Consider the following 144179-nt stretch of genomic DNA (forward strand, 5'->3'; position numbering starts at 1 on the left):
TCAAAATATACTACAACAAACTTACCAATAAATGGTTTAAACAGGATTCATCAAACACATAAAGGTGCTTGGTGTGTTTGATAAATCGAAAGACATTACCATCCATTCATAAAGCCCCTTCCTTCATCTTAAAAGTCGTCTTCCATTCATCCTCATCACAATTTCTGATCTGGTAGTGACGCAAGTTTGGAAGGCTGGCTCCCGATACAAGGTTGATATGATGCTAAATATCCATTTTGCGATGGCAATCCTACAGACATGTCACTTGGGAAAATGTCTTGAAATTCATTCAGCAAATCCTTCATTTCCACAGGTACAGCTTGCAGCTCCTTCTTTCTTTCATTAACTAACAGCACATAGACAACACCATTCTCCTCAAATTCATTTATGAACTACTAAGTTGTCAAGCATGCATTTGTTACCTTCTCGGTGGACTTGGGAAAGTGTTCATCTCTCATTAGATCTAAGATTACCTTGACTCTATTTTTGTAAAAGGCATCAAAATTCTTTTCACCATGGTATGTGGACAGTGTTGTTATCAAACTACCACGGCCTTGCCAATGATATATGGCACACTTCCATATCCACCAAATTGCACAAAACATTATCGGAATAATTTTTCCAATAGAAAAGGGAACAAGACATAACAATTACCTTTACTTCTCCTCCTTTCTTGAACCAGGCTATACAATATGGTATTAGATGAGGCTGGACGTCAAGCTTCTGTTTCACCACCATTTCTGTGACGTCCCGTATCTCAATTACCCGTTTACTAGTCATTTGGACGGTAAACCACCTTTATTTTCACTTTTACTATCGTTTCAGTACGTTTAGTGGCCCTAAAAGTTGACTTTTTGTTCGGGTCAAAATTTGAGAAAATTTCCTTCATGAAAGTTGTAGAGGACGTTAAACCGAGCGCATGCATATGTGGTACGTAGGGATCGGAATTCGTATGCGAAAGTTATGAGCGAAATAAGGAAGTTACTGTTCATGGTAAATTTATATATATTGAAATTTTACTGTGGTAGGTTTCCAAAACCGGAAACCCACCCTTTCTCTCTCTTTCCCCCGATCTCTCCCTCTTTCCCTTTCGGCCTCTATCTTCCTCCTCTCAATTCCCCGCCGTCCGGCCACCTGGGGACGAGTCACCGATCATCACCGGCGCGCCTACTCCCCCTCTTCACGCTAGTACCCGTGGGTCACGCCAATTTGGCCGGAGAAGCGAGAATCGACGGCGAGAAGCAAACTGTAGCAGATTGGGGTTTTCCGGCAATTCTTTCGTTTTCGGCCGTCTCCGGCCACCAAACCGGCGTCGAAGGCTCGGTTTTCGACGAAGATCATTTTCCCTAAGGCCTTGCATTCCAATTTGCTGTGTAGAGGCCGAATCGACAACCTAGGGTTCTTGAATTTCTGGGTTTTCTTCACCGGTTGATTTCGACTGTTTCAAGGTAAAATTAGATTGTGTTGTAGTTGAGAAAAAGATTGGGCGTGTTGAGTAGTTGTTGCTGCCAAAATTTGGTGGCCATCGGAGGTGGTGGCCGTTGGCGCGTGGTCCCCACGCGCCGTCATTGTAGGTCGCTCGTGGCTTTTTAATTTCAATTTTAAGCCTATTAAATTCTATAATTGTTGTAGAGGTTGAATATGTGATTTTGGTTAATTTTGGGAGAAGTTTGACATGGATTATGAATTTCCGAAGTTTGGGAGTTTCGGTTGTTGATTTGTGGGAATCCGACCTTCGGATTTCCCTTGTTCCGATATGGAATACATTAATCGACGGATGGATATTAATGGTGAAGTTTGGTAAGGATTGGTGGAGTTTTGAATCGGTTATAAATTTCTAAAGATTTGGATTTTGGTTAATGTTAATCGTGAATCCGATTGTCGGATTTCCTCCATAATTGTTATATAGTTGAAATCAACGAGTGGGCAGTGTTGGTGAAGTTTGATTGAGTGTGGAAGAGGATTGGAGAAATTGAGGTTATGGGTTTTGAGATTAATTATTGATTATCGTAAATATCTATCGAATTGTTGTTTACGGATTATATTTGTGTACAGGACGTGATACCGACCTATCGCTCGACGAGGATCCTTACGCTTGGATACCACGTTAGCCGTATATCGTGAGTGGACTTTTGTTTTCAAATAAGTGATGCACGCATTTATTTATTAAAGTATGCTCTATTTAATTAACATATTACTTTCCGAGCATATGAATTGATTTTGGAATTTGATTGCGATTTATCTCGTGGATTTGCTTTCAATAATGATTTTCAGGAAGTGATTATGATTTAATCCGGTTGCGAGTTTCGGATTCGAATTTATAATTGATGTTGATTTTCGACGAATTATTCTGATGTGATTTCCGGATTTATACCATTTATATTATATTTATATTCGTCGATTTGAGACTTTATTTTTGAAATGAGTTTTCGATGGAGTAAATCTTCATGTTTATTTATCGATTTTCGATTTTGGCATTGGGAATGCCTCATTGACAATCTACTTATTCCTTTAGCGTGTGGGACATGCTGTTAATTTATACGACTTTACGAGAAATTCCGGGTACGGTTGGGAATCGTACCCGTGTTTTCTTTATTCGTGGGACATGGGGAAGCCTTAAGGTTTTATTGGATTTTAATAGTTTTTACCCACCATACCTGGGTCGCTATATTTTATTGCTAGCTAGCCTATTAGTACTCCTCCCTGCTTACTATGTGTTTGTGGGTGAGTAAGAGCAGAGCATGGGATGCTCCAGAGTGTGGGACACTCCGACCCGAGCCTAGGAGGCTCCATTCTTTCGTATGGTGAAATTTCTTCCCCATATTTTATCGTTGCTTGACTAGCGGGGCTAGTCTGATTTTCATTATAACCAGCGGGGCTGGTCTTATCTTCTTGAGAAACGGTATTTCGATTTTTCAATATATTTGTTTTTCGAATCTTGTGACTAGCGGGGCTAGTCGGTTTACCGTTTGAAATCCTTGGATTTAAAGTTAAATGTGTTTTACCATTTGTGCATGCATCGAGTTTTTAAAGGAATAAATGTTGGAAAGTATGAAATCATTTTTCTTTTAAATTGTTTATTTTTGTCCACTCACGCTAACGTTTTTTTTATGTACTTTCCCCTGAGCCCTTTGGTTTCAAATGCCCAGTCCGCAGAGTAGCTGGTTCGGCATACTAGGATTCGAGGCATAGCACCTGCAGCAGTCGTTTTCATATTGTAGGTTAATCGTTGAACCTACGTGTATTATGAATTTCTTCTCTCTTTTAGATTGCTCTGATAACCTGTGGGACAATTATTGTAAAGTTTGGGTCATGTTGTATTGTTCGGATTTTAGTTGTAAATTGTAAATTGTAAATTGTGGAGTTGTTGGATTTTGAGGAGCAGGGTGGCTCCAGGTGATTATGGATGATTTGTTAGAAGTGTGATTGTAATTCTACAGGTTTTGGGTAGTCCATTTTTATGGGTAACTCTGCTGAATTTTCGGTAGAGTTATCCCTAAGGTGGGCCCCACAGGGCCACCTCGGATTTCAGGATGAAATTCGGGGCGGGTCCTGTCAATTTCCTTTATTCTCACTGCTGCCATATCAATAATGACATTCCAAAGCTTTCCATGACAAGAACACCTTGTCTTAAAGATGTTGTTACGTCATCAATCATCTTCAAAAACTTTTAGAGTTAACATGGTGCGACGTATCACCAGATTCAGAGGATCTTGATCTACATATGTACGTGATTTTGTCTTCTGTAAATTCCAAAAGGATTTCATGAAATTATCCATCTTTGTTGACCTCTCCGTCCTCATTAACAAGTAGGTTTCTTAATTTCCTCCTACATTCGAAAGATTTTTGGCCCTTCTATCCATACTTGTAACATATCACCTTCCCCCTACAAATTGAGAGGCTATGTTGCTGCTTCCAGCTGCATCAATTCCTATTCCACGTCCACGTCCACGAACTTGACCCCTTTGAGAATTCGATGATGCTCTATTGTCTTGAAAATTGTTGGTGGTAGCTCCAAGTTTCAACTCTGCATCTCCTTGAACTGGTTTAGCTTCTAATTATTTTTGTCTCTTCCAAACTGATTTGGTCGGTGATTAGCTGATTTTTGCTGCGTTTCAACCTTTATGGTTAGTTTCACAGATGTTGCTAATGACCAGGAATGTTGTAGCTCAACCATGTTTCTAATATTTGGCTTTAGACCCATCAGATATCGATTAGTGACTTGTATCTCTGTTTCTGGCTGCTCCATTCGAGTTCTCATCTTGTAGAACTCATTTGTATACTCTCGAACATAATGGTTTTCGCTGGATCGATTGATATTGTTGGAATAATAATAGTTCAAGGGAAGGAATTGACCACGAATTAGCTTCTGCATCTTCATCCAATTCTGGATTTTGTCTTTTCCAGATTGAATCCTTGACATTTAAACTTGTTCCCACCAAGAAGAAGCGTACCCCTTCCGTGACAGCTACAACCTTGAACTTCTTGTGCTCCGGCATCTCCAATTACTCAAAGAACCTTTGTACTTCATTTAACCAGTCAATAACCTTCTCTAGTTGTCCCTCACCAAAAATTGAGAAATTTCCACATTCAGTTAAGATCTTGATCCCGTTCAACCAGCCTGTTGACTACCGGTGGACGTCCCATTCAGAAGTTTCCAGCTTCTTTTTCATTTGAAGAATCATACTCTAAAGGTTGTTGATACCTTTTAAAAGCTAGTCAATTCCTCATGTTCCTTCGTTGGTATACATTCATTTGGGGACCCTTTGCCTCTCCAGATTCTGGTCTTGAGGAGCAAAAATTCTTGACAGTCTAGCTTCGTACACAGTTGATTGATCTAGACTTGCAGTTGCCTTTGATGCTGTTGCAAGTTTTCCAAATTCTCCCTTGTCGTCATGTTATTAGCAGCTACTTGATTGGTCTATGAGGTGTGTTGCCTTCTTGAGCAGCACCTCCTTGCCCAACAACCATAGATCCGCAATAGTCACATATCTAAAGCGGCTCTGATACCACTTGATTTAAATCAAACAAGATAACCCAGCAGCTAAGTGTAAAATGGCACTTAGCGCTAAGGGAAAGACTACTCTAATCACCGTTAGAGCCTTGATTTCTAAGGGAAATCAGGAAAACCTTTGAAGAATTTCAATCTAGGAATACTTTGATAAAAGATGCTTCAAACTGAGTTTTACATGTCTGAGCTAAACCCCTTTTAAAATACCACCAAACATTTCCCAGACTTTTCTAGAGACATTTTAAACTTCCCACAAACAACATTAAAAACTCCTAATTCTCAGATTACATTAAATGCTAAGACAACTGGCCCAACATTTAATGAAGACATTAAAACAAGCAAAAAACTAATGAATGATTTGGTTACTTGGTTTTCAAATTTTCCCTCTGTTTAGTCTATAGTCTAGTCTAAATAACCCAAAACGTTAATATAATGAATGGTCACTCTGTACAGGTCTTCCAACATTGCCTGTTTCGTATAACAAACATTAAGACCTTGAAACCTGAACAAGTAAAGTAAATTCCCATTAATGGGGATATCTCAGATTGCTTAATAATATCTCTTCCAACTTTTTCACTCACACACTTTGCACTCTCTTTCTCTCTCCTTATCTTCTCTGTTTCTCTGTTCTGCATGCTCACCGTCTCTGCCTTTCTCAACGCCACAAAGTCACAAACCAGGTATTTTCTTTTCCTTTGTTTGTTTATTTTTTGGGTAATTTTTATTTTCATGCAACTTTATGATTGATATTCCAGGGTAATTGTATTCAGGTGGATGCGAATAATTTACCACTGTAGTTGTCGGTAGACATTCACTGTAGAACAAGATCCACCTAGCTTGTCTGTGATTTCATGATCTAGGATGTTTTACTTGGCAAGTTCTTCAATTTGTTAGGGTTTGTAAAATATTTTTGTATGCATATCATGTTACTGTGACAGTGATTTTTTCTTTTTCTCTTTTAGCTTTGGAATTTTGGATCTTCGAGCAAATGATTATCTTGATTGCATTTTGGTGTTGATAAATTAGCTCAATTGTAGCATCTAGTTGGTTAAATTTGGGTCTGTGAGATAAGAATGCTTTGCAATTTGACCGGATACCGATTAATCTAGAGTTTTCTGTTGCAATATTGTTTGGATTGGATCTCTCTCCGTTATGGTTTCATAGAAGCCATGCCTTTCCTTCTTGAAAAAGATGGGATCTTGGGAATTGTCTGGACAAATTATACACTTTGTAAATACTGTAATTCTGCAATGGACAAAATGTCTTTTTATTATATACCATTCTATAATATGGCATTCTCTATTGGTTGGATCGTAAACTCTTTTACTCAAGTCATGATCTTGGAAGATTTGAAATTGATAGTAGGTCCTTTACATCTATTTTATCTTTATGAGTCTTAAGGGTATTGTGACTGTTATCTACAAGATTGTTGGATTGTGGTTTACCGGTGTAAAAACAGTATACATTTGTCTGATGACTAGATGTCAGAATGTCTGTGATAAAAGAAATTACCTCTTTGTTCTAGCTTTTGCTGGTATAGAGACAGTTGTAATGCAACAAAACCTCGTAGTCCAGGATTTTCCTATAATGGCACAAGAAGATAGGAAAATTGATGGACTTTGTTGACTTTCTTGAAATTTATTGACTTCTCCTTATTGCTCATGTTCTTTTGGGTTTGTAAATGTGGAAATGATTATAGTTCCACAGTGATAGCGATTTCCTTTCTGTTACTAAAGTTGTTAATTGAGTTGCATTTTCTGCCACTTTCATCTTCTGCAGGCTAACAAATCAGGTTTGTCATACTCGAGAGCATTGATACTGAGTCTTATGTATCAATGGATATTGACAAGACAGCGGAACACTTGAACAATTTGAAGGACTGGAAGCTAGGTGGAAGAGTCAAAGAGCGACTTAGACAGTGGCTTTGATGAATTACAGAGGCTCACTACAGTTTCAGTGGAGCATAATTTACCACTATTATCTGCACTTGTAGAAGGCTATGATACTGAAAATAGGTGTTTCTTGTTTAATAACTACGAGTTAGTTCTTGATTTAGAAGAGAAAAGCTCGAACGTACGGTTTAATCTCAGGACTATCTATATCAATGTTTTCAGGAACTATCTCAAACTTGCGCTTAAGCCAACTTGAAAAAGTGCTTCTGGTAGTGTTATCCTTTGAATTGCAACAACCTACGTACTTGTAAGAAAGCAGTTGACCCTTTGGATCAGAGGCTCACTACTTTTCTAGTGGAGCATAATTTACCACTATTATCTGCAGTTGAAGGCTATGATACTGAAAATAGCTGTTTCTTGTTTAATAACCACGAGTTAGTCACTAGAAAAGTAGTGACTAACTCGTGTAATTAATGTATGTTCTATATATGATTCATTAACTCAGTCATCACCACCTTGGGCGCCCCCTCAGGTAATTAATGTATGTTCTATGATTCATGATGTTCCCTTTCTATATGTGGTCTAGTAATTGGTGTTAACCTTTTAGTTGAATTCTATCCATATATATACATCTACCAACCTTTTTCACCATGTCTTCTAGGCTTCTTCTGTCAAAAAGGAATGTGACGATGTGCTTAATGACCTTATGAACTTAATCATCTACTTCAAGAGTCTGACCCAAGTGCTTCCTCTACTCAACCATCAACTGTATACGATGATGTGGATTCTGCCAAGGAGGCTATTAGAAATATACTTTGTCAAGGTCTTGATGCTTTAAAAACCTCTGAGGTCCACCCTCGTTTATACATGTCAAGAGTCGAGAGTCTCTCCTCGACAAACCCTAGCGCCGCCCCCATGGTCCGGCTTCCATGGAGGCCTTTGCCGCCTCCACATCCTCGATTGCTCCAAGCTGTTGATCGGCCCTTTCCTCGTTTCAGGGAAGGGTGGATTGCATGCTTTTTGGATTGGCTCAGCTTCCGGTAGGGATGGTTTCTTGGTTGGAGGAGGAGACCCGAGATCGGGTTCGAGCGGCGTCTCCCTTCTTATAGGGATTGGAAGATTTTTGATGGAGGTACAGGAATGGCAGCAAAGTCTTTGCAGAAGAGAGTCGGAGCCTTGCTTTGGTGGAAGATCATGATGTTGTGGTTGTTGTGGGTGCAGATCGATGGTGGCGACGGGATTGGTCAAGCACTGAGTCTGGATGCTGTGTTCTTGGGGGTCCAGATCAGTGTGATGGGGTACTCACGAGATCTATAGAAGATCTGGGTTTGGGATCCAGGAATTAACGATCTGCCCGCTGGTTTTGCAGGATTTTGGTGGTGTTCTGCCACCGAGAGAGTAGTCTCCGGTCATATTCAAGGGCAAGGAGGAGAGGATCGAGCTTGGGTCGTTTGGGCCTTAGTTCGAATGTGGTGTCAACAAACCATATCTTGTGACCTGCTGGATCTTACATTTGTGGGAGACTCTTTGCAATCTGCTAGTATTTTCGTACACCAATTGAGGTCTCTAGGCGAACTTACTTGTTGTTCAGTTGCTTTGAGTCATGTATCTTTCACTAGGTTGCGATTTTCTCTTATTTATCGCTTGTCTAATTGTGCGCATTTGTTTACAATGAGGGTCAACTGTCATTTGTTTGGCGGCTTATGCCATCTAGAACTGTTGGTATGAGACAACATGTGATGTAAGTGCCTTCTGGCCATGGATAAGTAATGAAGTTATCTATTTCTCAAAAAAAAAAAAAAAAAAAAAAACCTCTGAGGTCCGTAATGCTTTTCTTGCTTCTTAAGAGGTTCTTTTGTCAGCTACTGTAGTCTCATCTGATTTGAAGACTGTTGAAGAAACTTCAGAACCATGCTTCCAGGTGAAAGATATACAGAACTCTCCTCTTAAGAAATTCCTGAAGGAGCAAGAAGGTAAAGTTCCTGCAGTTGAAGAACAGTACGTAGGGCTGACGAGAAGGTAGCACGTATTCATGCTAAACTAGACACTGTCTGTGAGATACTAGACGATGAATGAGGCTTTCACAAGCTTTATGAATAAGATCCAAGGTGCCAAGCAGAAGGTTGCCACCGTGGAACTTGTGAGGAAGTGCCAAATTATATCTGTACGTATCTTTTCGATATTTCATGAAATATAATTCCTCACATAGAGAGAGAGAGAGAGAGAGAGATAATGGTCATTGGTTTAAGTAGAAAAACGTGTGAATGCAAATTTCTCTTAATTAATCCATTTTCATTATTTCTCTTGGAAAAAAAAATCTATTTATAAAAATAAGGATTAATTTCAGTTTACCCCCCTGAGGTTTGGGGGTGTCATCATGTCACCCCCTCTACTTTCAATTTTGAATTTTTACCCCCCAAGCTTTCCAATTTCAATCAGCCGTGTCCATTTCTCCGATTCCGTCCAAATTGGATGTTAACTCTGACAATCTGACCCACTTTGAGGGCTAAAATGGTCATTTCAAGACAAACAACCAAAAAAAAAACTCTCACTTTCACTTTCGGGGTCTCTCTCTCTCTCTCTCTTCTTCAACTCCCTCTTCTGCAACTCTCTCTTCTATTATAATAAAAAAGGGTCATTATTTTTAAAATAATTTTCTTTGTTGGAGTTTTAAAAAGTCACACGCTATTTGAGGCTGGAATCGCGCTATTACCTTTTCTTTTCTTGCTTTGCAGAATTAATAAAGAAATGTACCAATTTCATGGAGACTAGACATATGCGGTATCCATGTATTCAAAATTGAATGGAAGGTGCTAACGACACCATACATGTGATGGTCTATTGGAAGTGACCGGACATGGCACATTGGATTCCTTTTCTGCAACTCCCTCTCTCTCTCTCTCTTCTTCAACTCCCTCTTCTGCAACTCTCTCTTCTTCAACTCCCTCTTCTCCAAATCCCTCTCTCTCTTTCTCTTCTGCAACTCCCTCTTCTCCAAATCCCTCTCTCTCTCTCTCTTCTGCAACTCCCCCTCTCTCTCTCTCTTCTACAAAGATCACAGTGGACTACACACTGACTGTCGTTTTCTACAGCAGGAAAAAAAAAACAAAAACTCAAATTCCGGCGAAATGAAGATCCCGAAGGAGGAGATCAGTTGTCTCCCACGTGGGATTTTCAGCCGCGGCTCGAAAGTCAAGGTGGGCACCAAACAAGGTGCATGGTTTCCTGCTTATGTCTTGGACCCAAATCTGAACCAGTCCCCATTCTCGCTTCGGAATAGGAAGCCGGAGTTGCTAGTAGAGTTTGAAACTCTTGTTGACGAAGACGACCCTTCGAAGCCGCTGACGGAGGAAATCGAGGTGGGTTTGGTCCGGCCATCGCCGCCTGCGGAGGAGGGGTTTGAGGTAAACGACATCGTTGACGTGTTTAATTTGGACGCATGGTGGCCCGGGGTGGTGATGAGTGTTGTGGGGAAGAAGTACACGGTGGGGTTTAAGAGCCCGCCAGATTTGCTGGAGATTAGGCGAGGGAGCTGCGGCGGCATTGGGATTGGTGCAGCGGCGAGTGGAGTCGGGCCGGGAAAGAGGTAGGTGAATTGGGTTTGGTTGATTTTGATAATGCATGTGGGATTTGGGGTTGGAATTTTGGGGGGTGTTTGATGGGTTTATGTCATGGTTTTGCAGAAGAGAGAGATGGTGATGAAAATGGTTTGCAGAAGAGGGAGTTGAAGAAGAGAGAGTTGCAGAAGAGAGAGAGAGACCCCGAAAGTGAAAGAGAGTTTTTTTTTGGTTGTTTGTCTTGAAATGACCATTTTAGCCCTCAAAGTGGGTCAGATCGTCAGAGTTAACGTCCAATTTGGACGGAATCGGAGAAATTGGATACGGCTGATTGAAATTGGAAAGCTTAGGGGGTAAAAATTCAAAATTGAAAGTAGAGGGGGTGACATGATGACACCCCCAAACCTCAGGGGAGGTAAACTGAAATTAATCCTAAAAAGCATGGAGCAAAATGTATCCTGGATCAATGGAAGCACTAAGCTTTTTTTTTTTTTTGATAAAATCATATTGATTTATTATTGATCTCAAGCCAGAATGAGCCATTAAATATCCTCCCTTTGCCAACAATGAACAGATAAAAAGTTTGTGGTGATACCACAACGATACATAAATTAGGTTCACTCATTCAATAGTTCCATGCTCACTTAAAAAAGAAAGTCTATAAGCTATGTTGACACTACGACATAGTAAATAAGCACAATAAAAAACACAAAAGTGCATATCTCTCTAAAACAATAGGGAACTATTAGAAAGTAAAAACAACTAATTAAATAGCAGCCCAAAGGTCCAAATGAAAGTCAACCCTAGGCCCAACGGTAACCTGGCCAACCCTAAGTCCAACTGCCTCTATGCAGTTCTAAAAAGAGCACCCTCAAACTGCCACCGTCGCGATAGAAAGAGAAACTCCATCAACCCATCTCGCCATTGTCACCAGAGCTGCACCGCTGCTGCCCAACGTCGAAACAAGAACCTGGACCATCCCCTTCTATGCCATTCAACACTGAAATAATAACCCAGCGCACCTAGCTTCCTCACCGCAGAAGCATTAAACCAGAGAACCAGCGACCGCCGTGAAAACCTCAAAACTAAGCTATCTTTAGAACCGGGCATTAGGAAACCACTCGTCTAACAGTAGAAACACGGCAATAGCGAGACCAAAGTCGGCATTGATGTTAGCCACTGTTGGACGAGTAGCGATTGGAACAACTAGAAGCCAGCTAGGATTTAACGAGAAGAGAAAGGCAGCTAGAGAGAAGCCGAACTTTTTTCCACTTATGTAACTAGAGGTGGAAAATAGGTCGGCCTGGCCCATTTATTATCTTGTCGGGCTTGTGCAGGCCCATTTACTTAAACATTAAGTCCGGCCCATGGCTCGAACTCATATCATGCCGGACTGTGCTTGTGCCGGAACAATAAACGGGTCGTGCATGTGCCATCCCATTATAAAGCACGACTTTTAAATTTTAATTTGAGTAAATAGAAATTGATTTTATTTAACTATTTATAAAATTAAAATAAATAAAGTTCTACAACATTGTTCTTAGTCTTAGTTTTAACATGTAAAAGTTAGGGAGGTAAAATGAAGGATTAAATACTCGTTACTCCTCATACTTTTGCCTGAAAAACAGTTTGGTCCCTCACCTTTTAAATTAAACAGAATAGTCCTTATTCTCTCTAATTCTCATATAACAAGTCCAAAATGATCTGAAATGACTATTTTGCCCCTCATTTTCTCTTTTTATTACTATTTCAATTTTTTTCTCTATTTTTTTATTTTTTCTCCCTTTTTTTATTCTCTCTCTCTTCTTCTCTTCCCTCTGCAATCACCCTCTGTCTCTCCCCGATCTCTATTATTCTTCTCTTCCCTCTGCAATCACCGGAAAGAATCAATTTCGACCACCATTGACTCTCATCACTATCACCATCAATTGAACCACAACACAAACCCGACCCCCCCCCCTGATTCCGATGACCACTGCCTCCAATCTTCCAGCTCCAGAACTTCCAGCTCTAGTTCAAGCTCTTCGATCCAACAGACAAGGAGAAAAAACTTCACCATATTAGATACGATGATCATGAAGAAGAATGGGTTGATCTTCAACATGAGCGGTTCAAGCTCTTGCTACTTCCTACTGAAGTTCCTGGTAAGGCAAAGCAGAAAAAAATCAATCATGCAAATTACAAGTTCTGAAGAGAGAGAAGGAAACTTGCAACCCAGAAAAGAGAAGAAAAAGATAGACTCGATGTCGGAGGACGATAGCTGCATAGGCATCTGTATGGATTCTGAACCTATTATTTCATGGTTGTCGCGATCTACCTGTCGGATCAGCTCTTCGATCCAACAGCAAACCCAGATCGAGCTCCGAGGACCGAGGAGTAGGACTCGATCTTTTGAGGGACATAAGCTCCAGATCGAGCTCCGAGGACCGATGGTGTGGCGTCACGGCGCCATTTTAGGTTGGGAAGCCGCAGTTGTGGCGGGGCTTATTGGTGGGAGTGGTGGAGGATGAGGAGAAGGAGAGGTGGCTGAGCTTAGTAGGGACCACGAAGGAGGTGGAGATGGAATTGTGGCGGCGGAGCTTCCATAAGGGGTGGAGGGGGCCTTGTCATGGAGGCCATGGCCGAGATCCCCAATCTGAAGAGAGAGAGAGAGAGAGCTGAGAGAGAAGCAAAAAAAAAAATATACAGAAAAATTAAAAAAACTAAAAAGAGAGAAAATAAAAAAATAATAAAAAAAAGAAAGTGAGGGCATAATGGTCATTTTGGACCTATTGTGTGAGAACTAGAGAGAATAAGGACTAACCTGTTTAATTTAAAAGGTGAGGGACTGAACTGTTTTTAGCAGCAAAGTACATGGAGTAACAAGTATTTAGTCCTAAAATGAAATTAGCTCTATTTATTAATAAATATATATGGCACCACTCTGATGCCCCAGAACCCTAAAAACTGGAATTCTCTGGCACAATCCAACAATGCTTGTCCGGCGGTGGCCCTGCGCCTGTGTCGGCCCTGGTCGCGCGACGTGGTGATGCTATTGCCGGACGGGCGGTGTTTGTTTTTCTAGACCATGATCTTGGTTGTAGGAAGAATTCTGGTACAAAGGCTGACGGAAGTGGACTACGGTCTGGGTTTCCAGGCTTGATGCATCTCTGAGGCAGGAGAGATCAACGTTCGGTTCAAGGGACGACAACAACTCTGCATCAGACGGTAGATTAATGTCTGCATCAAGGAGTTTGTTTGTGGTTTCGATGTGCTGGGATTCACTCTCCGGGTGGGTTCGGATCTTTCAAGCACCGGTCCTTTATGTTGTGATGGCGGCTAAGCAGTCGTGGATGTCTCTGCATAGAAGTGGTCAAGGTTGGGATTTAGGCCGAGATGGCTGCTTAGCTTAGGCCTCAGGGCTGGTTTTTTTCCTATTGGCCCGTTGGGCTTCTATTTAGATAGATAGTTTTGTCTTCTTAATAATTCTCTATGTATTTAGGGAGTCATGCATGTTTCAGTTTTTAATGAGCGTAAGTGAGTTTCGAATACTCGTGTATCTGGAGCTTTGCCTATTTATTATGTCTTTTCATAGTATATAGGCTTACTTTGATTAGTGAGCATGACACGTCTAATGAATGGTCCTATCCTATGCATTACCGTGATATTTTACGACAAATTCTTGTCTATCTGTATGTGGTAGCAGAATGATATGTAATGGTCATTCTGGCCTTATCCCATATTAATGAAATATCTATGATATGTTCTTGATCAAAAATAAACATATATTTAATATTTAAAAAAATTACTTAATTATGTCAAAAATAAGCATATAATGTTTTATTTCACTATTTTTATGGCACTAACGAAATAGCATTGGTGGAATTAATTGTCATGAGATTTTGAATAAAGATGTCTAATGTTCAAATCTCATCATTATAGTTTTTTTTTAATATTTTTTAAAACAAAATGAAATTTTGTGCTTGTAATGGGCCGGCCCACAATACGTCGTGTTCGGGACGTGCCGGACCTATAACGGGCTCAGGCCGGGTTGGGCAGGTCCAATGGGCTAATATTCCTAGGCCCAGCCTGATCTATTATTCTAACGTGCTCGGGTCGTGCTGACCCACTAAAGAGCTTGGGCCGTGCCAGGCCGCTTTTAAACATGCCGGGTCCGTGCTGGTGCCTGGCATGGCGGCCCGTTTACCACCTCTATGTGCAACTATGAATGGGAAGCACTAATTTAGCTAAGCTACCTGCGAAAAAAGTAAATTCTTACATAAAAGAGATATTAAAAGTGGACTTAAAAACACCATTATGTTTGTGTTATGGAGTTGTGTCCACCCTTCTTCACTTTCAGACCCTCTTTGTATAACACTATAATGGCGTCCAATTATGTTTGTTTTGTGGAGTTGTGTCCTCCTTCTTCACTTTCAGACCCTCTTTGTATAATGGCGTCCAAGAGGTGCCAGTGCAGATCGAAGACTTCCTTAGTTGTTTCGCGCCACTAGAGTTCTTCATGGATTAATATTTTCGAGAGATAATTATCGTTAATGACTACATTAATTATCTTCCGTTTCCGATATTATCAATCTGTACGTCTTCCTTATTTGAAATTTAAATGCAATAAGTCTCTCAAATCTCATAAAACTCATCAATAAAATGCAACATCTTTTCCTCATCCCATCGGCCAAAATTTCTAGTACTCTCCCACAACGAGTTTGCTTTCCTCCACAATCTAAATGGAAGAGATGAATGATTTGGAGGCTATAAAGTGCAGCCTCTGCCGATTGGAGAAGCGAGTGGAGTTTCTAACCCTCCTCAAGGAAGAGGAGATCCGACAGCGGGAGTGGGCGCAGCGGCAACTTAACGAGACGAGAGTGGAGCTGAATGTCTCCGGAAAAGAGATTGAGGCACTCAAAGCTCAGCTGAAGGCTTCTCTGGATGAAGTGCACAATCTGAGAGCACAATTGGAGTCCGCTCGGAAAGAGAAGGAGGTCGATCGGAGGATCAGTAATATTGGTGAGGTTAGCGGTTTAAATATGGACGACGGTGATGCATGACGACCTCTCGGGTCTTCTCTCCCGATCTCTACGTACCGGTTCTAGTTGCTGATCAATGTGAATAGAACATGATGCATGTGTTTAATTTATCCACTGTGTTAGCATTTTGCACCTAATAATTTTATATCAACACCCAGGTAATGTAATTCTTATCGTATACTGGATTGATGTTTAGAAAGTGGAAATCCAAGTGTAAATATGAAAACATAGAAAATGTTTCAGGAGCAAATTAAAGCATCAAAGAAAAAGTTTTGAATGGTTTGAGTTGTTTAACGTATAGAGAGAATTAGATCAATCGCTATAGGGCAATCAGAATGAGCCGACTATCTAATAATATGGCTACGCCAACCCTACAGTTTGCTCAATAAACCCTGCATACACAATTTTATACCTGGTTTAAAGTCTTATCTTGTCCTCGTATGCAATGACGAAAACATAATTATTCCTCTCTTTCATCTCCTTACCAAAACTGAAAGAAACTCCCTGTGGATTGATGCCTTCCGGCTTCCGATCGGCAAGATTTGGATATTGTCAGTGCCACTGCCATCTAGGAACATTATATAATGTGAGATATATGTTGCAACACGGACGAGATATGAGCATCGTGCTACGTGTAAACCCAGCCCTAGGATGGCGCAGGTGATTCCAGCCGCTTTAGTAGAGCTTTATGAACACCAATTAGATCATAGTGAGTTTTTCCTAACTACTTCCACGCAAAGCTAGGATAAGTAAGGCCTTATTTCAATTCCAAAGAAGTAACGCCTTCTCCAAATTTCTGCACCACGCTTCTGATATCAAAGGTCTAGCAGCACGCGCAGGAAGAAGAAGTTACCAGAGGTTTAGGAAAAACGGGTATTAAACCATCCAGCGTCTCCTTTCCTAACCCTCACTGTGCTCTGAAAATCGTAAAAATCCTCAATTCTTAATGCTAATTCGAGTTAATGTTCTTTCGTATCTTTTTTAGGCAAAGATGTTTTATTTGGTCTTTTTTTCCTAACTGAATTCGAATTAAATTTCATTCGTTTTAGTCTGTTTTTGGCAAAGTAGTTTAATTTGATATATAAATCCACTTTAAATTTGGTCTATTTTTTTCTAATTAAATGCAATTAAAGACTCGACTCCACCAAATATTCATTATCAATATCAAATCTTGCAAAACTCTGAGAAAGGCAAGAACTTAAAAACCCTAAACTAATAGGTAAAATAGGAATATGACCAGTCTTTGTTCAAAAATAGAATAGTCAAGGCTAGGGTTTGAAACCAATAAATAAATATTGACCTAATAGTCTTTGTGTTCTTTACGAGTCCAAAACCAGAATCCAGACGAGAGTCCAGATTGATCCGATTTGATGGAGGAGGCGAAAGACTTCGAGTTTAAAATCAGCCAATTGGACGAGAAAATCAAATCTCTAACACATGCCAAGAAAGAGGATCAGATTGTTTCGAGGCAGCGGGTGCAGCGGACAATTGATGAAGCAAGGCAAGTGTTGAATGGTCTCAGAAAAGTGGTGACTGACTTCGAAGCTCAACTGGCGGCGGCTGAGGACAAGGTGGGTGGATCTGCGGCGGAGGACGACGCCAGAAAGGAAGTGGCTGCTGCGAGAGCTGAAGTGGAAGCTCAAATCGCCCAATTGGAGCAAGCTCAGAATAAGTTGAACAACTTGGACATACCATCTGAGCTAGTGCAAGGTTAAGATGTGTTTCGACATGATATATTCATATTGGTAATTGGTGGAATCTGAATGGTGTAATTGATAAACCAACAATATTAGTGTTCAATGTTTGAAAATTTTGTGAGTTATGTTGAGATTGCTTATGCAGATAGCTGCATGTGATATATAAATTTATGTTTTCTTTCTTGAACCGGCAAGGCTAGTGGTGGGTTGTTGGGGATGGGATGTTAATACTATCTTCATCCCCCAATCTATCCTTCGTTCTATCTCTTCCTCAATTTCCAAAGAAAATTAATTTCCCATTTCCATCTTCGTTGGAAGTTATGCCTTTAAACGCGTTCCTATTTTCAATATGAATTCAATTAATCAATTTTTTTTTCTTTTTGTCATAGACTCATAGTCTAGGCATGTCGTTGGGGCGTCCTTGATGTCATCTAGGTATGTCGCACAATCTATGCATATGACAAGATCGATATGGCATGGTGTTAGGGGCTGCACTTGTAATGCCGGATGCAACCTTTTTCAAAGTTATTACTTAAGGCTTTGGTTCAACTAAATTGGTTGGTTGCTTGTATGCTAGGCTTGTTTTGGTAATTTACCAATTTTATATTTTATTTTCATTATGACTCCTCAAGCATATGGATGTTTTCTCCCTATCAAGTGAGAATTAGTCCATTTTATGCTCTTTAGGGAGGGGTCTCTAATCGGCATAGTTTGGACTTTAGAACTAGAACAGGTAAGCACGTACGTATAATTTTACCTCCCTAAACATCTTACCATCAATAAAAGAAGAATTATACAATTATATGTGTCCTGTTGGAGTTGGTGATGTCAATATCTAATAAGGCAGTTCTCTATTCGATTGGTTTACATTTTGTCGGTATAAATATCTAAGAGTAATTTTGCGCTATTGTTGATGCTTGTGTGGAGTGTTTGGAAAGAAAGAAAGAAACTGCAACGTTTGATCTGATAAATTTCTTAATCAGAATAAGATACTTTTTCAGTTGCATTCTTTCTTTACAACATTCAAGGCTAGTAGGCTTGTTAGGGTGAAGGGTGCCAGTTGTTTTAGGCTGTGTCAACCCCCTCAGGTAGGTTGGCTTATGGCTTCTTGTTAGCTGCAGTTTCATATGGTGTTGAGTTGGACTGTTGGAGTGTTGTGGTCCGTGACAACACTAGTTTGGTTGTTGGAGGTGCTTGTGGGAGGTGTGCTTTTGCACAATCTGCAGTTGTGATGGAGGCGTTGGCTGTGAGGGTAGCTTGTGATTTGGTGGAGAAATTTCATTTTACACCTATTACTATTGAATCTGATTATCTGACCGTTGTGGTTGGAGTTCAGGCTATACTGGTATAGAGGATGTCTCTGAGTTGGGTTACGACCTCGTTGACTTTTTTTTGAATGCGGGGGGTGTCAGTTCATTGAAGTAAAATAGAAAACATTACAAGAGATGACTCACCCGGACTCCGGGCAACGACAGAAAGAGTCATGAATGAAAAATCTAAGACAAACCTAGACTAATCAAACATAATGAATCCATAAGATGAAGCTCAAGTGTCGTAGAAACAGAGTTTGACACTACTAGAATGGTCCCCAACCAAAGACAAAAGACCATCCCAATTTATTCATGTTCCCTTCGATGTCCCTTACTCGAGGGCACCCATGGGAGTGCATTCCTCAGACTCAAAACCTTTGCCAGAAGACATGTGAACCTCCCCACCAGTAACGGTTGGTGTTCCTGCAGCCAGACCCGAGCTGCCTTCACCAGAGGAAGGATATTTCACTGCCTTAAAGCTCCTCTTCCTCTGAGGTTTTGGATCCTCAGAAATCAGCTTCTTAGGTTTCAAACCCACGAGTTTCGGATTATTCTTGCGCCCAGGAGGACGTCCCAACTTAACCTTCTTTGCCGGAGAAACTAAGATAACCCCATTCTTGCTCTTCAGGGCCAATTCAGGTTCAAACCCAAGATCAACAGCCTCCACCTGAGGTACCTCCTCACCTGTCTTCTTATGTTTAGTATATTGCTTGAGGGCTGTAGAGGCCGTTCTCTTCTTCCCACTGAGAGATGGGACAACTTCAGCAGCTTGCATGGGCTCACTAGCCCCCTGAACCGGAGATGGAATTTTGGCCAGTTGGGCCGCTATAACCGACGCCGAGAAACCCTGGAGTGAACCTGAGGTCGACTTTGCCACGGAAGTAAAGAGTTTAGGTGTTGTGGACTGAGCCAAAACCTCCGCAAGACTCGGAGCAGCAGACCCAACCAAGCTAGGGTTAGGGTTGGCGCAGACAGAGACCTGCAACGCTTCCGGAGGGCCAGCAAAACTCGACCGCTACTGTTCCATCATACCACAGACCCGACAGAACCCGACGAGTCTCTCATATCTGAACCTGACCGTTGCAGATGCCCCAGAGGTGAAATCAAAGGTGGATGGAGGGAAGACCTGTTTCACCGGAGATGAAAGAGTGTGACGGATATGAACCCGTGTCGCCGTGCCCTTGCGAATACCAGCCTTGTCCAGATGCACGATCTCCCCTAAGGTAGCTCCAATGAGCGCCACAGCACCCTCAGTAACTAGGGCCGGTGGTAGACCTATAATCTCCACCCACACTGGAAAAGAAGAGATCGGCACTTGCGCCAGATCTTTCCAACCATCGAACTCAGCCATAGCCAGCGCCCACTTGCCAAAAAACCACGGCCCGCCCTCGACCGTCCTCAGACGATCCTCTGGGTTTGAAAACTGAAAAACAAACTGATCCTTGACTGCGCGTGCAGAGAGACGATTTCTAAGCCCCCAAAAGGAGGTCATGGTCCCCAGGAAAGCCTTGGGATCAGCCCGACGCTTGGCCGTGATAGAGAGAAGTCTCCCCACCGCGAAGTGATGGGAAGACACAGCAGCAACACCAGCCGGACCAAAGGATGTTCGACCATCTTCGGAGATCGCCAAAGCTGCTGCTAGACGAGCGGTAACGTGATCAACCATGGTGGGAGAGAGGAGGATACCGAGAGAAGAAGATGCGAAGAAACCCTAGCAGAGCGAAAAAACCCTAGCACCGTAAAACTCTCCTAAAGATATTTTTATCCATTTGGTACAATTTCTTACGTCCTCGTTGGCTTAGTTGGTAGAGATGCTAATATAGAAGCACATAATTTAGCAATGCTGCTTTGGCCTCAGATTTTCATTTTATATTGGAGGGATCTATTCCTTCAACTTTGAGTAACATCATTACTCATGTTTGTACTCACTAGTTCATATGACTAATTAATTTATTGTAGTCTTCCTCTCAAAAAAAAAAAAAAAAACTTTTGATTACTCATTTGTTCTTCTTGTTGCCCAACATATTATGTTTTTTTTTCAGAAGAAATTATAGCATAACTAATACTTGAGACCACAATTAGTATTTAGTAATACTCGGGACAAAAATTAAAAGTCAAAAATACGTACGTGAATAATTCGGTAACTTTTAGTAAAAAAATACTTTCAAAAATTCGGCCATAAAATCCAGAAATGACAAATTATAAAATTTGATACGTATGTGTTTAAAACGAAATGTAATGAAAAAATACATACTTAAACATACGGACATACAAACATCAATATATGTCATTTCTACTACTTATATGTAGTTAATATGACTTCTAAAACAAGATTTGTGAAAAGAGATGCTCTGCCCTAGCCGCCACTTGCTAGGGTTCCAATGGCGCTCCCTAGCGCCAATCGTACAACTAATCGGCTCTACTTTTTTGCCTAGAGATGGAAAGAAGGTGTGCTCTAATGGCATCGAAGACTGGCCTTCACAAGTGAAACTCGTGCGCCGATCTCCAAAGGATGCTGCTACTTTGCTTCTAGAAACAGGTGTTATCAATGCAAATGGGGGACTGCGGAGTTGTGCTCCGATTTGGTGAAAGCTCGTGCGAATGCTTGCAATGATGGGCTCCGCCGGCGTCGAGAGTTGTCGGTGGGTGGTACAGCCTTCCAATACATGCTTGTGGTGATGGGCTTCTCTGCTGATCTGGGTTTGATCCGACCACGCAGAGGACGTCTGAAAAAGTCTGACGATGGGCATACACTGCTGAAGGTGATCGGTGTCGGTTGGGGGATGAGAGGATGGATAGCTTCTGTTCCTGGAATAAGGCGGTGGTGATCTGGTCCTCAGCCGTTGTGGCGGGCTGGCTCCAAGTTGCAAGAACGATGCGGATTGCGATCCGTGCTAGGGCAGCCGGAATCCTGCAGCCCAGATTTGCTGGCACGGTGTTGCTTACGAATGCCGCCAACGGATACAGCACGACTTGGGTGCCCAGAGTAGATGCTTGTTGGGTGTCCGAATCATATTGGGCCAATGCATGGATTTGGGCTCAGAATTGGGTGAAGTCTTGGAAGTAGGCTCAACTAGGGGCTTAATTTGGGATGGAGTTAGGCTCTCTTGTGGACCAAACTGATGAGCTCTAATCTGCTAGGGTTTCGTATTTGGGATCCCGGAGAGTTTGATCCAACAAAGTATGTTTCCCTTGGCATAAGTAGTACTTTTGGATCTTCTGGAGTAGTACTGAAGGAGGTTTCAAGCTATTCAGTAATGACGGAGCATGAAATGTCAAATGAGTGAACCTATCTCTATGTATCACCGTGCATACTACCACATCTCCTTGTTCTGTCTCTGTCTGTAAATGGCAGCGGAAGGGTATGTAACGGTCATTCTGGTTTTAGGCTAACACAAATTTCTAGTAATGTGATAACACTCCACGATTGTCATCTGGATGTGTTACTATATGATTGTAACCGGCCCTTTTAAGTTTCTATCTATAAAATTATTCCCTTGATTCAAAAATATGACTTCTAAAACATAAATTTTGTAGAAAAAGTCGAGGTGAATCATACTTTTTTTGTTCTTTTCCAAATGTTACCATTTTGAAAAGTGTAAATAATAAATTTTTAAATATCTTTCTAATTAAAAAATTTGAGAATACGTATAATTCAGCTGACTTAAAAAAGGAATTTTTATGACTTCAAAAATTCATTAATTCGCGAATAAACTAACTAGGCTTGAGACTCAAACTTGCAAGGTTCAAGTCAATCAATGTGAAATCGGGGACAAACAGAAGGATGAAGAATCTGAGTGGTATATAAATTACAAGGAAATAAATACAGAGCCAAAGCCAGCTACAGTCTCGCTTCATCGACCTCCCTAGCCAAAGCTGCTATCTCTACCAACAAATCCAATGAAAACTCAGCAACATAAACTGGATATGGATATTGTAATTCTATTTCCTCCAGTGCTAACATGACGGTACAAAACTTACCTAGAGCTAGGAGATTCTATGGAATAGGATTGCGTTAAGCTTGTTTGCTATACATAACTGATATGCATATGAAGCCTCCTCAGCACACCTGAACACAAAGTGATGAACGTAGAATCCTAGTGTCTCAGCTACCTAAGGGATTGGATATCATCTGAATGAATTGGCAAGTTTTACTTGGGAGAAAGCACAAAAAGCGTACTTCCGTTCAAGTTGCAGTCGTTGTAAAGTTTAACGTAGGCGTCCAACGCTTCGTATTTATACACCTCCATCCAACGCTTCATTCACATCATGTACATGAAGAGTTCTGCCACTCTCTTCATCAAGGTATGTTGTGTGAAATAAATTCTTTAGGCCCAAGTCAGCACCTTCTTCATTGGATAAATTCTTGCAATTAACTACTTGCATCACATGCTCAACAATATTAGCATCACTTCCTTGTGCTGCAATGTCTTTTCCTCTTTTTCTATCCACAATGTCATCCTTTAGAGAAACAGCATGAAGTTCATAACCCACTGATTTTTCTCATCCTGTGATAATGGCACCCACTTTGAACAGTATGAAGTTCATAACCCTAATATTGTCCTAAATGGTCAGCCACCACTTTTAATCGATGCATAGCAAACTGTTGTAGGGGCACCGAGTTCACGTTCTTCATTCTAGACCTTTGCCTTTATATCTCTGCACATAGCATCCCAAACAAGTTGTTTCCTGCTCATTGAGCAACAAATAGTTGAAGAAATCTCACAGTGTTTGTCCTCCTTGTCGGTTTACCAATGGTGATCCTAGATTCAACACTGTACAACGCCATTTTTAACTTTGAAGCCAAAAATGATTGTTCCTTTGCTGAACTTCATGATTTCTCTCAAAGGCAACTAAGTTAACTCTGCCTTTGAGAGAAATCATGTTGTACCACATGTCTGCTCTGCAACCTCAATAACTTCAATTGTAAAGCTTGTGGGTAAGCTTTAGAGTTTGCTTTTTGACCGCAAAACCAAAAAGGCAAACAAGAGTGAGAGGTCTAAGAGAGAGCTTGGCGAATATGAGAAGGCGAATGAGAATGTCAGAGAGAATGAGCCAAAAATTATGACAACATTTTGCGGGACGAAAAACAAGCATGCCCAATATGTTATGCTCTTGCTTGCCACTAGCATCATGTTAATATCATGTGGTTCTATTGTTCCGTGCAAGGTACTTACTTGGCTGACTTGCCTACGAGGTCAAGGTTCGCAAGCATGCCCAAGCTCAACTAATCTACAAACTAGGCAATGTAAACATAAGGACATAGAGAAAAGCATTTGATAATGTTAGTGTGAGTGGACAAAAAATAAAGACCTTAAATTAAAAAAAAAAAAAACTCACGTCAAACTCCAAATAGATGAATGCTTATGCCTCATAAGTTGTAACTTTCGTCGTATTATGCCTCTGCATACTCTTACTATCTTGCAATATGTATCCTAACTAATTGATTACTGTACTTGATCTTGGAATGCTCTTTGTTGGTATCTATTTTCCCACCTGAAGACGTGAATGTAATTCTCTCTATCCCCTTGAGTACGTGTAAGACTACCAGAAAACAAGGCCATATGACATTATGATCCAAAGTATATGTTTTTCGCTAGTAGTGCATATAAGATAGCTAGAGAACACAACGTTCTCGTTAATAAAGTTATTTCTTGGGCTAGTTCTTCCCCTTTCTCCTCAGAGTTGTGGACTATAGTTTGAAAAAAGTTAAGGCTAGAAAGTCAAGTTGTGTATTTGGAAGGCATGGATGTCGAGATATTTTGCTTAGATATATCCATCTGATTTCTTAAAAAATAAAATCGATGTGTTATATGCGATCATGTGTCAGACCCACTTTAGATTTCTCCGGGCGACCTTGCTAGGCCCACCTTAAGAGAAATCCAACAAAAATTTGGCAAGGATACCTCTTCAACTGGACTACCTAAAAACTTGTAAATTTAAAATTTAACACTTCTAAAACACCACAACCATTCTCAACACCAAAGAGCCCACATGCTCTCCACAAACTCAACAACTTCTAAAAATAATATACAATAGGGTGTTCAACTCACAAATCTGAAAGTACATATAATACAGACATAAAAAATTGGTAAATCAAAGCAATTTAGATAGTTTAGTTGAATAAAAGTATACAAGTAGTTAAATAGGTAACCTACTGACAAAATGGAAGTTGTGGATACTATGCCTCAAACTCCTAGCACGCCCTACCTCAATTGATCTGCAAACTGCGGAGTATAAAATCGAAGTGCACAGAAAAAAAAAAGCATTTAAAACATTAGCTTGAATGGAAAAAGAAAATTGAATTTATAAAGAAAAAAATAATTATAAGACTTTTCCAATTCTTTCTTTAGAAAATATGATGCATGCAATTTCAAACGGTGAAAATGTCTAAAACAATCATATTGAAAATCAAACTGGAAAATAAGATAGAAAAAAAAAAAAAATCACAATACCACTACGAATCTGAAGTTAATGAACGAGACTGACGGGATTACCGAACAGCCACCTCATGCCAACAGGACGGGATTGCCCAAAAGACGATGCATCAAATGAGACCATTCTGTTAGTGTTACCTGTAGGGGATTGGCCCTAGATAACGCATGCATGCTTTATATATAGAAATAAAACCTCCCAAGTAAAAGTAGTGACTTAAGTATCAGAGGTTTGTTTTATAGGCACTCCCTCTACTCTCCACGACTCCACCAATAGTTAGAATCCAAGGTTTTATTCAATGACCTTCAAGGAAAATCGATTCAAGAAAAGTCAGCCCAAGTACATTCGTTTGGAGAAGATTCATTCAAGTAGGATTAACTCAAGAAAGACTAGCTCGAGGTAGTGAGTTGCTCGAAGAGGACCATGTTGTTTCTAAAAGTCGTTGAGGCAAACAATTTGATACGAAAGGCCCATCCAAAAGAGCAGCTAGTCCCTTGTTTGAGGTTTTAACGAAGGAGCACGTAGATTTCTTTAATTAGTTTTTTTTTTTTTGATAGAACGCATAAATTGGGTTATTCCCACTTTTATCCAACATTATTGGCGAGTCAAAATCCAATTTAAATTTTTCAATCACCAACACCCTTCATGATCCATATCCAAAACCGATCAAATTAAACACATCCTAGAGACCCTTTTGCTGTCTTTGAAGTAATGGTAATTCCATTGATAATAGCGCATGCCAAGAAGGCCATTACATACCCACCCGCTGACACATAACAATGGCCAGAACAAGGATTCGTGGAGGAGCCACAGTGGTACATAGGATAGATCAACTATATTTGAACTTATCGCTCACTGAAAAGCGAGCCTATAAGCTATGAAAAAACATAGCGAATAGACAAGCAAACTACACTCGTTAGGTTCCTAATACAAGAAACTTATTGTAATTAGACAAAAAAGCTAATAACATAGGTTTGGGCCAAGAGCCTAAATCCTAGCCCAAATTAGAAGCTATTGGACTAGGGTAGAAACCTGAGCCCAACAACCAGAAGCCCAATAGGGTAGTCAGCCAAGAAGATCCACACGGCCCATCAACCTGGCTTGGGCCCAGTCCACCATCTGCTCCCTTCCCTCTCTACTTTAATTGAGAAACACGTCTTTCCCAAAAACAAACAAAATTGACAAACACGTTACCTAAAAGAGCGAAGTAACCACTACCACGTATGACGTATCATCATTTCCACGCCACGTGGTAAAATCAAAACGTCGACTACCAGTACAAAACCACCTGTCCCGCGCCGCACCAGATTCGTCCCCCCACTCGCTTTCGAAGAATACTTTAGAGCCTTCTTCTTCTTCTTCCTCTACTTCCTTTTCTTCTCCTGCAACAACTCCTTCCACTTTGTCTTCCAAACAGAGCTTTACCCTTCGGTTCGGTTCTTAATTGAGGGTTTTTTCTTGTGATGGCAACGACGTCGTCTTTAAATGAGGTGGAGTTCGAGTACTTGTTTAAGCTGCTGATGATCGGCGACTCCGGCGTCGGCAAGAGCACCCTCCTCTTGAGTTTCACTTCCAATAGCTTTGAAGATCTCTCTCCTACTATCGGTAAGTGAAAGTTCCCATTCGCTTAATCTCTCTCTCTCTCTCTCTCTTGGTTTTTTTTTTTTTTTTTATTTGAAAAGATTACTTTGTTTTTGCCTCAAGGTTTTGATATTTTGTAGGTGTGGATTTTAAGGTGAAGCATGTTACTCTTGGGGGGAAAAAGTTGAAGCTGGCAATATGGGATACAGGTAATTAGTTGATACAGTAAATCTTTGAAGTTGGTTTAAGTGGAGATGGAATTATTGATCTTTATGTCTTGTTGGGCACACATTGTCCAAGTTCAATAGTGAATGGTTTACTAATTTGGTCCTATTGCTAGTCCAATATTAGGAGAGATGTTTTGTTATAGGATCTTACTTATGTGTTATGAGAAGATGGGATTTTGGGCTGGTTAGTGTAGGATTTTATAGTTGGTTATCCATTGTGATAAAATTGTTTATGATGCAGCTGGACAGGAAAGGTTTAGAACGCTTACTAGTTCGTACTACAGAGGAGCTCAAGGCATAATCATGGGTATGTATTTTCTTGTTTAGTTCTCTCTATCCACTACTTTTGATATGGTATTTCATATTTGTATGTTAGATGCTCTTTTTTAACTGTCGATGGAATTCTTTAGTTGATTTTCACTTGTTTATCTGATGCAGTGTATGATGTAACGCGACGGGACACATTTACAAATTTATCTGATATATGGGCTAAAGAAATTGACCTGTATTCCACAAGCCCAGATTGCATCAAAATGCTTGTTGGAAACAAGGTTGATAAGGTATGTCCTCCACTATGTTCTGTTATTAATTATCTCACTTTTGTTTTATCATTCCAGTGGATGGTTGGTTTTGATCCAGTATTCCTGTCTATAGATAAGAATCTACATACAAAGTCACCTTAAAGTGGATTTTGTTGTCTCTTAAGCCTATTAGACATTAGAAGTATTGATGTAGAATAGAGAACATAATCTGAGAAGCAGATGTAAGAATGGATTCTGCTATTTGATTAACTGTTTCCTTTTACTTTTGTTGATTTTGAGGACCCTTCCTCTGAGGGTATCCCTCTTGTTGATTATTATTATTATAATTAATAGCTAGTGTTGGAAACTTTGTGTTAGTCTGTTTGTTTGATCAGTCAGATCTTTCAAGGAAATGTTTTTCAGTACCTAAATCATGAATGGTGCAGATCATTATACATGGATAGTTTCACATGCACTCCCTTAAGTTGCAAAGTTTGAGGGATCCCTTAGTTTAAATGTAATACATGTATATGTATGTCTTCTTTGAATTGTTGACGAGTAGAATTCCACTAACCTGTTACATTTACGATCTATCTATTTAGGCAGTCTGACAATTGAAACCTTCGATTATTACAATTATAGTAATTTTGGAGCTGTAATACTAACTTGAATTAAATACAATTAAATACTAGATTTATGTATTCCATCTGTCATCAAGCGCCATTGACATAATTTTATATTACAGGAAAGTGAAAGGGTTGTTAGCAAAAAAGAGGGGATGGACTTTGCAAGAGAATATGGATGCCTTTATCTTGAGTGTAGTGCAAAAACACGAATAAATGTAGAGCAATGCTTCGAGGAACTTGTCCTAAAGGTATGGCAGCCGTTATTATGTTCTGTTACTTAGCCTTATAAATAGTAGTTTGGACTTCGAGCGTAAATTTGCATTGTGATGGTGTGATTGTGTTTGACTGGCAGATCTTGGAGACACCCAGTCTCCTGGCAGAGGGCTCTGCAGGTGTGAAAAGGAATAATATCTTCGAACAAAAACCTCAGTCTGAAGTGTCAACAGGTGGCTGTTGCTCATATTGAACTCCGAGATTCCAATATTTAGTTACATTTTTTTCTCTAGCATTTTCTTATTTTCCGCTAATTTATATGTGATATTAACAGTCCAACTCCAATTGTTATGTTCTCTGTGATTTCCCTTATCAGTCTTTAACTTTATCCCGACCAGTGTTGATTAATATCTTCAGGTTTCAGGGTTCTATGTGAAGTTTGTACTATTCTTTTCCCCTCTTTTTTTGGCCAATCATGAGGTTTTATGTGAACTTATTATCTTTTGATACCAGACTAATTGTTGCACCCTTTGTTATTTTCTTCTTTAATTTTCTTCTTTCACCAATGTTTTCTCCCACCTCTTCCCCCTCCATGCCAACCAAGTCTGTGAACACTACCACCCGGCCACATCCAGCAACATCACTCTTCCTCACTGCAACTACTTTCTGGGGGAACCTCTGTTCAAGGCACATTGATGCCTAATTTTGATCGCTTCCAATCGGATTCTGTTGGGTTACTAAAATTCTGCAATAGTTCTGCGGCATTGCATCAGTGTGTGTGATTCGATAATGTATTGTTGCATCAATCTTGCTAGAAATTGCATTCTTTTGCAATTACCTATTGTCACGGTGAAATGGGTCATAAGGGCACAAGGCAACACGGATACTAGTGACAAGAACCATGGCCACAAGGGGATGTCAGTTCATTCCTAGCCTAAGCCACTTGCCACTATCGAGTGATCAAATCAAATTGCTCTTAAAAAAGGAATGGAAGTTCTCAAATTGCTCTTAAAAGAGGAATAGAAGGTAAGAGGTGAGATGGGGTTTGTTTAAACATAAGCATAGTAGATGATAAATGATGCTGTAATTAAAAGTGAGGCATCTGGGAACCACTCCCTCTTATCAGGAAAAAAAATGACAGCTCTTGGTGTGAACCCCATATGACTAATGTTTTTACCACACTTCAAAACTGTGCGACAAAATAGAACAGGCCTAAAGAAACTATCTTGAATGTTCAATGGTATCAAAGAACACCGATTCCAGCCATACAAAATCTGTTGTGATAAAGACCTACAGAACACTAATGTTGCTTTCGAAGAGTGCAGCCTGCTACTGTGGAAACAGCAAGCTAGAGGTTCTGGACCCAGTCCATTAGTTAGAGAAGGAAAAATTAGTCCATCAGCGCAGGGATTACCTATGAATGGACAAACGACCAAATGAGCTTTAGAAAACTAGCTTAAATGTTCATGGCAACATAGAACAATGACAACAATACTACCATCGGGAATAAGGTTCAACAAGAAGATCTTAAGCCATGGATTTCTTCTTCTCTTCCTCCAACTGCTGCAGCTCAGCCAGTCTCTGAGCCCACGCTCTGTCTCTTGCAACAGCAGCCATTTTATTCTCAATTCTCTTAATGTTTTTCTTTCTTTTGGCCTCCTGCACCAGAGCTTTCCTCTTCTTTTTCTCTGACTGTATAAAACAAAACATAATCCACATTAGAGAATGATCATACACAGAAAGGACTTCAAAAATGCAAAGTTTTGTGCCCCATGCATATGGAGGCAGCTGAAATTCCATTGCAGCCTAAGGATTCTCCCAGGACAAGAAGCTGAAAATTATTAACAGAGAGAAAAGTACAACAGTTGACAAAAAGAGTCCTTTTTTAAAGAACAAGAGCAAATAAAAGCTTAGCCCAGTTAACAACAAATGACAAGACAAAAAAACAAAAAGGGAAACATATCCCCTTGTGCTGGGAACAAGATCCTCTAATCAGTTAAAAACTCTCCAAACAGTGCAAACATCACCAAAGAAATTGTATGATAGAACTGTACATCCATAATGAAAGCAAGATATTTTGACAACTTGACTTTTTCTTTTGCAAGATAAATCGTTTTTCGCAGGAACATTTGCAAGGTAAAGTGGTAAACTGATATGTAGTGTCAATGGTGCGCTACTGAGTCCTAAAGCATTAATATGCAAGTCCACTTTACTGAACCAAACCTTCCTCACCCACCTAGTCTATCTAAAATCCAATCAAGCATATGGATGATTAATACACGATCGATTATACATGCAGAGATTAAACATGAGCAAGTGCAATTGTTCTCGAGAAAATGAAGTCCTTTGTTATAGATCAGAAAAAGTAACATGAAGGTTCTTAGAACAAACTCCTAGTTATTTTCATGGACAGCATGCTTCTATTTCTATTTTGTATATAACTTTTACTTTCGAAACCATTATAGACCAAAAACGACCAAACCTAATAGAGTGGTGAAACGTTAATAAAATACATACCAAAATAAATGCACGACGCTGCCTCATGCGCTTCTTCTCATTCCTCCTCTTCACACTTCCTTCATTGGGTCTGCTAGGCACTATTGGTTCACCAGGAACATACTGAACCCCAGCATATGGTCCTACATGGAGATGGTGATACAATCGTATTAGATTTAAGTCAAATTTCCAACTAAATCATTTCCCAAAATTCCTAATCTTGTATATCAAAATCAACCAACTAAGCATTAGCAACATTAAAGGCCAAATATGTTTTTTTGCTTTTTTTGTTTTATTTTTGTTTTTGTTTTATCAATCATAAGATTTAAAACAGCGAAACATGTCCAACAAGTTACTTTACTCATACGAGTAACCTCAAAACAGATGGGCCAACTAGGATGAAGAGCCTACCAGGAGGTCTTATGCTGGACCTTTTTCGACGAGGCTTATCCATGGGTCGCCGTTTTGGGAAACGAGTGTCCGTCAAGCTGTGAAAATGGTTCAAAATTGGAAGAAACCATGGAGCCTGGCCACCGGAAACAAAGCGGAGCTCAGGTTTCAGGTGCACAGAGTTGGCAGCAAATGACATTACGGAGCAAGTTGGGGTGCGAGATATTAGGGTTCGTGATAGGGATCGGCACAAGGACCTTAGTGCTCCAAATCCCATCTTAACCGCAGAAAAATTGAATTAGATTTCAAGTCTGGTTTTGAGAACCCAATCTGAAACCAAAATAACCATTTTATAAGTTAAAGGTTGAAGCAAAAACCAGGAGAAAACAGCCAAAATAAATCACATAATCAAACCAAAATATACTTCACCAAATGGCAGATAAATGTAGAGAAGATTTGTAAATGCACAACTCCGTTGTGACCAACACATTGAAGGAAACAGATGAAATTACTCCTGATAACAAACCCTGGTTCTTTTACCAAATACCATATCGCGACCCATACAGGATCACGACAATATTCATGAATGAAGAAAGGGAACTTTCATTCATTGAAGTGTAGTTGTCAGGATGGAAAAGAAAAATATTCCAACTTTAACAATCCAATTACATTTCAAATTAATATATTTTCAACATCTAAGACAAAGTGAAACCAAACTACACTAAGCATCTGATAAGCTCCCTCATGCTAGCTTATCCATCAAACAATGTTGGGTATATAGTATCCTTTTAATGTCAACTATCATTTCCATGGTACATAGGCTAATTCAGTTATGCATTTAGACTTTAATTGCACATGAGTGGATGAATCTCAACAAAACCAAACAGACAGATGCACGATATCATGCTATGATATAAAAACTAAAGCTGTACATATCTCTGGACTATCATTTCACACCAGTGGTCTTGCTTAACCAGCGCCAAGCTCAGCTCACGCATGCCACATTTTCTGAATTTCAACCAATGGCCACCCTATTGTTACAATGTGTACGGTCGTTTGGTCTATTATTTCATGAATCTTATTAATATACCAATAGCCTACTGGGCACATGGGCAATGGATAAGACTGTTTCATTGATCCTATTTACCTAGCCCATGGAAAATAAATTAGACTATAAGATAGATTATTTCTCTAATATTGATCCAATGGTATTCTGGTAACACATAACCAACAACTCAAACTACAATGTCACTTGTAATATTCTTAGAAAAAAAGAATTTCCCATATCTGCTTTGGAGACCCAGGGCCAAAACAAGGTTCTCCTGGCAAACCCTACAATCTTTAGAAGGCAGGAAATCCCTAGCAAATAGTTAGCTAGGTGCTCAAGGGGGTTTGAACCAGAAACAACATGCGAGAAAATCATGGGCCAGACATGTTCCACTAAACCATAATCCCTAAGCCTTACAACATGGAACTTAGAAACAAAAGAAATATGTATCTAATACATATCCATGTCAACATTTCCGTATGAATTCATTTTCGCCGTCTCTCAAGAACCAAGGTTGAGATAGATTTGCAGGGTCTAGGAATTACTCAGACTGAGTCAAGAAAATGTTTTTCCTTTCTCTGTTGAAAACATGGATCAAAGACATGTTTATACCTATGTAGATTGAACGTGAAACAAAACTCCTTGTCCAGCATTCAATAATAAGACGTCATAGAACTTATATAAGCAACTGATAACTACAAATGAATCAACATCCCTAAATCAATTACTAAAAAAATCAAAGTCCCTGGATGATTGTAGTCATATAAATCAAAGTTATTAGTCAACAAGAAACTACCTACCTATCAAAAACCACACCAAGCTATGCAATTGCTCGATACCCACGATCAATAAGCTTGTAGAATTTTGGTGTTGAAGGTATAATTTTCCGTTTCCACAGTACAAATCGATCATTTACAGTTAAAGCACAGACCATGACCAAATGGAAAAGCCCACATTGAAAGCACAGAAAACCTAAATGAAAATAGGGAAAGATCCCCTTACCTTTAAGAAGGCGAAACCCTAACCCTCGTTGTCTATTGGGAGCGAAGGTGTGGCTGAGACACAGAAATGGGCGGTGGCTTCAGACTGAGACGCTGAGAGCATAGAGAGTGAGAGACACGAACTGCTGAACACAGAAACGAAAGCCACTGCCAAGGAAATAAGAATCGAGGCCCAATGGGTTTAAGACTTTTTTTTTTTTTGGGTTACAAAATAACCTGTGTTTCTATTCATACCTTCAAAATTAGCATTTAGATCTCCTTGTATATTAGACCTCTAACTTACTTTTCAAATACTCAATTTGCTAAGTAGTCACCTCCTTAATTTTCCCTAAATGCCATTAGCCCATATAATCATCAAACTTAGGGTTCTTCAACAAAAACATTGAATTTCAAGCGACTTCCACTCCCATGCTTCAACCACCAAACGATAAAGAACTTTTTCCCGTGAGAGTCTAACACAATTAAGGAGAGCTATTGCTAGCTACTGATTATGGCAATGGATTTATACCTAGGTTTTTGAACGTCTCTGCTTTGAGTAATAGGAAGATGATCGCATCTCATATTAAAACTGAGGTTTAACCTCAGGAAGAGGTAGTCAAAATTCATTTCAACGAGAAAGTATCCATTGTTGTACTGTTTCTTTCGAAAGTCTGAACAAAGGTGTCGCATGAGGTTGAAAACATGCCATTCATCTTGATTAGGATTCTAACATGACGACAAAAAATGATGAAAAAAGGAATAAATACTGTTTAGTCCTTGAGCTTTTGACCATAAAACACTTCAGTCCCTGACCTTCTAATTTCACACGTTTAGTCCCTGTACTTCAAAATTTCAGACCAATAGGTCCTTGCCGTCTAAAAGTAGCGGCAAAATGTCTATTATGCCCTCAGTTCTTTTTTTTTTAGGGAAAGAAAGAAAGGGAAAAAAAAATTCCTTTTCAAAAAAAATAAAATAATTAATTAATTAAAAAAAACTGAGGGCATAATAGACATTTCGCCGCGACTTTTAGACGGGAATGACCTATTGGTCTGAAATTTTGAAGTACAGGGACTAAACGTGTGAAATTAGAAGGTCAGGGACTGAAGTGTTTTATGGTCAAAAGCTCAAGGACTAAACAGTATTTAGTCCATGAAAAAAAATACAGATGAAAACTTAAGAACATGAGCATGCACAATTACATGCTAATGAAAAGACTACAGATCTGGATAAAGAATAATGGCCACAACCAAGCTACCATACAATAGATACAATTTTGAACATCACTTTTACTATATTGGTTGCATATGATTTTAGGTAGGTTTTCAAAATTGATTCTTGAATCATGAAAAAATGAATATAATTACAATAAAATTTGAAGTTTTCGATCATATGTGAAATCCAAATGACGGAAAAAGAATAGCTTCTTCTTCTTCTTCTTCTTTTTTGTCGGGTAAAATGAAACATGAATACATAGCTCCGTTTGTCAAAGATGGTGAGGAGGTAAGAAGAAAATTTATATTTATTATTATCATTTTTCCATGTTGTGTCTTTATTTGTCATTTTATGTGAGATGACAAAGTCAATCATTACTTCAAAAAAATAAGAGGTCCAAATGCTAATTTTGGAGGTATGAATAGAAGCTCCCTTACAAAAATAGTGGCCGAATGAAGTTAGCACTCTCAGGCTAGGAGCAACTTAGGTATGGCCCCTTCCCAAGGGGATGTTCTTCACAAGCTGGGATTCGAATCAGAGACCTCCTATTACCAAGAGAAGCCCTACAGCGTCCGCCCCACTTGCAGCCTAGCATGCTTCCATTATACCAACCCCATTGGGTTTTTTTTCTTTGGTGTAGATAAAATTACAGGTTATCGAAGGCTTTCAAGTTCAACTCTCATAGTCGTCTATTGGTTATTGTTTCTTAAGAAAAACGAGAATTTTCAGTGAGCCGTGACCTGTTGGTGAGCTAGCCTAATTAACACTGTGAATGTCATAAGTTTAAATCTCATTGACATCAGAGGTGGGGTGAGGAAAAATTGTCGTTCAGAATAAAAAATAAATAAAATAAAAAAACAAGAATTTTCTACACACCTGATGGGTGTGGGAGTGGGTAACTATCAAAGAAGGTGGGTGGTTATGCATGTATTTTTTTTTTTGTTATTTGTGGTTTTACTTGTTTATCCATTCTAATTTATATAGTGCTTATGTACCGGGTAGATTGATCTCTGACAATACACTGGTGGCAACTGAGGTTGCACATTTCATGCATAAACTGCGTAGACAAGAAGAAGGGTTCTTATCACTCAAATTAGACATAAGCAAAGCTTATGATAGAGTGGAATGGGATTTCTTGAGAGCTATGTTGACAAAACTGGGGTTTCAAGCTCAGTGGATAAATATCATCATGAAGTGTGGCATCAGTTCAATATTCTATTATGATTAATGGGCAACCCTCAGAAGCCATTGTCCCGACTAGGGGCATCAAACAAGGTGATCCCCTCTCACCCTACCTATTTATACTTTGTGCCGAGGGTTTATCTGCTCTATTATCCAAGGCAGTAGAAAGATCTCAATTAATGGGTCTAACTATGTGTCCAGGAGCTCCTACTTTGCATTACCTATTTTTTGCAGATGATAGTCTGATTTTTGGAGCTGCAACTGAATCTGAATGTCTAGTCTTGAGACAGATCCTCAACACTTATGAATTGGCATCAGGATAAAAAGTAAATTATCAGAAGAGTAGTGTTGTGTTTAGCAAGAATGTGCACTCGTCGGTTCAAGATAAACTGGCCGCTATGCTGGAAGTTCGTAAAGTGGAGGAGCATGATAGATACTTGGGTTTACCTTTGAGAGTTGGTAAGTCTAAGACTGCCATCTTTGCCTACATTAAAGAGAAATTAACAAAGAAGCTTTCAGGTTGGAAATCAAAAATCCTCAGCTCTGCTGGTAAGGAAATTCTAATTAAAGCAGTTGCTCAAACAATGCCTTTTTATGCTATGAATTGTTATCTACTTCCCAAGTCCCTATGTGATGACATCCACCAATTGTGTGCACAATTTTTTTGGGGAGACACTGATCAGAAGAGAAAAATTCATTGGCGAAGCTGGGGTAAATTGTGCATGACAAAACAAGAAGGCAGACTGGGTTTTAAAAATTTGTATGCTTATAATCTTGCTATGCTAGCAAAACAAGCATGGAGGCTGATTTCTAATCCTCACTCATTGATAGCTAAAGTGTACAAGGCCAGATACTATCCAAACCACTCTTTTTGGGATGCATAACTTGGAGATGCTCCATCGTTTTCTTAGAGAAGTATTTTGGAAAGCCGATTTGTTCTAGCTGCTGGCATTCAATGGAAGGTGGGAATAGGTGAAAATATTGATGTTTGGCGCGATAGTTGGATTCCTGCTTGCCCAAAGTATCTTGTTCACAGACCGGTACACACTACTATTAGCAAGGTAGCAAACTTGATTGATAATGCAACCAGAACATGGAAGCAAGACGTGTTGAATGCAAACTTTCAACCCGAGGTAGTTACATGTATTCTCAACATTCCTTTGAGTCGAGTTGCTGAAATAGATAGATATAGATGGATGCCAGAAAAAAAAATGGCAAATACACGGTGAAATCGGCATACTGGATTGCAAGAGAGCAAGTCATGGGCAATCTTCTGGCATCTAAGTCCTCTGGTGACCCTTATCGAAGTCTCTGAAAGAAAATTTGGAACACAAAGGTTCCTGGCAAGGTTAAAATATGTATATAGAGGGTTGTCAATAATTTTCTTCCTACTTGTGAAAGTCTCAGTCACAAGGGATATTCAGGTTCTTTGCATTGCTTGCTATGCAATGAACCATGGGAAACGATCAGCCATGTTTTTTGTCATTGTCCTGTTGCGCAAGAAACCATGGCAATTGCAAATATACCGATCACAGATTGCTTACCTTGCAGCTTCAAGGATTGGTTGATACTTCAGAGTCAGCATCTTACTCGAGAGAATTGGGAGCGTCTTATTATGCTTCTGTGGCCCTTGTGGAAGAATAAAAATGGTAATCTATGGAATGACATAAGCAAGAGTGCACATGAGATAGTTGTTGCTACTATTACTTGGTATCAGTAGTTCTTGCAAGCACAACAAAGGCCAAAACAAGACAAACCAGCTCATCCAGGTAAATATTAGACTTCACCTGTAACACAACAGCTAAAAATCAATGTTGATGGAGCTTTCTTGCCTTCTCAAACTATTGGAGGCATTGGTGGAGTAATCAGAAGAAGGGATGGATCCTTTGTGGCTTGTTTCTCTAAAGTGGTTCAACATGTCTCTTCTCCAAAACATGTAGAACTGCTTGCAATCCGAGAAGGCATTGACTTTCTCCGGCAAATTGGTGCGCAAGATGCTTGCCTTGAAAGTGACTGTCAAGTCGCCATACAAGAGATTGGAGATGATGACTTTGAGATCAATGAACATGCCAATCTACTGCTAGATATCCACCACAGTCGACACTTTGTAAGGGGTCTGGATTTCATTTTTACACCTAGAACTGCCAATGCAGTATCACATCGGCTAGCTGCTATGGTGTATGAATCCAATACCGATCTGGTATGGATAGACCAAGCTCCAGTTTGTATTCTGGATGCTTTGACATTTGATTGTAATTACCTTGATTAATCAATAAAAGTCTTGATGTTTACTCAAAAAAAAAAAAAATCTAATTTATATAGTTTTCATAATATTTTAATATATAAAGGGTATTTACGTAAAAAAATATGTTTTTTTTTTTTTTGATCAAAAGATGTCAGCCCATTATATAGATTCAGCAAGCAGTACAAAAACGAAACACCCCTAAGGGGTTGACAGAAAGAATCGTTTCTCAGAGCACCATGAGACTCCTATTCTAACAAGAACAAGAACCCAATATACCCCTAGCACACTCACCTTTTAGACAGTTCTCGCACCTTTATTGCAAATAAAAACCAAAGAATCTCCGAAGCAAGAATAAAATACCCTCAGAGATCATGATTTTTGCGACCTAGCTAAAATTAAATAATATCTTAAAGAGGAGAAGCAGCCTCCTCTTCCATTCCATCTTCTTGATCCAATGCTTCAGCCTCAGTAGTAACTGCTTCCTTGGTCGAAATACCTTTGGACTCATTCACAGCGGCAGAATCAATATGACTCTTCCATTTGCGAGATTTCCTCTCCTGCAGCTCCGGCTTCAAAGCCCTAGTAGTCTTCGGCTTATTCTTACTACCTCGCAAACGACCCAATTTTTTTTTTTTTTGCGAGATGATAATCTGACCATTCTTATGCTGCAGCACCAAAGCTATATTTTCATCCACTATGAGGGCAGGAGCTAGAAGTGACAAGATCCTCTTACCCGCATTGACCAAATCATAGCTCGCTTTTCTCTTGGTGCCCACTGCAACCAAGCTAGCCAAACCCAAATCCACCCCCGGCTTCAAGAGACCTTTCTTCACTTTAGGCAAAGCTTTTGTTGGCAGTATCGTTGTCTTGGAACAATCTGGGACTAGACTTTTCCAATTCTTGAACCAATCTACACCATTATTCTCAGCCAAACCCAATGATGCACAGATTATACTTCCAACAACCTTGGAGCCATGCAGCACGACACTTCCTTGTGACGCATGGTCTTCCACATCTCCCAACAAATTGGATCCATGCAACCTACCACCTGTCACCGTATCCTCTTGTTACACCACGAGCTCCATACCCATTCCACCAACCTCAGTAATTGGCAACTGCTCCGTCATGGAAGCTAAATCTGGTTCTAGAGTGTTAACGTTAGAAATCCGAGGGGATCTCTAGTTAGCTTTAGAGAGAGAGAGTGACACGAGATGTATAGTGGTTCGTCTCCCGCCTTAGCGGGAAACTACGTCCACTTGAATGTTACACTAGTGTGTTGAGCCTTGCGGCCCAAGGGGATTACAAAAGATGTAATGGAGTGGATGTTTAAGTGGGAGGAGACATTCATTTTATAGGTGAATGAATGCTTCTCCTTTACATTTTCTTAGATGTGGGATGACTAAAATCACTATTCTAGTCTAAAAAGCATGTTTGTGAAGGCAACTTGGCAAGGCCGGAAAGGTGGCTTCCCGGCGACGGATTTGCGACTTCCGGATACCGTAGCGTAGCTTGAACATAGGGCTACAAGATGCAAGTAGCGGTTGGGCCTCACCATGGCTTGTGGGTGTCCCAAAGAGGGTGTTACTTATGCTTGGTGAGATAGCAAACTAGTCATGCTAGTAGGTATCTACAAGTCCCCGAAGTCCGCAAGCAAGAGGAGCTTCTTGGTTGGGGAGTTATAAGCGTGAAGTCATCAAGCATAAGTGACCGGGCGGCACGGAGCCCCTACAAGTCCCCGAATTCCGTAAGCAAGAAGGGACTCGTTTGATCCTGCACAATGAGACAAAAAACGCCCATATGTAGAATGCTTTGTTGTATTGGTTACCGTTCGTATTAATGGAATGCGAAAAGAATTCGATATTCCATTAATGTGTATGAACATGTAAAATATTGGTAGTTATATATGTGGATCTTATGGCCATATAACACGCATAATAGATAGTGGCAAGTGTAATGGGTGTCCATATAAAATTGTGGGAGTAGTCCCGGTGACATCGTATGAAGCGTTTGTGAACTTGGGGCTTAAGTAAAGCATGTTGGACATGATCGAGCAAGTTGGGTTGTTCGAACAAGTTGGGTGTAGTTGAGTGTGTAGGCGCTGTGCGAGCATGCGAGGCGTGGCCCAAGCGCAAGTCGTGGCCATACTCGATACCCAAGCGAGTCGTAACCCGAGCAAGTCATTTATCCGAGCATGTTTTAGTAAGTCGTAAGTGTCACAAGCTTCTAGATGAGTGTCACATATTTATTTAATTGAGTTGTAATTAAGTAGTAGCATGGTAGCCTTATTTGCTTTTGAATGAGGATTGAGCAATGTAGGTTATCTTTTTCTGGTTTAATTAATTTGTTTGAGATCTTTATAAATCCTAGGAATTAAGTTATTAATTCTCGGCTTATTGAGTTCTGGCGTTTCTTGAATCTCATAGGAGGGAGTTAAAACTTTTTTTTATCAGCTAGAGGTAGTTAAAACTCTTTGTATCTCATTTTTGTTCTCTCTTAAACAATTAATGTTTGATTGTTCCTCCACCAACATATTCAAAGAGAAATTAACCAAAATTATTTAGTAAACAGATTCACATGACAAACCATTGCTAGCATTAAGCTTATCTTACAGTTTGAAATTCATTGCAATCATTGAATGCCTCAAACAATACTGGAAATAAAGAAATTAGTTTCTAACCTCTGATTTTGAAAGTGTTTGGGTTTGTTTTTACATACATTATCAACTACTGGGATTGAGGTTGGCACTATAATTCATCCAAGCTAGCTAGGCACAACAATTTTCTCTCTTGTTTAGTGAATTGAGCCCAACCTACTAGGCACTTGCGCGCAAATATAAACAACTTGTTATGCCACTTGAACATACAACAATTTAAAAAATATATTTAAATTTTGACGAACCATGATCTTTGCGCGGTATTCAGGTTAATCAAAATGATCACATAAGAAAATGAATATGTGTGTTATTTGGGGTTGAGTCATATGATATTATGATCTTTACCTAGAAGATATCATGCTTCTTTTATATTGCATGTGATTCTTTCTAAATTCTCATATTTTTAAATGTTTTGTGGACAATCTAATTGTTTATCTTTTCTTTATAATTAGTTTTCTCACTGGGAGCTATAATGCAAAGTTCAACTACGGATTTTCCAGTTTCAAGGGTAAAAGACCTTCTATGGAGGATTATTTTGAGGCAAAGATATCAGATGTTGATGGACAAATGGTTGCCTTTTTTGGTGTTTTCGATGGTAATTTACAAGTTCCTATCACCATCCATCACATGTTTTCTTTCAATATTTATTCCCATGAGGAACAAAAAATTAGATAGTATTAGAAGATGATGTTTTGTTTCTCCTTCTACACATGTTCCCTTTGATTATGGTATCTTATTTAATTATAGTTGTATTTTTATGACAAAAGAACTTCCTCAGTTACAAAGAGTGTAGATCTTTTTTTTAATACCCTCCATCACTAATTACCTTGACTATTTCTTATGCTAGCTTTCATGTTTGTTCTGATCCATTCTACAGGTCATGGAGGCTCAAGAACTGCAAAATACCTGAAAGAGAACATTTTCAACAATTTAAGTGGTCACCCAGAATTTATCAAAGACACAAAGATAGCTATTGGTATGTAGCCAATGGATTTCTCTTTCTCATTTTTATGTTGGTATGCGAATTAGATTCACTTTCTATTAGACATTCTTCTCTTTAGATTATAAAATAGAGATATATTTTTTTTACTGTAGTTGAAGTATTTAAACAGACAAATGTTGAATACATCAATGAAGAGAAAGGTGATCAAAAAGACACTGGCTCAACTGCATCAACCGCTTTGTTGTTAGGGGATCGGCTTTTCATTGCAAATGTTGGTGATTCAAGAGTAGTCGCCGGGAGAGCTGGTTCAGGTAGTTGTCTTTTCTACTAAGAATGAGACTTATATAAGTTAAAACTCATAACAGCTATGAATTGAATCATATAACAAAGTTCGAAAGAAAAAGTAAAATTCAGAATGGGGAAATAAAATGAGATTTTCACATCTTTTGTCTCCTTCACTTAAATAAAGTTTGATCATAGCCTAATCATATGTCGGCTCTCTTATAAAGACTGTCAATTAACGAAAAACCATTATAAGAAGAAACTAATTTAGATACAAATATGTTACTAAGCAAATTACAAGCACATATAACACCATTAGTTAATGAACAATATACAATTTATTATTCTTTTCCACTTACTAATTATGATATCATCATTCACTGTACCTATCGCCTTGTCCAATGACCATAAACCTGATAGATCTGACGAACGTCAAAGAATTGAAGAGGCCGGAGGTTTTGTTATGTGGGCAGGTAATTGGCAATTTTTTAATTGTTACAATTGGCTCTTTTTTAATGCTTCTTGAGGAGACCCATTTCTTAATAGTTGTACCACCTATTAACTTTGGCTTAGAATGATGTGGGTGGAACTTCTATACAAAATATATATTTACAATTTTTTCTTTTTTCCGAATGGACATAAGTCAAGTTCATTTTATAATTGTAGCTTATTGGAACTCAACTTTTATTACCTAAAGTAGTAGTACATATGATGGTATCTAGGGCTGGGCCATCTCACTATATCCCCACCACAATATGTGCATATGCATGACACACATATCAAGATGCATACATTGAGGAACCTTGCTGGGTGAGATTCATTATGCCCACCATTTTCTCTCTATTTGCATTGCTCTCATTGATCATATTTTTTATAATCAACAAAATAACAATGTTAGAATGTGAATGCAACCATTATCTCGTATTTAGATTGCCAAAAATATATGTTGTTTAGCTCTACAACTGCATGCTAAGATAATCTTAACACTTTAGCATGCATCTTCTAGTTCTTGGTGCTCAAACCTCCCCCTAGCTTTTTGTATAAATATTAAAGATGCCTAAAACCAGCTTGACTAATTTTTCCAACAACCACCTTTTGTTGAAAGTCGATCAATACTTCACATTACCTCCATTCCTTGTTTGAAAGATTTTACTATGTTGTTACATAATCTCTTTTCTTAATAATTTGGGAACTATTATTATCTACTCATAAAAGTTAACAATAGTAAAAACTGTAGTTGAGTTACAGTTTGATTTGTATTGCTTTATCTTCATTTTTGCTGATATTCACTCATAACTGAGAATAAGGACTAACACGATTACACACACTACAAGGGAGGAAAATATATACTATATACCTTTGTAAAACAAGATCATATAGTGTTTTACGTTCTATAATGGTCTCAGATTTCCTGAGTGTAGGCCTCGATTCAAGTTCTAAATTTACTTCTTGTATTGTCAAACTTGCCAGGAACATGGAGGGTTGGTGGTGTTCTTGCTGTTTCCCGTTCATTTGGTGACAAAGTACTTAAACCATTTGTTGTTGCGGACCCAGAAATTCATGTAATATAAACTTTTCGTAAGCTATGTTTTCTGTTTGTATGTTCACTCATATACCAATATATATGCATTTGCATATATATACACGTGTATCCATGTTTTTTTAGTGACTTGATATCATAAACTAACTAATTATTGGGTATGTATACTCATATATGCAAAAAAAATGCATGTATGTGTGGGTGTATTTGGCATTATGCATGCATGTATTTGTAGGTATATGTGTTTGTGCATCTACATACTCATATACCTACATATGTATCTATGTATATTTATGTGCATTTGTTCATATTCTTATCTTTTTGTTCTTTATAGGAAGAAGAGATTAATGGCGTAGATTTCATAATTATCGCAAGTGATAGACTTTGGAATGTCATATCAAACAATGTGAGTGCAAGCATTAAATTATTTTTTCTCTCATAAGATTAGTATTTTGAATGTTTCACACACATCATGTGCGCGCTATCTATGTTTATCATTTGCCTTAATCTCTACTAAAACACAAAATTCTTTTGTTTATCTTTTGGGGTATCAAGTGCAAATGACTTTAGAGACTTTGAATGGTCTTTTAAAGGTGATGGTTTGTTTGGTAAATATCTTATACTATTGGTTCTTGCTGGTCACTAAAGCTAACAATTCTAGACTTTTGGTGAGGATAGGAGATGATCTAGGAGTGTAGTTATCAAGCAAAAAATTATGAAAATTATCTGATAGTGTGACTAGTTTACTCATAAATATTTACATTTAAAATTGCAAAAAGATATGTCATAACAATGAATTCATAATGTTACCATTTTAACTATATTGGAACTTTCAAAATCCTAAAGAGGCAAAATGTTATCTCCTCTATTTTCAGGATGTGGTGGCTATAGTGCAGGATATTAACGAAGTAGAAGAAGCATCTAGAACACTCGTTGAAGAAGCTTACGCGCGAGGGAGCTCAGACAACATAACTTGTGTTGTTGTCCGATTTAATACTTTAGAGCAATCATAATAATATTTCAGGGTATCATACTAACACATTCATACATATACACCACACAGCAACTATTCAACATGATTTTATCTACTAGTTGTCAAACTTTTTGATTTTGCAGGTTCAATTTACCTCATAAAATAATCAAAGCATGGTGGAAAGACTCTTTTGACGCATTATTTTTTCTAAATTTTTATCTTTGATCAATTACTATATCAGGTCGATATATCTATTTTCAAGTTGTTCTTCCTTAAACTCTAGATAGTCACCCGACCCATAGTAAAATATCATATATTACTTTAATGTAGTTTGAATCCAAATTCTCATTTTTAGATATGACAATGCAAATTTAAATGTCTTTGAAGTCCTATCATCTACCAAATCACCATGTTTTATGTAGTGCATATCTCAGTCTCCTTTAGGGACCAGTTTGAGGATAGAAATGTTGTCATCGGTAATGACGTCTACATTGGTATCCCAAATTAGAATCACGAGTTTATTTCACGGTTTCATTCATTTGTTTGTCTGCTTAGGAATATGACTTTTGCTTCATAGGTTCGAAGGAAGAGGAATATGGGGGGTATCTGTTGCTACACTAAAAATACATTCACATACTCTCATTAAAGGATTTGTTTTTTTTCAATCGAAATTAATGACATTATATTAAGAGGAAAGATAATACATGGCGTGCCATCCTTTTTGGGCAATAACAAAAACATATACCTGTTAATTAACTTCACATATTCTATAATGTAGCATAATTTGAAAATATAGACTTTAGAACTGACAATTATTAACCATGAACTTAGAGCCGAGAGTTTATTGCATCATTTTATATAAACAATAATAGTCTATATCTTTGAGAGTTTGAAATAAAATAGTCTGCAAGAGCATTTGGGTTGTATTTCCGTTAGGTCATACAAACTTATGGAGAATGGAGATTCTAAGAGTTTTACCCGAATACCTAAATCTCTGATAAGAAAAGTCTGACTTATCAAGAAAGTCTAAGGTATTGGTCCGAAATTCACAAGGTTATGAGGATCAACAATATTGGATGTAGAAATAGTCCATATGGTGTATAATCCACATGAGAAAAGCTTGTCCATTTCCGTTAGGTCATAAAAACTCAAGGGGAATGGAGACCCAAGTGTCTAAACTTATAATAAAAAAGAATAGAAAAAAATCTAGCTTATCAAGGAAGTCCCAAGTACTAGTCTTAAGTTTACAAGGGTGTAAGATTATAATCCGTCACGATAAACATTGGATGTAGAAACAGCTAAAATGTTGTATAATCCACCTCAAAAAAACATGTCTATTTACAGCAGTCTAATCCAATAGCCTATCATGCGTAGCCTAGTAACAATTGAAGACAATTAGGAGCTCCATGAAGATATTCAATGTTATAATATCTACAAGTTCCATATATATAACGAAAAATTTAAAATTTGTAGTTGCAAATAAAAATGTAAAAATATATCTCAAATAAATAGTTCAAATTTACCAAGGATTCAATGAATGTGACATGCAATAAAGAGGTGAGGAACTCTTAGTCCATCTTGCTAGCAAAATATTGTACACCACATCATAAAATTCTGAGGGCTCTCCATGTTCTTTGCCTTCTTGTTTATAGATAGTGGCATTTACTTGCTCAATCATAGTGTCCCACCACTCATAAACCTTGTGAAGACATGGCTCATCTGTGTCACTTCTCCTAAGCATCTCAAATATGAATAATGCAAAGGCAAGTATGTAATCAATCTTCGCCCAAGCATCATCGATCATCATCTAATATCATGTCTTTCACGACCCTTACTTTTGCCACATTATCATCTCTATTAGAATCCTATAGATCACTTATCACCATCCGTTCTAGAGTTTGCTTTATCTTCTTAAATCTTGTAAGCATCACCACAATGGAAGCAAAGCATGTATCAGTAATAGATAACATCTTCAAGGGGGAATGCTAATTAAACATATCCAACCTCATACCATGGTTCATAATAAAATTCTTTATGAACCACACATTCTACAACTTGTGAAATCCAATTACATGCATCATAAGCAACCTCATTAGAAGTAATTGAACTTAGTGTACATATGTTCTTCAAAGCAAGATTAAGTGTATGTACTACAGTTGAAGTCTAAAAGATGTGTGAAAATCTAGCATTAATAATGGCTCCAGCAGAGTTGCAATTGCTAGCATTATCAGTGATTACTGGACAACATATTGTGGACCAATCTCCAAAATACTCTCAATGAGCAAGTCAGAAATGAAAAACCTATATTTGGAATCCCCATCGATCACAGTTCATTGCCCTCATAAACATGGGTCTAGATTCACAGGCTGTCATAACATTGATAAGTAGTCTTCTTTGAGAATCGGACCACCCATCACTACACACACTAACACCTTTTTGTTGCCATGAGAGCTTAATCAGTTCCAACATCTTCACAATGTGCATCTTTTCATTGCATGTGTAGAAAAGTGGTTCTCAAAGCATTATAATCAGGTGGACAATAACCAAGAATTGGATAAAATACATGCCTGATTAAAAGCACGAATATAGTGGGGATTTTTGGCAAAGTTGAATGACAAACCACCAGTATAAAACATCCTTTGTCACGCCCCGAATTTTGAATGATAAATTCAAATCCGAAACATGAATTAAACCATTTAATCAAATAAACATTCTGAATTTTTTTTTTCTCAATATAACTTCACCACACGGTACACAAACTCCAAATCTCGAAACCTCGAGTTCATTATTACAATTCACTCTCACAAGCAATATTGTAAAGCTCTAAATGAGCATAACGCACCTCACAACTTACAGTTGCTGTAAAACTCTAACAATTACTCTAACCGCACGATCACCGTCCTGGTTCTCCTGTCCTGTAGGATTTCCCGCTACACAATTTGAATAGTGTACCGGGAGTTGCAACAACACAAAACCCGGTAAGCTTTTGACAGCTAGTATGAGTAAACAAGAAAGAACTGTTGATTTATTAAATTACAAGACCACCACAAACCCACGTTACTTTCTCACTCTCATATATATATATAGACACTTATGAGTTACTCTCAATTTAGCTCATAAGATCACTCACTCTCATATATATATATATATATAGACACTTATGAGTTACTCTCAAATTCGCTCATAAGATTTCCCAACATTTGGTAGACAGACTCATATATATATATAGACCCTTATGAGTTACTCTCAATTTCCCTCATAAGGTTACCATATATATATTGACACTTATGAGTTACTCTCAATTTCACTCATAAGGTCACTCCACATTTGGCAGACCGACTAGAGCTCTAACTGAACGTAACCACTCGTCCGGCCACAGACGTGATTACGATTTAATACTATTAATAACCACCAGCCCGGTACGAGAGCGTGATTCACTAATAGATGCCATGGTCACCTCGTGACCTAGTGATCTCCACAGATCACAACAATTTATTGTTCCTCAACAATAAAACTCAACACCTCTCACAATATATTGTTTCTCAACAATAAACTCAATACCTCTCACAATATATTGTTTCTCAACAATAAACTCAACACAACTCCAACAATACATATTATTTCACGTAATAATATATATACAGACATTCACACAGGAATGTCTAGTAATACCAACAATAGTTCATATGATTGCAACAAAATAAGCAATTAATTGTATTGGGTTCGTAATATGAACCACGTGAGGTTTACTCACCTCGATATTCCCGCTGCGTCTTCAATTCAACACAATACACACCGAAATCTTTCACCCAAGGGAGACCGTCAATCACCTAATCACACATGACCTTATTTTAGCCAATAACTCAAAAACATACTCAAACGACAATCCAACGGTCGGATCGAAATTAAATGATGATCCAACGGTCGGATCCTCACGGATCGCCTTTAGGATCACCCTCCAAAAATCATCACGAAGATCCGACGGTCGGATCTTCCTGAATTGTCCTTACTAACATCTTCACAAATTTATACAAAAATCCGACGGACGGATTCTCACGAATCGCCTCCCTAATCACCGTTTTGCATTTATACGAAGATCCAACGGTCGGATCTTCGCCCATGACCACACAAAGCCACTGGGACAGTCATAAGATCATCGTATCAAAACTACAAGTCCATCTGACGGTCCTAACTTCACATATCACAAATCTAACGATCGAAATCGATCGAAACTTAAAAATTCATAACTTCATCATACGATATCCAAAAATTATGAATTATATATGCAAACGATCGTATCGACACGTAGAACACAAAAATGGACAGAAACTGTCCTTGGGGTGGCCGGAGGTCGCCGGAAACCACCATCACAGTGGCGGCACCGCCACCCATCCAAAGTCAAAATTAGACAAAACTCCCAACATCAAAGTCCTTCAACTCAACTCCAATTTCACTTTTCATAACTACACCAAAGTCAGATTATAAGCCAAAAGAGTCGAATTTTACCTCACAACATTTTCAGATCGGATGAACCCTAGTTTCAAAAGTTCCAAAATTCGATCTCCACAGATCGAATCATTGCAAGCCGTTTTGAGGACAGCATCTACGTCTTCTGGGCTAGAAAAGCCCTCAATAATCACGAGCTAAGGTGGCCGGAGCTGGGAGAATGAAGGCCGGCGACTGGAGGTAATTTCAGCTCGGTGGCGCAACTTCCCGGACTTGTAGCAGCCTTCACTGTGCTTCCCGTGCTATATGGCTTCCACAGACGTGTAGGAGGGAGTGTGGTGAACAAAACCCACTGAAGAAATCGACCTATGGTGGCCGGAAGGTGAAGAAATCGGCCGGCGAAGGTGGTGGCTGCGTGGGGGCTCGGGCAGGAAGAGAGAAAACTGAGGGTTCAGGTTTTGGTTTTCCAAATTTTCTGTCCTTCCTTGCAATTTCCGAAAATAGAAATATATTTATACCAAAATGGAAATATCTTCAAAAATCCATAAATATTCACACGAACTCCGATTTTCGCGTTCTACATATGCACGAGTTCGTATCGACGAGCTCTACGACTTTCATGAAGGAAGTTTTCCGAAATTCCATACGTATAAAAAGTCAATTTTTGAGACGCTCCTAAATACGTACGATTTCGAAATAAAATCGTTCGAACTAATTCCACAACTTCTCCAAGCTTCGTACTCGCTCCTACTATCGTGAAATCATTTCTAAAAATCCACGGAATTTAATTTGGATTTTCCGGGGTATTACAGTCTACCCTCCTTAAAGAAATTTCGTCCCGAAATTTGAGCGTAAGTCAATTCCTCTCGATTAAGGTTGACCTAACCATAGAATCTCCATCTCTTCCAAATCTGTAGTAATCTACAGAGCCTCAGCTCTTTGTATAAAAATACATTCCTATGGCCACTAAATCCTTTCATCACAAACGTAAACTCACACAACAACTACTCAACAACACTCCACATCACATACACAAAATCGTCACATGGATCATCTCATAGATCCTCACATAGATCTTCACATAGATCATCACTCTGTACTGGCATACAAGCACAGTAAACACTCCCACAAAGTGTTTCGCTACTCAATTAGCATCACGGTAAATCTCCATAGTAAAACTTAAGCATGCACCACTCTTCACAACCATAGAGATGCATCACTCAAAACAAATCATCCCCAAAAGCACGCCAATAAATTATGTCATCCAATGATGATGACTTGGGCTTGCTCAATCCTTGGGTTCAGCACTAGGGCTGGCCAATTGGGCCTGAAGAAATCGGACCATCCACATTTCGAACCGGCCCAAACCACTTTGGGTTTAACATTTGGGCCTACTATTTCGGGCCGAACAATTGGGCTTACCATTTGGGCCTACCATTTGGGCCTACCATTCGGGCTTACTATTTGGGCTTACTATTTGGGCTTACTATTTGGGCCTACCAATCGGCCCACCAACTTCCAGCTCGGCTACGGTATGAAATTGTACATACCGTATATACGTATGCATACCGTACAGATCGTATATACGTATGCATACCGTACAACTGTATATTCGTATGCATACCGTACAGACCGTATATACGTATGTATACCGTACATACCGTATATACGTCGTATATCAAGCATATACGAGATCCAAAAATATTTGTAAGAGGTAAGGTTCGAACTCCCGACCTCAAACACGAAGGTTTTGCTCCCAACCACTGAAGCAAGAGCTGCCTTCATTAATATATGCTCACGTGTTATATTTATTATGTCATAAGCGACATAAATAAAATAACGGGGGAGGCAAGGTTCGAAACCTTAACCTGCTGCACAAGGGCTTTGCCCACCAACCACTGGAGCACAAGCTGTGCTTAATATAATGTGTACAAATGTTTTACTTATTATGTCATAAGCGAACATAATAAAAATAAACGAGAGGCAAGGTTCGAACCTCTGACCTCTTGTACATGAGCCTTGCTCTTCAACCACTAGAGCACCAGCTGCTCTCGTTACTATCCATGCAACTTCTTTTATTTATTCTATCATAAGCGATAGAATAACAACAAACTGTCGGTACACTCCACGTGCCACGACACGTCTCTTCCGTGATTTACGGAAAGCAAATCACTTTCGGCTAAAGCTGTCTGCCACAGCGTCTCGAGGTTCGGCCTGTCCCCTTACACGCTCAACACGCGCCAACAGCTTTTCCGGGTTTCGGGGCGACTTTAATCCAACGCGTAGAATGAATCACAGGAATCGTTCATCCAACGGTGGAGATCTGCTCACCTCGCTCTATAAATAGGTGCATTCTGGAGAAAAACTGTTCACTCCAAAAGAAAGAAATTTTCTTCCGAGCTCAAGTCTTTCTCTCTCAACTCTTCAGCCTTTCTCTTCTCAAATCCTTTCTTCATCAATTTCAATCCTTCTCTTCTGATCTTCTCTCCCATCTAGTTGATTCAATCCCATCTTTCCTCTGAACTTTCAGATCTTCAATATTTTCCTCCAAATCTTCAATCCTTCTTTCTCAGATCTTTTCTTCCATTTGAAGATTCGATCTCATCTTTCCTCTGAGAATCTCAGATCTCCAATCACCAGTTCAACAACTCCAATCCTTCTAACAAAATCTCCCTCAAACACTAAACCATGTATTCCTCGATTTCCACATCCTCTCACCCCATGACCCAAGAGCCACGAACTCTGCAACTAATGGAGCTCCAAACCCCGCAACAAATGGAACCACAACAACAGCAACCAACAGAGGAGGGAGGAAACACCCAAGCAGCTGGAAGTAGTGCCAACATGGATTTCTGGCGAAGCCGTACCAGGTGGATTCCTACTCCAGAACAAATAAGAATCCTCAAGGATCTTTACTACGTCAAGGGATTTAAGTGCCCAACTACAAAGCAGATTCACGAGATCTGTCTCCAGCTGAACCAGTATGGGTATGTTGAGGGTAAGAACATTTACTTTTGGTTCCAGAACGTCAGGGCTCGAGAGAAGCAGATGAATAGGTGTAATCAGGCTGCTCCAGTGCCCATGAGAACTAGTTCTCTTGGTACTGGTAGATCCATTGATCTCAATTTTGGGTCCACTGGTTCTACTGGTGCTAGTGGATCCATCGACATCAATTTTGGGCCAGCTGGTGGATCCATTGACATCAATTTTGGGTCCACTAGTTCTACTGATGATGGTAGATCCATTGATCTCAACTTTGGTTCCACCTATTCTACTGGTAATGAAGGATTTCTTGATTTAAATTTTGTTTCATATTCTTCCTCACACTTCAACACTAATACCAGTCCAACTCTTTTGGCACAACAGGAGGACAAACATCCCTGCAACAACGAGGAGGAGATCACCAGGAGGTTCAAACTCTTCCTCTGTTCCCCGTGCACGGCGAGGACGTCTTTGGTAACCTGAAGACTACTTCCGAGGAAGGTAGTGCACATGATTACTATTTCGGTGGCTCAGGCGGTTACAACCGTGGATCTCCAGTTTCTCTTGAGCTCAGCCTCAACCCATCCGGAGCTGCTGACTAGGCTTAGTACAGCATAGTCCTCGTTTTCCTTTTTCTTTTTCTTTTTTTTTCTTTTTTTTTTTGTAATATAAACTCAATAAGATGGTGTGCATGTTTTCTTTCCTGTTTGTTTAACCAACAACAACACCAAGGATCGAACCTTGGTCACCCAATACTATTTTCAAAACCATAAACAACTCTACTGCACACATCTTTCATAATGATGCAATAAAAACAATCACTCAAAAAGAATCCAACAATCAATTAAGTCGCATCGAGGTCTAGCTAGTATCCTCTGAGTCAAACCAAACACAACAATTTCATCGATAGGATTAGGGATTCATAAAGCTAAACACATCCTGAGTTAGCTAGGAAAAACCCACGTTTTTAGAGTTACTCTTACAACTCTTATAGAATCTCGATAATTCCATCTATCAATTGCTTCAACAAAAACTCACCACAATTCAATCCCTAACATTTAGCGATTCAGAAATCGAATCAAACTCCATATCACATAGTAATTCACTTGAACCACTATGGATACCTAACAAAGTCACTAAAATCAATATCTGAAATTGCGTTTAACTATATCACCTAAAATCAATCACCAAAGGCAAACCCTTGCCTGACTCTAACATGTCCTCCATGCTTCTTCCTGCACCATACATAGGCCTCAAAATTCAATTTCATTCACTTGAACAAAACTATATTCACAAGTCTGCTATAGACATCAGGGAAAAACCCATACTTTTACTCATAACTTTTCCTTCTAAAAGTTCATCACGTAGTGTATATAAAATCACCACACAACCTTCTTAGTCTACACTAAGAATTCAATCTCACACAAGGTCAGCATAATTGCCTCAGAGTCACTTTAATCACGTATCACATGTCAATTACCAAAACTCCACTAAGACGTCTCTTTATAAAACAAGATATCTAATCCTTGATACGTACACCTCATCTAAACATCTGTACGTCCAACTTAAGAAGACAAAATTTATAACAATTCATACTCGTATCCACACTAGGTACGTGCATAGGTCCACACCATGTCTTCAACCAAACACTTCAACAATCAAAAGAACCTCATTTCCATAAAACAATCCTCGTTGACTTAACAGAGTTGAATCAAGAGGTTCCTATTCCTCAAGGATTGTAACTCGCGGCCACTGAACTTATTCCAATACGAACCTACAAGACAACTGTAAGGTTCTAAGTACAACCCCTTCGAATCTCCATCACCTAAGGAGTATAGTATGCTTGGCTAATACATGTATAACACTTAAAACACAGTATAAGTCAAATACAAATTCATATTAACCAAGTCAATACTATAGGGAAGGTATTCACGTTCCTAAAACGACCTAGCGGCCTAAACAACTCCCAACACTCACGCATACCCAATGACTTAGCCAATACCGAAGAGCACACGATGGGGATCCGCTGCAGACGGGCCATCACTCGGAAGGTATTGACACATCACCAAATATGCACCTTACGCTCTGATACCAAACTGTCACGCCCCGAATTTTGAATGATAAATTCAAATCCGAAACATGAATTAAACCATTTAATCAAATAAACATTCTGAATTTTTTTTTTCTCAATATAACTTCACCACACGGTACACAAACTCCAAATCTCGAAACCTCGAGTTCATTATTACAATTCACTCTCACAAGCAATATTGTAAAGCTCTAAATGAGCATAACGCACCTCACAACTTACAATTGCTGTAAAACTCTAACAATTACTCTAACCGCACGATCACCGTCCTGGTTCTCCTGTCCTGTAGGATTTCCCGCTACACAATTTGAATAGTGTACCGGGAGTTGCAACAACACAAAACCCGGTAAGCTTTTGACAGCTAGTATGAGTAAACAAGAAAGAACTGTTGATTTATTAAATTACAAGACCACCACAAACCCACGTTACTTTCTCACTCTCATATATATATATAGACACTTATGAGTTACTCTCAATTTAGCTCATAAGATCACTCACTCTCATATATATATATATATATAGACACTTATGAGTTACTCTCAAATTCGCTCATAAGATTTCCCAACATTTGGTAGACAGACTCATATATATATATAGACCCTTATGAGTTACTCTCAATTTCCCTCATAAGGTTACCATATATATATTGACACTTATGAGTTACTCTCAATTTCACTCATAAGGTCACTCCACATTTGGCAGACCGACTAGAGCTCTAACTGAACGTAACCACTCGTCCGGCCACAGACGTGATTACGATTTAATACTATTAATAACCACCAGCCCGGTACGAGAGCGTGATTCACTAATAGATGCCATGGTCACCTCGTGACCTAGTGATCTCCACAGATCACAACAATTTATTGTTCCTCAACAATAAAACTCAACACCTCTCACAATATATTGTTTCTCAACAATAAACTCAATACCTCTCACAATATATTGTTTCTCAACAATAAACTCAACACAACTCCAACAATACATATTATTTCACGTAATAATATATATACAGACATTCACACAGGAATGTCTAGTAATACCAACAATAGTTCATATGATTGCAACAAAATAAGCAATTAATTGTATTGGGTTCGTAATATGAACCACGTGAGGTTTACTCACCTCGATATTCCCGCTGCGTCTTCAATTCAACACAATACACACCGAAATCTTTCACCCAAGGGAGACCGTCAATCACCTAATCACACATGACCTTATTTTAGCCAATAACTCAAAAACATACTCAAACGACAATCCAACGGTCGGATCGAAATTAAATGATGATCCAACGGTCGGATCCTCACGGATCGCCTTTAGGATCACCCTCCAAAAATCATCACGAAGATCCGACGGTCGGATCTTCCTGAATTGTCCTTACTAACATCTTCACAAATTTATACAAAAATCCGACGGACGGATTCTCACGAATCGCCTCCCTAATCACCGTTTTGCATTTATACGAAGATCCAACGGTCGGATCTTCGCCCATGACCACACAAAGCCACTGGGACAGTCATAAGATCATCGTATCAAAACTACAAGTCCATCTGACGGTCCTAACTTCACATATCACAAATCTAACGATCGAAATCGATCGAAACTTAAAAATTCATAACTTCATCATACGATATCCAAAAATTATGAATTATATATGCAAACGATCGTATCGACACGTAGAACACAAAAATGGACAGAAACTGTCCTTGGGGTGGCCGGAGGTCGCCGGAAACCACCATCACAGTGGCGGCACCGCCACCCATCCAAAGTCAAAATTAGACAAAACTCCCAACATCAAAGTCCTTCAACTCAACTCCAATTTCACTTTTCATAACTACACCAAAGTCAGATTATAAGCCAAAAGAGTCGAATTTTACCTCACAACATTTTCAGATCGGATGAACCCTAGTTTCAAAAGTTCCAAAATTCGATCTCCACAGATCGAATCATTGCAAGCCGTTTTGAGGACAGCATCTACGTCTTCTGGGCTAGAAAAGCCCTCAATAATCACGAGCTAAGGTGGCCGGAGCTGGGAGAATGAAGGCCGGCGACTGGAGGTAATTTCAGCTCGGTGGCGCAACTTCCCGGACTTGTAGCAGCCTTCACTGTGCTTCCCGTGCTATATGGCTTCCACAGACGTGTAGGAGGGAGTGTGGTGAACAAAACCCACTGAAGAAATCGACCTATGGTGGCCGGAAGGTGAAGAAATCGGCCGGCGAAGGTGGTGGCTGCGTGGGGGCTCGGGCAGGAAGAGAGAAAACTGAGGGTTCAGGTTTTGGTTTTCCAAATTTTCTGTCCTTCCTTGCAATTTCCGAAAATAGAAATATATTTATACCAAAATGGAAATATCTTCAAAAATCCATAAATATTCACACGAACTCCGATTTTCGCGTTCTACATATGCACGAGTTCGTATCGACGAGCTCTACGACTTTCATGAAGGAAGTTTTCCGAAATTCCATACGTATAAAAAGTCAATTTTTGAGACGCTCCTAAATACGTACGATTTCGAAATAAAATCGTTCGAACTAATTCCACAACTTCTCCAAGCTTCGTACTCGCTCCTACTATCGTGAAATCATTTCTAAAAATCCACGGAATTTAATTTGGATTTTCCGGGGTATTACAGTCTACCCTCCTTAAAGAAATTTCGTCCCGAAATTTGAGCGTAAGTCAATTCCTCTCGATTAAGGTTGACCTAACCATAGAATCTCCATCTCTTCCAAATCTGTAGTAATCTACAGAGCCTCAGCTCTTTGTATAAAAATACATTCCTATGGCCACTAAATCCTTTCATCACAAACGTAAACTCACACAACAACTACTCAACAACACTCCACATCACATACACAAAATCGTCACATGGATCATCTCATAGATCCTCACATAGATCTTCACATAGATCATCACTCTGTACTGGCATACAAGCACAGTAAACACTCCCACAAAGTGTTTCGCTACTCAATTAGCATCACGGTAAATCTCCATAGTAAAACTTAAGCATGCACCACTCTTCACAACCATAGAGATGCATCACTCAAAACAAATCATCCCCAAAAGCACGCCAATAAATTATGTCATCCAATGATGATGACTTGGGCTTGCTCAATCCTTGGGTTAAGCACTAGGGCTGGCCAATTGGGCCTGAAGAAATCGGACCATCCACATTTCGAACCGGCCCAAACCACTTTGGGTTTAACATTTGGGCCTACTATTTCGGGCCGAACAATTGGGCTTACCATTTGGGCCTACCATTTGGGCCTACCATTCGGGCTTACTATTTGGGCTTACTATTTGGGCTTACTATTTGGGCTTACTATTTGGGCCTACCAATCGGCCCACCAACTTCCAGCTCGGCTACGGTATGAAATTGTACATACCGTATATACGTATGCATACCGTACAGATCGTATATACGTATGCATACCGTACAACTGTATATTCGTATGCATACCGTACAGACCGTATATACGTATGTATACCGTACATACCGTATATACGTCGTATATCAAGCATATACGAGATCCAAAAATATTTGTAAGAGGTAAGGTTCGAACTCCCGACCTCAAACACGAAGGTTTTGCTCCCAACCACTGAAGCAAGAGCTGCCTTCATTAATATATGCTCACGTGTTATATTTATTATGTCATAAGCGACATAAATAAAATAACGGGGGAGGCAAGGTTCGAAACCTTAACCTGCTGCACAAGGGCTTTGCCCACCAACCACTGGAGCACAAGCTGTGCTTAATATAATGTGTACAAATGTTTTACTTATTATGTCATAAGCGAACATAATAAAAATAAACGAGAGGCAAGGTTCGAACCTCTGACCTCTTGTACATGAGCCTTGCTCTTCAACCACTAGAGCACCAGCTGCTCTCGTTACTATCCATGCAACTTCTTTTATTTATTCTATCATAAGCGATAGAATAACAACAAACTGTCGGTACACTCCACGTGCCACGACACGTCTCTTCCGTGATTTACGGAAAGCAAATCACTTTCGGCTAAAGCTGTCTGCCACAGCGTCTCGAGGTTCGGCCTGTCCCCTTACACGCTCAACACGCGCCAACAGCTTTTCCGGGTTTCGGGGCGACTTTAATCCAACGCGTAGAATGAATCACAGGAATCGTTCATCCAACGGTGGAGATCTGCTCACCTCGCTCTATAAATAGGTGCATTCTGGAGAAAAACTGTTCACTCCAAAAGAAAGAAATTTTCTTCCGAGCTCAAGTCTTTCTCTCTCAACTCTTCAGCCTTTCTCTTCTCAAATCCTTTCTTCATCAATTTCAATCCTTCTCTTCTGATCTTCTCTCCCATCTAGTTGATTCAATCCCATCTTTCCTCTGAACTTTCAGATCTTCAATATTTTCCTCCAAATCTTCAATCCTTCTTTCTCAGATCTTTTCTTCCATTTGAAGATTCGATCTCATCTTTCCTCTGAGAATCTCAGATCTCCAATCACCAGTTCAACAACTCCAATCCTTCTAACAAAATCTCCCTCAAACACTAAACCATGTATTCCTCGATTTCCACATCCTCTCACCCCATGACCCAAGAGCCACGAACTCTGCAACTAATGGAGCTCCAAACCCCGCAACAAATGGAACCACAACAACAGCAACCAACAGAGGAGGGAGGAAACACCCAAGCAGCTGGAAGTAGTGCCAACATGGATTTCTGGCGAAGCCGTACCAGGTGGATTCCTACTCCAGAACAAATAAGAATCCTCAAGGATCTTTACTACGTCAAGGGATTTAAGTGCCCAACTACAAAGCAGATTCACGAGATCTGTCTCCAGCTGAACCAGTATGGGTATGTTGAGGGTAAGAACATTTACTTTTGGTTCCAGAACGTCAGGGCTCGAGAGAAGCAGATGAATAGGTGTAATCAGGCTGCTCCAGTGCCCATGAGAACTAGTTCTCTTGGTACTGGTAGATCCATTGATCTCAATTTTGGGTCCACTGGTTCTACTGGTGCTAGTGGATCCATCGACATCAATTTTGGGCCAGCTGGTGGATCCATTGACATCAATTTTGGGTCCACTAGTTCTACTGATGATGGTAGATCCATTGATCTCAACTTTGGTTCCACCTATTCTACTGGTAATGAAGGATTTCTTGATTTAAATTTTGTTTCATATTCTTCCTCACACTTCAACACTAATACCAGTCCAACTCTTTTGGCACAACAGGAGGACAAACATCCCTGCAACAACGAGGAGGAGATCACCAGGAGGTTCAAACTCTTCCTCTGTTCCCCGTGCACGGCGAGGACGTCTTTGGTAACCTGAAGACTACTTCCGAGGAAGGTAGTGCACATGATTACTATTTCGGTGGCTCAGGCGGTTACAACCGTGGATCTCCAGTTTCTCTTGAGCTCAGCCTCAACCCATCCGGAGCTGCTGACTAGGCTTAGTACAGCATAGTCCTCGTTTTCCTTTTTCTTTTTCTTTTTTTTTCTTTTTTTTTTTGTAATATAAACTCAATAAGATGGTGTGCATGTTTTCTTTCCTGTTTGTTTAACCAACAACAACACCAAGGATCGAACCTTGGTCACCCAATACTATTTTCAAAACCATAAACAACTCTACTGCACACATCTTTCATAATGATGCAATAAAAACAATCACTCAAAAAGAATCCAACAATCAATTAAGTCGCATCGAGGTCTAGCTAGTATCCTCTGAGTCAAACCAAACACAACAATTTCATCGATAGGATTAGGGATTCATAAAGCTAAACACATCCTGAGTTAGCTAGGAAAAACCCACGTTTTTAGAGTTACTCTTACAACTCTTATAGAATCTCGATAATTCCATCTATCAATTGCTTCAACAAAAACTCACCACAATTCAATCCCTAACATTTAGCGATTCAGAAATCGAATCAAACTCCATATCACATAGTAATTCACTTGAACCACTATGGATACCTAACAAAGTCACTAAAATCAATATCTGAAATTGCGTTTAACTATATCACCTAAAATCAATCACCAAAGGCAAACCCTTGCCTGACTCTAACATGTCCTCCATGCTTCTTCCTGCACCATACATAGGCCTCAAAATTCAATTTCATTCACTTGAACAAAACTATATTCACAAGTCTGCTATAGACATCAGGGAAAAACCCATACTTTTACTCATAACTTTTCCTTCTAAAAGTTCATCACGTAGTGTATATAAAATCACCACACAACCTTCTTAGTCTACACTAAGAATTCAATCTCACACAAGGTCAGCATAATTGCCTCAGAGTCACTTTAATCACGTATCACATGTCAATTACCAAAACTCCACTAAGACGTCTCTTTATAAAACAAGATATCTAATCCTTGATACGTACACCTCATCTAAACATCTGTACGTCCAACTTAAGAAGACAAAATTTATAACAATTCATACTCGTATCCACACTAGGTACGTGCATAGGTCCACACCATGTCTTCAACCAAACACTTCAACAATCAAAAGAACCTCATTTCCATAAAACAATCCTCGTTGACTTAACAGAGTTGAATCAAGAGGTTCCTATTCCTCAAGGATTGTAACTCGCGGCCACTGAACTTATTCCAATACGAACCTACAAGACAACTGTAAGGTTCTAAGTACAACCCCTTCGAATCTCCATCACCTAAGGAGTATAGTATGCTTGGCTAATACATGTATAACACTTAAAACACAGTATAAGTCAAATACAAATTCATATTAACCAAGTCAATACTATAGGGAAGGTATTCACGTTCCTAAAACGACCTAGCGGCCTAAACAACTCCCAACACTCACGCATACCCAATGACTTAGCCAATACCGAAGAGCACACGATGGGGATCCGCTGCAGACGGGCCATCACTCGGAAGGTATTGACACATCACCAAATATGCACCTTACGCTCTGATACCAAACTGTCACGCCCCGAATTTTGAATGATAAATTCAAATCCGAAACATGAATTAAACCATTTAATCAAATAAACATTCTGAATTTTTTTTTTCTCAATATAACTTCACCACACGGTACACAAACTCCAAATCTCGAAACCTCGAGTTCATTATTACAATTCACTCTCACAAGCAATATTGTAAAGCTCTAAATGAGCATAACGCACCTCACAACTTACAATTGCTGTAAAACTCTAACAATTACTCTAACCGCACGATCACCGTCCTGGTTCTCCTGTCCTGTAGGATTTCCCGCTACACAATTTGAATAGTGTACCGGGAGTTGCAACAACACAAAACCCGGTAAGCTTTTGACAGCTAGTATGAGTAAACAAGAAAGAACTGTTGATTTATTAAATTACAAGACCACCACAAACCCACGTTACTTTCTCACTCTCATATATATATATAGACACTTATGAGTTACTCTCAATTTAGCTCATAAGATCACTCACTCTCATATATATATATATATATAGACACTTATGAGTTACTCTCAAATTCGCTCATAAGATTTCCCAACATTTGGTAGACAGACTCATATATATATATAGACCCTTATGAGTTACTCTCAATTTCCCTCATAAGGTTACCATATATATATTGACACTTATGAGTTACTCTCAATTTCACTCATAAGGTCACTCCACATTTGGCAGACCGACTAGAGCTCTAACTGAACGTAACCACTCGTCCGGCCACAGACGTGATTACGATTTAATACTATTAATAACCACCAGCCCGGTACGAGAGCGTGATTCACTAATAGATGCCATGGTCACCTCGTGACCTAGTGATCTCCACAGATCACAACAATTTATTGTTCCTCAACAATAAAACTCAACACCTCTCACAATATATTGTTTCTCAACAATAAACTCAATACCTCTCACAATATATTGTTTCTCAACAATAAACTCAACACAACTCCAACAATACATATTATTTCACGTAATAATATATATACAGACATTCACACAGGAATGTCTAGTAATACCAACAATAGTTCATATGATTGCAACAAAATAAGCAATTAATTGTATTGGGTTCGTAATATGAACCACGTGAGGTTTACTCACCTCAATATTCCCGCTGCGTCTTCAATTCAACACAATACACACCGAAATCTTTCACCCAAGGGAGACCGTCAATCACCTAATCACACATGACCTTATTTTAGCCAATAACTCAAAAACATACTCAAACGACAATCCAACGGTCGGATCGAAATTAAATGATGATCCAACGGTCGGATCCTCACGGATCGCCTTTAGGATCACCCTCCAAAAATCATCACGAAGATCCGACGGTCGGATCTTCCTGAATTGTCCTTACTAACATCTTCACAAATTTATACAAAAATCCGACGGACGGATTCTCACGAATCGCCTCCCTAATCACCGTTTTGCATTTATACGAAGATCCAACGGTCGGATCTTCGCCCATGACCACACAAAGCCACTGGGACAGTCATAAGATCATCGTATCAAAACTACAAGTCCATCTGACGGTCCTAACTTCACATATCACAAATCTAACGATCGAAATCGATCGAAACTTAAAAATTCATAACTTCATCATACGATATCCAAAAATTATGAATTATATATGCAAACGATCGTATCGACACGTAGAACACAAAAATGGACAGAAACTGTCCTTGGGGTGGCCGGAGGTCGCCGGAAACCACCATCACAGTGGCGGCACCGCCACCCATCCAAAGTCAAAATTAGACAAAACTCCCAACATCAAAGTCCTTCAACTCAACTCCAATTTCACTTTTCATAACTACACCAAAGTCAGATTATAAGCCAAAAGAGTCGAATTTTACCTCACAACATTTTCAGATCGGATGAACCCTAGTTTCAAAAGTTCCAAAATTCGATCTCCACAGATCGAATCATTGCAAGCCGTTTTGAGGACAGCATCTACGTCTTCTGGGCTAGAAAAGCCCTCAATAATCACGAGCTAAGGTGGCCGGAGCTGGGAGAATGAAGGCCGGCGACTGGAGGTAATTTCAGCTCGGTGGCGCAACTTCCCGGACTTGTAGCAGCCTTCACTGTGCTTCCCGTGCTATATGGCTTCCACAGACGTGTAGGAGGGAGTGTGGTGAACAAAACCCACTGAAGAAATCGACCTATGGTGGCCGGAAGGTGAAGAAATCGGCCGGCGAAGGTGGTGGCTGCGTGGGGGCTCGGGCAGGAAGAGAGAAAACTGAGGGTTCAGGTTTTGGTTTTCCAAATTTTCTGTCCTTCCTTGCAATTTCCGAAAATAGAAATATATTTATACCAAAATGGAAATATCTTCAAAAATCCATAAATATTCACACGAACTCCGATTTTCGCGTTCTACATATGCACGAGTTCGTATCGACGAGCTCTACGACTTTCATGAAGGAAGTTTTCCGAAATTCCATACGTATAAAAAGTCAATTTTTGAGACGCTCCTAAATACGTACGATTTCGAAATAAAATCGTTCGAACTAATTCCACAACTTCTCCAAGCTTCGTACTCGCTCCTACTATCGTGAAATCATTTCTAAAAATCCACGGAATTTAATTTGGATTTTCCGGGGTATTACATCCTTACTATTTCACCATCCAACTGTTCACTAGCATTATTATTGAACGCTTTTTCAAGCATCCACTTAATCCATTCCTCTTCTTTGGAACCTCCACTATTTCATCCATTAAATCTAGCCCAAATGTACTTCCACTTGAAGAACCTTCAATGCTTGATGAAGGGAGAGGAACTAGCCTAGGCTTTGCGCTCTTTTTACGGACATCATCAGCTTCTACCAAGCCTTCAAACTTTCTTGTCTTCTCATCTGGGATTGACCTACATATTCTAATCACTTTGCCACTAATCTTTAGAAGATGCAACCTCATTCTATAATATGATCCACTAAAAGTACCATTATAAAAATAACACTTGAATTTACAATTGCCTCCTTCACCTTTCTTAGCTTGAACAAGGATTGTAACAAATTTCCACAAAGGAGAACCCTTATTATTTTCTCCCACACCTTCACCCTTATTAGTAAATTAATTTGTTGTTGTTGCATCACTCATCTTCCTAAACAAAAAAGAATCACAATAAAAACATAAACCAATTTATATAACAATTCAAAAAAGAGTCACAATAAAAACAGTAACCATTTCAATAGAATCTTTGTAACTCATATGCATATGTATGGCTTCATTGCAAAATCGAATTCATCATTAATTCATCATTAGGTATTACATTTGGTTGCTGGCATGTAATTCAATTTGGACATTTATGTCTTACATTTGGTCTTACATTCATGTAATTCAATTAATGAATCTGGACATTTATAACTTATTATCAGCAAAGGTAAAAAGTTTATAACAATTTAATGAATCTGGACATATGTTTCCTACTCCAAGACTTCAACTCAATAACAAATTATCAATTAACAATTGTAAACTTGATCTCTAACAACAAACTGAGATCGAATCACTTCTTAATATTGAAACAAATGGAGATCGAATACTTACTTGGAGTTTTCATTAATCTTCAACCCACAAACCTTTAACCCACAGCTTGAAGTTTTTAACCCATTGGTCATTAATACATGAACAGAGCAAAGAGTAAAGAGCGAGAAGTGGAGTCGTAAAGAGCGAAGAGTGCGTGCGGTAGGTGTTATAGGTTTTAATGGATACAAAAAGTCAAAAATACCTCAAAAACGAATTCAAAACAGGTCAAGACGTATCCAAATTGTATCCCAAAAGTCAAATGGACTACATGGTCAACGGATATGCACCCAACATGTATCCATATCCAATATGGATACAATATGGATACAATACGGCATACCTTGAAGTCTCACATATCCATGCTTCATAGGTGTGCCCTAGCCCAAATTTTATGTAAATGATGTCTATTTTAATGTAATAATGCAATTTAATTTGATGGATTCTTATATTAATTTTTGTTGGGTTGCAGTGCATGTCTAGGAGCCTAGTCAACTCTAGGGTATGTATTTTGAGCATATTTAAGACCAAATTAGAGGCTTGACCCCCTCTAATTAATTCTTAAGCTAGAACCCAGAATTTGGTATTGTATGAGTTATAAGTATGGTGATTTACACTTGTTGCCTGATTGCGCGGGTGAATTGCTTAGTAGTCTGATTCTCGATCTTTATGCTGATTAGAGTGAGTCATTGACCCTTGAACTGACCCTATCTCTCTCTAATTGAGTTAGTATGACCCTTGAATTGGCACATTAATACTATAATTGAGAATTTATGGTCCTTAAGCTTTGAACCGCCTTGGATACGACTACCGCCTAATTAAGAATTTTGCATCTACATTGAATTTGCTTCCAACACATAGGATTTAGGTGAAGGATCCTCCCTAGCACTCTAAATTATCTTGTCTTGAATTTTTCATTAACTACTTTAGTATTGTATTTTCATTTGAGTAATTTTTTATTTCCGATTCTCAAATTTAGTTTTTGTCTTCACAATTAAAAATCACAACTTCAGATACTTATAATTTCGGATACTTGTTGCTAGAATAAATTGTTTTTGTGCTTAGTGGTCCGTAACCAAGTGAGGTTCTCTATTCCCTTAGGTACGATACTTGGAGCTTAATTTATTTGCCATAAACTTGATGACCCTATTGTATTACACATGAGACGCTAGTATATGCACCAAATCAGTTTTGCATTGGTAGCTTAGAATACATACTGCACCCTAAGTTGTAGGGTGGTTTAGGTTTAAATAATCTTTTCAAGCTCAATAAATCACTTCTTCTAAAATGTTGTTGGGATGTGGTTGAAAGATTATCTCTAGCTGCAAGTATGATACATGATTTTCTTAATGACCTACATCATCTAATTAGACAAATAAAACTTTGATTAAGGAAAAAAATGAAGAGATTACATCAATTTAAAATATTTATTGCCCCCCAATAGCCGTCTATTGCCCTCCAATAAATTTTTTTTTTTCTTTTCTTCTAGACCTTCTGCCCCCATTTTACCAAAAAAGAAAAGCAAAAAAAAAAAAGAACAGATTGTATAATGAAAACAAGACCAAATTAGATGATGGAATTCTTTTCAAAACTGTGCATGTATAAAACAAGACCAAATTGTATAAAACTTTTTTTCTTCGTTTTTCTTTCATTCTCGTAGAGGAAATATTTTATATACACACCCCCAATTACTTAATAAACATACCTATATTTTAATATTTTACTTTAGATTTGATAAACTAATCAAATTATCAGAAAAGACATCTATATTAGATTCTGATATCATCCTCCACTCCTCCTAAAACCATATTCCTCACACGTATATCTAAAGTGATTACCAGAGCATACAAAATCTCCCATCTATTGCTTTGTAGTTGCTTGAAATTGTAAACATGATTAATCTAATATATCCCCTCATAAACTCAAGGACATACTGATGTTTGTTTTTACTCCTACTGGTACCTAATCGTAACATCATCATCTATGATGAACATGAAATCATTATTCAAACTAGAAATCATTATTCAAACTAGACTTCCAATTAATTGTATATGCTGCTATCTATGAATATCCGAACAAAATTTTGAACAAAAGACAAAACGTCCTTCAATCTGATCATACATTTTCAAGACTCCAATCCATCTTCAACCAAGCCAAGTCAACAAACCATTTTAAGAAAACAGAGAAAACCTAATCGTAGTTGTAATCAGCTGGATCAAAAATTGCGTGGTGTTCGATTTGGCCATTTGGGTAATCCACTGCGTTGATCTTTAGGATGGGATCCATTGAGTATATGGCGTTGAGAAAAATTTGTTGAGTGATTGATAATTGATGTTGGTGTATGAGAATTGTGGGTAGTTTGGGCAACTTTGGGTTGTGTATTTTGTAAAATGATAGGATGAAAAATGAAAAAGGTGGTGTAATGATTGACGGGTGTGTATTAAGTGATTAGTAATGTGTATTTAAAATTTCTCTTCTCATAGTCACATATTAAAAAAAAAAAAAAGGATCTGGCCACCCAGACAATGCTATGGGCTCCAAATCGGAGCAAACCACCCAGAAATCGTGTTTCATAATTTGGGGTTTTGCAGATATGCTTCTCCTTGTCGGACGGCCTGGCCTTGCAGACGCCGTCGCCGTCGCAAGGCAGTTAGCCAACGTGAGTCATGGCCGGAGACACGAGCTTGTACTTGGCCCACCATTATCAAAATCGCCGGAATGAGAAATGGAGAAGGCCACTTCGATTCCATCGCCGGTGACACGAGCTTGTGCTTGCTCCGATTCCATTACTTTCGCTTTCGATCACTCCATCGCTTTCGCTTTCGATCTCTTTGAGATGATCGAATTGGTCGCTTGACGGGTCGGCTAGCGCGTCGGTGTCACCGAAGTCGCGGAGGTCCGGCGCGACGGCTCGGTAGCCGAGTGAGGCCAGGGTCTGGATTAGGTGCCTCCATGAGTACCAGTGCTCCGGGAAACCGTGGAGGAATGGGATCGCCGGTGAGAACGTTGTCGACGAAGAGTGGAGCAACGGGGAGAGAGAGAGGAGACAGAGTGGCAGTGTCATAATTCATTAATTGGGTTGAGGGTAAAATGGTCATTTATTGTTTTTTTTTTTTTTTGAATAAATGATCATTTATTGTTAAATTGTGTAGGTGTGAATAAAAATATCTTGCTCGAGTAAGTGAGATGTGCAAATAATATTTTGATGTTTTTGGGTCAAAATTTTTTATATTTTTTTTCCTGAAAACTCCAACCAAAAAAAAAAAAAAAAGTGGGTCAGTAGGCAGTAGGGTTTAACACGTAATAGGTTTTGGAGAACGAGGAGGGTTTAGGTCGTCTCCTTCAGTTAAACAAAATTGCAGAGAAAACCCTAGAAATCTAAAAGCCCAGAAATCTCTCTCCGATGGTGGCACCGCCGCCCAAGTACGTGAGCTCGGTAGGCGATCTGAAGCGCCGCGAGTTGCAGAAGAAGAAAGCCAAGTCGGGAGGGTTCGAGTCTCTCAACCTAAGCCCCAATGTCTTCAAAGCAATCAAGCGCAAGGGCTACAAAGTCCCCACACCCATTCAGCGCAAGACCATGCCCCTTATTCTCTCCGGAAACGACGTCGTCGCCATGGCCCGAACCGGTTCCGGCAAAACGGCGGCGTTTCTCATCCCCATGCTCGAGCGTTTGAAGGAGCACGTCCCCCAGGGCGGTGTTAGGGCTCTCATTCTCTCCCCCACTAGAGACTTGGCTCTTCAGACCCTCAAGTTTACCACAGAGCTCGCCAATTTCATGGGTATGGATTTCTGAAGATTACTAATTTCATTTTATTTTTACAATTCAGTAAATTTGAATTTGAATTATTGTTGTTTTTGTTTCGCAGATCTTCGGATTAGTTTACTAGTTGGTGGTGATAGCATGGAAAGTCAGTTTGAGGAGCTGGCTCAAAACCCGGATATTATAATTGCAACCCCTGGCAGGCTGATTCACCATTTAACTGAGATCGATGAGATGTCGCTTCGCTCTGTGGAGTATGTTGTTTTTGATGAGGCCGATTGTCTCTTTGGCATGGGTTTCGCTGAGCAATTGCATAAGATTCTTGCGCAGCTGAGTGATAACCGTCAGACCTTGCTCTTTAGTGCAACATTACCTAGCGCGCTCGCAGAGTTTGCGAAGGCTGGTCTGCAGGACCCTCGCCTTGTGCGGCTTGATTTGGATACTAAGATTAGCCCCGACTTGAAGCTTATGTTTTTCACCCTGCGACAGGAGGAGAAGCATGCGGCAATACTTTATTTGGTAAGGGAGCATATTCGTTCCGATGAGCAGACGTTGATATTTGTATCCACTAAGCATCATGTGGAGTTCCTGAATATCTTGTTTAGAGAAGAGGGCATTGTGCCTTCTGTGTGTTATGGTGACATGGATCACGATGCTCGGAAAATTCATATATCAAAGTTTAAGCACAGAAAGACTATGTTGTTAATTGTCACTGATGTTGCAGCCAGGGGAATTGATATTCCGTTGCTTGACAATGTTATCAATTGGGATTTTCCCCCAAAGCCTAAACTTTTTGTCCATAGAGTAGGTCGAGCTGCAAGGGCTGGTCGGACTGGGACTGCGTTCTCTCTTGTGACATCTGAAGACATACCTAACCTTTTAGATCTTCATCTGTTTCTTTCAAAACCGATTAGGCCGGCACCTACCGAGGAGGAGGTTTTACAGGATATGGATGGAGTAATGTCCAAGATTGATCAAGCAGTTGCAAATGGAGAAAGTATATATGGGCGTTTCCCCCAAACAGCTATTGATCTGGTTTCAGACAGGGTTAGAGAGATAATTGATTCTTCTTCAGAACTCAGCCTTTTGCTGAAAACTTGCGCAAATGCATTTCGCTTGTATTCAAAGACAAAGCCCTCCCCTTCAAGGGAATCTATTAAAAGAGCAAAAGATTTACCTCGGGAAGGGTTGCATCCGATATTTAAAAACACACTTGAGGGTGGAGAGTTGAAGGCATTGGCATTTTCTGAACGGTTGAAGACATTCAGGTTTGCACTACAAACGATGACCGTTATTTTTTTTTGTAAATAATATTTTCAGATACTCTTCTATACTGTTTCTTCTTATGAGGTTGCTAATTATTGTTCTATGACTGATTAATGCTAGGCCTGAGCAGACCATTCTAGAAGCTGAAGGAAAAGCTGCTAAATCAAAGAATGTGAAGGTAAATCTCCATTTTATGACTTCAGAAGCAGATTGCATTTGATTGGCAACTGTTTTATCTTGATCTAAGAACTTAATATTTCATCTGACAATCAAAATTTTGGGTTCCCTATAACTCTTCTGATTATGTTCAAAATTCACATTATAGCTGTTGGATTTTACTTTGTTGCATTGTGATGTATTTTTCTAGAGTTATTTGCTTTTTGAATTCACAAACCCAAACCTAGGAAATAAGTGTTATATGCATAAAAAAGAAACATATAATGCAGAACATGCACTGTTCATAGTTGGATGGGTTGTTTTTCTAGGCATTGCTGTTTTACTCTTGAAGATGATACCATTGTTCTTATTGCGGTGCTTATGTTGTTAAAAGAAGTGAAGATCTTTAAGAGAGCAAGAGGATGTAGGACAAAGCCAGGGAGGCTGTCAGTGAATATGGAGGGCCAATTTAAGAAATAGAACGGGTTTAGGGAACTGAAAAGGCATAGGGTAGTTGCAATCATAGGGAAAACAGAGATATGGGGGAGAAATATTCAAAGGAGAGATAACCTTATGTATAGGATTAGGGGTGTGAGATCCGAACACTCAATTGGTTGAATGATTGAAGCAGCAATTATCTGCCTATGCCATTTGTTTTGCTGTCTCAGTATTTCACCTCTATATGATGCATTCACAGTTGGAATCCCTTCTCTGTTCTTTTGTAGTTATATCTTATAATATTTGCATTACTTCCTGGAACTTAACTGTTACTATTGTCTTTGCTGTCCTCAAAATTGTGTTTGTGCTCTCTTCCTCAAACCTTATTGTGCGTCCCTACTCATGGCATTTCTTCTCCCGCTAGATCTATGTTTATGTTTGAATGTTTGCTTGAAATAACTTATGTTCTGTGCAGGATGATGTCAACTATTTTGCAGATGTGATCTTGTATGGTTTATATTGATATAAGTTTTTGGATTTTTGCAGGGTCCTTCTCGTCAGTGGGTTGATGTAATGAAGAAAAAAAGAGCTATTCATGAAGGGATAATTAGTTTAGTGCATCAGCAAAATCAGGAACGTTCCAATAATCATGCTGAAGAGGTAAATTCGTCACAGTAGTAATATTTTTTTTTCTTTATATGGCTACCTTGTACAGCTTTTATAGTAGTCACTTGAACCATTTTGTTGCAAACAACTTTTGTTGATGCTATTATCTAATGTTTATTGTGCATGCATGGAGGAGTTTCTGTCCTGCTTAGTTATTAAGATGATGACAAATTCTGTTGATTTTCATTGCTAACAGGCAGTCTTATTTAATGGGACTTTATTTTGAAACCACATGCTGGCCTTGAGTTATTGTTTTCTTTACAAACTATGGTGATATAGATAGGGAGTTTTACTACTGTGGATCACCTCTTAAGTTAGGGTCAATTTTGAAAAATACTAATTCTGATGTATATTTTAGCGGGTTCTCTTTTGTTTAGGTATGTATGGGTTTGCTTTCAATATTTCTATGGTGTCTTCCATGATGATTTGCTATGTAGTGCTTTAAAATGAATTCTGTGTACTTGCAGGAAGATGAATCTGAGATTATTCCCTTAAAGAAAAAGAGAAAGAAAGGTATTCCCGTAGTCCAGTATTATCATCGAGTTGGACCTCTCTCTCTCTCCCCCCTATATTCGTAATAAATGTGTGTGTGTGTAGTATGTATATATATATATATATATGTATATATATATATTTGTGTGTGTATATAACTATATATATATTATATCACATATGTTATGCTCGCTTTCTATCTTAGAAGTTGAAAACTTAGAAACAGCACTTGTGCAGTTTTTTGAGTCCTTGAACAATTGTTACAATTTTGTCATATTAATCGTCGGTTTAGTTTATAATCTGCAGTTGTATGTATCGCGTATAGTTTGTCTCCATTGTGCTCCTTGGTATACGTTTTTTCAATTGTTAATATTGAGCGGTACTGAAACCTGGTATTGCGTATATGCATCCAGTTGCAAAGCTCTTTTGGTGTAATGTACTTTTGCAATTTAGTCTATTTCAATTAACATATTTATCGTTGTGAGTATATGCTATATGTCTGTGTTTTGACTTTTGAGAAAGTTAAAGGAAGATGGATCATTGGGAAACAAGAGAGATATCCATCTCAAGTAAAAGCTGAAATAGGAAAGAAACCTGCCGCCTTAGAAAGAAAGGAAATACTTAATTAATTGTCTTTTACCCTCATTTTTTATACTTGTAAGGAGTGATTTACTTTTTAACTTTTTGAATCATCAGATTTGCTGCACATTTATTGCCTAGTTGTTTAGATTATTAATTCTGTTGTTGTCTTCTCTTGAATACTAGAATCTTCCGGTTCTAAAAGTAAGGCAACGAGCTTCAAGGATGAGGATTACTTTATAAGTTCCATACCCACAAATCATGTAGGTGATCTAACTTTTTAACAAGTTAGTTATTCTGGTACATTGCAATATGAAATTCATTACTTGAATTTTGGAGTGTCAATAATTTGTTGTACCAAATGGTTGTGTGCTTCAAGTTCTGTGGTTTTCGGATCACAAATATTGGAACCTGGCTGACCTTTTGGACTTATCCTACTATTGTTGTCCAGCATATGGAAGCGGGACTCTCAGTGAGAGGGAATGAGAACTTTGACTCTAATAGGTAATATTTAATTCAACTGTAATCTCTTCCAAATCAGTAAAGTTCAACTCAAGTTTATAAGCTATGTGTTTCGGTAAGCTGATTACTTTTGTCAAGATTGAATGATCCTGTTTTGTTGGGCGCCAGTTGACCCCATTTGTCTTTGTAGGTTGGAAGCTGCTGTTCTAGATCTAGTTGCAGATGATAATGTGGGCATGAAGAAACAGAAATCTGTATTTCATTGGGATAAGGTACTTTGAATTCTGATATTATTATTGTTATGTTGTTTTAACCATTTTTTTCTAACCTCATGGAACTGATGGATGGCAGAGTGGGAAAAAGTACATAAAGCTAACTTCACGCGACCGAGTGACTGCTAGTGGCAAGGTAGTCTTTCTTTTGCCTATTTCGTAAATCAGAATTGATTATACTTTTGCTGAAAATGATATTGCATCTGGTTAGGATGTTGTCTTTTTTTCTTATTTTATTTCCATGGTTTGTTCTGAAGATGGGACATGCTATTCTGAAAAAGATGCATATTGTGGTGGAATTTTTAGTTGTTTAAAGTTCATGTCATATACTTTATATAACAAACAAGACTTAAATGCAAATAGGTTATTACTTTAGTTGGTTTTCTTTCATGCAAAAAGGAAATATCAACATTGCATGTATGGTAGAGCCCTGGTAAATGTTCTAACTTCTAAGCTAGTCAATGTCATATAGACACCCATTTAGATAGTTACTTTCTATATTATATACACCTCTATGTCACTGAATAATATTGTACTCAGTACTCCCTAGTATATATAATTTGCAATGTCTTTATTAGACTTTTTAATCTCCTCAATGTTTTCATTAACAATAATCAACTAAAATTGTGATGACTATTGCTCTAGTTGGGATGCCTGCCACATAGGGGTGACTGGTGGGTTAACCAATCAAACCCAAATAATTTTAGGTTAAACCACAATACCCAAATGATATCATATCAACCCAAATGCACCAAGGATGGTAAAGAGCTTAGTAGCCATCAAGGATGAGGTTGGAGATTGAGGTTACTTGAATGCTAACAGCTAACCTTGAATACAAAGTTGAGTCCTTGTTGGAGTTGCTTCGACATTGATTGAGAAGGATTGGATACTGATGTAGAGTATGAGTAATGCCAAGAGGCTAGAATACGGTGACTATTTGTTTCTGTCAGCTAAGTTAAAAAGTATTATGGATTGTAAACACTTTTAACATCAGATCATCATTGGTGGGTGTGTAATTTCCGGACATGCAAGGTCTAAGTGACTAAAAATTATGCTAAATCTCAGGGGTCTTTCATAATCAACTTTTACTTGAGAACTCTAAATTATGGAACATTTATTGTGCTTTATGCGGTTATTCAGTGTGTTATGTGCTATATTTTCATGGTGTACAGGTAAAGACAGAGAGTGGTGCCAAAGGAAAACTTGAGAAAACTGGAATATACAATAAGTGGAAAGCACGTTCACACAATAAAGTATCTTTCAAAGGCACTGACGAAGGGAATGCTGAGGAAGCCACAGGTAATGGTCTCTATTAGCGTATGTTTTTTTTTTCTATTTTTCCCATAGATTAATTTTGCTCGGTATAATGTTCTCTATCATTGGGTGGTGCCCAGATGCAAGGATTCAAACTCTGAAAAGATTTCTTCAATACCAAATTCATTATTGTTGAATCCATCTCACCCACCAAACTGTTTTTGGCTTAGTCAATATAAAAGAATTCTCACTTTCAAGTGTAGAGTAACATCCTCATGCAATATTTCTTTGATTTGTATTTGTATGGTAGCCATTGGTTTACCTCTGATGGTGGTTTGTTAGGATGAATTTGTTATATGTATAAATGGCAACTGTGTCTGTTTGCAGGCAACCGGAGATGGGAGGGGAACAGGGGGAACCCACGGGGAGGCAGGAAGCAGCAGTCTATTCCTAATGCTCATGTGCGTTCTGAAATCAAAGACTTGGATCAAGTTCGGAAGGAGAGGCAGAAAAAGGCAGATAGAATCTCTCATTTGAAGAGCAAATCTACAAAGGGGGGTAAAAAATTTGGTAAAAATGGAAAAAGAGGAAAGGCAAAGAGGTAAAGAATTGCCTATTACAGCTCTTGTAAAAACACTAGATGAAGGGATGAATGTTTCCATCTTATCGCCAAGAAAGAGAGAAAAAAGGATAGGAGTATTTGCTATTGTTACCAAATCACTGTACTCGATTGTTCAACCAATTTTGTACTTCTCAAAAGACGGATGCTGTAGTGAATTTTGTCTAGTAAGAGAGGTTTTTGTTATTTACTTTTCAGTATTGTTGAATCAAATCTACTCTCAATACTAGCAGGTTTAAGCTAATACTGCGTTGTTTTGCACGGTGACCATGTGTTATGTTCAAAGTTTTATTGATATGGTCCCTTCAACTCTCGGACTCTTGAACACCTTACAACTTTAGGGCTTTAAGTGGGGTGTTCTATAATTATATGGAGTATTGAAATTCCGGAGGAAGTGAGCTGTTCGATTAGTTTGTTTGCTCATCTCCGGAATTCAAACATTCCCGACCACATTCCTATACTTGGACAGTATAGTAGTAGAAGTAGATGCATTGCAAACCTATCCAAAGACATGGACCTACAGTAGGAAAAGTTGCAGAGACCAGCTAAGAACCCGACCCATTGTTTCAGAGACAGCTTTTGGACCCTTAAAAAGCAGATGAAGATATTAAAGAAAGTAATGCCCCTATCATAAGCACCACCATGGGGACAGTTAAATAACTGTTGCCTCCCGCGAAAAAGTGATCTCAAAGCCTTTGTTTATTTCTGTGAGGAACTGGAAAGGCAAATGCTGGTCACTCAGACCATCTCACTCCCCCTACTTTCCTTTCTTTCTTGCTCTTGTTCTCTCTTTTTGTGAAGCTTTTCACATTCTCAGCTTTGTGACTGTGAGACTTGTTCTTACTTCTTAGGCTCAGGCAATAATGGTCAAAGAAACTGAGTACTATGATGCACTCAATGTCAGTCCCTCAGCTTCGGAAGAGGAAATTCGCAAGGCTTATTATCTCAAGGTTCATTGTTTTGATGGATTCCTCCATTTTGTTTGATACTAGTTTTGTATTTGTCTTTTTGATTCCTCCTAAATGTAGATGATCTTTCTTTTCATCTATTTATTTAGGTGCATTGGTAGATTCATATACAAGAATGAATAGATAAATGGGTTGCCTTTCTTTTGCTAATTTGAAGCATTAAAAGATCGGTAGTTCAGTTAAATGTGAATTTGATCGAGATACTGAAGAATATGAATATTTACTTCTCAAATTAAGGGACTTGAATCATGCAAAACTAATGTAACTTTGTTGCCTTTCTGTGTTATATTGGTGCAGGCAAGGCAAGTACATCCGGATAAAAATCCAAATGATCCTCAAGCTGCTGAAAGATTTCAGGCAAGTCCACTGCTTGTAATTCTTCTATGTATAGATTCTTTTAAGGATTTTCGAGGTAAAGGAACTTCAACCCTATTATGAATCAAATGGAGCCTAATGTATTGGTTTCCAACTTCTTTCTCCTTCTCTTCCCCTTATATCCAAGCTTTTGCACTGAAGCATATATGTAAGAGTGCCATCTATTTTTTCACTTTGAGCAACAAATCAACACTAAATAGCCTTGCTCTGTCATTGTTTTGCTTTGAAAATGGGATGCTACTTGCAAGTTTCTGAAAAGACACAGGAACAACCGATATGATGTGACTTTCCTTTACCTATTGAAGCCCCGTTCGTGCACCTCACCCGAGGTTCACACTCTCTTTCAGTGATATCTTCATGCAATGATGCGCATATAGTGTATCACTCAACTTAGCCTCAGCATTACTTCTAATCTTCTGTGCTTAGGGGCATTTCCATGCCCGAAAACAGCGGGAGATATGTATTACATATATGTATGGTTCTTCTCTTACCTTATCATAATGAAAATCTTAATGCTACCAGGTACTTGGGGAAGCCTACCAAGTTTTGAGTGATCCACTGCAAAGAGAAGCATATGATCGAAATGGAAAGCACTGCATATCTAGGTAGAGTACATACATACTCTAATGCTTGTATACAGATGTACACACACTGACGCAAAAATACTTATGTCCTATAACAGCTGTGTTACTACCTGAACTCTTCAATGGATCATGACGCAATTGCAGATAATTATACTGATTCTAATGCCATTAGTCATCTACTATATACCTTATATAAATTTTGGCTTCATTTCGTGAAGTTTCTTTCTAACATCAGATGGGACCAACATACCTTTGTTTAATATAAGCAGTCAAAACTCAGAAGTACGCATCAACCACAGTTCTGAATGCACACTACCAGAAACACTTTGTGTTAAAAACTTTTTCTATGCTATTTAATTTTGTGCTATGTTCTACACACAGAGAGAACAATCGTCATTGTAGTGTTATGAATTCATAATTTGCTGTGCAGTAATTCTTTTATTTCAATGTCGATGCGTTTCCTGATATCCTAACAAGTCAAATTTTATTTCCAGGGATACAATGCTTGACCCCACAGCTGTCTTTGCTTTTCTTTTCGGAAGTGAACTATTTGAGGATTACATAGGGCATCTAGCTGTAGCATCAATGGCTTCTTCTCAATTAGCTGGTGAAGGTGACAACCCTGAGAAAGTACATGATAAATTGAAGGCAAGAAATTTCCAGTAGTAATTCACTGCCGGTATCTTTCTCTACAGCAAGATGTGCTGTTTATTCATTTACCAAAGAAAGAGGCATGATGTTAATTGTGCTTATTTATCTGAATAAACGCAAGTAAATGTCTGCTGTTTAAACAGTCATAAATGCACATATATTACTCAGTTAGACATAGTATTATATGGGGTGGTAGAATTGCAGAGCTTCTGCTCCCAGAAGGATACTTCAGCTAATTCAACTATTGCTTATCATTCCAAGGTATTAGTGGTACTTGTCTGTGACTACTACCGAGCATGACATAGCGCATGACTCAAAACTGCTTCTTTTCAAAGTAACCATGATGATTGCTCTAGGTGTAAATTAAACTTTACATTATATATTCCTCAACTTTTCATCTGTTTATGCAATTGTTTAATACATTCTTAACGTCCACTTGGTTGGTTTCCATAACCATTAACAGGTGTCTTACTACTATAACTCTATTAGTGCAGGCTGTCCAGAAAGAAAGAGAAGAAAAGCTAGCTAAGGCACTCAAAGATCTTCTTAATCAGTATGTGCGAGGTGATAAAGAAGGGTTCTTACTTCATGCTGAATCTGAAGCTAGAAGACTTTCTGATGCAGGTATTGCATACTGCCTATTTATAGTTACTTTTGTTTCTTACTTCATTTATAATCATACGTAACAATTGTTACATTCCAAAGTCTGTTAGTTGTTTTTAAGTTCTGAATAAGAGCTTTATACCACTTCGAATGCTGTGACCATTATTTTGTATAGCTCAAGCTCAAAAGTGAAGGGTCTTCATATCTCATTCATAGAAGTGATAGAGTTCATAGTAATTCATGTTTTGCTGGATTATTTTCTTTGATTATGTTCTGAGTTGTTAGGTATGATATGCTAGCATTTTACATGTCTTGAGTTCAAGGAGATTAGTAGATAAAGCATTATTCAGAAATAAGCTAAATTCTGTTACTTGGGCCTTATTTGGTTACTAGTTTTTCTCCACCTGTAGATATCCAGATTATATTGACCCTGAAAGTTTTTGAGATTACAAGTATGGATACATTAACTGACAGAACTATTTGTTCATTTGACACCCCATCTTATTTTTGGCTTGTGATGATGATTACTAGTACATCGGCCTGGCTCTGCTTGTGCCCGATACATTTCGTAACTATTTGAATTTTGCAGCCTTTGGAGTAAATATGCTACACACTATTGGCTATGTTTATTCAAGACAAGCAGCACAAGAGCTTGGAAAGAAAACCATATACCTAGGGGTACCATTTTTGGCTGAGTGGGTGCGCAACAAGGGACATTTCTGGAAGTCACAGATGACCGCTGCAAAAGGTTAATGCATCTTTTCTAATGGTTCAAATAAGAATTTCGATGCCTCTTTTCTTTACCTAATTATTTTGAAAAGAAAAATATGAATTCAGGTGCATTCCAGCTGATGCAACTTCAAGAAGAAATCCGTCGGCAGTTTAAAGTGGATGGTAGTGGCCCTGAACATGATGTTGAATCACAAATACGCTTAAACAAGGACACATTATTGAACTCATTGTGGAAATTGAATGTGGTTGACATTGAAGTAACTCTCGTACATGTTTGTCAAATGGTTGGTGATCTCATTCAAACAGCAAGAACTTTTTTTCTTTCATCAAATAAAAGTTTTTCATGAAACAGATTGTGCACTTGTTTCTCATTGTCTTTGGGACTAAGTGCACAAAATATTACCTGAGATTCTTCTCCTGATTCAGTACATGATTTCAGGTGCTACGGGAAACTAATGTTCGAAAGGATGAACTTAGAGCTCGTGCTTTGGCACTAAAGCTTCTTGGAAAGATATTTCAGGTTTGCAATGTATTACAGTTCTGTTCAAATCATATATTCAGTTCTTTGGTCTGATCAATTCTATACCTAAGGTAAGCATGAGCTTTGGAGCTCATGCATGTGGCATGCCTAAATAACCTTCTCAATTTTTAGTTGATACTGAAAAATAGATTTTCTTGTTTTATATTTGGTATTGAGTAATCGAATGACGTTGAAATCCAAGTTATAGAAGGGATGTTTAAGTGTTAATGCAAAATTGATAACCGAACTTAGGTGTTAAGTTGTAGAAATGTTTTTAACTAATCAGTGGGATCGATGATGATTGCTGACACTAGAACATTTTATGGTATAAGGAGGAAAAGCAGACACAAAATGGTGCAACTTCAAAACGGAAAGGTGATGCTGACACAGACGATGATGATGGAACTAGTTCTGATAGTAGTGGAGAGGATTCACGACAACGGCTTTCATATAGAACTCCTTTTCTCACTCAGGCATGCTATAAGATTCTACATAGAAAGATATAGATATTTTTTTCATGTCTCTACACACATGTAATTGATGTGTTCTTTTCTCTTCTATGCTTGCAGGGAATTGGAAGACTCTTCAGATGCCTCTGTAATCCAGCATATGATGTTGATGACGACGAGATTGTGTACAAAGGCAAATGATGTACGAGTTTTGTGTATAGTACACAGTTATCACAAACATTATGTTGCATTTTTCTCTATGGTTTGCTAATTCCCCTAAAAAAATTAGTGGGAAAGAAGAAACTCCTACTGGCTAGTTCTTCATCTATTCATCATGTATACAACATAATATTACTGTTAGCTGGTTCCATTCTCTTTCTAATACTATATCAACCTCAAAAGTTCTACAAACATTTTATACCTTTTTTGGATGTCATACTCCTGGACGAGGATTTCGCTTGATCTCAGTAAGACCCGGTGATTAAGTGAATAAGGAACTGTCTTGTGAATCTCTCATACCGCAACAAATGTATGCAAGCTCAGTGGAATACTACTGTGATGTGTTCCACAACTTCAATGGATATATTACATAATTGTCAATGTCAACTTCAATGGATTCTATGACACCATTATTTACGTGACATATCATCCAGAAGGCAATTAATTACTGCAGATACCTTGTTTATATTAGAAGGAAACAGAAAATCAATTTGGGAAGGTGGTAACTTAGACAATGCACCATTTCTTATATCTCCAGGTACAATTTTATTTTAATTTTTCTTTTGTATACTCATTTTTCTTCCCTGTTTCAGGTTTCTAGTTTTAAATTGCCTATGATCAGAAGGCTTTGATCTTTGACCAATCAGACGTAGTCCCTCAAACTGTGGATGGTCACTTTTTGAGATCAATATCAAACTTGAGATGATTCTAACTTCTAAACTGCATCATTAGTTGCATTGAACTAATCATTAGAGAAGCAAGTTGATGTATTGTAAAATCAAAATATGGATGAATGAATATATGTTGGGATGGAAGAGGCTGAGCATGTTCCCATATTCTCAATGGCTTGTTTCATTTGGACACCGGTAACAAAGTTGGAACTGTGCTTTAACCTGCAAAAGAGAACATGAGAAAGACCAACACAAATGTTGAAACCAAATTTGTCTTTACAGCAGCATGCTGCATAATTCATAATTAAAAGCTTGTAAAACCAGTTTTAAGGTTTTAGTCAAAGTCCGTTGGTTCAAACAAATGGCTGCTGCCCATTAGCAGCCAATCTTTTACATCCCAAACATAAACAACATATGTACTGTGGCTGAGAGTTTCAGCCTCTCAAGTACTCAAGAGAGAGTTTTGCTCCTATCCTCACTCCTCAATTCAATGAGCTGAATGAGGAAAGGCGGCAGCGGTGCGGTGCGCCTGGACAGCACATGTACAATGCACGGATGTCAAGTTCAAACAGCCACTCATGATGAGGGAGTGCCTTCCAGAGCAGGTGTGAAGTGATGGAAAGGAGTCACACACTGCTTGAACGGCAGAAGGGGTGAGTGCCGTGCACTGGCTGATGTTGAGTGTCTTGAGCCCTTCCTCATCATTCCTGCTTTTCCTGGATTCCCACATTGCTGCAGGCTTGTTCTTCACTACACTCTGGGCCAAAGAATACATTGCCTTGTCTGTAATGTTTTGACAGTAGTAAAGGCCAAGGGATCTCAGATGAGGACACCCGTTTGCCAAAGCAACCACGCTGTCATCTGCAATAAAAGAATAAAGGCCTGAGAAATGTCCACTTCCAAAAATACACCACAATTTAATTGGGAAAGGGAAATTTTAGTCATGCAATTAGGGGGGCTCCCCTTTTCATTTCAATACTATTTTCAGCATATGAATCATTCATTCATGCTGTTTACATCTACATGATAGCAACTAAGAAGCACAAAAAGGAATTCATCAAAGTAGGCATAAATGGAGGAAGTTTTACACCATACCACTTTGAATATCTCCAACTGTTTATATCTGTATATTGACAGCTCATACTAGAGAACAGTGCTGGCACATTTTTATCGGATATACACATAAAGATGTTTCTAGAAGAATTATCTTACACTAGTGACCTTTTCTCTTATTCGAACAAAAATAAAAGCTCCATCCAGAGAATATGAAAGGTCACCCTGAGTGATATAATAAAACTCGTGATCAAGGCATTAGACATTCAGTCAACACAATATGAAATGACTAGCATAGATTGATCAACAATGGATAGTCTCATACTGATGGATTACTCAGAAACAGAATGGCAGAGACTTAAACTAAGCAACTTGTCACGATATCAGCATCACTTCTATTGCAAATGATAGATTGATGCGTATGTGTGCAATGTGAAATTGGCAAAATATAAGTACAACAACCAACTGTAAGAGGAACAAATTTTCTTATCAAAACCATTTGCAAAATACCTGTTATTTGGACACAGCCGCACAAGTCAACAGTTCTGAGGTCAGGGCATCCATATGCCAAACTCATAACTCCAACATCACCGACTTCCTCACACCAACCGAGATTCAGACACTGCAACTCACTGCAGTAACGGCCAATAGCCTGCACATGAATTTTAAATATCGTTAGAACCATCTTTGTTCATATTCAAGAAAAACAACAAAATATTTTTATTTACCTGCAATGCCCTATCTGATGCAGCCCTAACACATCCACAAAGATTTAATACTTTCAATTTTGGGCAAAATCCAGCCAGATATTCAAGAGCAATGTCACTGAATGCAGAACAACCGCTGATGTTGAGTCTCGTAAGATTAGGACACCCATGAGCTAAGGCATACAAGGAGCGGTCAGTGAGCTTGAAGCTTTTGCTAAGGTCCAGGACCTGAAGATCATAACAGAAGTTTGCAATGCTCTGAACAGCATTATCTTCAAGTTGGGGTTTATCCTGACGTAGTATTAGAGTTTGCAACCTTGTAAACTTAGGAGCAAGAGATAGGACCAAGTTGTTCATGTTCTTGTTACACCTGAAAAAACATTTGAAAAGAATTAGTTACAATTAGCTTGGCATCCAATGCACAAAGCTTATATCAATTCATAAGAGACCTCTAGAATCCTATAACATCATTCATTTCCAATCTTGAAACAGAGATAAGAGGATTAGCATCTAGGGAAGTTAAGCCCCCAGCTCCCTGTCCTCGAGCATAGATTTATGATTTTCACAACCTATTATTAAATTTTTCTCAACCCTTTTTGACTCGGATATCTTTCCTTCGCTTCCTGCCAACTAGACCCAGCCTGATGCTAAATTGATGCTTATATAAAAAGAATATCTAGAGATACTTTTAAGCATCCTATTCTTCCAAATATATCATACGTCAATATCAATGGTTTAACAAACCAATTCTCTGATGAGAACTCACTTCAAGGCAGGCAAGAAACAAAGAGAGAGCATTGACTTCAAACATTTAGGCATACACATATAACTCCATCATCCTATAAGAGGCAAACTTAAAGTCAGAATATGTTTGTGTTTGGGGAAGAATGAACTCCGAGTAACACTTCAATAAGGTAGCTGAGATGAAAAACACCTCAGGCAGGGACTCTAAAAGCATTGGGTACCAACTCCAAGAAATGGAACAAGCCTTAATGTTACAACTAATCAGCACAGACAAGGAAACACAATCAGTCTGATCTTCGACACCTTAAAGAATCATTTTCACTTAACCCCTCTACACTTGCAATTTTACATTGTTTGTTACAGAACTGACTAAAAACACTCATTCAGATCTAGTTTAATTAGTAACACCCAATGAATGCATCCATATTGTGTTACAAAGAACAACAAAAGAGTCAAAGGGATTACACAACAATAAAGAATCGTTCATAAAAAAGAAGTAAAAGAATACGGGACAGGGCAGGGCTAAACTCATACATACCCATTGAAGGAATCCATGCTGGGTTCCCAACAGTAACAAAACTGTCAAAACGGATTACACAACAACAGAGAATGATCATAAATAAGAAAAGAATTGACTATGGAAGTTGCAGAGAGCAAGATAAATATAAAATTCTGCAAACCTGAAGTCCATCTCTCCAAAAGAAACTGTGGCACTTTATACCAACAGGCAATGAAAAAACACAGAAAGTAAATTTCACCAGGTGATCCAAATAAATTGTAGTCTTCATATTGATCATCAAACACAATTGTTCACAGATACAAGTAGCAAACAAGAAGAGCAAATAAAGTAGCAACAAGGTTCATAGCAAAATCAAAAGCAAAAAAGAGAGAGATAGAACTAGAGAGGGCAAAAAACACATACCATGAGAGGGAGAGACGAGTGAGGCCCAAGCAAATAGCATCTCTCCAACCGCGACAGACTCCAGAAGCTGTGATCACCGTCTGATCATCGACAAGTGTCAGAATCTGCAACAGGAGCTCCATCGGAATATCCTTCCAATCTGTCATTACCCTTCCTTCCATTTTCACTTTCCCACCACCAATCATCATCAGCTTCTCAAAGCACAAGTTCAAGTCCTCAGTCTTGAGGTTTTCTTTCCCAACCATTTCAGACTCACACCCTCAACTCCACCGCCTTCACAAACCAACAGAGAAGCCCTTGTTTCTGCCACCAAAAGTAAAGAGAGAGAAACAATGGCTAAGCTATTACAAATTCCAACAAGTCTTTATATTCAAAGCCGGAGGTGTCAGAAAACGACAAGAAACTTGGAATTCTAACACAACACGCATGTGCCAACACCTCAGAAAACTTGCAGAGATGCATCAGAGATAGCATAGTGAATCACAATCAGAACCCATCATCACTTTAATACAAACAAACGAACAAAACCCATATATTTGTTTTCAAGAGAAATAATTATATGCAAATATTTTATCATATTTAGCAGAAGGATGAAAACTTCAACAATCAAAAGACACCCTTTTCAGTAGACTTAAAGATAGCACAGGTTTCAGCTCAAACAAGCTCAAATTCAAACTAAAATTCAAAAAAAAAATATGATCTTCAACTTCTAAGAACTAAACCTGAAAACAAAAAGGTAGAAACTTTGAATTCAGAACATTAAAGATGCAAACTTTGAGGGGGGTAAAGAAAAAAAAGAAAAAAGAACAGCTATCCAAATTGACACCAACATCTCAAATGATGATGAAAAATGATCAGACACAAATTTCTATAACAACAAAGCCAGCAGCACAGTGACTCATCCCAAGAATTCTTTTTTCATTGAACAAGAAGAAGAAAACCAATGGTTTGACCATTACCCAGAACAGTGTTCTTGCTTTGATTTGGTCTCTGTATTGTTTATCTTTCGTGAAAGCAGAGAAGAAGAGAAATGGAAGGAAGAGAAATGGAAAGAAAGAGAGGGCCTTTTTTTTTTTAACAATTTAGAAACATGGTTTGGTTTTTTAAAAGACAAAAGGCAGAGATCATAGAGAGCGAGGCGTACGGGCAACCGAACTAGCGACGCGTATGACGCCACGTGGCAGCATCGATGGCTGGTGATTTTGATATTGTGGGGGTGGGGGCCCAGAGGTGGGACCAGAATTCGGTGGTTGTGATTTTGTTTCAGGTATCTTTAGGAAAAGGAGAGGAGAAGAAAATTTAAAGGGGGAGTAATTTGTGCTGAAAATTTGGTTATATCCTTTTGGGGTTTTAGAGAGGAAACAGATATGTGACAAAGAAAGAAAAGAATATGTGAGAAAAGAAAAAAGAAAAAATGCAAAGGGGTAGAGTTTTCCAGAAAGTCTAGAGAATAAGAGAAGTTAAGAACCGAAGCCGCTTTCAAAAGCTATTCCACGCGTGTCAATGAGACATCTTGTTTTATGGCAACCAGCTTTTTACAATATTAGGGGTCATCAATTGGTAGGGCGGGATCATAATACATTATTTCATATTTCAAGGTAGGATAAGACATGGCTTTTTCTTAATAGTCAAGGTCCAGGTCCGCCTATAAACCCAAGGCCTCACGAGCTTTTTCAAGAAGTTTGCTGCGGTGGTATTACAGTGGTACGTAAAAATAGGTTCACTCATTGAACATTCGACGCTTTCTGATTTCAAGCCTATCAAACTATGAAACATAAACATAGTACATAGACCCACTGCAAACATAAAAAACATAAATATACTTCGCTGAGTTAATCCACGGGGATCCTAAATTTGAAATCGTAGAGAGCTAGAGCCTATTGATTTGGGCCACTCTTGAGCCTACATCAAAGAAGCATCCCAAACTATTGTGGGCACCCAGTTTGAATTGGGCCCCCAACTTGTTTTGGACAAGCAATCTGATGTGGGCACCCGCTTCCTTGCAGCACCAACAGTCGCCGTTCTATCCACGACATCTCTCACTGCCGCACTAATCGTCACCAGGCCCGCAGCCGTAATGTAGTGGAGATCGCTGCCGCACCACTTCAAAGCCAGCTCCGAGCCACCACACCATTCATGACTTGTCGATCCTGCCTCGATCCACTTCAAGCTGGGCCGCAAACCGCCAAACCTCTCATCTAATAACGTTGTAAATGGATTCCAAAACGCTTTTCTGTAATGTGCTTCCACTGCCATCATGTCAACCCACACAAGTCTAGCCAAACCCCCATGCCACATTGAGATTTCGACAAAACATTTGGATTTACAAGAGGTTTGGGTCGTCCCCTCTGTGGCCGAATTTGGAAACCAGAAAGCCAAACCCTCCTATCTCTAATCTCGACTAGATCCGTCTGATGGACATCATCGTCTTCAAGTTTACACCATCGAGAAATATGTTTGGTGGTAATACTCGTAACGCAACGCGCTTGGCATGACTGAGTGGTTGCCAGAAAAAGACGGCATTGGAATGTGGAAGAAAAACCGCAGAGTGTGGAGAACAAGTCTCCACTTAGGGTTAAGATCAAAGTTGGTGGCTACAATTGAAAAGCATAGCCTTGGTGGCTAAGTTTTGGAGAGAGCCAGACCATCTCTCTTTTTACCCTTCGGTATGAAAAAGTTATGATATGTTAACGATATAACAAGATAAAATATGGTGTAATGTAATAATTAATTCACATGTTCAACTAATAATTACATAAAAAAAAGGGCCGTGACCACTTACCCAATTTTAGACTAAAAATTGCCCACTTACTCCACTAAGAGTTTTTTAACCCCATTTACCAAATCCAACAGTGTTTGACAGTATTGCCCTCATTTTAATTTATAAGTTACACTGATATCTCTCTCTCTCTCTCTCTCTCTCTCTCTCATCTCTCCAATCTGCGTTTTCTCCCTCTCTCATCCTCCGATTCTGATATGCACGGTCCTCTCTTTCTCTCTCTCTCTCAGCCATGGCAGCTCCGGCGGAGGGTCCGATGGAGGAGATGAAGCCGTGTAGGGCAGCGGCGGACGAGAGTGAGTTCCTGGATCGGGTCTTCTTCTTTCTCGTTCACAACGCCGTCGTCGTAGTTGAAGGAGAAGATCGGGTCTTATTCTTTCTCGTTCACAGCACCGTCGCCCTTCTCGTTCACCAACAGATTGGGTCTTCTTCTTTCTCGTTCACAGCACCGTCGCTGTTCTCCGACGCCACCGGTGTCATCGTCCCCGGTTGATCCGATCTGGTGCCCAGAGCAATTTCTGGGTGCCCAGAGCACTTTTTTTTTGTTCGTCAGAGGTCCGGGAAGCTCAAAGCTCCACGCCGGAATCGGGTCTGGGCTTCGCTGGCAGGGCTCGGACGACGTCACTCTGTTGGACGGCGTCGTTCTGTTTTTTTTTTTTTTGGTAAATTTGGCAGAAGGCTTATAAGGAAAGAAGAAAGAAGAATGAAAAAAAAAGTTTTATTGAGTAGTTATACATGTCTATTGCGGGGCAATAATATGATTATTGGGAGGCAATAATATAAGTATTGGGGGTAATAATATGCATATAAATTGATCAATTGTGCCTGTAGTGTATTCATTTTGGTTTTGGGAGTTTATGCAATTAACTGGAGGGCAATAATATGATTATTGGAGGCAATAATATGATTATTGGAAGGCAATAATATGAGTATTGGGGGGCAATAATATGATTACTGGGGGGCAATAATATGGTTACTGGGTATTATTAGGGGGTAATAAATTCAGACGCCGGAATCCGGTCACCAGTCCGATAGCCGGAGTCCGGTCGCCGGAGTCGGGTCACCAGTCGTCGGAGTCCGCCACCGGAGTCCAGCAATATCTCCAATGACTTCTTTCACTAAGTGACAAAGAAGGAGAGGGCAAAATTGTCCCAAAAATAAATAAAAATGAATTAAAAAATACTTAATTGGGTATTAGGGAAATAATCTCTTAGAGTGTTTGGGTAAGTGGGCAATTTTTAAGCTAAAATTGGGTAAATGATCATTTCCCCTAAAGAAAATGCTAATACTAGTATTCTATAAGCTTTTGGGCTGGGCTTAAATGGACATATAATGTGTCGGGCCTAGGCCTTAAACCCTCCACCCTAACCCTGCACCTTTTCCCCACTGGACCGGGCACACGCCCATGGGATTTAAGCCCGCGCGGGCCAATGATAACCCCTATAATATTGTCTTTTGTCTGAATTTACCCTTTTATTTTTACTATTGTTGTCTTTTGTCTAAATTTACCTACTACTTAATCCATTTTAATGACTATTTCATTAGGATAAAATTTCGGTGTCCTAAATTTTGGCATTTTGCACTCTAAAAGCATGACTTTTTCAACAATTTTTTCTTTTTTGACTTTTTAATGATCAATCTAAAGTTTAAACAATTTTTAGGTTCACCCTTAGGGTGAATAAGCATATTCACCCCCCGTTGTCGATTAATATATTTTTACTTAATAAATTTATAATCTCACGGTCTATATATTAAATTATCCTTTAAAGATCATCTCTGTAAAAAATCAATTGAATCGGAAATCATTTAATTATCTAATTGAATCAAACAAATGGACAGTTCTAACAACACTTACTACTAATATGATGAACCGTTCATGTATTTCATAGAAATGAATAACTAAAAGGTCTTCAATTTGATTGATTTTTTACAAAGCTAATCTTTATATTACGTTATACAACATGAATGGTTGGATTAGAAAATTATAAAGTTATTATGCGTTAATCGCAAGAGAGGGTGAATGAGCTCATTCACCCTAAGGGTGAACTTAAGAATTGTTCCTAAAGTTTTTAGACAAGGATCAATTATTGCTGTGAGTTTGTTAATTTTGACTATGTAATAGAAACAAACACACTGGTGGCGAAACCTGAAACCTGTATTGGGGGGTAAAAAAAATAATAAAATATTTTTGTACAATAAAATTGTACTATAAACTTCAAGATTAAAAAGAGTTATGAATGAGCTCTGTAGCTAATTTGACCTAGCCGCTTTGCTTTAATAGGGTTTGCTCTTAGCCTTTCATTCTTTGAAAAAAACTCTCTGCTCTCATGGCGGATGCTATCACAAGCTTGACAGCTACATCCTCTCTCTTTGGTGACATTCATGTCTGTTGCAGCCAAATTTCATCAAGGTTGTGACTAGATTACCTACACAAACGAAAAGACAAGAGAAACCCTTGGCCTTGTGAGAGGACCGGTGTGGTATCGGCCACAGGTCCTCCGACAATTACATCAATAGAGATCATAAAATATAATCTTAAGAATATGAGTGGGAATGGATGGTTTACCATAGACTTGGTTAAGTTTGTTCGGAATGAAATGAATGCCTTGAGGCAAAGCATGAGAATGCTTTATATATATAGAGGACCTTTTAGGATTTGTAGGAAACCCTAGTGGGATTGGTACCCGTGGAGAGCTCGTTGGACTTTTCCAAATATTTAGCAGTAACGGAAGCAACCCATCTACCATATGCTAAGTTAGTAAACTTAATTACTTAACAGAAAACTAACAGATTGGACCTATTAGATCAAAATTGAAAGAGCATGGGTGTTTTTGATAAAATTAAAAGTCCATGGACTGAATTAATTTTGGACTCAAACCACAGGGTAGTTACCAGTATTTAGCCCTATTAAAAACTACCCCACCCCAATTTTCTAACTTAGCCAATATGTTACTAAAATATTTTAGTTAGCCACCCCATTCTAAAATTCTAGCTTCGCCCTTGCATGGTACTAATAGAATGGTTAAACGTTTTCTGATTTGAGCTAATTTTTTGTATGATTCATATATGTATTTTTTTTTTTTTTGAATAAAGGGCTGGTGCGGCTGCCTTCAAGCCTTGACTAGTGAAACTGCAGAAAACAAGAAGGGGGGGGGGGGGACATGAAGCCTAAACCCCTTATAAGAATCTAGAGTATGTCCCGAAATGATATCAGGAATATCTACAAAATACATGTATTCTAACAAGCACCAACTAGCAAAGAGTGCACTATTTTCTTTGACATAGTAGTGACATAACGGAAAGATAACTCGATATGTAACTCGATTACAGTGTAACATAATTACCAATCGCACAACTTTCCTACTATGTTTCCATTGAAGGATAAATTTGACAACGTAGCTTCACCCTGCCGCTAAGAGGATGCGACCATTTGACTAAGCAAGAAACTCTCTACCTACCTAGAGCAGACACGTACGTTACTGCTACTAAGATGTTGCGACCATTTGCCATTGCAAGGAATTCGCCGCCTACCTAGAGTAGACAAGGCACACAAGGTGCATAGGCCGACACAAAGCTCGTAACGTCCTATCGAATCATGGCAGAGACTTATTATCAACAAAACAACAATTGCAGGAAAACAATTAAATAGTGGACAACTAGTAATAAAAGACCACCAGCAAGGCCCTAACACCACTCCCCACAAGGACCCAGCGCTGTAGGCCACCAAACTTGCTGCCATCGCTCCGCCATCACCACACCGCCGCGACGCATCCCTACGCCGCTGCACCACATTGCCGACCACCCAAAAACTCGGCTGATGTCCGAGACCGGATCCCAAAACAAAATGGACCCTCTCCGGGCTCGTCTCTACCATGAGATCGAAGACCCAGCCATTGCCTAGATCCCAAATCCAACAGTGATGCCAGAACCTGCCGCGGGCAAGTCGCACCCCGACGCTGCTCCTCGTCAGCTCTCGCCCACGATATGAGAATAAGAGATCTAGAATGATCTGCCCTTTCCGAGATTAAACAACCATCTTCCATCCCTATGCCCAACCTCCGCCATAGAACCACGCCGCTAGCCCGGACCATCATCCTCTCTCGAACCAGAACGCAGCGGCAGGGGCGTCGACAGTATTCGACCGAAAGAAAGCGCACTCAAAAACCCTATGTTCTTTTTCTCTCCGAGCGTGGGGCACGTTCTGTCAACATGATTCATATATGTATATGTAACTAGAGAATGAGTGGTTTAGATTATTAAACTAGATGCTAAAAATATGATCAGGATTCTCAAATTTCAAATTTAAGGAGGTCCTTTGTATATGAAATAAGATTTTATATAGTAACCCACACACCCATCAAGGTCCAACCATAAAAGTCAATACTGAAGCAATTTCACTTAGTTTACTATTAAAACACAATAAATTCAAAAGACACCAACTCTCCCAACTGAGAAATTTTTAGGTGCTCCCGTCAAACCACCTTGGATTGCCAAGTGGTTTGACGCACCAATGAAAATTTGACACGTGGTTTCCACTAAAATCTAATTAACTCAGTCATTTGTTAAAATGATCATTCAAGGCTTTTACTCTCTGCTTCGTTCTTCATGATCGTCCAGAATTCCAGATCTTGCTAATGAAAAATATATATATCCCATCAACACTATCATCAAGATCCTCCTGCTTTACCTGCCCTATCCTTAAAAAGCCATTGGATTATACTCTTAAGATCGGAAATTCTAATTGTAATGATTTGAATTCAAATACTTGATGATTAATTATTATAAAGCAAGATCGATCAAACCTGTGGATATAGCCTCGGTGAAATCCTCGGCACTGATGACCAAAGCTTTTGGCTAGAAAAATCAATTAGATTACATAGATTGACCTCTCATATCCAAAAACTCTTGAATCCAGTAAGTTTTTGAAGGATCGCAACTGTTCCAATTAAATTCCAAATACAATTCAGATTTGAAGGACCCAATTAACATTGAGGGACATATAACATATTTTAAGATTAATTGGTTCACTCTCCCAACATTGGTTATAGTTGCAGAAGACAGTTCTACAAATTATGGATAATGATGACGTTGGAGGATGAAGACGAAAAGATAATGAATAAAAGACCATTCAAGGAGGACCCGAAATGGTCTTTTCCCAAATAAGGAGAAAGAGTTTACATTTTTATTCAATAAATTGAAAACCACGTGTCAATGTCTGATTGATTCGTCAAACCAGGTCAAATGCCAGCATGGATTGACGGGAGCACTCAAAAATTTCTCCAACTCTCTGGAACATTAACAGATAAATTGTGAACTCATAGCCTGTTATGTGCATTTTGTGACTATTGCAAAAGCATAAATGAAGGCTCCATAATTTGTCTTTTTCAGGATGAATATGCAAATAGGGAACCAAAAAAAAAGAAGGGTGTTTCTAAATGTACCCAGCAAATATCTTAACATACCCAGCCCTAAAATATTATGTTAAATTTTCCAAATTTACCCTCAAGTAAAATAAACCCAGCAAACTTCTAAGCTGCAAGCACCATTCAAACCCGTAAGAGAGACCATAGATGATCTGATTTTGGTTTTGAAGCGAAGAACATAACCCATTGCAAACCCAAGCCCTCTCCAGATCTCAAGCCTTTCATAATTGCCATAGCCACCTGGCCCTCCTCATCCAATCATTCTAATCAGGAGGCTGTTGCAATAAGGAAGAGAAACAAGTCTGATCAAATTAAGTTCTTGATTCCTCTCATCTACGCCCCTGTTCTTCCCCTCATTCAGCTCACACTGCGAAAGAATCCGGTTGTTGTCTTGCGTTTTGGAAGTTTTTTTTTCCATTCAATTGTTTGCAGATCATGCATACAATTATAGAAATTAATCTGAAAGAACTATATTCACAACAAGAGAGGAGAGGAGGAGCAATAAAAGATCAAAGAAACTGAGTGATTCCAGTAGCTGGTGTACCCATTTGTTACAGTTAATAAAACTTAAGCAGTCTATATAGTCACCCCTATCCATCCTTTAGCTACAAGCTGAAGTCTTATCGTGCCTTTGCGGGACCGTTTGTTTACTGCTGTGTGGTTGGAGCATTTGCTCATGGCTCTTATTTGGTGTGACGGATCTTTATGATATCGAGAGCAAGTAAATTTGCAGAGCATAGTTTGAGATATGAGGTAGCTTACACATCTTCAGCAACTTTGAATTGGTTTGCGGATTCTTTGCAGCTCAATGCTTCAATGGCTTCTAGAGTATATTAAGACAATTTTGATACTAGGGAGACGGATAGAGTCGAGGTCCAATTGCAGGAGATCAATTCCTAGTCTTGTCGACGTCTCTCGAATCTGGTTGTTGGGTTTGTAAATCAAAGCAAGGGTAAAGTTGGAAAGTACAGGACAATATTTTAAGTGCTGGGTGTATTTAGATATTTGCTGGGTACATTTAGAAAGACCCAAAAAGAAATGAAGGCACATCCGACATCCGTGATATTTTTTTGTCTCATTTTTTCGTCCCAACTTCCATCTATGCCCCTCCTCATTAAATAAATAAATGAGAAAAACTTAAGGAAAAAAATAGGTCGGCCATGTATCATAAATTTTTATTTAATACATTCTTTTTTGTTTTATTGTGGAATTAATTTTGGCACATATCAATATGGTAATTACTAATTACCTTTCTTTCTCACATAAATGAGGTTGATATATTGCTAGAAGATTGAATAACTTAACTTTCTTACCTTTGTTATTTTTCAAGTTGAAAAACTTGATGTCTCTAAGATTTTAAAATATTCAACATATGTTAATATCTTCATGATCGATATAGTTATAGTCAATATTAAAATTGCTAAAGAATAAGCCATGGTGATTGTTTTGCAAACAAAGTAATTGATCATGATGTATTCATGTATCTAAGGTATATTTGATGGTTTTATAACTTCTTTCAATATGTTTCAACCAATTTGGTTTTTTTTTTTTTTATACGTCCAACCAATTTGGTTGCTTGCTAATTCTTCATGTTGACTACAATTATTATATATACTATTGACGTTCACGTATGATCTTGAAGAGACGTCGATTGTATTATGAAGATGAGGAGACCATTTAACCTATAAGAAAATATTTAATTAATATTTTGATATATAAAATATTTAATTCTTATTTTATTTTTGTGGACTCTTCTTTATTTATTTTTGTTTATTTATTAATGAGAAGGGGTATAAATGAAAGTTTGATGACAAAAAAATATAGGGGGTGTGTATTAAGTAATTAGAGATATGTATATAAAACTTCTCAAAGAAAAAAAGAGAAAAAAAAAAAAAAAGGAAAAACAAAACAGGTTGTTAGTTAATATGGTAAAAAGAAATAGGTTTTAGGTTTACTTTAGTCATGTCTATATCGTTCGTGGTCCACAAAGGTCATCATCTTGATCAAAGCTCTAATAGAGTGGACTTCTCCAGACTCCAGCAAAATATTTCAAATCACGTTTTGAACTTTCTTTTCCAGAAAAAAGAGCTAGACAATACTTGATATGCAATTGCTTTCACAATTCCACAATTATATAGGTCGCTTTGTTATTGCTCATTTACAGCATTATCTGCTGTCTAATTATACATATATTGTCCCAGACGAAATCCCTTGTCTTTCAACTTTGCGGCAACATCGTGGACCCTAATTTTCAGGATGCATTTGGCATGCAGATGATAAAAGCAAAAGGTCTTTTCATTGGAGGTTATGGGATACATCTTATTTTTTGGCATCAATATCAAACCAAGTAACGTGAATTATAGGGAATTAGCATGTGATGTATATGTTGACTTATATATACCATCCATACTATCTGTTTAATTTATTAAGAAGGCAATTATAACAAGCAATAAAGCAGTCCACTTGGGATCAAATGATGTACGTTAATGTTAATTAGTAGATTTTTAACACGCTAAGATCTATTTAGCTAGCTAATCTGGTTAAGTTTGATATAGTTTGATATATGATTAATTATCATCCAATTGCTTACAAAAGGAGTTCTGATTCTCCACAATTTTAGTTTAGGCCGGTCTCGAAAATTAATATGTGCTCATATTGTATAATGCAACATGTTGATGGTGTGCTTATTGGTTATCTATTTGTCTTTTTTGTATGTATTAACAATTTGACTAATATAGGAATAACTAGGGACATCTAGGTTTACTATGCACACCTCTTTACTCATGGCCACCATGAAGGAGATGGAGGTGAGAATGGCATGCATCCTAGGAGATGAAGGCGATATCTGGTATATTTAGCTACCAATACGGCAATCATTTAAAATTCTGATTAACATGATCTTATTTATACTTTCGCACTAAATTAAGCTCTTAAAACGTATGACCAAAATTGCCTCACTTAACCTTTAACATGACCAATTATGCTTGTCACGCCCCAAACAAACACAAGACAAGATCGAAGCAAATGAATAGTATCTACATATAGTAACAGAACAACATGAATAACGTACTTAACTTTGATATAGTAGCTAGAATTGATTGGCTTTGTATATTATATGTGCTTAATCCAACCTCATTGAAATGAAAGATCTGTGATTGCTCGAAAATGGTTGGGGACGCGACAAAACGATCAAGATATACATGTAGCTTTTTCAACAGTTGCAACAACAAAGTTGAATCACCTTCTTATCTCCTTTCGATCACTTCAGCTTTTGAAAAACAAAGAAAAATGGATGAGTGGCCGGTGCTTGGTAAGTGGGTGTCATAATTCAGAATTGGCTTATCGCAGATAAAATTTGGGTGGGTGCCTCGGGTATTTAGGTTTTGCCACTTTCACCCCTTGATTAATTTAAATTCGTAGCTTTTGCTTTTTCTAGGGCTAGGGTTTTCGTGCCTATTTCTATCACATCTTGGTGTCTGTTTCTTCTTCCACAAAGGGAAGATATTACAAAACACCACCGACTCGATTTGATCTCTTTCTCTTATCTCCTCCAAAAATTTTATGATGAACCATGCACTGTTTTTCGTCCTGGTTCAAGATGAAAAACGTTTGAATGATTGATCCCACGAAAATAAAAATAGAAACTTTTGGTTTCTTTGGCTGTGGATATAATTAGTTATTAGTGTCTACGGATTGTCTTTTCCCGCATTTTCTTGTATATACGTACAGTAAGACTTTTGTTTGCTTGTGAAAAAATTCAGTTAATTAAATTAATGTTATTTTGTTCTTCCAGTCTCCTTCATCAACTTTCGTAACAAATAATGCATGAGTTCAATGTGCAACAAATAATTTGGTTATTGCTTGTAGGATGGACAAAGGTTCTCTTTCACACTATTAAGAATTGATTTTGTTAGAGGTAGAAAAGAGTAGTTAAAAGTGTATTCTGACTTATATATAGAAGCATTTAGCAAGTATAATATCTTTTTTTGTTCTTATTTTGCAAAACAAAATTGTATGTGCATGCTAGCTAGCTTGAAGTCATAGGCGCTACATAAAATATATAAGCGGGGTATCTTGTGCCAGAATTAAGAATGGTTATCTCGATAATCCTCCCACTGGCTTATAATTAACATCACCAAATTGGATGATGGTTGAGAAGTATCCCCCCACACATTAGAATTCCGATTCTTCCAAATATACTACAACGTCATGCATAACAGTAGATGAAGAGAGATCTTATAAATTTGACGTACCAAGCCAAGAAGCTACTGATGAAATATATAGTTGATTTTGGTGTCACCAAAGAAAGGGTGCTGAGAGTAAAACTTCTGTAGCAACAAGGCAATCTCGAAGAGCATTGGATTGGATTCTGACCCAAGGCAGGCACGAACAGCAGTATTGTCATTTGTCAAGTGCATTAATTTATGTATAATATAATTTTCCTGATTTTAATTATTCATAGCAATATCCAATTACATGTATGAGGTACAATTTGAAGTGTCAAAGACAAAGGCAACAATCCCCTGTTCTTGGAATTCACATATTTGCCTTAAATTTAGACTATTCAATAAGTCCCTCCGTTTTATGAGAAAAGAAACATGATGATCGACTCATTGATTCAATTTTAGTGGACATATATATATATATATATATATATATATATATATATATATATAGGGCCCTTCTAGTAAGAGATTTTTTTTTTTAGTCTTTTTTAGGGATATGACATTAGACCAACTTTTCGATCATATTTTTGCATCTCAACCGTTCAGTTTTTATGTCCTAATGTGTAGATCACTTCTACAAATTTTCAGCCAAATTGATTATCGTTAAGGCATTCAAAATGGTGATTTAAGATTATAAGTATGAACGGTTCAAGTTTGACAGATTTAGTTAGTCCGTAATTTAATCTAGTTTGATACCTTAACGATCACCGATTTGGCTGAAAATTTATAGAAATGATCTACACATTAGGACCTAAAAGCTGAACGGTTGAGATGCCGAAATGTGATCGAAAAGTTGGTCTAATGCCCAATCCCTATAAAAACCAAAACAAGGGATCCCTTAGTGGAATGGCCCTCTATATATGTAAGGGCCCTTTTAGTGATGAATTCATTTTTTTGGCCATTTTAAAAGATTGATTATTTGATCAATTTTTTTTTATCACTTATCAACATCTTCACCGTACAGTTGTTAATTAGGTCTATAAGAGTAGATTAATTATGTAAATTTTCAGTCAAATTGATAATCGTTAAGACATTTAAAACTACATGAACGGTTCATGTTGGACATATTCGGTTCGTCCATTGATTTAATATAGTTTGATACTTTAACGATCACTAATTTGGCTAAAAATTTGCAGAAGTGGTCTATTCATAGAGTCTTAAGAAGTGAATGGTCGAGATGCCGAAATGCGATCGGAAAGTGGGTCCCACAAGGGATCCATTGACAAAAAAAAAAGGATCTCTTAGTGGAAGAGCTCACAGGACTATTCTAGTGAGAAATCCTTTTTTTTATTTGGCCATTTTAAGGGATTGGTTATTGGACCAATTTTTCGATCACATATCGACATCTCCACAGTTCAGTTTTTAAGTCTCTATGAGTATATTAATTCTGCAAATTTTCAACTAAATTGATGATCGTTAAGGTACCAAACTAGATCAAATCTATAGACGAAGCGAATCTGTCTAACGTGAACCGTTTATGTTTAGAAATGTAAATCACGATTATGAATGCCTTAACGATCATCAATTTTGCTGAAATTTGCAAAAGTGATCTACACGTAGTCACGTACATTGAGATCTAACAATTGAACAGTCAAGATGCGGAAATGTTATCGAAAAGTGAATCCCACAAAGAATCTCTTAAAATAACCAATAAAAAGATCTCTTAATAAAGGTGAATTCTATATAAAAGGGCTCTATATATAATTTTTTTTTTCCGTTGACTTTTCATTTACTCTTAACAGAGGATAAGAAGGTGAGAATTGAGAAAAAGAAATACCTCTTTTAATTTGTTAGTCAGTCACCGATAACGAAAAGTGGATTAAAAATTTTTAAATGAGCAATATCCTTTCCCATCTGATTCTCTGCTATATGTGTGCACTAAAATTATATTTGTGTTCAAGTAAATCCAGAATATGTGTTTGGCCCAAACTCTAGGTTACTTACTGTAGTTGTAATAGGGTTTGTATTAGAGATAATCTCGGAGAATCTTAGTAGATATCCAATCAATGTACGATTATGTTTCCATGTACAACCCTATCTCAATGCTTGTAATCCTCTATATAAAGAGGCCCCTATTATCAATGAAAGCACAGCAAATTCTCTCTCAAATATCGATTCCCTAAAACACATTATCAGCACGAAGCCCTAACCCTGAAACCCTAATTTCGTAGCCTTCAAAACCTAGCAACCGCCGCTGCACATATCGAAGCCCTCGATCCCAGAAACCCAGAACCGGAGGCGAAACCACCAAAATCGGCCAGAATCACCCTGAATCGGCAGTTGGAAGTCTCTGAACCGATAGCTTTAACCGCGCCTGCACCTGCCGAGATTTTCCGAGTACCTGCGCACATCTGCCGAGAAGCCTGCGCGCGTCTGCCGAGTGTCTGCATGCATCTGCTGGGAAGCCTGCACACACCTGCCGAGAGCCTGCCAAGCACCTGCCGACAGATTGCGCATTAGCCCCGCAAGCCCACGCACATGCCTCGCACAAGTCATGCTGCAGGCTTGCCTGCACGGTTAGCCTAGCTCCGGCCACCGGCGACTTTTTCCTGCGACCTCGAACGAAATTTTCCAGCCATCTCCAGCAACTTTTTCCAGCCACTTTTTCTGGTCAAATTTTCTGGCAACCTAATTCGAGGTAATTTTTACTAAAAGTTCCCGTTTTTTGAAGTTTTTATTCCTTTTCTCTTCTTTTCTCGGGGACTTGCAACCTCCCTTTCTTCTACCCCCCTTTCTTCTTCATAGGGGAGACCAAAAGCGGAACTGTGGGGATTCGTGCTCAATCCAAGCTTGGAGCTTGTAGAGTCCTCTAAACTTAGAGTTTGTTGAGAAGTTTTGATCGACCACAAACACATCATTGTTTTGATCTAATCCAATACCTCTTGGAATCGGATTTATTGGAAGTGACTACGCTAAAAAATCCCTAATTTCTTGGGAGCGACTACGCTAAAAATTTTTATATGTTTCCATGATAGCCTTTTTCGCTCTGAAACTAACCCTAATTTCTTGTTGTTTTTCAGGATGAGTAACCTGAACAAGTTCAACTTTGCTCCACTGGAGACAACAGGCGCAGGATACCATAAATGGGTCCGTGATGTGCGCCAACATCTTAAGGCTGAAGGAATTATGAATACGATCCTCGAGCCAAGTCAGAACGTGCTCACGGCTGAGCAAGCTGCCGCTTTGGAAGCAAATCAAGTTAAAGCCATTATTCTTATGACAAGGCACATGAATGACTCGCTCCAGAATGAGTACCTCAATAAAGAGGACCCTAGAAAGCTATGGGTAGAACTCGAGCAGCGATTTTGGCAACATTCATGACTCCCTACTTTCTGACTTAGAAGTGAGATGGCATAGCCTCCGCTTCTGTGATTTCAAGTTTGTACTTGACTACAACATGGAAGCCCTTCGTATCAAGTTTTTGATGGAGTTTTGTGGAAAGAACATCACTGATACGATGTTGATCGAGAAGACTCTCTCTACCTTCCCCGTCTCTGCATTGATGATTGCAAAGAATTATAGGATTGATGTCAATGCAGGACGCATCACAAGGTTTCATGAGCTTATTGGGGCCATGAACGTAGCTGAAAAACACGACAACATACTTGTGAAGAACTATAACTGTAGACCTGTGGGAACCAAGTCTATTCCGGAGTCTAACTATAGTCGCGCCCCTAAGGGAGGACGCAAGGAGCGAAACCCTAAGCCTAGGGATAATTCTGGACGTTCTGGTCCATATTCTAGCCCCAAAGAGGAAGAAAACCGCCAAGATAGGTGTACACAGAACCGTGGAGGTCAACGTGTGAAGAGAGATAGGGGTCAAGGCTCCGGCTATGGTGGTGACGCCACTAAGGATAGAAGCCGTCCCCAACGTGCCCCTAACGCACCTCGATCAAGGGAGCCTGACCATAATGATGCTTGTCTTTGGTGTGGAGCGTCCGAACATTGGGCCAAAGCTTGTAAAGCATCCCAGAATGTTGCAAACGCGTACAAGACGTATCATGAAGTAAGGGAAGCAAATTACATAGGGCAAGAAGATCAAGATGATGATCTCGCTCTAACTGTTGAAGACTTCAAGGACCAAGAGACTGGTGATTTTGATTAAGTCTTTTTATTTTCCAAGAGATATAGGCAATTGCCATATTATTTTTGTAGTAAATGCCAATGGTTTAGTCTTTCTTCAAACTAGGCTCATCCAACATAAGTGTGATGTCTAGGAACGTTTTGAGATAAGTGGTACTTAAGCGAGTTTTGCTCCACCAACATCTCTCTACTCACCTGGTCACATTTATTTTGGAGTTACCGAAAAAAGTTAGACAACTACCATTGTTTTGCATTAGCTAGATTTTTAGATTAGATTCTCTCTAGTTAAAGAGACAATGATGCAATTCCGTTTGGCTTATTAATAAAAGTTGAGTTATTTTTATTATGATTCCTTTTTAATTACGAGCTTTCTTTTAGGAATGGATTCAGGAGAACTGCAATGTCTTGCAAATAGTGCGACTACGCACACCATTCTCCGCCATAGGCAATTATTCTTGGAGATGTTGACTGCATATTCCTCCGTGACTACGATGGCTGGGCCATCATGTATAGTTCAAGGACATGGAATGACCCAATTCCTCTTGCCAAATGGCACCTTGATAAATGTCGCAGAAGCTCTCTACTCTCCTGAGGCAAATCGAACCTTATTGAGTTTTAAAGATATCAGAGCCAACGGATTCCATGCGGAAATGCATACTGAGAATGGAAAATAGTTCCTTTGCATTACCTCTAATGATTGCGGACGAAATTGCATCTTAGAGAAGCTTATGTGTTAATCTAGTGGACTTTATGTCACTACAATTCGACCTATTGAATTCAATAATGTAATAAGAGAAGATCTCTTGGATTCTGACACATTTTGGCTTTGGCATGACCAACTAGGACATCCTGGTCGTGATATGACGATCCGTATACTAAAGACTTCACACAGACATCCATTCTTTCGAGTGAAACGAAGCAGGAATCAAAGACTGATTTCCAGACTTAGTGTGATCGCAGCGGCAACCGCCGTCCACTGCCGGCCTAGGGCCACCCATGTCCCCCTTGACAACGCCATAGATGGCGTCACCCATGGCCATGTTGCCATGGATGCCACTTCTCATGGTTCCAACGCCATGATGGGTGATGTAGTCACAAACTTTGCTTCAAATAGTGCTACAGACGCTCAGGCCCAACCAAAATCCTCATTGGTTGCTTCTAAGGCTCCTCGCTCATTTTGCAAAGCCTGTTCCTTAAGGAAGTTAGGATCGGGATCATCCTATGCAAAGGATCAAAAAATACTCATTCCGTTCTTACAGAGAATCCAAGGGGATATCTGTGGACCAATTCAACCACCTTGCGGACCTTTTAAATGTTTTATGGTATTGGTTGATGCGTCGACACGCTGGTCACATGTCACCCTGTTGTCCACTGGAAATGCTGCTTATGCTAAACTCTTAGCCCAGATTATCCATCTACGGGCTCACTACCCAGACCACCCAATTAAGTCCATTTGACTTGATAATGTTGGGGAATTTACATTGAAAACGATCGATGACTATTTCATGTCACTTGTGATTGATGTAGAGCATCCAGTTCCCCATGTTCATACCCAAAATAGTCTCGTGGAAGCTACCATTAAGCGACTACAAATGATAGCACGGACATTGGTTATGTGCGCCAATCTCCCTGTGTCCGATTGGGGATATGCAATATTGCACGCAGCGACGCTAATTTGTCTACGACCCACTGCCATCTAACCTTATTATGCGTTACAGCTATTGACCGGGTACGAACCTGATCTCTTGCACTTACGCATAATTGGGTGTGCAATTTTGTGCCTATTATGCCGCCACAGAGTACTAAAATGGGTCCACAGAGACGAATAAGTGTATGTGTTAGATATGAGGCTCCAACTATTGTCCGCTATCTGGAACCCTTGACAGACGATCTCTTTACTGCTAGATTTGCGGATTGTCAGTTTGATGAGACAGTCTTCCCATCGTTAGGGGAAGATAAGAACATGAATGTTCAACAGGAATGATAGGAACTGTCGTGGTCTGTCCCCACTATGTCTCATCTCGATCTCCGTACCGCACAGTCCGAACTTGAAGTGAAAAAAATAATCGAGCTTCATAACGTAGCAGATACTCTACCTGATGCGTTTTCTGATGTTGCTAAAGTGATGAGATCACATATATCTATTTCAGTTGTCTCGAGAGGAGTTTGATCCTGCTGAACACGGGATGTATCGGTTCGTTACTATCGCTATCGGTCTCACTTATCTGCAAAACAGACGAAGGTCAGAGGGAAGACCGGGTGTGCCGGTCTTCAACGCTCCGATGCCTAAGTCAGTATCGTATAAGATAATGATAATTGAAAGTGATAGTAAACAGTTACCTCTTTGGGTTGTTGGAGATGACCTTAATGTAGGATATTTGTGGGAGCTTGGTTCCGTTTCTTTCGGTGTGGGACGCTCAGGGTTCCCGATATCGCCCCTAGGGGTATCGGGACCCTCGGCTGGAAGTTTACCTCGCTTAGGTATAGGCGATACGAGTCTTGTGCTTTCGATACTTGTGTCTAGGAGGTATGTGTATACCAACAAGTCCCCCAAGTCCCCAGTCAAGAGTCCTCTTGGGTGGGGAGTTTGTCTTTGGTAAAAGTATCGGAAGTTCAAGGCGGGTTTATGCCACATGGCTTCCATACAACCATTACCCTCGGTCCCCCAAGTCCCCACTTAAGAGGAGTCTTGGCTGGGGTGAGTAGGTCGTGTTGGCATTCGGCGTTGTGTCGCTATCGCGAATCGGTGGTGGGGTTGCATGGGTCTTTTGGCGCATAGGTTATGCCCCCGTGACACGTGTGGTGATGTTATTTGTTTTCGTGTGCGGGAAGACCAGTGTACTAGAGTCCGTAACATGTAATAATGGCGTAGTGGTGAGGAGCCGAGGCGACGACGCATGACCTCTGTAACGTTCAGGCATGTCGGACACGTGGTGAGATTTGGGGTCGTCGTCCTTACACGTCCAATGGTCCCAGTGTTCTCGAGGTCCCTATATAAGGATGGAGATGGTTACTATTCCTGCGTTCGCGTTAGAGGTTGAGATAAGAACTGGGTGAAGTTGGGGCCGTTGGTGTGCAGAAAGCTCAGAACTTTTCATGAGGTGGTCGGAATTTTCGTGTTGTGGGCATCGTTGTCTCTGAGTTTCGATCAGAGGAGTGAACAGGTACGTCGTCTCTTGACCTTTCTGGGTTCATCTGGGGGCATTGGTGTGCGTGGGTCTTGTTAGGGGTCATATTCGGGGAGTGAGATTTACCGGCGGGTTCTGGGTTGCTTTAGGTCTGGCGAGGTTTTGGAAAGGTTGAATTTCGGGTTGAGGTGAGCCTGTTGTTGTTGCTCCAAGTAGGTTGCGAAGATTTGAAATTTTGCGGGGGAGTGTGGAGGAAGGCGATAGATAAAAACTACTGACCAGTTATTTGCATCGTTCGTAGTATGGAGCGGGAGAATCGTAGTCGCGGTAGGCGAGAGGGTTCCTTTCATGGAGGGGAAGGAGCTTCTCGTGGTGGTGTCGACGCCTCTCGCGGGGTGGCGAAGGTGGTCCTCGCGGTCATGGCGAGGGTGTTCCCCGTTGAGGCAACGTGGGTGGTTCCCGAGGAGGTGGTAAGGGTGCTTCCCGAGGAAGCGGTGAGGGTTAGTCTCGTGGAGTTCCGAATAGGGTTGGGCAACCCGTGGTTCCCGATATACCTGATGTGGAGGATGTTGAAGTATTGGAGGTGCCGCGTTCGCCACGGGGGCGGTTGCTCCTTGGCGATATGCCTATTGATCAACCCGGTTCGAGTATGACGGAGGAGCAGATTGCCTAGATGAAGACCACTTGGGGGATTCCAGACAACATCTTGTTGCGCCCTTTGAGGGATAGTAAAACTTTTAGCCACCCCGAGGTGGAGTGGGCATGCTTTTACGAATATCAGCTCAAGTGTGGGTTTATGTTTCCGATACCAGAAGAGCTGCAGTATCTGCTGTCCTGCCTGAATATATTGGTAGGGCACCTATCGCCCAACTCGTTGAGGCAAATAATAGGAGTGTTGCTGCTATGGAAACTTAGCAGATTGTTGTGTCCCAACATTGGCGAGTTTAATTCGATGTTCAAGATGCAGTACTCGACGAAAGCTGGCGATAAAGGATGTGTAAATTTTAGGGCACGCGACCACGCTATTATTGAGGACCTGCTCTCAAACATTTATGCTCGTTGGCGGGGAAGGCCGTGCTTGGTAGGAGGCCGGTGGCAGAATCCAGATATGGTGCATCGGGCCTCGACCCGTTTCCAACCAATCTGTGAGTATCGTGATTGCATTTTTGGTGGGTTTTGCCTTTGGTGTATACTAATAGCGTGTCTTTGCATCGTAGTGAGGCAGGAGGTTGATTTAACCACGCTGGAGCAGAGGCGAGTGGCGAGGGCGATGGGTGCGTTTCCCAAGGGGGCGAGGGGGTTCTATCGCTTATGCAGGCTCCAGGTTTACAAGAGATTTGGTTTAGGGAGGCGTTCGAGTGAGGGGTTGCTCTCTTTTTTGTTTAGTGTTTAATTGTATGCTGTGTTGTGGCTGCGCTAACATTGCACGTTCTATTTTGTAGCAGAGATGCCGAACGAGGCTCCTAGCAAGAGCGACGCCCCGTATGCCGATGTCGATCCCTCTACCATTATTGAGGGGTTGTTGTGAGAATCGGAGACGGCGAGGCGGGTTGATGTTGATCTTCCGGATAATGTGCACGTAACTGATCATCGGGTGAACATGTTGTTGCTCGACGAGGTGTATCTGAGGTTTCCTAATACCGTTCTGGAATATCTCAACCAGCGAGCTGAGGAAGAGGCCGGTGTCGAGGGGCATGAGGCTCAAGATGCTTGGGAACCGGCACAAAATCCCCAGGGACCGCCAATGCAGGTGGGTGAAACGGGCGAGCGCCCTCAAGTACATGTTGGTGAGCACCAGTCCCCCAAGACTCGGGAGGTGGCGAGACAGTCCCCCCGGGTCTCGACAGGAGGGGTGGATCTTAGTGACGTGGCTCGGGTCTCGGAACCAATGGTGGAATTAGAGATCTCCGTTGAGGAGTTGCTGGAAGAGGTGGAGCGGCGTCAAAGCGATACCAGCGCTCGTGCTCGGCTGGTGCAAGTCGTAGTGTTGGAATAGCTAGATGCTGTCTTTGGCGAGGACGTTGGTGCTCCGGTCTCACGAGAGGTCATCACTGTTGACAGTGGGGAGGCGGAGGTGACCAGCCAGACAGTTGGCGAGACAGGTCTGGCGGTCGAAGCTCCTGAGGTGCAACCCGAGTCTGTAGGGGACGTGGTTGGGCTTGCCCAGGTCACCGAGACGGGGACCCATGGCCAGGATGGCGAGGGGGATGGGATCCGAGTGTTGGACACGTGCGCCTGTACGGATGGGGTCGGGTCTAAGAAAAGGAATGCCTCGCAGTTACGTCTCGGTAGTCCCCTAGTTAGTGTCGGCATCGATACTCGTGGTAGCTAGAGGTCTCGGGTTGATAATGTGTTGTGCTTGAGATCTACGGGTGGGGGCTCGCGAGGTTCTCTTGATGAGGTTGCCGGGGGTCTCGCGCGCACCCTGGGCGAGATTGGAATTACTGATGGTGTCATCCTTCATATGGTTGCCGACTTGAGGAACTGTTATCGCGACCGCAGTCGCGCGAATGCCGAAGACCCGCGCCTGGGGTATCGGGAGGCTCAGGAGAGGTTGATGAGGGTATGTATCATTACGAGTTTGCTCATTCGTTCCTTATTTCTTTCGCGTGGGTATACTGACATTGGTGTGCGATGCAGGCTGTGAACATGAATTACCATCCCTCTGGCGAGTTGGTGGCTCACTTTGATCGGGAGATAGCCCGACTGCAGGGGGATCTGAATGCCGAGAGGGAGCAGGCGTGCGAGCTTCAGAGTGCAGTGGACCGAGGCCAGATGGAGTACGAGGATATGAGGCGAGTAATTGATGAAGGGATCGCAAGGAGGATGGAGCTGGAGCGATCACTTGCCATGGAGGAGGCTCATCTTCAAGAGGCCGAGGGTGCTATCGCTCCACTGAGGTAGGCCAACTTGGATTTGACCGGGAGGCTACAACGGGCGGAGGATGACCTGAAGGTTGTGGATTAGGTTAGGGCTAGGGTCGGTGAGGCTGAGGAGGGCCTGCAAGAGTTGGAGAGGCAAGCCCAGGAACGCGATGCCGAGTTGGAGCTTCGGGTTGCTGCCTTGGAGAGTTTGGCTCCCTATCCCGATCGCGTGGTGGAGTTGGAGGGGCAGGTTGGTAATCTACAAAGGAAGGTTGACCATTTGCGAGACGTTGAGCTCGAGGCGGGTGAGAGGGAGGCAGAGATGGAGCGACTGAGGAAGGAGTTAGCTGAGCAGCAGTCTTGGGGCCAGTAGCTTTGCCGAGGACTGTATTCGCTTGCGTGCCGCTGCCGAGACACACTTTGACAAACTCCAGAAGGCTAAGCGGGATGGTGCGGACAAGGCTGTGGATCTCTATCTCCGATCAGCCCATTTTCAGAAGAAGATGAACAAGGCCTTCTCGGATGGGGCCTTGCATTCTATCCGAGATGGTATCGCCGCGGGTTGGATTGACTAAGAGAAGATGGTACGGGATATGCAGACCAAGAAGGCAGCGAGATCGCAAGCCAGTGTTGCTAGTGGTGGTCGAGGTGCTGGGATCGTGATCTAGGAGCAGGCTGTACCGGAGTGTGTATTGGGCCATGCTGGCGATCGCGAGGCGGAGGGTGCTATTGGTTAGCGGGAGGCCCGCGTGGATACCGAGGGTGAGGTGCAGGGTGAAAATATTGGAGAGCGAGACGGGGTGGAGGAGCGGACACGTAGTGCCGAGGGCGAGACTTAGCTTCTGTCTTTCTTCGTTTAGTGCTAGCGATAGGCTTTTCTTTTTTGTAAATGCTTTGAGTTTTGTTGAGACATTTGATCGAGTGGTCTGGTTTTTGAAATGTCTGCTTGGCATTGGGACGCGAAAAGTTTATGGGGAATAGACATTGTTGGGCGATAGCCGCTCGTTCGTTGAACTCATTAATTTATTGCTTTGTCGATTGGTTGCCTTGTCATTATTGCAGGTCATTAAAGCGACACGACGATTGGTCATCCGGAGACGGTTAATGGCGGTGGGTTGCCATTATAAATAGGCAGGGGAGAGGAGGTATGTTGATCATATTTTCAACATGGCGTTTTCCTTGTTTATCATTGTGCACCTACTTCTGAAATCTTTTCTTCCTTTGGGCGGCGTGTGTTTCCAGATTTCTGGGCTTTATAGCTTAATCTCATCTTGGGTTATAGGCTTTATAGCCTAATCTCACAAGGATTCGGCTTCATCACCCGCTTGGGGATTGAGCAATTTGTACCCCTGCGGAACTGAAAATCGAACCAAGTGAGAAACCCAAGGTCAAAGATCACTGGAGGGGCGGCGGGCTACAACGACGGAGATCAGGTGACGATATGGCGGAGAGTGGTGCGGTGCAACTGCCCCCAAGTCGTTCCCACCGGAGCACGGCCAGCCTATCAATCCTCCAATTCAGTGATCTTCTTTCGGAGCTCCTCATATTCCAAAGAATCAGACTTGGTTGGAGCCAGCTTGAACCGGACTCGGGAGGATAAGTGAGAGTAGTTGCATGTGTATCGCATTTGTATGAATATGTAATATGTTGTCGTGTATCGTATTTTTATGGAGTATCAATTGGTGTATCGCTATTGGCCGTAAAGCCTTTTATAATAAACATTCCCTTTTGGAATATGTATCGCCTTTCATTGTGCTATCGCTTTTTATTTCTGTGAGCTTTGCATTGTGTATCGCTAGCCATCATTGGTGAAGTACGAGTGTAAGCGCCATGTTTCATGGCGAGGCAGTATAACATCGGTGCTGGAAGCGGGAGCGAGTGGCGAGGCTTTGACATTGGGTGATTCCGATTGGCGTGGCATCGCGTTGGCATTGGCCGGTGCTGTCTTACATCGCGTATCGTTGCAGTTTTTAAGGGGCTCATGAATCGCGATGTGTCGTGTGGTAATAACTTTGTTCGTGGTGATGTATCGCCCACCATTCATTCAGTGGCCTTATGGCGAAGTATCGCATGGCGTTTATGTAATTCATGCGTAGGAGCATTCATGCATTCGTTAATGGCGGTGTATCGCATGTCGTTAACATTCATTCATTGGTAGGAGCATTCATTCATTCGTTGATAGCGGTGTATCGCATATCATTAACATTCATTCTTTGGTAGGAGCATTCATTCATTCGTTGATGGTGGTGTATCGCATATCACTAAAATTCCCTATCATTCATTCATTCGTTGCGAAGTATCGCATATCGGTAATATTCATTCATTGATAGAAGCATTCATTCATTCGTGGCGAAGTATCGCATATGAGTAACATTCATTCATTGATAGGAGGATTCATTCATTTGATCGCGACTGGCCGCGCAAGGGTTCGCGAGGGACAGCATTGTGCTGTATCAGCGGAACCGGCCGTGAGCGATATTGCATTGACATTATAAAGCATGTAGGCAGTAAATTGGGATTGCTATACAGCGTGCCCTTGCTTGTTGCGTGTTATGATGGCCAGCGTAAGGCCTATGGCGATAGTGACGAGAGAAAAATGTTTGACCGATCATAGATCGGATGGCTATAATCATTAGCATTCGCTTAATGCGATGGGTGTGGCAAGCAAGAGTGTTGCATTCGTTGCGATAGCATTCAATGCATGGGTAATATCATATCATTCAATATTGTGCGAGGGCAGCTACAAAATACATTTGACTAAGAAAAGTAAAAGGAGATAATATTGATGCTTACACGCATGAGAAGGGGGGGCGATGGCATTGCGGAGACTAGACTGGATTCCTTGCTCTACCTGGGGTAGTGGCGGAGGTGTTGGGCGTTCCACGGATGTGGGAGGGTGATACCATCTGCTCCCCTCAAGTAAAAGGTAGCAGGTCCGACGGCCTCGGTGATTTCATACGGCCCTTCCCAGGTGGCCTTGAGTCCTGTTGGGGTTGGCATTGTCTCCTTCATCACCCAATCCCCGACGGAGATGAGGCGAGGCCTAACTCTGGCATTGTAGTAGCGAGCGATACGCTGCTTGTTGTTGATATTCCAGAGATTGGCTCGTTCGCGGCGCTCTTCCAAGAGGTCCGAGTCGAGGTTCAACCTTTCCGAGTTGGTAAGTGGGTAAAAGCATGCAACCTTCTCGCTATGAACCTCCTGCTCGACAGGGATCACGGCCTAGGTTCCGAATGACAAGCAGAAAGGGGACTCGCCATTGGCCTCTGTTGGGGTCGTTCTTATCGCCCATAGCACTTCCGGGAGTTTTTCGGCCCATTAGCCCTTGGCATCGTCGAGCCTCTTCTTCAAATTCTGCTTGATTATCTTATTGACAGCTTTGACTTGGTCGTTTGTCTGTGGGTGTGCGGGGGAGGGGTATCAGATCTGTGTGTCATACTGGCCAACGAAGTCCCTGAGCGTATCGTTATCAAACTGGGCACCGTTATCGGTGATGATTGTCTCGGGGATTCCGAAACGGCAGTAGATGTTCCTCCACAGGAAGTTAATGACCTTGGCAACTGTGATCGTGGCTAAAGCCTCGGCCTCGACCCACTTGGTGTTGTAATTCATTGCGACAATGGCGAATTTGAGCTGTCCCGGTGCTGTTGGGAATTTGCCGATGAAGTCTAGACCCCACTGGAAGTATGCCCAAGGGGCGATGATGATCGAGAGCGGTACCGATGGGGCAAGAGGGGAGTTGGCAAACTAGTGGCACTTAAGGCAGGCGCTAGCGATAAGTTTCCCGTCTTGCTCGATTGTAGGCCAATAGTACCCCGTACACAGTGCCTTAAACTCTAGGTTTCTCGCACCCTCGTGATTACCTCAAACTCCGCTATGTAGTGATAGCAGGACTCGCTGCCCCTCTTCAAGTGAGATGCACTTCAACAGGGGGAAGGACCTTCCCTTCCTGTACAGTTTTCCCTCTCGGACCGTGTACAGCGTTGCTCTTCTGCAGAGCCTGGTGGCGATAGTCTTGTCCTGGGGCTCGATACCCTTGGAGAGGTAATCGATAAACGGGTCCATCCACGAAGGCGGACGCTCGCTTTCGGTCAAGAATATTTTCGAGAATGGCTTATCGATACTCTGTTTGTCCAGGATTTCTAGCTTGAGGTTTCCCATATTGGTGTTTGGGGGAGACATTGCCAACCTGGCGACAGAGTCTGCCTTGCTGTTCTGTGCCCGGGGGATCAGGGTGATTGTATGGTTGGCAAGACATCGCTGGAGTAAAGCCTTGGCGTGGGATTAGTAGTGGGATAGATGTGGCTCTTTGGCTTGGAAATCGCCACCGACTTGGTTGACGACGAGCTGGGAATCACTAAAGATTGCCAGTCTCGTGACTCCTAACTCCTTGGCCAAATGGATGCCAGCGATCATCGCTTCGTACTCGGCTGTGTTGTTTGAGGCCTTGAACTTGAATTGTAAGTGCATACTCGTATGTGTTCCCTTCTGGGTCAGTCAAGACTACCCCGGCGCCACTGAGCTTACTGTTGGAGGATCCGTCGACGTGAAGAGTCCATGTGGAGGTTGTGTGGGGTTCCGAGACAGTCTCATCCGAGGATTCAGCATCTTCTCGGGGTATGAATTCAGCGATGAAATCTGCCAATTGTTTTAGTTGTCTCGAGAGGAGTTCGATCCAGTTGAACACGGGATGTATCGGTTCGTTACTATCACTATCAGTCTCACTTATCTGCAAAACAGATGAAGGTCAGAGGGAAGACCGGGTGTGCCGGTCTTCAACGCTCCGATGCCTAAGTCAGTTTCGTATAAGATAATGATAATGGAAAGTGATTGTAAACAGTTACCTCTTTGGGTTGTTGGAGATGACCTTAATGTAGGAGATTTGTGGGAGCTTGGTTCCGTTTCTTTCGGTGTGGGACGCTCAGGGTTCCCGATATTGCCCCGAGGGGTATCTGGACCCTCGGCTGGGAGTTTACCTCGCTTAGGTATAGGCGATATGAGTCTTGTGCTTCCGATACTTGTGCCTAGGAGGTATGTGCATACCAACAATACCTGCTGCTAATGTGCCTGCAAGGATTGACGTCCCAAATACTGGACGTAACGCCGCTCTTGAGGAACAAGGAGATGGCGCCACTGCCCATATTGGCAATGATGTGGCGTCTATGGCCGCAGGTCCCGCGAGGAAGAGCGGTAGACCGATTGATTCAAAGGATACTTGCCCTAGAAAGAGAGCGAATGAGGCATAAACGAATCTTTTGGTCATCGATACTCAAAATCTGTCCCATGAGAATGTTTCAGATTATGGTTATATCCAAGAGACATCATTGGGGGACGCCTCAATGTCAAAACCTATCCCTGAGAACGTTGAGATCTCTGTAAATTACACTAGTGTACATGGGACATGGGAAAGAAACTCTATCATCATTAATGATGTATTCGCGTATTCTGTAGTGCGTGAGATTATTGAGACAGATGACATCGAATCACGCTCTGTTAATGAATGCCAACATAGAGCTGATTGGCCAAAATGGAAAGATGCGATCTAGGATGAACTTGATTCTCTAGCGAAGAGAAAGGTATTCGGGCCAGTTGTGCCAATACCACTGAACACCAAACCAGTTAGTCATAAATGGGTATTCGTTAGAAAGTGTAATGAGATAAATGAGATTGTAAGGTACAAAGCTCACCTTATGGTACGAGGCTTCTCACAACACCCTGGAATCGACTACGAGGAGACTTATTCTCCTGTAATAGATGTCATTACGTTCCGCTACCTTGTCAGTTTGGTAGTTTCTGAAAAAATGAACATGCGGCTTATGGATGTGGTTACCGCGTATCTATATGGGGATCTAGATACAGAGATTTATATGAAGATTTTGGATGGACGTCAGTTACCCAAGTCAAGTGGCTCTAAACCACGGACCGCGTTTGTAATAAGATTGAAACGCTCACTATATGGATTGAAGCAATCTAGGCGGATGTGGTATAACCGTCTAAGTGACTACTTGATTGGGAAGGGATATGTTAACAATGAACTATGCCCATATGTGTTCATAAAAAGAACAAGTTTCAGATTTGCAATAGTGGTGGTTTATGTTGATGATATGAACATAATTGGCACCTTTAAAGAGTTAAGGGAAATCACTGAACACTTGAAATCCGAGTTTGAGATGAAAGACCTTGGGAGAACACAGTTTTGCCTCGGTTTGGAACTTGAGCACCGTGAAGATGGTATCCTGATTCATCAATCAGCTTCTACCCAAAAGATGCTTAGGCATTTCAATACTGACAAAGTTAAGCCTTCAAGCACGCCAATGGTCGTTCGTAGTCTTGATCCAAAGATAGATCCATTCCGTCCAAAAGATACGACGAAGATGTGCTAGGGGAAGAAGTGCCCTACCTAAGTACGATATAGGCGCATTATTGTACTTAGCTCAATGCACAAGACCGAACATCTCTTTCGCCGTGAACTTGTCAGCTAGACAAAGATCTGCACCAACACGACGCCATTGGACTGGTGTTAAAGATATCTTTCGATACTAAGTAGTACGATTGATATAGGCTTGTTTTATCCCTACAGAGAGACGATGGATTCGGACCCATCATATGTCAAGAACGCCAGCAACAGTGGTTTGCGTTCCCTCTCCCCATCCCAAAATGACATAAGTGTTTTGGAATGACAGGACCCACTCCGAATTTCACCCTGAAATTTGAAGTGGCCCTGCGGGGCCCACCTTAGAAGAAATTCTAGTAAAAATTTGGCCAAACTTCCACTAAAAGTGGACTATCCAAAACCTATATAAAAACATTTATACTTCTAATATCAAATACTATCCTCAACTCCTGGAGCCACCCTGCTTCCCAAGTCACAACATCTTCCATTTCACAAGTACAAGTATCAACTTGATAACATTAATCCCACATGTTATCAGAGCAATTCTAGTTCACTAGGTAAACAAGGAAAACAAAAATAAAATGAATACGCGGAAGCTATGCTGATGACTATGCCTCGACTCCATGTACGCCCGACCTTAACTAATCTAGCCTGCACATTGGGCATTTGAAATCGAAGGGCCCATGGGAAAGTAATTGAAAAACATGTTAGTGTGAGTGGACAAAAATAAATAATCAACATAATTTAAATGAAGCAAAGCTTTAATACTTTCCCACGTAGTTAAACTTATAAAATCTTGATGCATGCAACGTTTAGAAAAAAAAAACATATTTCCTTATTCTTAATGCCTCAGGTATACTCAATTTGTTTAATATTCTAATCCTCACTATATTAAGCTCAGCAGTACTTCAACCACAATCTCAGTTGTAAGTTTGTTAGAACAGTAGAAGAGTTGTAGCCACTTGATTTCATTTCGTACTATATTTACTGGTGTAAGGGTATAGGCTCACAACATCGTTCACCGGGAGATAAATTTGAGCTACTTATTACTACAACTGGATTCAGTGCCGCAGCTGTCAGGTGAAAATCATGAAGGAAAGTAACTCATATGTGCTGTGAATGTGTTGCCAGTGAATAGCATTGGGAAGTGTTTGATCTAATACAGAGTCCATATTTACAAATTTATAAGTTGGATCTGGAAGCCATCATGTCTTGTGGCATTGAAAATGTGGTTTCAACATTGTTTATTAAGATTCAGGCATATTAGGGGTCTTGCTATAACTTACTGTAAGGTTTTGTATGAGCAAAAATTGTTGATATATTGCCTCTTCATAAACAGCGGAGAATTTCTACTTGAGCGGTAATAGTACAGTTGACATGGAGCAGTAGCTCCCAAGCATTCTGGTTCTATTCGGATCTCTATGGACATGGAGCGACTACAAGTCCACAATTGAGCTATCTCATAAGCAGGAGGTGTGGAAAATGTTCTGCTTTTGTTTAAAAGAAATTTCCTAAACTAACATAGAGCACCATTGTTTTATCTCATTTCTAACTTAACTAGATGAATTCCTCAAGACTTGGTCCAGAACCAAATGAAATATGAGGTTTCAAGTATGAAATTCGTGATATCCCTTTGGCCATGATAGCATTCCATTATCTGATTCAAGGGCACAAGCACTCCTATTGTGAGAACTATGGTCCAACCCATTTACTCGACAATCACTTAAAATGTAGAAATCCCTCTATTGATTCTACAATTTCATCTTCGTAGAAAAGTAATGGCTACATTGTGGCAAGCTGAAGATGAATAATAACGCCATTTCGTTTTTGCCTTGGGCACTGGAATTGCAATGAAAATACTTTGTTTCTTCTCATATCAATAGTCTTATAGACTTTTCTGTGCTGATCATGCGGTAAATGACATTGGTTACATGACTAATACTGATCCAGGAAGTGTAGGTTCATGATACAAGCAGAGCATATATATAAATATTACAATACCTAAGCAAACTATCTCACAAACAACTCATAGCAAGGTCTAGTTGACAAAAAAAAAAAGGACACAATAAACAGACAACAACAATCACAAAACAATCTCACAAACCATGAGGCGTACGAGAAGAAGAGTAAGCATTTGGAGCACCTCTTTTAAAGCTCTTTCCAACTGTGTCTTAAAGGGGGTAGAGTGCTAGTTGTCTCTTCTATCCTGCAAAACCCATAAAGCTTTATCAGAACCCACCAAGACCTAATTTGGAAGAGAAATAGTGTCTCACAAATCCTACTTCACACATACCTCTCTGTACTTGCTGGTCGTGTTGGGTATTCCTTTGTAAGAGGAGGCGCTGGAGCCCTTGGTGTTAACTTAATGAGCAAACCAAGATCGTTTCACAAAATGCATAAACACAACCAAATGATCAATACAATATGAACTAGAATACAACAAGAAGAGATGCATCACCTGCTTCATGCACAACAGCCATTCCTTCAAAAGCAGTAGCAGCAACACAGCTATTCAACACAAATAATCCGAGCTCCAAAACTTCAAGCAGCCACACGCAAGAAATCTTCTACTCAACTATGTGTTTAACTCCTCTCTATGGGGCATGACTGAATGTTTTGTCACACAGTGAATAGGGACTTCAAGCACCTATATATACAAGCTAGATAGGTCTTCCCATAAAAGAATCCTTGATTCTAGCCAATGAGTTATTTCTGAAAGATGCTATAATTATCATATCAACTAATTAGATATTTATCTTTATCAAAATGGATTCCTAACCATATGAGTGACATACCAAAGCTCATTAGGTGTCTAGGTAGATAATTCATATATTTCCCATTTATTGTAATAAGTGTTTAAGTAAAATAGATTCGAGAGAGAATTGTAGAGAGAGATGTGTATTATTATTGAGAATAGGAGCCCTATATATAGGGATTACAAAGTACTAGTTCTAATGTTACAAGGAATACCAATCCGTGTAGGATTGGGAAATCTAGAACCTTCTCTCCTATTACTACTCCTAGTTTGATAAGGCACACTAAATCGATATTCCTTCAACACTCCCCCTTGTGCCGCTTCAAACTTGGTGGTGACGCTTCATCCGTTGCCTCGTTAAAAACCTTGCCAGGTAACAAAAACCCTGTGGGATAAAAATAACCCTGGTCGAAGGACAAAAAGAGCACAACACGTCCTACACTCTTCGAGATCGAACATGCAGACATCATAACTCCCCCTGATGTCGATATCTCCCCCTGATTGCTACAATCGTGGGAGTTCGGATAACTTTCTCAATCCGATGCTCTTCACATGTTTCTCGAAGGTGGATTTAGGTAACGACTTAGTGAATAAGTCCGCTACATTATCCTCTGATCGGATTTGATTCACTTCAATCTTTAGAAGTGATTGTTGTTGCTGATTATAAAAGAACTTAGGCGATATATGCTTGGTGTTGTCGCCTTTGATGAAACCTAACTTCATTTGTTCAATACAGGCTGCATTATCCTCATAAATGCATGTAGGTTCATCTGTGGTAGACTTCAAACCACAACTTCCTTGAATATGTCGAATCACAGACCTTAGCCATATACATTCACGAACGGCTTCATGTAGAGCAATAATCTCTGCATGATTCGAGGAAGTAGCAACAAGGGTCTGTTTTGTAGACCTCCAAGATATCGCAGTGCTTCCCATGGTAAAGACATAACCTGTTTGGGAGCGACCTTTGTGAGGGTCAGAGAGGTACCCTGCATCAGCAAAACCCATCAAGACATCATTGTCGTTTTGATGGAGGGAGATAGGAGGACGCCGGCCACCATGAGCGGCGGCGGCAACATGGCCGGCGGCCATTCCATGGACGGGGGCGTTTTGCCTTTTGGGGTCCGATCCCAACTTTCCGTCATTCCTTTTCTCTCTGTAGGGATAGAATAGGCTCATATCAATCGTACCTCTTAGGTATCGAAAGATGGTCTTTACACCAATCCAATGGCGGCGTGTAGGCGCAGAGCTATGTCGAGCTAACAAGTTCACTGCGAATGAGATATCCGGTCTTGTGCATTGAGCTAAGTACAATAATGCGCCTATTGCACTCAAATAGGGCACTTCGGCCTCTAATGGTTCTTCGTCCTCATCCCTTGGACGAAACGGATCTTTTCCGGGCTCAAGACTACGGCCGATCATGGGAGTACTCGCAGGCTTCGCTTTATCTTCATTAAAGCGCCTTAGGACCTTCTGAGTATATGCAGACTGATGGATCAAAATCCCATCACTACGGTGCTCGAGTTCAAAACCGAGACAAAACCGTGTTTTCCCAAGATCTTTCATCTCAAATTCGGATTTCAAGTATTTAGCAGTTTCCTTCAACTCATCTAGAGTTCCAATTAGGTTCATGTCATCGACATAAACTGCTACGATTGCAAATCCGAAACTTGTTCTTTTAATGAACACGCATGGGCATATTTCATTGTTAATATATACCTTCCCAATCAAGTAGTCACTTAGACGGTTATACCACATCCGTCCGGATTGTTTTAATCCATATAGTGAGCGTTTTAATCTTATTGAAAACGCGCTCCGTGGTTTAGAGCCACTTGATTTGGGTAATTGAAGTCCATCTGGAACCTTCATATATATCTCTGAATCTAGATCCCCATAGAGATATGCTGTAACCACATCCATAAGCTGCATGTCAAGTTTTTCGGAAACTACCAAACTGACAAGGTAGCGGAACGTTATAACGTCCATTACGGGAGAATATGTCTCCTCGTAGTCGATTCCAGGGCGTTGTGAGAAACCTTGCGCCACAAGGCGGGCTTTATATCTTACCACCTCATTTTTCTCATTACGCTTTCTAACAAAGACCCATTTATGGCCAACAGGCTTTACACTTGGGGGTGTCTGCGTTACAGGCCCAAATACCTGTCTCTTTGTTAGTGAATCCAATTCAACCTGGATCGCATCTTTCCATTTAGGCCAATCTTCTCTTCGTTGACATTCTTCAACAGAGCGAGGTTCGATATCATCATATTCTATAATTCCTTTTGCAATATGATATGCAAATGCATCATCAATCGCCATAGAATTTCTATCCATCATCTCATGTACACTAGTGTAATTTATAGAGATCTCTCTATTCTCTGGAGTTGGTTCTGACATTGGAGCGTCCCCCAATGATGTCTCTTGGACATAACCATAATCCGGAATATTCTCATGAGATGGATTATTCACATCGATGATTAATCGATTATTTTGTGCCAAACTCGCTTTCTTTCTTGGGCGAGAATCCATCGAACCTATGGGCCTCCCGCGCTTCCTGGCAGGGGCCGTGGGCCTAGCCATAACGTCACCATCATTGAGAGATGGGACGTTGGCGCCATGCTCAAATGCCCTTGAGATGGCGTCATGTCCTCTATTTTTAGGGACATCAATCCTTGCAGGCACGTTTGCAGCAGGTATGTGTGATCTCGTCACTTTAGCGATATCAGAAAACGCATCAGGCATCGATTCTGCTACGTTCTGAAGATCAAGAATTCTCCGCACTTCAATTTCGGACTGTGCGGTTCGGGGATCAAGATGAGACAGAGTGGGGACAGAACACGACAATTCCTGTCGTTCCTGTTGAACATTGATGTTCTTATCTCCCCCTAACGACGGGAAGACTGTCTCATCGAAGTGACAATCCGCGAATCTAGCGGTAAAGAGATCGCCTGTCAAGGGTTCTATGTAGCGGATAATCGTTGGAGAATCATATCCAACATAAATGCCTAATCGTCGTTGAGGACCCATTTTGGTGCGCTGTGGAGGCGCAATAGGCACATAAACTGCACACCCAAATATGCGTAAGTGTGAGACATCAGGCTCATACCCAGTAACCATCTGGGACGCAGAGAAGGGTTGAGTGGCAGTGGGCCTCAGACGAATAAGCACAGTTGCATGCAATATTGCATAGCCCCAAGCAGAAATAGGGAGATTGGTGCGCATCACCAATGCTCGAGCAACCATTTGTAGTCGTTTAATGGCGGCTTCTGCGAGACCATTTTGGGTGTGAACATGAGGAACTGGATGTTCAACATCAATCCCAATGGACATGCAATATTCATCAAAAGTTTTTGATGTAAACTCCCCAGCATTGTCTAATCTTATAGACTTAATAGGATGATCAGGGTGGTGAGCCCGTAACTTAATTATTTATGCTAGGAGTTTAGCAAATGCAGCGTTCCTTGTGGACAATAGCATGACATGTGACCAGCGTGTCGATGCATCAACCAATACCATAAAATATCGAAATGGTCCGCATGATCGTTGAAGAGGTCCACAAATATCACCTTGGATTCTTTGCAAGAATGGTATATTTTCTTTGGTGTCCTTTGCATAGGATGGTCTCGATCCTAACTTTGCTAAAGAGCAGGCTTTGCAGAACGAATGATGGGCTTTAGAAGCAACCAATGAGGATTTTGGTTGAGCCACAAAATCACAAGTGACTTTAGAAGTAAAAGTTGGAGACAAAGAAGCCTTGGTGGCGTCAATGCCACCCTGAGGCCGCAGGGGGAAGGCGGCGCTGGCCAAGGATGGCCGGATTTGGGGGTGAACGGCGCCGTGAGGCGCAGGGGCTCCTTCGGTGTCCAAAAACCGAGTTTTACTTCTTTTCGTTCTGAAAAAGGGATGTCCGTGTGAAGTCTTTAATATACGGATCATCATGTCACGACCTGGGTGTCCCAAATGGTCGTGCCAAAGCCTATATGTGTCGGAATCCCATAAATCATCTCTCATGACATGGTTGGATTCAATGACTCGAATAGTGATTGCATACAACCTACTAGAGCGACACATAAGTTTCTCTAAGACTCGTTTATGTCCGTAGTCATTAGAGGTGATGCAAAGGAACTCTTGTCCATTCTCACAATGTGTTTCCACATGAAAACCATTGGCTCTTATATCTTTGAAGTAATAAAGTTCGAAAAAATATGTCCATGACATGAAAAATAAATCGATACTTTATTAATAATAGCCAATGATTACATCAAAGTTTCTTGACCAAAATCTAATCCAATATAAAAATCAAACCGTAGACAAATCGTAGTCACTCAATCCGTTCGGTAATTTCAATTTAGTTGTGACCAGGTAAGGTAAGGCGAGATTTTGGTGGAGCGTTGCTCACTTTTAAAACCGTTCTCTCAGATCAAACCTTGCCTAGACATCACAATTACTCTTGAGTACGCCTAGAGGGAAAGAGTTAATACAATAAGTCATTTTATTGATTTAAGGCATAATTGTCATTACATGGTTCTTGGAAATAATAAAGACTATAAAAATCTGCGGCATTTTGTCTTCATCGCCAGAGTTAAAGTTTTTTGTGAACTCGATGTCTTGATCACCCTGATGCGACTACCTTCGTAGGTACATTGCAAATTCAGGTCCATTGATCAGACGTTCCATATCAGAAATAGACACCATAAAGAGGATTCTCCCTTGATTGAGGCGCATTGGCGCAATATGCATAGTCCCTAGGACTGGTGGCGTTGGAAAGTGGTGCCCATGGCCAACGTTGGCTCCATGGTTTCCAACCCTATGTCCCTCAAAATCACGCCTCCTACGGTCGTGGGATTGTCGCCTTGAGCGATTACCTTCTTGAGCATTTCGATCGTATGGATCATGACGTCGATGGCGACTTTCTCTAGCCATAGGATGATGCTCTTGATAGCTATCTTGAAGCCTATCAAATCTTCTTTTCACAAGTTCATTGCCATGTCTTTCAGTAGTGGCCATAGCTTCAATAAGCTGTTGAAAACTTGTGATCCGTCTTGCATTTACATGAGTCCGGAATAAGTCAGAGGACCTCATAGCACAGACAGGGAAGGTATTGAGGGTTTTCTCAATCAACTGGTCTTCTGTGATTGTTTTTCCACAAAGACGCATCATTGCTCTGATGCTGAGAGCTTCCGAATAAAATTGCATGACAGTGTCAAATTCAGAGAAGCGAAGATCTTTCCATTCTGCTTCTGTATTCGGAAGTATGGAGTCACGAACATTGCCATATCGTTCGCGAAGCGCATGCCAAAGCTTTATGGCACTATCCTCATTTATGAACTCAAACTGTAGGTCACTATCCATGTGACGTTTCATGAAGGCAAGTGCCTTGGAATTATCTTTCTCAGTTTGAGGGTCTGGAGCTGTTTCTATAGGACAAAGCTCTTGGATTGTATGCAATAAATCACGGGCAATAAGGTGGATCTCGACATCAGTGACCCAAATTAAGTACCTTTTGCCTGCATAATCCAATGGAACAAAATCGAGTTTGTTCATGTTTGACATCCTGAAAGATGAAACAGGGACAAGTTAGTTTCGGAGTCAATGCTTCCACGAAAACTAATAAGATTTCCGAGCTATGCTACCAAGAAATCGATTTCCAAGAATGATTGGATTAGACCGAAACAATGATGTTTGTATGGTCGTAAATCGATGCTTACGGACGCTCTTAGTCCGAAGTCTTACGAACGCTCTTAGTTCGTTAATTGCGTGAATCCCCACGATTCCGCTTTTCAATGATCGAACCCACGTTATAAGAAAGGTGGGATGTAGAAGAAGGGAGGTTTTCAAGTCCCCGAGAAAAGAAGAAGAAATATAAATTCCGAATTATAGGAACTTCAAAACTTACTCTTTTGAATACTTACATGTATTTGGATCACGCGCGTGTCGATGCAGGCGTGATGGAGCGAAGCAATCCGAGTAGAGTCGTGCAGCGAATGTTTATAAGGTCAAGCTTGTTGAAATTCGGAGCAAATTCTCTTCTGAACAGTTTTCACTTTGATTGTTGTACTGGTCTCAAAATAACTCCGATAAGGCTGAAATTCGGAGGTCAGATGGAAGAGACAGAGATGAACAACTTTGATGAAGAAAAGATTTTGATCCGAGGTTCCGAACTAGATGTTTCGGAGCCTGCAAACAGACGGACGTGCACAGGAAAGGGGAAAGGTGCAGTCGGTGTGCGTTGGTGCTGCAGGGGCAGTAGGGATGCGTGCGCAGGGGCGCGTAGGTGCTGCAGGGACAGCAGATGTGCGGCAGAGCTGCAGGAGCAGCAGTGCAGCGACGCGGGGCTGCAGACGCACGGGCGCGTAGGCGGGCAGCACGGAGCGCAGGGGCGCGTAGCGCTGGGCGCGCAAGGAGCAGGCTGCAGCGAAGGCTTGGCTAGCTCGGGCAAGGGGCTGCTGGGGCAGTAGGCACGCAGGTAGGCAGAATAGTTGGTTTCGGTTTTTGTGGCTAGAGTCGTGCTGATAACGTGTTTAAGTAAAATAGATTTGAGAGAGAATTGTAGAGAGAGATGTGTATTATTATTGAGAATAGGAGCCCTATATATAGGGATTACAAAGTACTAGTTCTAATGTTACAAGGAATACCAATCCGTGTAGGATTGGGAAATCTAGAACCTTCTCTCCTATTACTACTCCTAGTTTGATAAGGCACACTAAATCGATATTCCTTCAACAATAAGTTTAATCAGTTTGTTATTTACTTAATGTAGATAATATTAGGTCCAAATAATATTTTACAATCTCCCCCTTGGACCAATATTGTCTACATAACAACTGAACCAAAACTCATTCCAGAAAATAGCCAAAGTGTGCACTGAAATATATGGTTTCTCAAGATCCATTCAGTTCTGTCAAGAACGCAGCAGCTAAAATAGAACTTGGAAATAAACATGCTTATGTAAACATATTTGTTCCAAATTACCAATAATAACCTCTGCATCTCACATGAACTACAAAACTGATATGATGAAATCAAGTGGTAAAGTATGTCATTCTGCAGTAAACACTTGATTATAGTCCAACTAAAAATTTTGAATATCAAAATCATAATGCAAACATTATTTACTTAAGCACCAGTGGATTGCATGTTTGCCTCTTACTGAATATATGCATATTTCCATCCACTTGATAATCAACAAAACTAAAATAGCAGCAATCAAATATTTTCAAAATAAGATCAAGCTGTGAAACAATATATCTGGAAATACCTCAAGCTTTATTCATTTGACCAAAATATGAATACATATTGTTTCTGACATGAACTGTAAACTGAAATAAAATTGAAACTTTCAAACTAAGAAACTGAAAACATAATCTTTATGACTTTTGCTCTTTCTGAACTCAGGAATCTAAACTAGAGAGAATTCCCATGTCTTCAACATGCTTCTTGAAAACTGAAACTGGTAATGCCTTGGTAAAAGGGTCTGCAAGCTGTGCATCTGTGCTAATGGCAGCTATTTCAATATCTCCATCTTTTACCCTCTTTCTCACACTGTAGAACTTCAAGTCTATATGTTTTGAATTATTGGACCTTTTGCTATTCTTACTGAAGAACACAGCAGCTTCATTATCACAATAAACTTTCAGCTTTCCATCAACAAGATTACTTAAAATCTTTGTTTCCAAAAGAAAGTTTCTGATCCATAGGCCTTCACATACACCTTCATATATGGCTATAATTTCTGCTTGCATGGTGGATGTGGCTATCAATGATTGTTTCATTGTTTTCCAAGTCACTGCACCACCTGCCAACATATATACATAGCCACAAGTAGACTTCATTGATGCAGGATAATTGCCTGCAAAATCTGAGTCTGTGAAGCCTACAAGTTCAAGTTTCTTCACACGCTTATACACAAGCATGTGACTCTTAGTCCTCTGTAGGTATCTCAATACCTTTTTGCCAGCAGTCCAATGCTTGTGTCCAGGATCATATTGAAATCTAGACAACATGCCAACTGCAAAGGATAAATCTGGCCTAGTGCACACTTGTGCATACATGAGACTGCCAACTAATCTAACATATGGTACAGACTCCATTTCCCTTTTCTCAACACTTGTTTTAGGGCATTGATCCTTATTTAATTTATCTCCCTTAGATATTGGAACCTCCCCATGAGCACAAGTAGCCATATCAAATCTCTGAAGTATTTTTGAAATGTAGGCTTGTTGAGATAATCCCAATAAACCTTGTGCTCTGTCTCTCTTTATCTCAATTCCTAATACATAAGAAGTCTCTCCTAGATCCTTCATATCAAAAAATTACGACAGAAATATTTTGGTATCTTTCAGTAACTTAATGTTACTGCTAGCAAGGAGAATGTCATCTACATATAGGATAAGAAAAACAAACTGGTTTCCAACAACTTTAAGATAAACACATTCATCTACTAGATTTTCTGTAAAACCAAAAGATGCAACCACAGAATCAAATTTTCTATACCATTGTCTAGATGCCTGTTTAAGTCCATATATAGATTTCTTAAGCTTACAGACTAAGTTTTCTTTTCCAGTCTCAATATAGCCTTCTGGTTGTGACATGTATATCACTTCCTCCAGTTCACCATTTAAGAAGGCTGTTTTTACATCCATTTGATGTAACTCCATATCATAGTGAGCTACAAGAGCCATTATGATTCTAAAAGAGTCCTTAGTTGAAACTGGTGAAAATGTTTCTGTAAAATCTATACCCTCCTTTTGTGTGAACCCTTTAGCTACAAGTCTTGCTTTGTGTCTCTCAATGTTTCCCTTGGCATCTCTCTTAGTTTTGAACACCCACTTGCTGCCTATAGGCTTGTGATTTGGATCTGGCTTCACAAGCTCCCACACTTCATTATTATACATGGATTCAAGCTCTGCATCCATGGCTTTCTTCCATTGTTTTGACTCATTACTTTCTGCAGCTTGCTTAAAATTTACAGGGTCATTATCATCTGCTAAAGTGCTCTCAACTTCTTGCAGATAAACCTCATAAATATCATTTTGACCACCAAAAGTTGGCTTCCTATTTCTTTGTGATCTTCTAGGTTCAGATACATTTTGATCTGGTATAGGTTCAGCCACTTCAACATTTTGGTTTTCAAGTTCTAAGTCACCACCTACTGCATTGTGAACTTCACTTTGAGTTTCTGCATTATTTTTAAAGTTTGGCATTTCTATTTCTGTATCCTTACTTTATGCAATTTCCTCAAAATCATCAGTTAAATCTTCAAATTTTGTATTGCAAATACTCTCCCCCAGAAATTTAACCTGATGAGTTTCAAAAATTCTAGGTGAGTAGTGAGGTGCATAGAGTTTATAACCTTTAGATTTTTCACAATAGCCTATAAAATGACAAGTTACAGATTTAGGGTCAAGTTTTCCTAAATTGGGATTGTAAATTCTTGCCTCAGCTTTACAACCCCATACATGGCAATGATGCAGACTAGGTTGCCTACCACACCAAGACTCAAATAGTGTTTTATCCACAGACTTGCTTGGGCACCTATTGCAAAGATAGTTTGCAGCTCTTAAAGCTTCTCCCCAAAACATTTTTGGCAACCCAGAAGTACACATCATACTTCTTACCATATTCAATAGAGTTCTATTCTTTCTCTCTGCAACACCATTCTGTTGGGGATTGTATGGTGTTGTATATTGAGCTTTTATACCTACATCCTGCAAATATAAAGCAAATGAACCCTTTTGTTGTCCTTGCTCAGTATATTTACCATAAAATTCACCCCCCCTATCAGACCTCACAGTCTTAATTTTCATTTCTAGTTGATGTTCAACTTCAGTTTTGAAAATTTTAAATGCCTCAAGTGACTGTGATTTTTCTGACAATAGGTAGATGTAACAGTACCTTGAATAGTCATCTATGAATGTAATGAAATAAACAATTCCACATATTGTTCTATGCCTGAAGGGACCACATATATCTGTATGAATTAACTCTAGCAGTTTTTCACTTCTGCTAGCAGTCTTTTTTCTTAAGTTTGTCATTTTACCCTTAAAACATTCAATGCAGTCTGCTAGGTCTGAAAAGTCTAGTTCTGGAAGTGTTTTGTTCTTTACTAATATTTGCAGTCTTTCTTTTGAAATGTGGCCTAGTCTCCTATGCCACAAGTAAGCTGATTTATCATTGAACAAGGTCCTTTTAACACCTATGATGGTGTTGTTACTTAATGTGTTATTTCTGTCTTCAACAAGTGAGATTACTTGTTGAGGTATTGAACAATTCAATTTCATATAATTATCCAAAATAACACCAGAACCATATAACAAGGAACCTTTAGAAATTTTTATTCCATCCAAATCAATGTAAAAACAGCAACCAGTCTTAACCAAAAGAGACATAGAAAGCAAATTCCTCTTAATCGAGGGAATGTAATAAACATCATCCAAAACTAAAAAATTTCCAAAACCTAGATCTAGTCTTAAGGTTCCTATAGCCTTCACTGCAACCCTCATGCCATTTCCCACACAGACATTGGTTTCCTCACTTCTTGGTGCCCTCTTCTTTGTGAATCCCTGTAAAGAATTCGTAATATGCAAGGGTGAGCCAAAATCTAACCAATAAGTGTGAGGTTCAATATTGACAAAATTAATTTCTAAAGAAAAAGTTTCTGTAGTACTTAAGAAATTCTTACCCCTTCTTCACCAACCAAGCCTTAAAACCTGAGCAGTCCTTCTTCATATGTCCTACTTTCTTACAAAAGTAGCACTTGAACTTAAAAGCTTTGGTGGTGTTAGGTGCTGCAGTGTTTCCAGATGGCTTAGTGATGGTTTTGGTGACCTTAAGCTTTTCCACCAGGTTCACAGAGGTTGCAGGCTCTCTCTTTCTTAATTCTATATTCTTCATCAGCACAGATAGATATGAGCTCATCTATGGTCCATGTACCCTTTAGAGCATTGTAGCTAGTTCTAAGCCCACTGAAGGTATTTGGCAAAGAATGCAGTGCAACATGCACCACTTGGCTATCATTCACTCCCATCAGTAACTCCCTGAGCCTAGCATTAATGTGGATCAGCTTCATTATGTGCTCTCTAACTCCCCCAAATCCTTCATACTTCAGCTCATGGAAAGCCTCAGACAATCTTGCAGCCTCTGCTTTCTCACTCTCTTTAAATTTTCTCTCAATGGCCTCCATATAGTCAGTAGCCAAGTCAGGTTCTTCTACACTACCTCTTACAGTGTCAGACATAGTGTTTCTAATGGTGTTCTTGGCCATTCTATTTGACCTGTGCCAGGTTTTAAATGCCTTAACCTCCTCAGCTGAACTATCTTTAGTTAATGCCTCAGGTTCATCCTCATGAAAGACTAGGTCTATATTCTCATCAAGGTTCGAAAAAAAGCTAGGCGCTAGTCGGGCGGTGGACAAGTGACTAGCGCCCAGACGCCTAGGCGGTTTTATATTATTTTTATTTTTATTTTATTTTAATAATATATATATAAAGAAAAATAAAATAAGAGGAGGGAAAATATATATTTAATTAAATTATTAAACTTTTGTTTAACATAACATTTATTTAATTGAATATTTGTTTAATTAAACAAGCAAAACACCGAAGTAGTATTAATTATGCTTTTAATTATTCTTTGGCTTGCACATGCGTCACACCAGCCTATCCCTCTTCTCTCGCTCTCTACACGAACAACAGCCACACATTTTTTTAATTCTATTCTCTCCCTTTGAAACAAATTCAAACCACATACAAACGAGCTTATCAACTCTCTCTCTCTCTCTCATTAGTTCTTTTGAGCAGGCTGTTATCCAGAAGAGAAGAAAAAGATAAACTTTCCGTTCTTTTCGCAAGTCTACCAAAAGCAGGGCTCCAAGGAAGCAATTGTTTGCGGCTGCCAGCGATTAGTTGAAGACTGAACTCTTGATTTTGGGGATCAAAGCATCGTCGTCGAACTGGTGAGATGCAGAAGACGAGGAGGAGAGAGAGAGGGAGTAGAGTTCTGATTGGGTGGAGAGGCGGAGGTCGACGACGGGGACGGAGTCGAGGTGGAGGTGGAGGTGGTGGTGGTGGTGGTCGACGGTGGCCATGGCATTGAAGAGAATAGCAATGAATTGGGAGAAACAGATCAAAACCCAGACAAATATATAATAAACCCGCCTACTCCGCCCAGACGATTATGGCCGACTAGGCCGACTAATCGCCCGCCTAGGCTGACTAATCGCCCGCCCAAATCCATGTCCGCCTACCTCACCGAGTAGGTGTTACTCGCGGCGGTCAGCCACTGCCCAGCGCCCTGGGCGGCCGAGTTTTAGAACACTGATTCTCATGCATCATCATATAACGCTCTACCGAATCTCTCCAGGCTCTAAAGTTTGTTCCAGTGAGCATCAAAACATTGTTGAGGTTCATGTAAATACTTCCTACTGAGCAAAGTCAAAAACAAAAAATTCTGTAAGTTTCAGTTTCAAAACTCAAAAAATACAAAGTTTCAATTTAGCAATATTTCTGCAGATTTATGTGTTAGTTCCAAAAGCAGTTCAAAAACACATAAAACACCAAAACAAAATATCAACCATAATGGCAACAAGTAACACAAGATACTATGTCAATGAAAATACCCCAAATCTGAATTTCACATTAGGCAACACTTTTGTAGTAGTAGACATAATGTACTTAAGTTTCTGAATCTTCACCCCATAATTAGAGAACTCAAGTTATCCAAAAAGACAATCAACATCTTATGACAGTAGAAGAGTCTTTAAGTATCGAAATATGAATTCAAAATCATGTGTGAAGCTGTTTGTCACCAAATTACTATGCTATATTAACACTTCTTTGGAAGACACGAGTAAGCACAGTTTGAAAACAATTAACACAAGTTTCCAAGTCATTTTTATCTTAATGATCAAATGCAAATAATAATAGAAATTGCTTTGTGCAACATGCCTATTTTTATTTGCAACAACCTGTGACCTAAATAAAGTTTAACTAAATTCAATTCAAGACATCAAGGCACTTGAAAAGAAACTTTACTCAATCTGCAATTTTCTCAATGAAAATATGACAACATTTACAGGGAGACAGTGAACTTCTTAACTCAAACATTCATCAATTTATCATATAATTATTGTTCAATCACAGATATATATTAGCAGAATGCAAAATATTAAGCACAACCATCCATAAGCAATCACAGAGAAAGCACAAAATCGTTTCAATTCAACTCAATTCAATTCAGAGACACAAGCACACCAAAACTTAAATTTCATCCGGTCACCATCTACTCTAGCCTAGGTGCACGCCGGGAATGCTTCTAGTTTTCTTGTAATTCAACAGAAAACGAATTAAAGCTTTGAATTGAAACATGGTTCTCGGAAGGCCTAACCTTTGCGACTGCAATTCTGCAACAATTTTAGCGGAAGCAATAATTCCCAATACTTGTATTCCCCAAGAACGATCTTTATCCGATTTTAATTTTTTTTTTCTTTGTCTGTTAACCAAAACCCTAATTTCCCAAAACGTTTTGCAATTCAACATAACACAAAACTCTAGTTCAAAATACAATGAATTGATCTTCAAAAAATGATTTATGAATTGTGAAATTTGGCTCTGATACCATTTGTTAACTTAATGAGCAAACCAAGATCGTTTCACAAAATGCATAAACACAACCAAATGATCAATACAATATGAACTAGAATAAAACAAGAGGAGATGCATCACCTGCTTCATGCACAACAACCATTCCTTCAAAAGCAGTAGCAGCAACACAGCTATTCAACACAAATAATCCGAGCTCCAAAAATTCAAGCAGCCACACGCAAGAAATCTTCTACTCAACTATGTGTTTAACTCCTCTCTATGGGGCAGGACTGAATGTTTTGTCACACAGTGAATAGGGACTTCAAGGACCTATATATACAAGCTAGATAGGTCTTCCCATAAAAGAATCCTTGATTCTAGCCAATGAGTTATTTCTGAAAGATGCTATAAATATCATATAAACTAATTAGATATTTATCTTTATCAAAATGGATTCCTAACCATATGAGTGACATACCAAAGCTCATTAGGTGTCTAGGTAGATAATTCATATATTTCCCATTTATTGTAATAAGTTTAATAAGTTTGTTATTTACTTAATGTAGATAATATTAGGTCCAAATAATATTTTACACTTGGCAGGACCAGTGTGATCGTTCCAGTAGCTCCCAACAGTCCCAATTATGGCCATCTCATCAGGCTTCTACTAGGTGACTTCAGCGGTGAAGATGAAGCTGAAAATTGTCTCAGCTCTTCAACTGTTAATGCACCTAAAATTGGTCTATCTTCGTGGCTTGTTCCTGAGTGTGGTGAACTATTACATTCAACTTAAATGTAGTAGGGAAATATTACAAGCACCGTAAAAGAATCTTTCCTCGAATGAAGGTTTATCCCACATTTATTTGCATTACAGGTTATAAATTAAAGTTAGAGAAATGCATGGATTAATATCAATTTTAAAGCATCATTCTTTTTCATTAGGAGCTATTCCAAAATAGCTTCGTCTTTTTTACTTTTTTATTATTTATTTTTTGGTTCCAGTCGGAGTTGTTTAAGGAAATTGGAATGTAGAGAGAATTGGGAGAATAGTTGTGTGTATTCACTGATAATAGGAGCCCTATATCTAGGGATTACAAATAAGTACATAATCTTGGAGTACAAGGATTCCTATTCTAACTCAGAGTATGAAATCTCTCCTATTACAAGTATAGAACTAATCCTAGTTTGACAAGGCACACTAAATGTCAACATTCGTCAACACTCCCCCTTGTGCCTCTCAAACTTGATGGTGATTGTTTGATCGTTGCCTCGTTAAAAAGTTTGCACGAGTAATAAAAACCCTGTGGGACAAAAACAACCTCGAGGAGGAGAAAAAGAGTACAACATGTCCTTCACTCTTCGAGATCGAACATGTAGACATCATACCTCCCCCTGATGTCGACACCTCCCCCTGATGTCGACACCTCCCCCTGATTACTACAATCATGGGAGTTCGGATAACTTTCTAAATCCGATGCTCTTCACATGTTTCTCGAATATGGATTTAGGTAACGACTTAGTGAATAAGTCCGCTACATTATCCTTTGATCGGATTTGATTCACTTCAATCTTTAGAAGTGATTCTTGTTGCTGATTGTAAAAGAATTTAGGCGATATATGCTTAGTGTTGTCGCCCTTGATGAAACCTAACTTGACTTGTTCAATACAATATGCATTATCCTCATAAATGCATGTAGGTTCATCTGTGGTAGACTTCAAACCACAAGTTCCTTGAATATGTCTAATTATAGACCTTAGCCATATGCATTCACCCACAGCTTCATGTAGAGCAATAATCTCTGCATGATTCGAGGAAGTAGCAACAAAGGTCTGTCTTGTAGACCTACAAGATATCGCGATGCTTCTCATGGTAAAGACATAACCCGTTTGGGAGCGACCTTTGTGAGGGTCAGAGAGATACCTTGCATAAGCAAAACCTATCAAAACATCACCATCGTTTTGATGTAAGGGAGGTGGGTGAGGCCGGCCGCCCTTGTTGGTGGCGGCAGTGCCGACAGGGACATGGCCGGCCACGGCTATGTAGACGGTGGCGCTTTTCCGTTTGGAAACCACGACAATTGCAAAACCGGAACTTGTAATGGAAACGCGTGGGCATAGTTCATTATATCCCTTCCCAATCAAGTAATCACTTTAGTGAGCGTTTCAACCTCATTGCAAACGCGCTCCATGGTCTAGAGCCACTTGACTTAAGTAAATGAAGTTCACAAGAACCTTAATTATATTCCGTATCTAGATCCCCATAAAGGTACGTAGTGACCACATTCATAAGCTGCATGTTCAGTTATTAGGAAACTACCAAACTGACAAGGTAGTGGAGTGTAATGACATCCATTACGAGAGAATATGTCTTCTTGTAATTGATTCCAGGGCGTTTTGTGAGAAGCCTTGCACCATAAGGCGAGATTACCATCTCTTTTTCTCATCATGCTATCTAACGAAGACCTATTAATGTCAACAGGTTTTATGTTGAGAGGTGTTGGCCTATCAAGCCCGAAATCTTTCCTCTTCGTTAGTGAATCCAATTCTGGATCACATCTTTCCATTTAGGCCAATTTTCACTACGTTGGCATTCTTAAACAGAGCAAGGTTCGATGTCATTGGTCTCAATAATCCCACATCCCCATGTACACTAATGTAGTTTGTAGAGATCTCTATATTCACAGGAATTGGTTCTAACATTGAGGCGTCCCTCAACGATGTCTCTTGGACATAACCACAATCTAAAATATTCTCATGAGATAGATTTTGAGTATCAATGATCAATGGATCAAGTTGTGCCAAACTCGCTCTCTTTTTAGGACGAGAATCCATCAAACCTATGGGTCTTCTACGCCCACTAGCGGAACCCATGGCCTATGACGCCATTATGCCACCTTGTGGCGTCATCATACCATTATCGATCCATGGTGGTAGTGTCGTGCCTATCTCTTCTGGGTGGCGCCATGTCCTCTTGTGGGGACATCAATCCTTGCAAGCATGTTTGCAGCAGGTATATGTGATCTTGTCACTTTTAGGGGATCAAGATGAGACATAGTGGGGACAGACTAAGACAATTCATGTCGTTCCTGTTGAACGTTGACGTTCTAATCTCCCCCTAACGACGGGAAGATTGTCTCATCAAAGTGACAATTCGTACAATCTCCCTCTCGCTCTTACCCGAAACTCTAGCCCTCTCCTCCTTCCTCTCCCGCCCTCTTAATTTCTACGGCCACCATCGCCTTCCTCTCCGCTCACTCCTTCTACTGTCTCTCTTTCCTTAACCACCTCCAACCCCTCGTCGGCGCTATCGCCTCCACCCGCAAGCTCTCTCTCTCTTTCTCTATCTCTCTCTCAAGCTTTCTAGGATCTTAGAAGATTTCAATCTGGCAAAGCACCCTCTACAACAGGTTTCAATCTGAATTAATCGCGTTAATGGTGAGTCACTGCGACTGAATTCTTTGTTTTCTGTTTGGGTCCGGAGAATTTTGGGGGTTTTCAATTTTAGGGTTTTAATTATAGATGGGTGGAGATTTGGGGATTCCTACGTTCCCTGAAGAAGACTGGGAGCCCAATATAATCACATGATAAAATGGGTAAGCTCACAACTACTCTTTTGAAAAGACTCACTTTTTCTCCTCTAGCTTCGAATTTTCAGTTTCTTCATTGTTAGGTTTCTGAAATTTGCTGGGTTTTAATCAGGTTGGTGAATCTGAACCTTTGAGCTTATCATCGAATGGTATTCCTTTTGAATTTGAATGTTGGCATCTGGGTTTTAATTCTCTTGGTTTGTTCTGATCTATTTGCTGCTTCATATTTTGTAGGCATGGTTTAAGTTGGGTTTCTTAACTTATCTTTTACTCTCATGGATATCAGGTAGCTGATTTGTATGTTTTCTTATATATAAAGGGCATAAGCTTTTGTAAATAATTGTAGCTTGAATACTGATGTGTAACTGACTTATGTTGCTTTTGAGTTTCAAATTGGCAGTAGTTTTATCAGTTTGTATTTGAGTTTTCTTCAATCTGTAAAATGTTGTTGCATTCGGTAAAATGATAGTAGTTTCTGTTTATTGATTTAAGTTGAGGATTTTCTTGACACCTGGATATAGTTTATATGTGTCTGTAATGATTCACTGCTTTTGAACAACGTCCCTTTTTTTTTGGTGCTGCAGAATGCTCAACAGATCCATGGGCCATTTCTCGTTGTTGTACCATTATCTACCTTGTCAAATTGGGCAAAAGAATTTAGGAACACTACTAAAAAAAATTGCATTTGGGACGGTTTTTTACTTCGGCAGCGATTTCCGTCGCAATTGATATCAATTGCAACGGCAAATGTTCCGTAGCGAATAATTTTTATTATTAGTGACGGTAAATCCTTACTGTAGTAGGATTAGTTATTAATTGCGACGCATTTTCATATCGCCGTCGCAAACATATACATATCTATTTTATTAAAAAACCAACTCCCTATCACTCCTCTTCCTCACTTAACCACCACTCCCTTCCCAAACCTCAACTGTCGATCACACCCTCCTCTCACAGATTCATGCCCAAGCTCGACCTCCACTGCGCTGCCACCGAGCCCAAGGAGGCCAAGCTCTAGGGAGGCCGCTTCGAGGAGGGCATCACCGCAGCCATCGAGCGCTTCACTGACACCGTCGAGCCCTTCACCGAGTCCATCTCCTTCGACAAAGCCTTCTACAAGCATGACATCATGGGCAGCAAGGCCCACGCCTCAATGCTCCCCAAACAGGTCCTTCACTTTAGTTTCTCCATTTTCAGTTCTCTCAATTTCTCAATTTCTAGGGTTTGGTTTGGCTACTATTAGGGATTCATCACTGTCGATCTGATAGTTATGAACTGAGTTGGATGAAATTGATAGCTCGTTTACTGTTTGTATCTGAGTCTTTAGCTTCCAGATCTGATTTGATTTTCGTTTTTTTTTTTTGATGTTGAACGTTTTGATCGCGATTTGTAGTGGACTGCAGAGGTTATCAGTATCTTTTTGTTTATTATATGTGTTATCTTTGGGAGCAAAGTTTCAAACACTTGTTGGTTGGTAATATTGTAGATCTACTGTCTATAGCACATGTGGTCAGATGGTTCCTGCTAGCTTTAATTGTTCATTTGTAACTTGGTAGTGATACTATAAGCACAGAGATGCAATCGATGCAATTCTGATGCAGATTCTGATGCAGATTAAGCAGCTGCAGGATTTTGATGGTCTGTTTGGTGACAAAGAATGAGGGTTTTGGGGTTTTGAGTTGATTCCATGCATTGTGTTTTCGTTTATGGATGGGTCTGCTTGATCCGTAGTGAATGAAATATGGTGGTTAATTTGTGATTGAAACAAATAACTCTTTCAAACTAATCTGATTGCTGTTGCAACTATTAGTTTTTGTTCATTCTGGGTTTTATCCTCTGATATTTTAAAACTTTGCTCTTAATTTACGATGGCATTGGTTGACTTGGTTCTCACTTTGTAATTCAATTCAGCAATACAGTCCTAGCAATTGGGTCATCACAGAAGTTTCTGCTTTCGAGTTTCAGTTATGATTTGAATACATTTATCTCGGTTAATGAGATTGGGCGTTAAATAATATTGTAATTTTTACCACGGATGCTCTTTGGCTCATCCTGGCATCAAACAATATGTGAAGTTTCTTATATAAAGGTTCGTTGGAAATGATTAATTGTGGCAATAAGGGGTTTTGTATTTTAGTAAAGTTGTGTGTGTCTTGTGTATTGATTGTCTTGCTACTTGAAATATTTGTCAAAGCTGAATACTCCATCATTCATTTTCATATAACTAATTACTTGTTTCTTTTTTTCTGTTCTGTTTCCTTGAGCAGATATGGTTAAAAATAAAGGCTTCTTGCCGTCAGGTCCTTCGGAGATTCCTATTCAGCGTAACCAAATAAAGGAAATTATATATTCCTTACTTCCAGCTTGCAAAGAGCTTGATGTAGATTCTGGTATTCCCTTTAAAGCGGATGCAATTATTGCAAACCCCCCAGCATATGGTTAATTAGCTATCAACACCATCTATCTAATTCTAAGTAATACTAGATCTTTTTCTGGTTTTGAATTTCTTGGTTACTGAATTTGGGGTTGGAGGATGGGATACCGTGTGGTAAATGATTATCCAATACTCCAATAGACATATTATTTTGTTTCTTCCTCTAGCAGAGTTTGTAGGTTGTCTGCACTATTAACTTCCAAGATACTTATGCATATTATTGTTAATTGCATTCAGTTATATTTTATAAAGAGAACTTTTACATGCACTTGCTTTGATTTGTCTATATTTTGCCACTAACCTGATGAATACATTTTCAGGGCATACTCATGTGGCGGAGGCACTGAAAATACCTCTTCATATATTTTTTACAATGCCATGGACGTAAGTCTTGTCTGGGTAATGTAATCTTTCTGAATTGTAATCTTTCTTGAATGTTGCTCAATGTTCTGTATTGGTTTTCACTGTTCTGAATCTGCATTATGTATTTTGACCTTTTCCTTACCAGGCCAACAAGTGAATTTCCACATCCCTTGTCCCGCGTTAAACAACAAATTGGATATAGGGTGAGCCCTTTGAATTTTAATCTTTCCTTATTTTGGAGTTTTGATAATTTAATTCATTTTACAATTCCAGATTTTTTCCTTACTTTTTTTTTTTTTTTTGAAAGGGGTTTGGAACCCAGCCAAGCTGGGAGGCTCAGCCCCACGCCTGACTTATTATATTAATAACATTAGTGTGCACAGAGGGGGACATAAAACCTTGACCTCTAGCACCAGAATATAAATCCTCGTAGAGAACATCCTGGATAATCACAGGAGCCTCCTCTAACCAAATATCATCTAGATAATTAAGACTAGCAAGGTGAGCCAATCTATGGGCTACACCATTTGCTTCACGGGAAATATGTCTAATCTGAATAGAGTGAAAAAATGTCAAATATGACTTACAATCATCGATAATACGCCCTATGTCAGATCGATCATCCCCACTTTGTTGTAGAGCAGCCACCACAAGTGAGCAATCACTCTCAAGATCGAAATTGTCCCAATCTTGGTGAATAGCCAAAAGAGCTCCAGCACGGCAAGCCTCTGCCTCCATATGGGCAGCAGAGAGAACATGAGGGAAGTAGCGCGCCATAGCTGCAATACAATTACCAACCTCGTCTCTGACAACAACTCCAATTCCACCATCTCCAGAGTCCGACCTGTAACTACCATCCACATTCACCTTGAGACGCCCAGTTGCGGGCAGCTGCCATTTTTCCTTACTTTTTTGGACCATGCAAATTTTCAGCTATCGTATCAAATTGTTGACTCCTTAATATGGCTTGGAATACGGGACATGATTAATGATGTTCGGAAGAAAAAATTGAAATTACGACCCGTCACATATTTAAGTGGTTCACAAGGCTCCGAGTCTGATGTCCCACATGGATACATATGGAGTCCTCATCTTGTTCCCAAACCAAAAGGTACTTTACCTTGCACTTCCATTTTTAACCATTTGGAGTTCCTTGGGTGATGAAGGCACGATGTTTTGAGAAACTTGCTAGGTTTTAAACAATACTTGGCTGAGTGGCAGTCATTTGAATATGCTATCTAGGCTAGTATGGTGCACACGTTCATCTACAGCATATATCCTTCGTTTAATTAAAAAGAAAAACTTATTTGAACAATCCTTTATAAGACGCATAGATTATAGGTGCTTGTTTTCAGATAGATATATCCATCTCCATGGAACATTCTTTCTTAAGTAAGCATGATGCTTAGCAGGTATGCCAATTCTGATGCAATCGAGTGACTACGGAGATGCAATCGATGCAATTTTGATGCAGATTAAGCAGCTGCAGGTTTTTGATGGTCTGTTTGGTGACAAAGAATGAGGGTTTTGGGGTTTTGAGTTGATTCCATGCATTGTGTTTTCTTATTATCGAACCATTACACTTCATCAGCTGACTACTTGTAATTATAGATACATGTCTTCTGAGGTATTTTAGTAGATCTAATAAAATGCCCTCTCACGTTGAAGTTTGCATTTGATATTACCAAGATGGTCTTGCTTTTAGTGTCACTCCTTGTCCATTGGATTTAAGGATTGCTTATTCTGATTTACACTAAATCCTATCTGATTCAGTTTGACATTTGATTTACAGTAAAGACAGGATTGCTTATTCAATGACCAGTGGTCGATGGAATAGGTAATATTTGCTCACCTGACTACCTAGAAGAATTTTTTCTCTAGATGTCAGCAACAATCTACTCTAACAAAAAACCCAAGTGGGTTGCATATCAAAATGTCGTATTTGACATCTGTTGATAAAGGTATAATAAATTTTGATGCAATTCTTACCATTGTGAAAATGTAGCAGATGTAATATGATGCTTATGCAATGTAATGTTTTTACAGGATGATACTCAAATTGTGACAGCTTCTGGTGATCAAACTGTAAGTTGTTTAAGTCCACTTCAATTTTCCAAACCCATAGTGCTTTGTTTTTGCTGAGATGAGTTCAGAAAAGTTGAAATTGACCAACCAGGATTAAGAACTTTATTAGTAACACATGAATGAGGGAAAATGTAATAGAATCTGGTAGGAGGAAAATGTCATTAGTAATTTTGCCTCATATTGCAGTTGGTTTAGTTTCTAAGTGATTGTGTTGTTTCTTTGGTTTTTTTTGTTTTCTCCAGGTTAAGGTATGGGATGGATGTGGCATGGCCGAGTAGTTTGTCAACTGTGATTTTTCCGACTCTGTTTTACACAAAATCTAATGGTTTTTACACTTTTGAACCATGTCAATTAGCAGCGAATGTAGTTATGAACTCTATTACATGGCAGTATTTTGTAACAAAAATCAGATAGGATGATGCATACAAAATCCATCTCCTAGACCTAGGGCAAAACAATATATTCCACCACTGAATGAACGTCCCTTTTATATTAAATTTGTTTGAATTTACATTGATGTCTCTTGATTGATAGTGAGAGGACCCATTCCATAATCTTATTGTAACAACTCTAGCCCGCGGCATCGCGCGGGTAAACTTCCTAGTAATTGCTATAGATGGTACTAGCTTTGGTGTGCAATTCACACCATTTTTTTTTTTAAATGAAATATCTTTTTGCGACGGCAAAGTATCCGTCGCAAATAGTTTAGCCATTGCGACGGCAACAATTTTCCGTCGCAAATACTTTTTGCAACGGCATTTTACCGTCGCAAATGGATTTTGTGACGCCACCTATTACAATGCCAACATTTCCGTCACAAAAGGCTCAATTTTCCGTCGCGAAAAGTTTTTTCCGTCGCAAAAGCTCAATTTGCCGTCGCAAAATAGGCGTCGCAAAAGCAATTCTTTTTAGTAGTAGAAATGGCTTCCTGATCTGAATGTTATAGTGTATGTTGGTACCCGTGCAAGCCGAGAGGTAAACTGAGCTTTCTTGTATATGTCACAAAGTTCATATATGGTTAGCGTTTGATAATATGATTTTACTTGCATTGTTAGTTCAAAGGTATGTCCCTCTTGGAGCATCTGTTGCTGATTTGTATGCAGGAGCAGGTGTTATCAGATTATCATTGGCTGCTACAAGAAAATGCAGGCAAGAATTTAAGATTTCTGTAAATGCACAGTATTAAAACTCAGAAGTCTCGAACTTTATAAAGTGAAATTCTAATTGTTTTCTAGGTCTGTGAGATGCATTGAGATTAACAAAGAATCAAAGCTATCCTTTGAGAAGACGGTTGCCCGCCTGCCAAACATAGTAGATAGCAGCATCAGCTGGCATCATGCAGACACTTCTAAGGTTAATAACCCTGGGAAAGTTTATGATCATATATTTTATGAGCTAACGTACAGTTAGAATTATGATCATAGATAATTTCAATCTCAATTCTTTGATTACTTTCTATTGATTTGCAGCTCTTCATATTCAAATACACGTCTGGATATCTTTTAGCCTCTCTTTGATTAAGCTCTGTTCTTATAGAAACCAATTGGAATAAGCTTTTATTTCTGTGATGTTGTTAACTCATACTCTGTTTCAATTTTATATTTCCAAATAGCTTGAGTTTTGACAAACTGAACTGATGCATGATCTTTGATAGTTTGTCTTTCAGTTCTCACTTTTCTTCAAAACTATATATGAGTTTGGATGTACTTATCAAATTGGACTATCACTTGTATAAATTATTTCAGAAACTACAGTTTCCAGACCCAGCGACCTGTTTCTGTAAAACTGTAATTTTCTGTTAATAATTTGAAGTTATTTTCTTCTGAGAATTTGTAGTGGACTTGTTAAAGAGTATTTGAAACTTGGAATCTCCTAAAACATATTTTTCTATAATTAGTTATGATTTTTCAAAGTTACAGGTCTGTTGCAGGAATTTCTGAAAACAGTATCACTGTCATGTTCTTTCTTTTTCTTTTAGTATCTTTTTATGTACAATCTTGCTTCAAGAAACCAGTACTTCAAAAGTAGGCATTCCCACCTTTCATATGAATCCAGCCTGCCTCCATTTGCAGTTCGTATGAAAGATTTATATCACGACAAATTTGGCTTTGTGCATTAGCATTTCTGCTGCACAGTTTTACTTTACAAATCAGATCTCAAATAACCATTTCTAGATGTTCAATGTGTGCTATAATCCAGTATTTCTATTGTATGATAAAGCAATTAGTTTGTTTTTATTTGGGGGGTTACAAGGTGATATCATTGTTGCAACCTTGGACCTTAAAAATGATGGGGTTCCTTGAAAAGGAAACCACTTGGGAATTTTAAAAATTTAGCTGCTTGTTCTATCATATTTTGGAGTGCTTTTACATTCTTCTTGTCTAATAATGTACATAAATATGATATTTATTGGTTCAGATCCGCCTTCTTTTGGCTATCAGTTAAGACATAGGAGAGGAAAATCAGAAACTACTCGTGCTCAGTACATAAACACAAAGGATGTGAGGTTTGTCTATGTTTTTCTACCTCCTGCAATGCTAGGCCTAGAAGTAGCACCAGTTTGGTTCTTAATGGAATTTCATGGGGCACATTGTTTCATGTAGGCTGACAATAAGCACTTGGAATGTTGCTGGAAGAGTTCCGGATGAAAACCTTGATATTGATGATTGGATTTCTTCAGAAGAGCCATCAGATATCTACATGTTCAATGGAATGGCAGAGCTTTCGATGACTATAGCCAAGCTTCCAGTGTTTTATAAGCACAGAAAGTTGCTCTTCTTTCCACCATGGGCATATGCACTTCCGGCATGGCTCCTCAAGATCCCTCTCACCTGTGTTGAAGTTGGTGTTTGGGTATTTATCACCTATTATGTCATTGGCTTTGATCCAAATGTTGGAAGGTAAAAGTAACATACTAGAAGCAAAATTGTTGATCACTTTCTCCTTAACATTTGTTTTCATGTTGGTTCTGACCCCAAATCATATACTGTCATGAACGTGTAATGCAGATTGTTTAGGCAATACCTTCTCCTCCTAGTCATGAATCAACTGGATTATTCCGATTCATTGCTGGAGTAGGTAGAAGCTTGACTGTTGCTAATACATTTGGCTCATTTGCACTAGTCATGCTTTTCGCTTTGGGGGGCTTTGTCCTGTCAAGAGGTAAAAATCTAAGTAAAGATACTTGACGTCTAGTAACTAAATTTCTGTATCAATTAATTTCATGTTTCTCAATTTTTTTTGGTTGACTCCACAGAAAATATAAAGAAGTGGTGGATATGGGGCTACTGGATATCACCTTTAATGTATGGGCAGAATGCAATTGTAGATAATGAATTCCTTGGCAAGAGTTGGTCACATGCGAGTCATTCATTGAGCCATTTCAAACATTTTGTAGTTGTTCATCTCTAAGTAATTCTCTGATTTTGATCTATTACTGTTAAAGGTTCTTCCAAACTCAAATGAATCATTAGGAGTTGAAATTCTGAAATCTCGTGGATTTCGTACGCATGCATATTGGTATTGGATTGGCGCAGGAGCATTGGCTGGATACATGTTCTTATTCAACATTTGTGACACTCTGGCTCTCACTTATCTAAACCGTGAAGCAATCTGGATACTTGATGTTTCAAGAAAGGTTGTAGTTTTACTCAATTTATGATGTACTTAAGGAAATAAGATGTATTGATTCGATTTTGGCGTGGTTTGTATGTCCAAAATCTGTTCACTGGCTGATGCTTTAATATTGTGTATAATCAGATTGCTTGAATTAATGCAATGCCCCATATTTAAGAAGAGATGTTAAAAAAACTAATGGACGTCGATGTAAACTACAGGGAACGATGTCTAGTATCAACATGGACATCGATTTACAATTTGGAAAACGATGTATAGCATCAATATGGACATCGATTTACAATTTGGAAAACGATGTCTAGAATCAAAATGGACATCGATTTACAATGTGGGAAACGATGTCTAATATTATTATGGACATCGTTGTTAACCTAAAACCTGATGTAATATAGTAAAATGGACATCACTTTATAAAAGGAAACGATGTTTATTATAATATTGCACATCATTCATACAATACTATGGAATGTAGATTGAATCTTAAATAGTAGGATATATGGAAAATATGCGTGAACCTCACAAACGGCAGGCAAAACGAAAAGAATCCGATGTCTGATACCATATAAAACATCGTTTCTAATATGAGTAACGATGTTAAAATGAATACTTCTGCTATTGTACCTATACTTCATTAAGCATTAAATGCCAAAACATTCAGATTTAACAATATCTAAACACACTAATATGTCATCGTCATAACGGTTTTACATCGGTTTCATAAGTTTATTCGATGTCTATTGTTGAACTGGACATCGGTTTTTGACCGATGTCTTTTTGTTCATGATCTTTAACATCACCCACTAAGACATCGGATGAATTTTTTTTTAACATCGGTTTCTGGCCGATGTGTAAGGCAAAAATTCTAGCAGTGGCGACACGTGACCAGTGTGTCCGCACATCAACCAACACCATAAAACATCTAAGCAGTCCGTAAGTTGGTTGAATCGATCCACAGAATCCCCTTGGATTCTATGTAAGAATGGAATTAATTGCTACGTGTCCTTTGCATAGGATGGTCTAGATCCTAAAAAGCAAGCTTTATAGAACAAAAGATGGGCTTTAGAAGCAACCAATGAGGATTTTGGTTGAGCCATAAAGTCACAATTGACTTTAGAAGTAAAAAGAGGAGGTGAATTGGGGTTCTTGGAGTCAAAGCCAAGTGATGGCCATAGGGGGTAGGCGGCGCCGTCCATTGGTGGCTGGTCTATCATGGTGGCGGCATTGTGAGGCGCAGGGGAGTGCCATACTTCTCCTCGAATCAATTTTTGATTCTTACTTCTCTTCGTTCTAAAGAATGGATGTTCGTGTGAAGTCTTTAATAGACGGATCATCATGTCACGACCTGGGTGTCCCAAGCGGTCATGTCAAAGCTTATATGTGTCAGAAACCCATAAGTCATCTCTCATGATATAGTTTGATTCAATGATTCGAATGGTGGTTGCATACAATCCACTAGAACGACACATAAGCTTCTCTAATACCTATTTATATCCGTAGTCATTAGAGGTGATGCAAAGGAACTCTTGTCCATTCTCACAATGTGTTTCCACATGAAAACCATTGGCTCTTATATCCTTAAAGCTCAAAAGGGTTCTTCCGGCCCTAGGAGATTAGAGAGCTTCAGTGACATGAATGATTGTGCCATTTGGCAACAAGAATTGAGCTGGTCCTCGACCATGAATCAATTTAGATGACCCTATCATCGTAGTCACTAAAGATCGAGTAGGCGACATCTCAAGAAATAACTATATATTTCGAAGTATGGTTTGCATAGTAGCACTATCCACGAGGCATTCTAGCTCTCTGGTCAAATTTTGATGCTCACGAATGCTCTTAGTCCGTAGCCTACAAATGATCTTAGTACGTAATATTTCGATGCTTACAAACGCTGTTAGTCCCTGGTTTAGGAACGCTCTTAGTTCGTAATTTAGCGTGAACTCCCCATGGTTCCGCTTTTGTGAATCAAACCCACGTTACAAAAAAGGTGGGATGTAGGAGAAGGGATTTTGGAAGTCCCCCAGTACAAGAAAACAAAAATTAAAAGAAGTAGAAACTTTTATAAAAACTTACTTGGTGTTTTCTTGTTACCTGATCTTGCTAGTGAGGCTGACGGACGCGCGTGTTGATACAGGTGTGCGAGGCTGATCCGGTTTTGCGGAGGTGTGCAGGTAGGCACAGGCGGCGGCGCAGGGAGACGCACTAGGTAATTCTAGGGTAGGATTTTAGGGTTTCACATCTTAGAGAAGAAGAAATAATTATTTTTGGCTTCTGATTCAGGGTTAGGGCTCATGCTGATAACGTATTTAAGGAAATTAGAATGTAGAGAGAATTAGGAGAGTAGTTGTGTGTATTCATTGATAATAAGAGCCATATATATAGGGATTACAAAGTACATAATCTTGGAGTACAAGGATTCCTATTCTAACTCGGAGTACGAAATCTCTCATATTACAACTATAGAACTAATCCTAATTTGACAAGGCACACTAAATGTCAATATTCTTCAACAGGAGTCTCTTAATGTACTATTGTTAATGGGTACGGGTACTGGAGGAGGGGAGTAATATGGCTGGCTTCTTAAATCTAGATAGGAATTCGCATTCCAATAAACGAAAGTTAGAACTAGAATATAGCTCCACTTAATTCATCTATGCAGTTTAGTTTGTTTAATTAGTTCACGCCACTCTTAACTTTGAGTTTACTTTTTTGACTTAACAGGTATTGGGCATCATATTTGTACAAGATATTTCATCACAAATATTCTGATATTGTATCATGTCTCAGGTTTCCCAAACTAAGGTATGAACTCCTCATTTAATTTATTGTATGGATTGAGAAAGTTAATATATATGGCTACCTAATGAATAATTTTGGAGATAAAGAGTCCGTATGTTATAATTGTTTTGCTATATCTGTATTTGGTTGATCAGATAAGCATTTTCCACAAAGTATATACTAATTGTTACTCTTAACTTACTTTATACTTATTGCTTAAAGGAAAGGGTTTGAATCTTTTGAACTATCGTCCGGACAAGTTTCAATTGTATTTTTCTGTTTTGCTTTTGTAGGTTTGCTTACATGTAGAATGAGTTGCATTCTTAGATGGTGCCATGAGTTACCTTTAGGCCTGCAAACAAGTGCGGTAATTTTACTGACCATAGACTCATTTTGTAGGTTGGTTAATGATAACTAAACTAGGAGAACTTATCAACAAGCTTTTATCATGCTTATATTGTGTAGATATTTTTTCTTGTCAGGTAGAAATAATAACAGCAAGTTCACACCACTGTTATGTTAAGCATGCAGAATGGTATGCATATAATATCCTGAATTCCTGATGTATATATAGATATATGGGTTGTCGCTGACATACCTCTAAATACAGGTAGTTACTTTATTCTCATATTTTGTATAAGTAAAATATTTTCCTTCGCTTTTCACTTGATCATATGGGTTGAAAATTGCAATATATAAGAATATCGAAGATATATAACAAAGCATCATGTTATGATATGCTATATTTAATCAGATCAGATTGCATTGCCAAATGAAAAGCATAAGAGATTGTAATATTTCTAATTTTTGTAGTGAGAAGGGATTGGAATTGATCTAATGATATTTCTAATTTTTGTAGTGAGAAGGGATTGGAATTGATCTAATATTTGGGTATCTTAACTATTATAATCAATCATT

At 39.6% G+C, this 144179-nt stretch overlaps 9 protein-coding genes across 15 annotated transcripts; 7 read left to right on the forward strand and 2 right to left on the reverse strand.

Moving 5' to 3' along the window:
- The first annotated feature begins 26245 nt into the window (after nucleotides 1-26245).
- Nucleotides 26246-28520, forward strand: LOC133738907 (ras-related protein RABC1-like). Its single transcript, XM_062166585.1, has 6 exons — nucleotides 26246-26528; nucleotides 26645-26713; nucleotides 26973-27038; nucleotides 27170-27291; nucleotides 27998-28126; nucleotides 28231-28520. Exons 1-6 carry the CDS (start codon nucleotides 26387-26389, stop codon nucleotides 28342-28344), a joined length of 642 nt encoding a protein of 213 aa, XP_062022569.1. The 5' UTR covers nucleotides 26246-26386; the 3' UTR covers nucleotides 28345-28520.
- Nucleotides 28521-29239: 719 nt separating this feature from the next.
- On the reverse strand, nucleotides 29240-33187 carry LOC133738908 (uncharacterized). Of its 2 annotated transcripts, none has more exons than XM_062166586.1 (5): nucleotides 33028-33187; nucleotides 30999-31307; nucleotides 30609-30730; nucleotides 29590-29783; nucleotides 29240-29505 (listed from the first exon to the last, which is right to left on the reverse strand). In XM_062166586.1, the coding sequence occupies exons 2-4, from the start codon at nucleotides 31252-31254 to the stop codon at nucleotides 29619-29621; spliced, it is 543 nt and encodes a 180-aa protein (XP_062022570.1). In that variant the 5' UTR covers nucleotides 31255-31307; nucleotides 33028-33187; the 3' UTR covers nucleotides 29240-29505; nucleotides 29590-29618. The 2 variants fall into 2 exon arrangements, with proteins under 2 accessions (XP_062022570.1, XP_062022571.1); XM_062166587.1 differs by lacking the exon at nucleotides 33028-33187 and adding an exon at nucleotides 32826-32973.
- A 7356-nt stretch (nucleotides 33188-40543) lies between these two features.
- Nucleotides 40544-67145, forward strand: LOC133737579 (probable protein phosphatase 2C 11). Its single transcript, XM_062165111.1, has 10 exons — nucleotides 40544-40557; nucleotides 40750-40892; nucleotides 41175-41273; nucleotides 41393-41551; nucleotides 41909-41995; nucleotides 42993-43084; nucleotides 43397-43468; nucleotides 43938-44065; nucleotides 51881-51908; nucleotides 67140-67145. Exons 1-10 carry the CDS (start codon nucleotides 40544-40546, stop codon nucleotides 67143-67145), a joined length of 828 nt encoding a protein of 275 aa, XP_062021095.1.
- A 139-nt stretch (nucleotides 67146-67284) lies between these two features.
- On the forward strand, nucleotides 67285-74148 carry LOC133736758 (putative DEAD-box ATP-dependent RNA helicase 29). Of its 2 annotated transcripts, none has more exons than XM_062164350.1 (11): nucleotides 67285-67766; nucleotides 67854-69015; nucleotides 69134-69191; nucleotides 70154-70267; nucleotides 70741-70786; nucleotides 71531-71607; nucleotides 71724-71848; nucleotides 71997-72078; nucleotides 72158-72214; nucleotides 73251-73377; nucleotides 73720-74148. In XM_062164350.1, the coding sequence occupies exons 1-11, from the start codon at nucleotides 67391-67393 to the stop codon at nucleotides 73935-73937; spliced, it is 2442 nt and encodes an 813-aa protein (XP_062020334.1). In that variant the 5' UTR covers nucleotides 67285-67390; the 3' UTR covers nucleotides 73938-74148. The 2 variants fall into 2 exon arrangements, with proteins under 2 accessions (XP_062020334.1, XP_062020335.1); XM_062164351.1 differs by having other exon boundaries at nucleotides 67286-67766; nucleotides 71796-71848.
- Nucleotides 74149-74492: 344 nt separating this feature from the next.
- LOC133736465 (chaperone protein dnaJ 10) lies at nucleotides 74493-79826 on the forward strand. The gene is made up of 10 exons (XM_062163966.1): nucleotides 74493-74901; nucleotides 75217-75276; nucleotides 75817-75899; nucleotides 76373-76526; nucleotides 77024-77153; nucleotides 77722-77880; nucleotides 77970-78148; nucleotides 78304-78384; nucleotides 78717-78857; nucleotides 78954-79826. The coding sequence occupies exons 1-10, from the start codon at nucleotides 74815-74817 to the stop codon at nucleotides 79032-79034; spliced, it is 1155 nt and encodes a 384-aa protein (XP_062019950.1). The 5' UTR covers nucleotides 74493-74814; the 3' UTR covers nucleotides 79035-79826.
- A 155-nt stretch (nucleotides 79827-79981) lies between these two features.
- LOC133736464 (F-box protein SKP2A) lies at nucleotides 79982-84267 on the reverse strand. Of its 5 annotated transcripts, XM_062163961.1 has the most exons (7): nucleotides 84109-84267; nucleotides 83150-83452; nucleotides 82908-82940; nucleotides 82766-82783; nucleotides 81505-81853; nucleotides 81287-81428; nucleotides 79982-80584 (listed from the first exon to the last, which is right to left on the reverse strand). In XM_062163961.1, the coding sequence occupies exons 2-7, from the start codon at nucleotides 83392-83394 to the stop codon at nucleotides 80211-80213; spliced, it is 1161 nt and encodes a 386-aa protein (XP_062019945.1). In that variant the 5' UTR covers nucleotides 83395-83452; nucleotides 84109-84267; the 3' UTR covers nucleotides 79982-80210. The 5 variants fall into 5 exon arrangements, with proteins under 5 accessions (XP_062019945.1, XP_062019947.1, XP_062019946.1 ...); XM_062163963.1 differs by lacking the exon at nucleotides 84109-84267 and having other exon boundaries at nucleotides 82766-82806; nucleotides 83150-83167; XM_062163962.1 differs by lacking the exons at nucleotides 82766-82783; nucleotides 82908-82940.
- A 20121-nt stretch (nucleotides 84268-104388) lies between these two features.
- LOC133737580 (uncharacterized) lies at nucleotides 104389-106025 on the forward strand. The gene is made up of 3 exons (XM_062165112.1): nucleotides 104389-104760; nucleotides 105429-105688; nucleotides 105761-106025. Exons 1-3 carry the CDS (start codon nucleotides 104389-104391, stop codon nucleotides 106023-106025), a joined length of 897 nt encoding a protein of 298 aa, XP_062021096.1.
- A 26832-nt stretch (nucleotides 106026-132857) lies between these two features.
- Nucleotides 132858-136558, forward strand: LOC133741425 (sterol 3-beta-glucosyltransferase UGT80A2-like). The gene is made up of 5 exons (XM_062169321.1): nucleotides 132858-133136; nucleotides 134236-134406; nucleotides 134723-134786; nucleotides 134911-134968; nucleotides 135699-136558. The coding sequence occupies exons 2-5, from the start codon at nucleotides 134238-134240 to the stop codon at nucleotides 135924-135926; spliced, it is 519 nt and encodes a 172-aa protein (XP_062025305.1). The 5' UTR covers nucleotides 132858-133136; nucleotides 134236-134237; the 3' UTR covers nucleotides 135927-136558.
- A 1280-nt stretch (nucleotides 136559-137838) lies between these two features.
- Nucleotides 137839-140059, forward strand: LOC133740551 (uncharacterized). The gene is made up of 4 exons (XM_062168508.1): nucleotides 137839-137999; nucleotides 138086-138203; nucleotides 139292-139356; nucleotides 139454-140059. The coding sequence occupies exons 1-4, from the start codon at nucleotides 137884-137886 to the stop codon at nucleotides 139752-139754; spliced, it is 600 nt and encodes a 199-aa protein (XP_062024492.1). The 5' UTR covers nucleotides 137839-137883; the 3' UTR covers nucleotides 139755-140059.
- The last annotated feature ends 4120 nt before the right edge of the window (nucleotides 140060-144179 follow it).

Source organism: Rosa rugosa, chromosome 3 (genome assembly GCF_958449725.1).
Source record: "Rosa rugosa chromosome 3, drRosRugo1.1, whole genome shotgun sequence".
In the NCBI taxonomy this organism is placed as follows: domain Eukaryota; kingdom Viridiplantae; phylum Streptophyta; class Magnoliopsida; order Rosales; family Rosaceae; genus Rosa; species Rosa rugosa.

Excerpts from the sequence above, each read along its gene's own strand:
- LOC133738907 (XM_062166585.1), top strand. The coding sequence starts at position 26,387 with ATGGCAACGACGTCGTCTTTAAATGAGGTGGAGTTCGAGTACTTGTTT. Across the intron at positions 27,039-27,169 it reads AGCTCAAGGCATAATCATGG|TGTATGATGTAACGCGACGG; the intron begins GTATGTATTTTC and ends TATCTGATGCAG. Across the intron at positions 27,292-27,997 it reads TTGGAAACAAGGTTGATAAG|GAAAGTGAAAGGGTTGTTAG; the intron begins GTATGTCCTCCA and ends TTTATATTACAG.
- LOC133738908 (XM_062166586.1), bottom strand. The coding sequence starts at position 31,254 with ATGGGATTTGGAGCACTAAGGTCCTTGTGCCGATCCCTATCACGAACC. Across the intron at positions 30,731-30,998 it reads GTCCAGCATAAGACCTCCTG|GACCATATGCTGGGGTTCAG; the intron begins GTAGGCTCTTCA and ends ATCTCCATGTAG. Across the intron at positions 29,784-30,608 it reads AGCGTCGTGCATTTATTTTG|TCAGAGAAAAAGAAGAGGAA; the intron begins GTATGTATTTTA and ends TGTTTTATACAG.
- LOC133737579 (XM_062165111.1), top strand. Across the intron at positions 41,552-41,908 it reads CGCCGGGAGAGCTGGTTCAG|CTATCGCCTTGTCCAATGAC; the intron begins GTAGTTGTCTTT and ends CATTCACTGTAC. Across the intron at positions 43,469-43,937 it reads GGAATGTCATATCAAACAAT|GATGTGGTGGCTATAGTGCA; the intron begins GTGAGTGCAAGC and ends CTCTATTTTCAG.
- LOC133736758 (XM_062164350.1), top strand. The coding sequence starts at position 67,391 with ATGGTGGCACCGCCGCCCAAGTACGTGAGCTCGGTAGGCGATCTGAAG. Across the intron at positions 67,767-67,853 it reads AGAGCTCGCCAATTTCATGG|ATCTTCGGATTAGTTTACTA; the intron begins GTATGGATTTCT and ends TTTGTTTCGCAG. Across the intron at positions 70,787-71,530 it reads AAAGAAAAAGAGAAAGAAAG|AATCTTCCGGTTCTAAAAGT; the intron begins GTATTCCCGTAG and ends CTTGAATACTAG.
- LOC133736465 (XM_062163966.1), top strand. The coding sequence starts at position 74,815 with ATGGTCAAAGAAACTGAGTACTATGATGCACTCAATGTCAGTCCCTCA. Across the intron at positions 78,149-78,303 it reads TCGTACATGTTTGTCAAATG|GTGCTACGGGAAACTAATGT; the intron begins GTTGGTGATCTC and ends ACATGATTTCAG. Across the intron at positions 78,858-78,953 it reads GAACTCCTTTTCTCACTCAG|GGAATTGGAAGACTCTTCAG; the intron begins GCATGCTATAAG and ends CTATGCTTGCAG.
- LOC133736464 (XM_062163961.1), bottom strand. The coding sequence starts at position 83,394 with ATGGTTGGGAAAGAAAACCTCAAGACTGAGGACTTGAACTTGTGCTTT. Across the intron at positions 82,941-83,149 it reads ACTCGTCTCTCCCTCTCATG|TGCCACAGTTTCTTTTGGAG; the intron begins GTATGTGTTTTT and ends GTTGGTATAAAG. Across the intron at positions 80,585-81,286 it reads CGGCTGTGTCCAAATAACAG|ATGACAGCGTGGTTGCTTTG; the intron begins GTATTTTGCAAA and ends CTTTTATTGCAG.
- LOC133737580 (XM_062165112.1), top strand. The coding sequence starts at position 104,389 with ATGTTGTTGCTCGACGAGGTGTATCTGAGGTTTCCTAATACCGTTCTG. Across the intron at positions 104,761-105,428 it reads CCAGCGCTCGTGCTCGGCTG|GCTGTGAACATGAATTACCA; the intron begins GTGCAAGTCGTA and ends TGTGCGATGCAG. Across the intron at positions 105,689-105,760 it reads GGTGCTATCGCTCCACTGAG|GGCTAGGGTCGGTGAGGCTG; the intron begins GTAGGCCAACTT and ends GGATTAGGTTAG.
- LOC133741425 (XM_062169321.1), top strand. The coding sequence starts at position 134,238 with ATGGTTAAAAATAAAGGCTTCTTGCCGTCAGGTCCTTCGGAGATTCCT. Across the intron at positions 134,407-134,722 it reads TGCAAACCCCCCAGCATATG|GGCATACTCATGTGGCGGAG; the intron begins GTTAATTAGCTA and ends ATACATTTTCAG. Across the intron at positions 134,969-135,698 it reads AACAACAAATTGGATATAGG|CTATCGTATCAAATTGTTGA; the intron begins GTGAGCCCTTTG and ends GCAAATTTTCAG.
- LOC133740551 (XM_062168508.1), top strand. The coding sequence starts at position 137,884 with ATGATTTTACTTGCATTGTTAGTTCAAAGGTATGTCCCTCTTGGAGCA. Across the intron at positions 138,204-139,291 it reads ATCATGCAGACACTTCTAAG|TTAAGACATAGGAGAGGAAA; the intron begins GTTAATAACCCT and ends TTTGGCTATCAG. Across the intron at positions 139,357-139,453 it reads ATAAACACAAAGGATGTGAG|GCTGACAATAAGCACTTGGA; the intron begins GTTTGTCTATGT and ends TGTTTCATGTAG.